Source organism: Salvelinus fontinalis, chromosome 6 (genome assembly GCF_029448725.1).
Source record: "Salvelinus fontinalis isolate EN_2023a chromosome 6, ASM2944872v1, whole genome shotgun sequence".
Taxonomy (NCBI): domain Eukaryota; kingdom Metazoa; phylum Chordata; class Actinopteri; order Salmoniformes; family Salmonidae; genus Salvelinus; species Salvelinus fontinalis.
The window spans coordinates 30672934-30804315 of record NC_074670.1 but is presented as its reverse complement, the minus strand read 5'-3'; the positions used below and the strand labels follow the sequence as shown (position 1 = coordinate 30804315).

The 131382-nt window shown below is 43.1% G+C and overlaps 3 protein-coding genes, 1 non-coding gene and 1 pseudogene across 6 annotated transcripts; all 5 read right to left on the bottom strand.

Moving 5' to 3' along the window:
- Positions 1-14378: 14378 nt before the first annotated feature.
- Positions 14379-18687, bottom strand: LOC129857639 (T-complex protein 1 subunit gamma-like). Its single transcript, XM_055926089.1, has 14 exons — positions 18579-18687; positions 17896-17957; positions 17720-17770; positions 17562-17624; positions 17354-17450; positions 16975-17092; positions 16663-16849; positions 16398-16547; positions 16144-16276; positions 15954-16035; positions 15671-15851; positions 15243-15488; positions 15027-15158; positions 14379-14687 (listed from the first exon to the last, which is right to left on the bottom strand). Exons 1-14 carry the CDS (start codon positions 18604-18606, stop codon positions 14595-14597), a joined length of 1623 nt encoding a protein of 540 aa, XP_055782064.1. The 5' UTR covers positions 18607-18687; the 3' UTR covers positions 14379-14594.
- On the bottom strand, positions 14793-14928 carry LOC129858734 (small nucleolar RNA SNORA15). The gene has a single exon (XR_008760087.1). It is a non-coding gene; the product is annotated as a small nucleolar RNA SNORA15 (small nucleolar RNA).
- Positions 18688-19473: 786 nt separating the features above from the next.
- On the bottom strand, positions 19474-25887 carry LOC129858595 (protein disulfide-isomerase A3-like; annotated as a pseudogene).
- On the bottom strand, positions 25813-52468 carry gon4lb (gon-4 like b). 3 transcript variants are annotated; one of them, XM_055926085.1, is made up of 31 exons: positions 52082-52468; positions 51305-51561; positions 51000-51092; positions 50105-50334; positions 49920-49994; positions 49735-49785; positions 49587-49637; positions 49354-49452; positions 49158-49274; positions 48645-48821; positions 47771-47978; positions 47132-47230; positions 46873-46913; positions 46668-46789; positions 39642-39861; positions 39356-39442; positions 35469-35661; positions 35139-35292; positions 34576-34726; positions 34346-34462; positions 32081-34225; positions 31626-31893; positions 31322-31482; positions 30961-31158; positions 29579-29722; positions 29192-29488; positions 28992-29102; positions 28688-28895; positions 26787-27111; positions 26595-26697; positions 25813-26476 (listed from the first exon to the last, which is right to left on the bottom strand). In XM_055926085.1, the coding sequence occupies exons 1-31, from the start codon at positions 52093-52095 to the stop codon at positions 26357-26359; spliced, it is 6636 nt and encodes a 2211-aa protein (XP_055782060.1). In that variant the 5' UTR covers positions 52096-52468; the 3' UTR covers positions 25813-26356. The 3 variants fall into 3 exon arrangements, with proteins under 3 accessions (XP_055782060.1, XP_055782059.1, XP_055782061.1); XM_055926084.1 differs by having other exon boundaries at positions 47132-47233; positions 52082-52466; XM_055926086.1 differs by having other exon boundaries at positions 26787-27087; positions 47132-47233; positions 52082-52464.
- A 5008-nt stretch (positions 52469-57476) lies between these two features.
- LOC129857638 (atrial natriuretic peptide receptor 1-like) lies at positions 57477-124515 on the bottom strand. The gene is made up of 22 exons (XM_055926088.1): positions 123502-124515; positions 121691-122505; positions 105127-105314; positions 103720-103833; positions 96805-96940; positions 79103-79197; positions 76606-76741; positions 76317-76401; positions 76041-76161; positions 75863-75937; positions 75680-75757; positions 75448-75552; positions 75139-75210; positions 74743-74902; positions 70026-70181; positions 63555-63723; positions 61640-61786; positions 61381-61504; positions 61183-61251; positions 60883-61057; positions 60689-60787; positions 57477-60562 (listed from the first exon to the last, which is right to left on the bottom strand). The coding sequence occupies exons 2-22, from the start codon at positions 122454-122456 to the stop codon at positions 60405-60407; spliced, it is 3228 nt and encodes a 1075-aa protein (XP_055782063.1). The 5' UTR covers positions 122457-122505; positions 123502-124515; the 3' UTR covers positions 57477-60404.
- Between the last annotated feature and the right edge of the window lie 6867 nt (positions 124516-131382).

The window sequence follows — 131382 nt, the reverse complement described above, 5'->3', positions numbered from 1 at the left end:
GACTACTTCAAAATGGTGAAAATCCTAATGGTGCTGCCCATGCTAAAACTTGCTTTTGGGCACTAGAGGACTCTATATGTGGGAAACTCATCTATCACCCCTGATCGCAGACTTCTCCCACATGCTGACCTCACCTACTAAAGGAAATGACCTTGATAACAGGATTTTCGGCAGTTAAATGTAACAAAACATTATTTATAAAAAAGCAATCTATTGATGTGTTTTTTGAAAACTATAATTTGTTTACAAGTATGATAGCTGCACTTTTAGTTTATAGTTGACGCAGCTTGTTGGCCATTAGCTATCCGGCGTTTGTCAACGAGTTCAAGGCATCCAACTGGTATTTACAACGTCACCACTAGTAATCACCACCTTCCCACTTGGTAATGAACGTAACATATTGCCTTGTTCAAAACAACTGGGAACTCGGAAAAATACGAGGTTAACTCATGACTTCAGGGATCTTCAGGTCAGCAAGTCGGGAGCTCTAAAGAGACTCGAGTTCCCGAGTTGTAATTCCGAGTTAGATGACCGTTCAAATAATTTTTTCCCAGTCGGAGCTCGTTTTTTCCCGAGTTCCCAGTTGTTTTGAAGGCGTCATAACATCGAGCCTATGACGTAGGACTACACTTTTCGACTAACGGGCTATTTTTGTCGGTGGTCAAAAATTGTTCACGTCTAACCAAACTTTTCGTGTATTTATTGGTCTGGCCACAGGGAAGTCTGGGTTCGGAATTACAAGAAAGCAACCCCTTGCACGTCAGTTTCAAAGTAGGCCTATCTCATCTGTACCCCAGGGGTATTTACCACTAAAGTTATCGAAGTGAAGGGACAAGAGAAGGAGAATATGGCAGCTGCCCCAGCTAGAAGAAAACACGGAGCGTGTCTGCTTCGAATCAAAGAAAATTGTCCATTGCGAACATTTAAGAAAAACAGGTGTTACGGTAAGAACATGATTGTTTTCAAGAATTGATGGATAAAAACATATAGCCTATAAAAATGCATAAAATTAACCTACAGACGAATTATACCACCCAGGAAGTTAGGGTTGAAGTTGACACTTCATAGATCCCTGTCGGCCTTGCACTGTATACATTTGACAGTAAAACGTCTATTGAATTAGTTTGGTAGGCTCTATAGGCCTCAATGCTATAGCCTGATAATACATTAGGGGTAGGCATATTATACATTTTTTTTATTTTTTATTTTTTATTTAACCTTTATTTAACCAGGTAGGCAAATTGAGAACACGTTCTCATTTACAATTGCGACCTGGCCAAGATAAAGCAAAGCAGTTCGACACATACAACAACACATAGTTACACATGGAGTAAAACAAACATATAGTCAATAATACAGTGGAAAAAAAACAAGTCTATATACAATGTGAGCAAGTGAGGTGAGATAAGGGAGGTGAAGGCAAACAAATATATGTATAAATAAATAAAAATATAAAAGGCCATGGAGGCGAAGTGAGTACAACACAGCAAGTCAAATAGAAACTAAAAAAACACTGGAATGGTTGGTTTGCAGTGGAAGAAAGTGCAAAGTAGAGACAGAAATAATGGGGTGCAAAGGAGCAAAATAAATTAATAAATAAATACAGTAGGTAAAGAGGTAGTTGTTTGGGCTAAGTTGTAGATGGGTTATGTACAGGTGCAGTAATCTATGAGCTGCTCTGACAGCTGGTGCTTAAAGCTAGTGAGGGAGATAGGTGTTTCCAGTTTCAGAGATTTTTGTAGTTCGTTCCAGTCATTGGCAGCAGAGAACTGGAAGGAGAGGCGTCCAAAGGAAGAATTGGTTTTGGGGGTGACTAGAGAGATATACCTGCTGGAGCGCGTGCTACAGGTAGGTGCTGCTATGGTGACCAGCGAGCTGAGATAAGGGGGGACTTTACCTAGCAGGGTCTTGTAGATGACCTGGAACCAGTGGGTTTGGCGACGAGTATGAAGCGAGGGCCAGCCAACGAGAGTGTACAGGTCGCAGTGGTGGGTAGTATATGGGGCTTTGGTGACAAAACGGATGGCACTGTGATAGACTGCATCCAATTTATTGAGTAGGGTTTTGGAGGCTATTTTGTAAATGACATCACCGAAGTCGAGGATTGGTAGGATGGCCAGTTTTACAAGGGTATGTTTGGCAGCATGAGTAAAGGATGCTTTGTTGCGGAATAGGAAGCCAATTCTAGATTTGACTTTGGATTGGAGATGTTTGATGTGAGTCTGGAAGGAGAGTTTACAGTCTAACCAGACACCTAGGTATTTGTAGTTGTCCACATATTCTAAGTCAGAGCCGTCCAAAGTAGTGATGTTGGACAGGCGGGCAGGAGCAGGAAGCGATCGATTGAAGAGCATGCATTTGGTTTTACTTGTATTTAAGAGCAGTTGGAGGCCACGGAAGGAGAGTTGTATGGCATTGAAGCTCGCCTGGAGGGTTGTTAACACAGTGTCAAAAGAAGGGCCAGAAGTATACAGAATAGTGTCGTCGGCGTAGAGGTGGATCAGAGAATCACCAGCAGCAAGAGCGACATCATTGATGTAAACAGAGAAGAGAGTCGGTCCAAGAATTGAACCCTGTGGCACCCCCATAGAGACTGCCAGAGGCCCGGACAACAGACCCTCCGATTTGACACACTGAACTCGATCAGAGAAGTAGTTGGTGAACCAGGCGAGGCAATCATTAGAGAAACCAAGGCTGTCGAGTCTGCCAATGAGGATGTGGTGATTGACAGAGTCAAAGGCCTTGGCCAGGTCAATGAATACGGCTGCACAGTATTGTTTCCTATCGATGGCGGTTACGATATCGTTTATGACCTTGAGCGTGGCTGAGGTGCACCCATGACCAGCTCTGAAACCAGATTGCATAGCGGAGAAGGTGTGGTGGGATTCGAAATGGTCGGTAATCTGTTTGTTGACTTGGCTTTCGAAGACCTTAGAAAGGCAGGGTAGGATAGATATAGGTCTGTAGCAGTTAGGGTCAAGGGTGTCCCCCCCTTTGAAGAGGGGGATAACCGCAGCTGCTTTCCAATCTTTGGGGATCTCAGACGACACGAAAGAGAGGTTGAAGAGGCTAGTAATAGGAGTGACAACAATTTCAGCAGATAGTTTTAGAAAGAAAGGGTCCAGATTATCTAGCCCGGCTGATTAGTAAGGGTCCAGATTTTGCAGCTCATTTAGAACATCAGCTGACTGTATTTGGGAGAAAGAGAAATGGGGAAGGCTTGGGCGAGTAGCAGAGGGGAGGGCAGTGCTGTTGTCCGGGGTAGGGGTAGCCAGGTGGAAAGCATGGCCAGCCGTAGAAAAATGCTTATTGAAATTCTCAATTATAGTGGATTTGTCGGTGGTGACAGTGTTTCCTATCTTCAGAGCGGTTGGAAGCTGGGAGGAGGTGTTCTTATTCTCCATGGACTTTACGGTGTCCCAGAACTTTTTTGAATTTGTGTTGCAGGAAGCAAATTTCTGCTTGAAAAAGCTAGCCTTGGCTGTTCTAACTGCCTGTGTATATTGGTTTCTAAATAATAATCTTACATTTTAAAGTTTTATTTACTATAAAGGCACACTATAAAATGTGTATATCAAGGGAGCAAATGCACAACTTTTCCACATGCAAACACCTTTTATATATATAGTGCTGAAGGAATAACATTACATCATGTGTTTACCTGTATCCATTTTATGTCAACATAAACATAAACAATGGAGTTATATATCCTAATATTATGATAAGACTACTGTACTTATCAAATTATGAATAATAAGTCATATTCTTCCAAATTAAGGGGTGGGCTATATTGCATTAGTTGAAATTACTGGAAATCTGACTGTGGCTTTAATATAAGTAGTCAGTGTTGTTAACTGCCAATGCTGATGCTCCTCCACCATTATTTGCCACAGTTTTGAGGAAGTTTGGGGCCAAAGTAGCAAGGCAACATTTAGTCCCAATGTATCACGTGGTTGCTTAAGACTTAATACTGGCATACCTGTCCGAAAGTACCCGCACTAGTCTACGCCTACACCTCCTGTCAAGTGCTTCAGTTGCACTTACTGTCAAGAGCTGGGTGCCCAGGGTGGGTGCATGTCAGCAGTGTAAAAAGGCTTCCTGCATGGTCTCCTCTCCTTCAGCTGGACTGATCTGACCATAATTTTAAGTAAAATCTTTTAAGCTAACTACTGAAAATGGCTTCCTCCAGTCAAATTATTTCACATCAGTGCAGATGAATGAAATTAGATAAGGAGAGGAAATCACTTCAGAGTATTGATACTTAGGCCTAATTGTTATTTTTTAAATTATCCCTTTGGCAGATGTATCTTCGGCTGGTGGTGGAATGTGTTGGGGAGACTTCAGTAAGCACCACATTTCTGCATCCAAAACCAGACCTATCAGCATCATCTATGTAGAGCCCCTCCCTCCCTCCTATCAGTCTATTTACCATCCTCATCAATCACAGGACCCCATTGGTAAGACCATTAAAACACTTGCATGGCCATCTTTCCAAATTTCTTGTTGAATGGTCTCCAAAAGCTAATAGTTAACTGACCTCCTTTATCAGGAACCTTGATATGGTAGTTACTGGTTTTTATTAGTAGTTACCTCAATCTCTCTGATAATCCTATTTTAAATGGGAACAATATTTTGGGAACATTGCTCTCACCTATTTAGCTTGTCACATCAGGGATTGTTTTGTTGAAGTAAGGAAGAATGTACGCTATTGGGAAGTGCTTCACAGAGCCATACACTGAGTATACAAAGCATTAAGAACAACTGCTCTTTTCATGACAGACTGACCAGGGGCCTCATTTTATAAACCGTGCGTATGTACAAAATAGACCCCAAATCAAAAATAAAATTTGATTTGTCACGTGCGCCGAATACAACAGTGAAATGCTTACTTACAAGCCCTTAATCAACAATGCAGTTTTGAGAAAAAAAGTGTTAAGAAAGTATTTACTAAAATAAACTGAAGTTAAAAAAAATACTAAAAAAAGGCCTATGTACCTCATGAGTATGAAACCATCAGAGAGGTGAGGAATTTATTATGCAATGATCATGGAAATTAAACGTTTGTGCCAGGTTTCACACAAAAGTTGGCATTTATAAAAACCGAACTTGACATGAAAATGTGCTCACCTTCCCACAAACCTTAGACCATGCGTAAGCACAGTTTATAGTAGTTGAAGTATTGCATTGCAAGCAGGCAAGTAGATTAGTATTTTCTGCAAATGAAGGAAATGAACAAGTTAAACAGGTTAATAACAAGATGCAATCATTTGCCATTAGTGAGAAGAGAGACAATCTATTTAGTTTGTCTTTGCATTTGAAAATAATTAGAAATAGGCATTTATTTCCTAGCCTATTATTTATTTAATTTCCATCATCATTTTATAATAAATCCCTCACCTTCTCTGTGATGTTTTCATACTCACGGGGTAGCGTAGGCCTACAACAAGGATACCATTTGTCCCATCTCTGGTTTAATTGAACCAACTTCATAGTAGTAAATAGATAAGCCATTTCAAGTATTTTGCTCTATGCCATCTGATCCGACGCAAAGTTTATTAACGGTGGAACAGGCGTTTGGTTGTAGGTTACTTCTGTAGCTTACGTCTGAATACTGTACTTTCACATTTCTCGAGCAGACAATATTTCATTTATACACAATCCATATTTTCATAACCATTGCAGAATAAATGTGTCACTTTTTCTGGCCATGATGGGTTCATATTCCCGAAGTAGCCATAGCCTACAACAAATTACCATGCGCATCTCTCATTTAATTGACCCTTCACTAAGCTCCGCCCCAGAATTTTGGGCAAACAATCGCAGTCCACCAATGGATAGCAACTGTTGTCGAGTCCAACACCTTGGACAAGCTCATGTTTGAAACGCATCAAAAGCCATTGAGGGCTTTACAAAAACATTGTTTAAATGTATAAATAATTTGACAGGGCACCAGGGGTACTTGCTACTGTGATTCCTATAGGGCTGACCCCAATTAGTTGACTGGTCAATTGTTGTTGTTTTTTTAGTCGAGTCATAACAAATATATAAAATGGTCGCCGATAGAGAGGGCAGCCGTTCTTCTAGCCCCTAGGCAACTTTGCAGTATTTCATTTTTTGTATGTGTTATTTCTTACATTATTAGGCCAGAACATTTTTTGTGCTATTACATACAACCGGGAGAAACTTTTGGATATCAGAGCGGCAGTAACTCACCAGCATTACGACCAGGAATACGACTTTCCTGAACCAGATCCTTTGTTCGTACCCCCCAGGGCAATTGGAACTGATTCCAGAAGCTGATAAGTGATATATAGATACCCGCCATTTTGTGGAGTCAACAAAAGTCAGAAATTGCATTATAAATATTCACTTACCTTTGATGATCTTCATCGGAATGCACTCCCAGGAATCCCAGTTCCACAATAAATGTTAGTTTTGTTTGATAAAGTCCATCATTTATGTCCAAATACCTCCTTTTTGTTCGCGCGTTTAGTCCAGTAATCCAAATGCACAATGCGCGGGCACTAAGTCCAGATGAAGTGTCAAAAAAGTTCTATTACAGTTCGTAGAAACATGTCAAACGATGTATAGAATCAATCTTTAGGATGTTTTTATCATAAAGCTTCAATAATATTCCAACCGGACAATTCCTTTGTCTTTAGAAATGAAAAGGAACGGAGCTCGCGCTCACGGCTGCGCGCGTGACTAAACTCAAGGCTTTCTGCCAGACACCTGATTCAAACAGCTCTTATTCTCTCCCCTTTCACAGTAGAAGCCTGAAACAACGTTCTAAAGACTGTTGACATCTAGTGGAAGCATTAGGAAGTGCAATCGGACCAAATTTACACTGTATATTGGATAGGCAATCACTTGAAAAACTACAAACCTCAGATTTCCCACTTCCTGGTTGGATTTTTCTCAGGTTTTCGCCTCCCAAATGAATTCTGTTATACTCACAGACATCATTCAAACAGTTTTAGAAACTTCAGAGTGTTTTCTATCCAAATCTACTAGTAATATGCATATCATAGCTTCTGGGCCTGAGGCAGGCAGTTTACTCTGGGCACGCTTTTCATCCGAACGTGAAAATAGCGCCTCCCAGCCATAAGAAGTTAAACTCCGTTTTTCAAAATTCCTGACATTTAATCCTAGTAAAAATTCCCTGTCAGTTAGGATCACCATTTTGTTTTTAATGTGAAATGTCAGAATAAGAGAGAGAATGATTTTATTTATTTCCTCACATTCCCAGTGGGTCAGAAGTTTACATACACTCAATTAGTATTTGGTAGCATTGCCTTTAAATTGTTAAACTTGGGTCAAATGTTTCGGGTAGCCTTCCACAAGCTTTTGTGGGTGAATTTTGGCCCATTTCTCCTGACAGAGCTGGTGTAACCGAGTCAGGTTTGTAGGCCTCCTTGCTCGCACACGCTTTTTCAGTTCTGCCCGCAAATTTTCTATAGGATTGAGGTCTGGGCTTTGTGATGGCCACTCCAATATCTTGATTTTGTTGTCCTTAAGCCATTTTGCCACAACTTTGGAAGTATGCTTGGGGTCAATGTCCATATGGAAGACCCATTTGCGACCAAGCTTTAACTTGACTGATGTCTTGAGATGTTGCTTCAATATATCCACATCATTTTCTTTCTTCATGAAGCCATCTATTTTGTGAAGTGCACCAGTCCCTCCTGCAGCAAAGCACCCCCATAACATGATGCTGCCACCCCCGTGCTTCACGGTTGGGATGGTGTTCTTCGGCTTGCAAGCATCCCCCTTCGTCCTCCAAACATAACAATGGTCATTATGGCCAAACAGTTCTATTTTTGTTTCATCAGACCAGAGGACATGTGCAGTTGCAAACCGTAGTCTGGCTTTTTATGGTGGTTTTGGAGCAGTGGCTTCTTCCTTGCTGAGCAGCCTTCAGGTGATGTCGATGTAGGACTCGTTGTACATAGATATAGATACTTTTGTACCTGTTTCTTCCAGCATCTTGACAAGGTCCGTTGCTGTTGTTCTGGGATTGATTTGCACTTTTCGCACCAAAGTATGTTAATCTCTAGGAGACAGAACGCGTCTCCTTCCTGAGCGGTATGACGGCTGCATGGTCCCATGGTGTTTATACTTGCGTACTATTGTTTGTACAGATGAATGTGGTACCTTCGGGCGTTTGGAAATTGCTCCCAAGGATGAACCAGACTTGTGGAGGTCTATAATTTTTTTTCTGAGGTCTTGGCTGATCTCTTTTGATTTTCCCATGATGCCAAGCAGAGGCACTGAGTTTGAAGGTAGGCCTTGAAATACATCCACAGGTACACCTCCAATTGACTCAAATGATGTCAATTAGTCTATCAGAAGCTTCTAAAGCCATGACATAATGTTCTGGAATTTTCCAAGCTGTTTAAAGGCAGTCAACTTAGTGTATGTAAACTTCTGACCCACTGGAATTGTGATACAGTGAAATAATCTGTTTGTAAACAATTGTTGGAAAAATGACTTGTGTCATGCACAAAGTAGATGTCTTAACCGACTTGCCAAACTATATTTTGTTAATACGAAATTTGTGGAGTGGTTGAAAAACAAGTTTTAATGACTCCAACCTAAGTGTATGTAAACTTCAGACTTCAACTGTACGTATCCCATGTGATTTATAGGATATTTATTTTTTAATCAGGATATTTTCTAATTGCAGGGTTCAATGTTTTTTTTGTTGGCTTCCCGGGAAAATGATGCCCGAGGTTGCAACAGTAACTAAGAGGGGCGGGTTGAGTGAAGGGTTAATTGTGCCTATTAGATACGCTTTTATTTAAAGTATTTTGCTCAATGCATCAGGAAGGAAGCATGGTTTATAACATACAGTAGAATTGAACAAGTGAACAGACTTGATATTTTGCATTGAAGTGTGTATGGCTACCACTGCAAGCAGACAATGTTTCAAAATTTGGGCAGTGCAGCATAAGCATAGGTTAGAGAAAAAGTCAATGCAAAACATTAGGCCCTATTAAATTAAATTCACAGTTGATGTCTTTCATAAACGTTTTGTCTGTCGGATAGCCTGGGCCTACAGCAAATCTCACTGCAAAAGTTTAACATTCTGCCGTCATCTACAAAGACATTTGATCAAGTTCGCTATTGCTATTTCCTTTAGAACACTTCCTCTGGTTAATTCTAATACTTCCAAAGTATATAGAAAATAAGGGCTCTATTGTCACCATAAAAATATGAATAATGGGCATTTTTCAGGCAAATTTTTTTGTATAATGTTTTTGTTGTATTTTTTACCCCTTTTCCTCCCCCAATTGGTGGTTACAGTCTTGTCCCGTCGCTGCTACTCCCTTACGGACTCGGGAGAAACAAAGGTCGAGAGCCATGCGTCCTCCGAAACACAACCCTGCCAGAGGAAACACCGTCCAGCTGGCAGGTGCCCGAAGTCAGCTTGCAGGCGCCCGGCTAGCCACAAGAAGTCGCTGGAACGCGATGCGACAAGGAAATCCCGGCTGGCCAAACCCTCCCCTAACCCGGACGAAGCTGCGCCACTTCATGGGTCTCTCGGTCACGGCCTGCTGTGAAACAGCCTGGGATCAAACCCGGGTCTATAGTGACACCTCAAGCACTGCGATGCAGTGCCCTAGACCACTGCATCACGTGGGAGGCCTCTCAGGCAGAATTGTAATGCTTGTTCACGCGCGCAGTTTCAGAACGGGTCTGATTTATAATGGAAACCTGCACCAAGTTTATAAATCTCTATTTTTGTATGTGCTCAGTCTTTTCAGAAATGCCGCACACAGATTTTTAGTGTGACATTTACACAAACGGTTATGAGACCCCAGGTGAATCCATGTGAAAGCTATGATCCCTTTAATCCACTTCAGTGTAGATGAAGGGGAGGATTATTTTTAAGCCTTGAGACATGGATTGTGTATGTGTGCCTTTCAGAGGGTGAATGGGCAGGACATCAGATTTAAGTGCCTTTGAACGGGGTATGGTAGTATGTACCAGGCGCACCAGTTTGTGTCAAGAACTGCAACGCTGCTGGGTTTTTCACGCTCAACAGTTTCTCATGTTTACCAAGAATAGTCCAGTACACAAAGAACATCCAGCCAACTTGACAACTTTTGGGAAGCATTGGAGCGAGCATGGGCCAGCATCCCCGCTGAACACTTTCGACACCTTATAGAGTCCAAGGAAGGTGTTTCTAATGTTTGGTATGCTCAGTTTATACTTTGTACTGCTCACTGATCACTTCCCTTTTTTCTGGCCCTCCGCTGAGAGCAGGCGTGGATATGGAGGTGGTCCGACCCCAAGCTCCTATTACGGGGGTCATGAGTCTCTCCCCATCCTCTGTACTGACTCCAGGGCCTCTGGTTCCCAACCTCCAGCCTGCCTGCCAGCACAGACGCCTCCCCTCCGCAGCACCCAGTGAGGCCAGCATGGGTGAGTCAAAACACTTAACAGCGGGTGCCATCTGTTAAGTTTTTTCCCCCTTAATTAAAACGGTGTCAGACACAAGTGCGTAGGTTTTAAAAAGTCATGGGCTCAAAAAGATAAATTAAAGGATAAATACTCACACTGTTGGAAGAGTTTGGAAAAATTCAGATGCTAATACCTTCATTGCTTTGTAACGATGACTAACGTGCCGATTTCCTCTCCAGAGCTGGACAGCGGTGTCGACCCAGAGACTGGAGAGAGAGCCCAGAGATGACAACACCGCTCTTCCGCTGTTTCTACTGGCCTGATCCTGGAGATCTGGGTCAGATATATTCAGTGTTGCAGATATAATTCATGTCTAGAACAGGTCAAGTGGTTTGGAACCTGGCTGTACAGACTATCCCAATATTGTGAAATACTTTTCTTATCTCCTTTACATTGGTAGGTGAACAAGCGTTTAAAAGTATCCATCAAGGAATATGAGGGGAAGTTTTTTTATTAGGGTGTATTGAGGCTTTTGGTACACTGCCATCTGCTTCTGTACAGGGCAGGGAAAAGCAAACCTTTAAATACTTTAATGGCATTTCATTGCTCCCTTTTCTCATATTCTGAGCCACTGACCAGATGAGTCAACAAAGAAGGCTCCCTTCATATTGCTTTGAATGGTCTTCTCAGGTCAGCGTATAGAGACGAAGCCCAGGAATCCATGCACTTGTACAGTCTGTTGACATGTACAGTACCAGTTAAAAGTTTGGACACACCTACTCATTCAAGTGTTTTTCCATTGTAGAATAATAGTGAAGACATCAAAACTATGAAATAACACATATGGAATCATGTAGTAACCAAAAAAGTGTTAAACAAATCACAATATATTTAATATTTTAGAGTCTTCAGAGTAGCCACTTTTTGCCTTGACAGCTTTGCACACGCTTGGCATTCTCTCAACCAGCTTCACCTGGAATTACTTTCCAACAGTCTTGAAGGTGTTCCCACATATGCTTAGCACTTGTTGGCTGCTTTTCCTTCACTCTGCGGTCTAACTCTTCCCAAACCATCTCAAGTGGGTTGAGTTGGTTGATTGTGGAGGCCAGATCATCTGATGCAGCACTTCATTACTCTCCTTCGTCAAATAGCCCTTACACAGCCTGGAGGTGTGTTGGGTCAATGTCCTGTTGAAAAACAAATGATAGTCTCACTAAGCGCAAACCAGATGGGATGGCCTATCGCTGCAGAATGCTGTGGTAGCCATGCTGGTTAAGTGTGCCTTGAATTCTAAATAAGTCACTGACAGTGTCACCAGCAAATCACCCCCACACCATCACACCTCCAACACACATGCTTCACCGTGGGAACCACACATGCAGAGATCATCCGTTCACCTACACTGTCTCAGAAAGACACGGCGGTTGGAACCAAAAATCTCATATTTGGACTCAGACCAAAGGACAGATTTCCACCGGTCTATTGTCCATTGCTCGTGTTTTTTGGCACAAGCCAGTCTGATTGTCCTTTAGTGGTGGTTTCTTTGTAGCAATTCGACCATGAAGGCCTGATTCACCCAGTCTCTTCTGAACAGTTGATGTTGAGATGTGTCTGTTACTTGAACTCTGTGAAGCATTTATTTGGGCTGCAATTTGAGGCTGGTAACTCTAATATAATTATCCTCTGCAGCAGAGGTAACTCTGGGTCTTCCTTTCCTGTGGCGGTCCTCATGAGAGCCAGTATCATAGCGCTTTATGGTTTTTGCTACTGCACTTCTAGAAAATTTAAAGTTCTTGACATTTTCCAGATTGACTGACTGTCATGTCTTAAAATAATGGACTGTCGTTTCTCTTTGCTTTTCTTGCCATAAGGTATTTTACCAAATAGGGCTACCTTATCACAATACAACTGACTGGCTCAAACGCAGTTAAAGAAATTCCATAAAAATGTACTTAACAAGGCAAACCTGTTAATTGAAATTCATTCCAGGGGACTACCTCATGAAGCTGGTAGAAAGAATGCCAAGTGTGCAAATCTGTCAAGGCAAAGGGCGGCTATATTTTGATTTGTTAAACACTTTTTTGGTTACTACATGATTCCATGTGTCATGTCATAGTCTTCACTATTATTCTGCCATGAAATGAAGAAAAACGCTGGAATGAGTAGGTGTCCACTAGAGGTCGACCGATTATGATTTTAACGCTGATACCGATTATTGGAGTTCCAAAAAAAGCCGATACCCATTGATCGGACGATTTTATATATGTAATAATGACAATTAGAACAATACTGAATGAACACTTATTTTAACTTAATATAATACACCAATAAAATGAATTGTCTCAAAAATAATGACAGATGTTCAATTTGGTTTACATAATTCAAAAACAAAGTGTTGAAAGTAAAAGTGCAATATGTGCCATGTAAAAAAGCTAACATGAAAGCTGGTGGTTCCTTTTAATATGAGTCTTCAACATTCCCAGGTAAAAAGTTTTAGGTTGTAGTTATTATTAGGACTATTTCTCTCTATACCATTTGTATTTCATGTACCTTTGACTATTGGGTGTTCTAATAGGTACTTTAGTATTGCCAGCCTAATCTCGGGAGTTGATAGGCTTGAAGTCATAAAAAGCGCAATGCTTGAAGCACAGCAAAGTGCTGTTTGAATGAATGCTTGAGCTTGCTGCTGCCTACCACCGCTCAGTCAAACTCCTCTATCAAGTCTGAGACTTAATTATAATAACACACAGAAATACAAGCCGTAGGTCATTAATATGGCCAAATCCGGAAACTATCGTTTAGAAAACAAAACGCTTATTCTTTGTGAAATACGGAACCTTTCCGTATTTTATCTAACGGGTTGCATCACTAAGTCTAAATATTGCCGTTACATTGCACAACCTTCAGCGTTGTCATAATTATGTACAAGTCTGCCAAATTAATTACGGTCTTTGTTAGGAAGAAATGGTCTTCACACAGTTCGCAACGAGCCAGGCGGCCCAAACCCGGACTCTGCTTGCACAGAACGCCAGAGAAGTGACACAATTTCCCTAGTTAAAAGAAATTCATGCTAGCAGGCAATATTAACTAAATATACAGGTTTAAAAATATATACCTGTGTATTGATGTTTATGGTTAGGTACATTGCCCCAACGATAGTGCTTTTTTTGCAAATGCGCATGTTAAATTACCCGTTTGGCGAAGTAGGCTGTGATTCAATGATAAATTACCAGGCACAGCATTGATGCTATGCAACGCAGAACAAGCTAGATAAACTAGTAATATCAATCAATCATGTGTAGTTAACTAGTGATTATGTTGAGATTGTTTTTTTATTAGATAAGTTTAATGCTAGCTAGCACCTTACCTTGGCTCCTTGCTGCACTCGCATAACAGGTAGTAACAGCCTGCCACGCAGTCTGGTGGAGGGCAATGTAATCGGCGCCCAAAAATGACGATTAACGATTGTTATGAGAAGTTGAAATCGTCCCTAATTAATCACCCATTCCGATTCATCGGTCGACCTCTAGTCCAGACTGGTACTGTATATGTGTAAAGTTGCAAACATACTGGGTCAAAAAATAATAAACCATGACCTATTGCATGGTTTTATGACTTCCTAATAGGCCTATTCAACACATTCTGGGATGGGAGTTATGGCCCAGATAAAAATAGAACCTTGATGTAACCGGAAGTAATATTTTATTATCTGTTGTGTAGTCAGATCTTGTTTATTTCAATATGCTGTGGTGAATTGCAATTTTTTTTATTTTTATAATGCATTTAACTTTAATAAAGCTGAAGAGGATATTTTTATGTCTGTTGCTGAGAGAAAACGATCCTTCTTAAAAAGGCTCATAACACTATAACCTGTTTCCACTAACTGGGTACTACAGTGCTATAAACAATACTCATGGCAGATACTTATTTAATCTGCCACAACTAAAGATATACAAAGAACTGTGAGTGAGTCAGACCGTATTCGATTTTTATAGCAAATCAAACATACATGGCTACTGTGATGCTTGATTATTGACACACATACTTGGTTGAGAACAGACAATCCAGGCCAAACATTTTGTATTTTTGCAAAATAGCATCCCAAAAGAGAACAGTAGGCTGTACTATGTACACTAGCGGTCCGTTTGCCCACTGGTCTACCAACCCGTTCCTTTCCTCCTTTATCTTCACTCTGCTCCCTGTCCTCCTCCAGCCTGGTCATCGCCTTTCTTCTTGATTCCAGACACAATGTCATCAATGCGGAGCAGCAAGATGGCCGTCTGAAAGGCAAGAAAATATCAAAATTACATTAGTGGGGTTCACTGAAACCAGTGACTGTTTAAAGTCATAAAACGACAAGAGATACTAAAAGGTGCCCTGAGTTTCACTGTATTCACTTTGATGTGAGGGAGAAAAGGCACTGAAAAGCACTCATCCTTTAGAGTAGTAGGAGTGAAAATGTTTTTGCATGGTGTCTGACTGCATTCACTACTGACAAAGTAAAACAGAATTCGTCCATGCCTTGTACAATATGTTTTAAAAACAGTAAGTCTCAAGCATTTGCTGCAGATACATTTGAGGTGAATCCCACTCAACAGCAGCCCATTGGCCCCTCTTACCTCCACAGCAGTCTTGTAAGTCTGGGCCTTGACAGCCAGCGGCTCACAGATGCCAAGCTCCATCATGTCTGCCAAGGTGCCGGTCTCTCCATTCACACCCCATGATGCACAGGCCTCCAGGGTGTGCTTAGCCTACAGAGGGGGGGGGTAAGATAAATAAAACAATTCAGCTGTGCCCGACAAAGGTGCATATTTTAGAGTAAAAACCACACGTACCCTGAGAGAGGTGAGCACGCGGATGGTGGAGGCTCCACAGTTTTGGATGAGTGTACGGGGGATAACCTCCAGGGCCTGGGCCACGGCACGGTACGGCCACTGCTCCACCCCAGTCAGGGTCTTGGAACGCTCCATCAGCCTCTTGGACACAGCCATTTCCACCGCCCCGCCTCCAGGGAGTAGAGATGGGTCCAGTAGCACATTACGACACACCTGCATTGCATCCTGCAAGTTACGCTCCACCTCCTGAGGGACAGAGAGACACACATCAACACTGTTTGGTTCCACAATGAAGCATTGAGCGTAATAGGATACCATGAGGATCAAATCATCCTGTTTTGTTACGCTCTGCCTGAAAATGAGCTGCTTCTGCCGTAACGGAGACGTCTTAACATATTATTGTGCATGAGGGGTAACTTGTTACGTACAGCCAGGATCTCTTTGCTGGCTCCTCTCAGCAGGATGGTGCAGGCTTTGGGGTCTTTGCACTCTGTGACGAAGGTGAAGTACTCGTCTCCAATCTTCTTGATCTCAAACAGGCCGGCGCCAGTTCCCACATCCTCCTCACGCAGCTCATCTGTACGACTGGCGATGCGAGCCCCACATGCCCTGAGAATATAATGGTATCAGCATTAATAGTCAATTAACAATTTAAAAGGATTAATAGTTAGCACATCTTCAGAATAGTATACTGTGTGGAATGGACCTTACCTTGAAATGCGGTTGTTGTCAGTCTTTCTGACACGGCGGATGGCTGTGATGTTGGCCTTCATCAGATAGTGCTGTGCCAGGTCTGGGGAGATGAGTGGAGAGATTAGTTTCTCTGGTCAGTGCAGGGGGAGCTTTGGTGGATTAAGAGCGGTTCCTAAAATTGTACATACAGATTTTGTACGTCAAGTACCTGAGATGCCCTTTTCGGTGAAGATGAGGTCTGGCTTGAGGCGGATGACATCTTCACAGATCGTCTGGATGTACTCTTCCTCCATCTGAAGGATCCTGGAAAAATCCTCCTCACGTGTGATCTCAATGTCAGTCTGCATAGGAACACAACATTTATTGGCTAGTACCTACTACTGTTATTTTTATACCGTATGCGTGTGCTGGTAATGCATTTGTGTGCATGTATGAATGACACTGTACATGTGTTTTCAGTACCTGGCTCTCGCCCTTCTTGTACTCCAGGGAGCAGTCTAGCAGGATGATGCGGGGGTTCTTGATCATTCTGCGCATGCGGGGGTGAGTGACGTCCTTGTTGACCATCACGCCTTTTAGCACACATGAGTCCTCAATGAAGCCACCAGGCACCTATAACCATAGCAAAATAATGAGGAAACAACCAACCTGGTGTCATTTTCCCAATAACCACACCTCTGTCATACTTAGATGTCAATCTTGTAACTGCAAGACCTTTAACGCTTACCTTCTCCACTTTGGCGTACAGCTTAATGTTGATCTCCTTGCGTCCGTGCTCCTCCAACTCCACAGTGCGCACGGCGTCCAGGGCAATATTACACGCCATGGTAGACCAACGGCTCAAGGCCTTGGTGCAGATGGCAGAGTTGATGATCTTCAGCATCTGCGCCCTGTCATTCACGTCCACCGGGGTGCTGGGAGGGAACAGAGACAGTCGGTCAATAGAACAGAGTGTAAATGTTTGCGAGGGAGGATTGTGTGTGCAAATGAATGCAATTGAGTGTTCATCAGCAAGTGTGTAAGTGTATGCAATCTATACCTGATGTCTTTGAGCATGTCGAGCATGTCGTCCAGGGCGTGTCTGTAGGCACTGATGATGACTGTGGGGTGCATCTGCTGCTCCAGGAACTGCTCTGCTACAGACAGCATCTCCCCAGCTAGAGACAGACAAAAGATTGAAAAAAATAGGTTAACCAAGAGCCGTTTAAAAATGTGCACTCAGTACGATGGCTTAGAGGACGATTGATTCTTACGCATCATCCACGTGGCCCTCTCAGAGTAGGAGTGCCACAACATCCAATCCTAAATAGCCTGAAGCTCAAAAGGGTACATTGACAATGTTGAAGAGGTTGACTGGATCTCAGTCAATTCCATGTCAATGGAGTGAAATGAAATACTTCCACTACCAGGCCACTTACCAAGGATGATGACTGACGTGGTGCCGTCTCCCACCTCCTCATCCTGGGTGCGGCTGATCTCAATCATGGACTTGGCTGCCGGGTGCTGCACTTGGATCTGTGTTTGTTTACAGTAAAGGTAACTTTAACAAACCTGAATTTGTTTACATTCACCATCTTCCAAAACAGTGTACGGGTGCTTATGGGAAATGTCGTGCAGAAACCTCACCTCTCGGAGGATGGCGTTGCCATCATTGGTCATGACAATGCCGCCCATGGGGTCTAGCAGCATCTGTTAATAGATGGGGAAAGGTTAAGACAGTTGTATTTTGGTGTCACTTTGGGATTTAAGTATCTAAGGGCCAGGAATTGTGTCTTGGTACAAACCTTCATCATGGCTCTTGGTCCCAGGCATGTTCTGATGACATCTGCTATTGCCTGTAAAAGTAGACTTCGTAAGGCTGCAGGAATTTCTAATGTTTCATTACTGCAATTAAACGTCAGTCAGAAATAAAATTATTGGGTAATGGGAAGGGGAAGTCCGAGTGGTGTGTCATCTTTACCTTTGCTGCACCTATGTTCCCTTTCTGAACCTTGCGTCCAGACTCTCTTTTCATATTCTGGCCTAAAGAGAGAAGATCATTGAGGTGGAGACAGAGTGGTAGTCTCTTAACTAGGCCTATACTCAAAATGACTGACCATGATGCTGCGGTTTGTACAGTGTATTTGGCAACTTGACGGATAACGTGGTAGGCCAACAAGTGTGTAGTTATAAGTACATTTAATTTTTGAAATGACACTTGCAAGATTGTCTGCACCATCGTTAGCTACCGTGTTGCCACTGCCCAAACCAGATACTGAGACCAACCCCCAAAACGGGGAGACACCAGGGAAATAGCTCACCTTAAAATGTAATTTACCTCTAGTAAGGCAGCTAGCAAATTATTATCCATTAAAATTACCCGAAGGGTTTGTTAACTACGTTAGATGCTGTGCATAACATTACCAAATAGAACAGTATCACTGTTTATTCCCCAAATGTGATAAAAGTTTATAGCCGATTGCTCCGCTAACTACGTAGCATGACTGTCACAACTCGAGACATCACCGGCTAGCTAGGCCCGAACGCCGGGCATCACATCGCGTGAATGGAAAAAGCTCACAAATATAGCAAGATATAAAATACACTTAAAACACTAATGTATTTAATTCAGTGACACATTTTGTAACTTTGTTTATCACTCACTCAACACGACGATTGGTCTTCCCATCATTTTGGCAGCGTGCGTAGATCAACCGGCTACCAAGTTCTCAAACGCAGCACAGGAAAGGCTGCTTTGTTTGTGGCTGGGCGGGTTGGGCAAAAAATGACCAATTAAGGACGAGGGAATTTTGATGAACAGCCATACAACCCAATCTGCGTGACTACGAAAGAGGAAGTCGCCAGTGGGCGCTATCTTCAAGTTTATATTGTTTTCCTCGTGTGATTACCCTAGCAAATCAAATCCTATGTCGCAGTACATATATGGACATTCTATAGAAACCCAATAAATGACCAGCTCTGTGGTATCAATTATGTGCATGACGGCATAAAGCTACCTGTATCTTCAAACGTTCAGCTACATTTACTAGGCTTACCAGTTGGTGCACTGTACGAAACTGTATTCCGTACAATCTTCATCACTGTTACAACGCACAGGTATTGCATTTTGGGATATGTGGTCCAGAAAGAAACAGGCCCATTCTGTAACGTCTTTGTTATTTATCAAATAATACCCATGCATTGGACATTGCCCGACCTTGATAACTCTCTTTTCATGTAAGAAACCTCTAATTTTGCATTAGTTACACAAATGCAAATAAAAGCTAAAGGAGACTTAAGTCAAATGTTATATAAAACATACATCTCAGAAGACGGGCTAGCTGATGTAACTATACATTCTAGGAAAATAAATAATTCCAATAAATATCACTGTAATTTCTGATAACAAATAAACAGATGTCTCTCTAACAAAAATTACTAATATGTGGATTATGTGCTATATTGTGTATGTAACACAAAACAAAATAGTGATATTGAGTGTATTTAAGTATGTAAAATCAAATGGAGTTCAATTTGATAAATCCGGTACAATGAGGCATTTCAAACTTTATTTTTTTATTTAACTAGGCAAGTCAGTTAAGAACAAATTCTTATTTACAATGACGGCCTACCGGGGAACAGTGGGTTAACTGCCTTGTTCAGGGGCAGAACTTCAGATTTTTTTACCTTGTCATCTCGGGGATTCAATCCAGCAACCTTCAGGTTACTGGCCAAACTAGGTTGCCTCTCCTCAAGAAGAGCATTTTTGGAAGATGCATGTCAAAAAGAAAGACATACCTAGATGAGATGCTTGGCATAAAAGTCCAACTGAAATCTAAACCTGTCCATAGTGCTTCAGTAGTCGTCACCCTATTTTCACACAAAAATGGATAAGTGTGTCTGCTAAGACACAGAGTTTCCCAAACTCAGTCCTGGGCCCCCCGGGTACACATTTTGTTTTTTGCCCTAGCACTACACAGCTGATTCAAATAACCAACTCATCATCAAGCTTTGACTATTTGAAACAACTGTGCTAGGGGGAAAAAACTACATGTGCACGCAGGGGGGCCCAAGTGTAACGGATGTGAAATAGCTAGCTAGTTAGCGGTGGTCCGCGCTAATAGCGTTTAAATCGGTTACGTCACTCGCTTTGAGACCTTGAGTTGAAGTAGTGGTACCCCTTGCTCTGCAAGGGCCGCGGCTTTTGTGGAGCGATGGGTAACGACGCTTCGTGGGTGACTGTTGTTGATGTGTGCAGAGGGTCCCTGTTTCGCGCGAGGGGACGGACTAAAGTTATACTGTTACATTGGTGCCATGACCCGGATCACTGGTTGCTGCGGAAAAGGAGGAGGTCGAAAGGGGGATGAGTGTAACGGATGTGAAATGGCTAGCTAGTTAGCGGTGGTCCGCGCTAATAGCGTTTCAATCGGTTACGTCACTCGCTTTGAGACCTTGAGTTGAAGTAGTGGTTCCCCTTGCTCTGCAAGGGCCGCGGCTTTTGTGGAGCGATTGGTAACTATGCTTCGTGGGTGTCAGTTGTTGATGTGTGCAGAAGGTCCCTGGTTCGCGCCCGTGTTGGGGCGAGGGGACGGACTAAAGTTATACTGTTACACAAGGACCGAGATTGGGAAACCACATGCTAAATGACCAAAATGTAATGTCAAATGTATTTTCTTGTTTAAATCTTTTCATATCAGATTTTTTGTAATTTTTTGTTTGTTTTTTGTATTTGTACCCCCTTTTTTCTCCCTCATCGCTGCAACTACCCAAAGGACTCGGGAGGCGAAGGTCGAGTCATGCATCCTCCGAAACATGACCCACCAACCTCGCTTCTTAACACCCACCCACTTAACCCGGAAGCCAGCTGCACCAACGTGTCGGAGGAAACAACCTTGTGAAACACCGGAGGAAACACAACTGATAACAGAGGTCAGCCTGCAGGCACTCGGCCAGCCACAAGGAGTCGCTAGAGTGTGATGAGCCAAGTAACGCCCCCCAAACCCTCCCCTTACCCGGACAACGCTGGAACAATTGTGCACCGCCCTATGAGACTCCCGATAACGGCCGGTTGTGATACAGCCCGGGATCAAACCCGGGTCTGTAGTGACACCTCAGTGCCTTAGACCGCTGCACCACTCGGGAGGCCCCTGTATCAGACATTTGATTCTGTTTTTATCTATTTGCTTAGCAGGCACTTTTTTTAAAAATTTGTACCCGTAAGCAACTTTGCAAAAACTGTTACACATAATTTTTCCTTTTCTACAGTTATCTATAGTCTGACTGAGGTACCTTACTCAGAGTCAAGGACTATACACTAGTATGCCTTTCTTGGGAGTATTAATAGCAACCACCAAGTCACCAGTTTAACTGCAAAACCAATCTGCACATGTTGCCTATTACTGTACTTGCAGATGCTCCATCCTCTCACATTGAGAACATTACTCTTTTGAAGCCCCATGAAAAAACTGCTGATTGTTTCATTTAGAAATCCTCTATGTTATAAGTATTCAGTGTTGCTGGTAAGACACAGAAAACCAAAGGAGATCTTCTGGTCTGAAACTGTGTATTGCAATGGATGGCTCCTTTTTTGCCTTATAGTTCATGTCTTCTGCTTCTTTGCCAGTCCACCCACTCATCCCTTGTTTTTTCTTCTTTTTCTTCATTGCGCTCTCACTAGTCTTCTCTGGCAGTGCCCAGGACAAGGCGATGTGTGGCCTCCTCCTTCAGATTGCTGAGGAAATCATTCACCTCACGGCCACCCTATTGATAGATACGGATGGTTAAAAGCGTGAAGGAATGTATCAGAATATTGATTACGTGTTATTTAATCCATGTCCTTTGGAGGAGGAAAAGTGATGTTGTAGCCTAACCTCGTATTTCCGAGGCTGGTCCTTCTGTCCTGCTGGGACGAAGAAAATAGTGGGGAAAATAGGAAGGACAATAACAGATGAGATTAAAATAGCAGATTACAGAGTAGTGACTTGAAATAGACAAAATCAAACTACATAAGAAGAAGTAGAGGCTCACACCTGGACATCGTAGGTTGGAGGAACGTCGTTAGCAGTGGCATCCATCTTTGATATAACAATGTTGACGTCGGCGGACAACTGTAATGAAGAAAAATTAATTTCAAAATAATGAGCGTCGATGATGTTTTGTAACTTTCAAAACCAGGTAAGCAACACTTGCAGATGTGAACCTCACCTGTTCCCCAAGCTCTGTGTATTTGGGCTCCAGGCTTTTGCAGTGTCCACACCAGGGTGCATAAAACTCCACCAGCACATCCTTGGAAGGGCTGTTCACTATCTCCTCAAAGTTGTCTGCCACCACCACCTACAGAGGCAAAAGGGTTTTGTTTAAATGTCTTCCTACCACCTTTGAAAGTGGCAAACGTTTGCTGGTTCTATTCCTGATAAGGGAATTTATATGTTTAAAAATAATGATTAAATAATTCCACACTGAAACCTAACTATTAGTGATTATAGTTTATGTAGCATGTATAAGCAATAATTAAAGTTTTAAACGTAAGTCCAACTAGGTTCAGAAGAGACCTGTGAGGGAGAGAAATGTGTGTGTATGTGTGTGCCTAAGAAAATACCAAGAACAATTGAACTGTGTTTGACCTGACCTAGCTAGAACTCTGAGAAACTTATGATAGGAAAGGGAGTACTTCTCAAGGTTTCACTAATCTCAGGGGAATGGAACTCTCGGCTGGGTAGTGATACACAGTGGTGAGAACTCTGGAGAAGCATACAACTCACCTATTGTTCGTGTGTATGTATGTGCGTAGGATATCTACTGTTTGTGTGGAAGTATGTGCGTAAGTAAGGAGCAAGTTATAAAATGGATGTCTTTGTATAAGGGACTTCAGAGCGCTCTTGTGAATAAACATTTTGACTATTGTAAGCTGGGACTCTGTCTGTTTATTTCAACCATAGTCTTACAAACTCTGGATTGCAGACTGAGTAGTTTAATTGAAGTTCAGTTTAAGAACATTAAGAACAAAATTCTCATAACAATTCCGCACACCTTGACTGGTCTGTTGTTGTTTTCGGGGGCAACCTCTGACTTGACCTGTCTCTTCAGTTTACCAGCAAAGTAGTCCTCCAAGAACCTCTCCAGCGATTTCCCGTCCCGTCTGCAACGGACGGACAGATTAGCAGTGTGACAGCTGGCCAGACTGCATAAGGAAGGGTCTGTGATGGTAATGTGTTGGAGTAACTCACGTGAACTCCTTCTGCATGCTGTACTTATGGCTCTCCCTGTTCCTGATGGTGATGAGAGGTAGCTCTCCCACATCGGACAGCCCCAGGCCAAACTCTTCCTCCAGCTCATCCTGGAACTCTGACCTGTTGGCTACAGCGTAGCTCAGCCCCTGAGACTGGAACTGAGTGGCCACTTTCATCACCCTAGGGAGAGAGAAGGGGTAGTGAAAGTGATGGAGAGAGAAAAAGAGAGAGGTTGGTATCAGGTAAGAGCAGTTTCTTTTCCCGTGCTGTAGCCCTCACCAGCTGGCCATCAGGTTTATAGGGAATAAGTGACTTTGCACCATGCCATCATCATTCTGTAAAAACTAAAACCGTGCTATACTGCAAATGCACTTTGTACACCTCTGCACAACACATACATATACAAATCCTTCCCTGTGCATATATTGATACATTTCTACTGTAAATTGTATATCCTCACTGTAAATCAGCTTATACTGTAGAGTTCTATGCTTACTATATTTATATTGTATGTAGACTTTGTGCAAATTCCTCTGTCTGTATTCTGTACATTGTCTATAGATGGCAGCACCATTTCCAATTCCAGGTATGTGTAAATGTAATTGGAGAATAAAGGTGATTCTGAGAGCAGCTCTCACCTGTTCCTCCAGTAGTTGGTGCCCTTGATGGTCCGGAGGTAATCCACGTCGTAGTAGGCCACCAGCAAGTCCCGTCCCCTCATGTACTCTCTGTTCTCAGTAGTCAGATGGGGGCACAGCCCAAACACATTATCTCTGATGAATTGACTGAGAGAGGCGGTCGAGACAACCTCATCAGACTTGACCACGTTGTCCTCAAACTTGCTGTTGAGTCGTGGGGGCCGGAAGAGCACCACCGTTCTGGTTAAGAGAGACACAAGAGGAGAGTGACATCATCATAAGGTACTACTACTTGGCAATAATCTATGATGTCAAATCCAACTAATGTGCCCTCATAGTCTAGTGACCAGAGGGCTGAAGGATCAGAACCCAGGTGGGATTATATGTAAGGGGAGCTACAGCACATACTCTGATTCCACGCCGTGTTTGAGGCCCAGGCTCAGGTCTGCAGTGGGCTAAGCGGTGACTGTCTCTCATTGCATTAGACGCCTTCAGAAACTCAGCCATCAGAGCTGTCAGCACCTGAGAAAAAACCTGACAGCAGGGAGGGAGAATATAAGTTCCTCATATAATTCACTAAAAATATACATGCAATTGTTTTATTTCAATAGACTAAAGGATTTCTACTTTGCTGTGATTAATAAAAAGTGAACTCACCAACCACACTGGATTCAAAATTGTTGATGAATGCATCCAGGTCTCTCTCATTGTGCAGAGGAATGGAACTGGGACCTGCCTGTTTTTTCATGAAGCTCACAATGCCATCTATGGGAACATGGGACAACATTAGATGAGTCATACACTAAAACACAGACCAGAACAGCAATGATTTTAAAGTAGCCACCTACACTCCTGGGTCCATCATAAGAAGCAAAGTCCTCTCCATTGCGGAAGATTTTGAGTGTGGGGTACCCATTGACCCCAAAACGTCCACACGTCTCAGAGTTCACTGTGCAGTCTACCTGGGGAAAACGACAGAAACCATTTATCAATTTAGCAAAATACTGTTTAATAGCAGTGCATTCAGAGTGGCGGTATGCAGAAGCAGCCCTGATGTTAAAGCTACTGTGGGAACTGATCTCAATTCACCAATAAAGATAAAAGAGAAACAACAGAGCTATCATGGACAGTTGACACCCACATTTTAAGCAATATCCATCCTGTCGAACAAAAATGGATTGTAACTAATCTGGATGCAAGGAAATACAATGCATCCCCTGGGGTGTCGTGTGTGGAGAAACTAGTATACTCACTTTTGCTAAAGACACTGTCCCTTTTAGTTTTGTTGCTGCAGTTTCATATTCTGGGGCTAGTTGCTGGCAGTGACCACACCTGAAAGAGAGATGAGATGAAGGGAGGCGCCATACAAAGAAAAGGAAGAGAATAATAAAATGTCACAAATGCTAGAGGCAAGTGTGACAGCTGCGCAGACACATTGAGTCACAATATAGCGATCTAGAGTGAAACAGTTTTATCGGCTAACGTTAGCTGCACAGTTCTAAATGTAAATAGTTAAAATATCTACAACATTGTGCGGTATAATCTATATTAAAATCAGGAATGAATTTATATTTACTAAACATGTTTAGATGGCTGTCGTTCGTGCATGCTAATTCATTAGCTACAACGCTAGCTATAACATTGCTTACCAAGGCGCGACTAACTCCAACAGTCTCGTACTCTGCTACCGTGTAATAGAAATCAGAATCCCCGAGCTTGAGCACGTCGCTGGCGGCTACAAAGACGTTCTGCTGAGCCAACGCAAAAAGCAAGAACAGGCTAAATGGACCCACGGTACCAATCGCAGCAGATTGAATTGCTCCCGATAGCGATATACTGTAGCCGATACCCTCTGCTTTTCACTACCTCTCACTGCTCTATATTCAAGTTCACTGCCGGGTGGGCGTGAGTGTAGTAGAGCCGTTACCAGGAACATCTGTGTGGGTCTAGTAGACGTCTTGATGTGCGCCTTGGAGATTGCACTCTTATAACATCTCAGTCATCAACGAAAGGAATTAATCAAAAAAGGAAAACGGATAAATTACGTTTATTTTGTATAAAATATATAACTCTTGTACAGGTAGTATTACCGTTCAAAATTCCCATATTGTGCTATACATGCACAACTCAGGGAATTGAAAAAATTATTTTAAAAAACATTATTGGACTAAACACCAATTGTCTATTTATAGTATTTATACAACTTTTTCCACACTAAGAGACTATGTTCCCTCGTCCCTCAGTAGTGCATTTGAGTGATAACTTTTAGACAAAGGGTGGATTTCTTTCAATAAATTAGTGATGTACAGTTACAGTGCTCACTGTCAAAATTGGTTCTGGCAAAATTAAAAAGCTGCTATCTTTCGAGCTGCTGGTGTTGCTTCAGCTCAGTGAAGGCTCAGATGATTCTGATATGAGTTTATTAAAAGCGTTCATATGCCCTCAATGTTGCTTCCAGAATTCACCAGCCTTGAACTGGTTAGTATGAATATACTGCAGTCAAGTATCTTCTCTGTTCCTCTCCTTTGAAGTATCTGAACTTAGTTCTGTCCTTTTTGGGTTGGATCTGTCAAGTTCAGTCCTGCTCCTCATCTGTGACTGTCTGCTGTTCAGTGGTCACAGCTTCGTCCTCTAAGTTGACCTGGCGGGCAGCGGTGTGGAACAGGCGCATCAAGTCCCGAAACCGCCGAGACACCTGGACAAGAAAGAGATAAGAGTCAGTGGACGAGGGTTAATTTCACAAGCCAAGACTTTTCAACAAGTGTATTACTGTTGGATTTTTTAGAGTTCGGTTACAAAAAAACAATCTTTACCTCATTGAGTGTCTTATTGCCAAGTTGGGTGGAAATTGCCTGGAAAGTACTCTGATTGGCACCTTGCTGCTGACAGGTGGTTAGAATGACACGGTCAGCCTCCCTGTAACCCAAAGAGGATTATCACTCTTTAACAAAAACATTTTAAAACATTAAACAAAGACCAAACATTTTCAGGCTCGTCTCTCTCACCTTGTCCAGAGTATGACCTTCTCCCCACTGGCAGTGAGGGAGATGTTTTTGGCACACACCGGGGGATCGGAAGAGGGGCTGGGACAAGGCTGCAGGGGGGTCAGGGGGTTCTCCATCTCCCCGCTAAAGGCTGTTGGGGGGCCATCAGACACCCCTGAGCCTTCTCCATCCCCCTTACTCCTCTTTGGCGAGGGGCTGTGTTCTCTCTCCCCATCCTTCCACTCTTCCTCATCATCCTCCTTCTCAGTGAGGGGGAGTGAGCCTTCCTCAGGACCCTCCCATGAAGGGGCTCCTTGCTTTTCTGAAAAGCATAATGGTTGTTTATCTGCAACGTGTGAAAGAGTTTAAAGGGGGGCTGAACTTCCTGATTTGACTCTAGATTTTTGTCTCGATCAGAAATGCAGCAGCCATGACTGAAGCCAAACGAGAGTTGTCCAACCAGCCTTCACCACCACAGACCACGTGTATGGCGTTGTGTGGGCGAGCGGTTTGCTGATGTCAACGTTGTGAACAGAGTGCTCCACGGTGGCTGTGGTTTATGGTATTGGCAGGCATAAGCTACAGACAACGATTGCATTTTATCAATGGCAATTTGAATGCACAGAGATACCATGACGAGATTATAAGGCCCATTGTCATGTTATTCATCCGCCCCAATCACCTCGTGTTTCAGCATGATAATGCACAGCCCCATGTTGTAAGGATCTGTACACAATTCCTGGCAGCTGAAAATGTCCCAGTTCTTCCATGTCCTGCATACTCACCAGACATGTCACCCATTGAGCATTTTTAGGATGCTCTGGATCGACGTGTACAACAGCGTGTTAAGTTCCCACCAATATCCAGCCACTTCCCACAGCCATTGAAGAGTGGGACAACATTCCACAGGCCACAATCAACAGCCTGATCAACTCTATGTGAAGGAGATGTGTGGCGCTGCATGAGGCAAATGGTGGTCACACCAGATATGGACTGATTTTCTGATCCACGCACTTTTTTTTTTTTAAGGTATCTGTGACCACCAGATGCATATCTGTATTCCCAGTCATGTGAAATCCATAGATTAGGGCCTAATTCATTTATTTCAATTGACTGATTTCAAAATATGAACTGTAACTCAGAAAAATCTTTGAAATTGTTGCATGTTGCGTTCATATTTTGGTTCAGTATAGATAACTTGACCAGGTCTTGAAGTCGTCTAGGCTAGATAGTGCTAGCCTACTTATTTCGCGACCGTGGCAAAATTGGTTTGACATTGAATAGCGTCTCTGGAGCTAGTTAGGGACAGTCAATGAATTAGACAATTGGAAATGGGACAATTATTTACGTTGCACATCTTTTAGTTGTCTCATTAAATGCTTCCAATATTTGCATATGCAATTCTAAAATGTATAGGTGGTTTGACATTTAAGTCATAGAAACTTGCCAGCATTGACAAACATTTTGTCCATGTACATTGTCATTTACTGATGGTGCCCAACTAGCCCCATAGGGATATTGAAAGTCAAACCAAATTGACCAAAGGCATTAAAATCAGCTTGTTTGCAGCTGCGCTCCGAATTGATGATTACTTGGATGCTGACAGCTGTGGGCAGGATTGAAATAAACCCAAAAGGAAAACAGTACCCTTCATTCCATGACATACCATTTTTTCCTATCATCACGCAAATCTCAGTTTTGGACAAGACTGACTTTATGACTCTTATCGATGCCACAATGCCGTTTTCAAAACGAGAAATTGCTTTTTAGGGGCAGTCGCACTTTAAAGTTTTGCATTCTATAGGCAACATACAATGTATTTTCAGCCATATTACTTATGTAGATTGGTTTTACTTTAGTTGCTTTTGACCAAATAATGACAACAACCTTAATTCATACAGCATAGATAGTGCAATTCTTACCAGGATGTGGACTGTTGGCCCCACTGTCGACTTCATCTTTTACTTCAGCGTCCACCTCTTTATCTTCCTCCCTCTCCTCTTTCTCATCTTCCCTCTCTTCCTCCCTCTCCTCCCCGCCTGTCTCAATGTGGAGGTTGGCTGTGGGGCTGGTTGCCGTGGGGTACAAGGGGTCAAGGCTCTTCATCGCCCTGGGGATGCCATCGGAAGCCTGAGCGAAGACCGCATGTCACATTCTGTCATCTCCATAACTCATTTTATTCACACAGGCAGTTTAGAACAACAAAACACTAGACTACGAAGCTACCTTGTTGCCATGGCAGCGAGAGCATCCTTTCCTCTTGTGTCTGCGAAGCTTGGCATCATGGCTGGCACCATGACAGAGGCAGAAGCAGTCCTTTTCTGGCCAATCACACTCCTGTGAAGGAAGACAACCAGCCAAATCAGAATCATAATTGCAAATGCAATTAGAAATCAATAAACGACACAGTCCACATTTCCTCAAACCTTGTAGATGCCATGAGAACCCATCTTTCTCCTCCGGCTGCGACCTGTCATTGGTGGAATCTCTTCTTCCTCTAGGTCAGGGAGGGTCACTTCTTCAAAACCACCACTTGCCCCTCCCCCTGACCCCAAGCCAACACCCTCGCCTCCATCTATTCCGCCCCCTGCCTCCTCTGGCCAACAAGCCTCTTCAAACTGCCCTGGACGGGCTGAGGGTGGGCGGAGCTCGTCAAAGAATACCCAGAATTCCCCTTGCAAGTGGGTGTGGCCTTTCAGGAGGGAGGACATCTGTGCTTTAAGCTGTAGAAAACAGAGGTGGATTACACTGGTGATTTAACATTGGTTTACTGTGCTGACAACTAATGTGAATGGTGTAGAATACTGACATACCTCCTCTATGCTGGCAGGACTAAGGCCAGGTCCCCCCTGCAGAGCACGTACGATTTTCTGGTAGTGAGAAAGGTTTTCCCCAAAACTAATCTCCAGCTGCCTCAGGAAGCGCCGACTCCGCTCAAATGCCTGCTGCTCCTCAAACTGGACAGGACATAAAACATCATAGTCGAAGAGTATTAATGGCTTTATCAGCAGTGAGAACTTTGCAGATTCACTACAATGTGTTAGGCTACAAGACAAATAATATTTTTTGTTGAACATAATTATATATCAACACTAGAGGTCGACCGATTAATTAAGGCCTATTTCAAGTTTATATCAATATTTAGCTAAAAGAAATCCAGGTTAGCAGGCAATATTAACCAGGTGAAAATGTGTCACTTCTCTTGCGTTCATTGCACGCAGAGTCAGGGTATATGCAACAGTTTGGTCCGCCTGGCTCGTTGCGAACTAATTTGCCAGAATTTTACATAATTATGACATAACATTGAAGGTTGTGCAATGTAACAGCAATATTTAGACTTATGGATGCCACCCGTTCGATAAAATACGTAACGGCTCCATATTTCACTGAAAGAATAAACGTTTTGTTTTCGAAATTATAGTTTCCGGATTTGACCATATTAATGACCAAAGGCTCGTATTTCTGTGTTTATTATATTATAATTAAGTCTATGATTTGATATTTGATAGAGCAGTCTGTCTGAGCAGTGGTAGGTGGCAGCAGGCTCATAAGGATTTATTCAAACTTTACTGCGTTTGCCAGCAGCTCTTAGCAATGCTTGATTCACACCGCTGTTATTGACTTCAAGCCTATCAACTACTGAGATTAGGCTGGCAATACTAAAGTACCTATTAGAACATCCAATAGTCAAAGGTATATGAAATACCAATGGTATAGAGAGAAATAGTCGACGCGTCATAATTCCTATAACCTAAAACTTCTTAACTGGGAATATTGAACCACCAGCTTTCATATGTTCTGAGTAAGGAACTTAAACTTTAGCTTTTTTACATGGCACATATTGCACTTTTACTTTCTTCTCCAACACTGTGTTTTTGCATTATTTAAATCAAATTGAGCATGCTTCATTATTTATTTGAGACTAAATAGATTTTATTTATGTATTACATTAAGTTAAAATAAGTGTTCATTCAGTATTGTTGTAATTGTCATTATTACAAAAATATATTTAAAAAAAAAATCGTCCGATTAATCGGTATCGGCACCTTTTGGTCCTCCAATAATCGCTATGGCGTTGAAAAATCATCCTCGGCCGACCTCTAGTGAACACTCTGTTACATTGGGCCTGATCCTTAATAAGCATCTATGAAAATATCCAATACGAAATGATAAGCGGCTGTGAAGTCATCCTTACCAGGCCACACTCCAAAGCCTGCTCCGGGAGGAGGAAGGCCGCAAAGTCTCTGAGGAGGTCTGGCCATTCCCCCAGGACAGGACGGAGCTGGGAGAAGAGCTCCACTGCGCTGCGCCCCTCACCCTCCTGCTCAAACTCATATAGCAGCCCCAAGAACTCCTCCACCTTACCAGGTACGCCCTGAAGGGCTTCCCGCACCTGAGGGAGGAAGACGGGTTCGAGAGTTAAAGTTAACCTTTTCTTTTTATTGGATAACTGCTACTAATGCTTTGCAACTTGTTGTGAAGTATGTCATTTAGAGTATGCTACCCGAGATTCAAAATCCACATTACAAAAAACACAATCCATTTTTGTTCCTTACCCTGTTGAGGTAGGCCTGTGCAAAGGCGATGTCCTTGCTCTCTCTGAGGGGGTCGTTGTCTAGAATGTGGTCATCATAGAGCAGCAGCAGCTTGGACGTGTCCTTACTGTCCCTCTCCGGACGACGACTACGCCTCAGACTGCGAGGAGGCCTGCCTCGCCCTGAGGGTACCCAACCACAGGAAAAGAGAGAAGATACAAAACAAGGATTAAAATCAGTACTTATATGGAAGTGAATACTTAGTAGACCATTTCTGAGGACATGAAAACATTTTGTAGTGGGTCTCCATCACCCCTAGACTGACCTCTGCCACGTCCAGCTCCCTTCCCACTGGCTCTGGGGGTTCCCTCCCCAGGCGGCACGTCCTCCTCTCCAGGGACCTTACTGACCCCGCCGTCCCCAGACTCCAGCCCCTCCCCCTTGGTGGGCCCCTCCTCCTCCTCAGAGTTCTCCTCCTGGGAGTTCTGGGAGACGGGGGAGTTGGGTGAGGTGGGGGAGTTTGGAGAGTTGTCCTCCTCAGAGTCACACAGCCTCCGCTCTGAGGCCAGCCATGTCAGCTTCTTCATGGTCTCCTGTGGGATGGATGGTGGGCGACCGTTAGCAGGCTTATGAAGAACTAATGAAGAGAATATTCTTAACTTTCTAGATATATTAAGGTAGAATGTTGTAAAAATAGAAACATTTGCTAGCTGTCTGAACAGGTAACCTTATGCTACTTTCATGCCAAAAAATTCAGACTTAAACTTTTAAGTTACGTACCTGTAGCTCGGGCACTGAGAGAACAGACTCCTCTGAGGCCGATGACATCACTTCCTCTTCATCTTCATCCTGAGTAAGGTCATCAAAGTCTTCCTCTTCCTCCTCCTCCCCTTGCCTCTCCTGCTCTCCATCCCCGTCTTTCTCTCCATCCTTCTCTCCTCCTCCATTCTGTCCTCCATCTCTTTCTCCCTCTTCTTCCCCCTCTCCACTTCCCTTTCCATCTTCACCCTTCTCTCCGTTTCTCTCCTCCTCTCCCCCTCTTCCACTGTCTCCTTCTCTTTGGTCACCCTCTTCTCCACCATTCTTCTCTCCTCCTCCTCCTCCTCCAGTTTGTTCCTGTGCTACAGTCCTTCCACTCAGCATGCCCATGCCATGCACACCACAATCTCCCTCCTCATCTTCCCTTCTCTCATCCTCTTCACCACAATTTCCCTCAGGTGGTATGTCAGGTATGTGCGTTGATGTAGCTGCCATGCACCACCTCTCTAGCCCCACCTCTCTCCTCTCTTCTTCTCCCCCTATCCTGTTATTCTCCACCCCATCCTCCCCTCCCATTTCACCAACCATCATTCTCTCCAGGGCGTCAGCATGGCTTTCCAGGCTGGAGCAGGGGCTCCCAGAGGGTGACTCAGAAAGTGTCAGTAGAGGACCCTCCACATCCCCCCATCCCTCCTTCTCTTCCAGCTCCCCCTCTTCCCGTAATCCCTCCACCAATCGGTGCAGCTGCTCCTCTAAACTCGATCCGGAAGCATCTCCGCTGGTCAGAACACTGTTGCTGGGCAACCGGACACTCAGTGCCTGCTGGTAGCCCATTGTGCCATTAGGTAAAGTGGTGAGTGGCGAGATGCAGGAAGGTATGCCATTCGTTAACCCAGTAATATTGTGTTGGGGTGCAGGCGACAGACCAAACGGGAGGCTTTCAGACCGGTGAAACCCATTCTCTGAAGCATTGGATGACACGGACCCGTTTGAAACCATGCAGTGTTTGGGCACCCATAGCATTTGCATAGAACCATGGGTCGCAGTTTGTACCAGTACATACTGGTCATTCTTAGGGGCTGAGAGGCTCTGGATGATTGACGGAGACATAATAGCATGAGAGCTGCTAGACTGGAGTGTGAAAGTGTCTGTATTAGTAATGTTCGGAGTGTATCCAGAAAGGTTTTGGGAGTAGGTTAAGGATGGGTCAAAACCAACTTCATCTTTGACCTCTGCATGGATTGGTTGCCCCCAGGTGCTGTTCTGATTGTCGAGGGAGGGGTTCATAGGGCTGGTTTTGATGCTAAGGGGAGGGGAGGGTGTGTGAGAGAAGAACACAGGGCTAGACTTTAGCTGGAGCCTGCTATCAGGAGGTGTGGGGGGATAGTTCAGGGAAGCTTCCAAGCTGGGTGGGGCAGGCAGGAGGGGCCTGGGCAGAGTACGGGCGAGAGCTGCTCTGGTCTTAGCTTGAGTGTCCTGGTGGGAAGTGGTGGAGCGTGAGGGCCGCTTGGCCAATCTTGGAGCAGCACAGGCACGACGGGCTGAGTTAGTGACCAATGAGGAAGTACCACCAATCTCTGCTGGAAGAGCAAACAAGGGGGGTGGGGGTGATGGATTTGGGGTAGCCGGCTGGATGGGCAGCAGTTTGCGAAACGGTGCCCGGTAGGGTGTTTTTTTCTCTGTTTGATTGGGACTCGTTTGCATCACAAAGAGGGGAGCTCCCACCGGGATGGAGGGTAAGACCTGAACCAATGGCACTGCTCCATGGGCAGGAGTGACAGGAGCCTGGGACAATGGCAGGGCCCTTCGGATTGGAGTGCTGGGGGCCTTGGCTAATAGGATGACCCCTTGTGAGGGGATAGGTCCAGGAACATGGGCCAGAAAGCGAAGTGTATCTGGCAGGGCTTTGGCTAGGGGCGTAAGTGGGGCAGAATGGGTGAAAGCGTAGAAGGGACGAGGTTTAGGGGCGATGGGTGGGCGCTCGCCTTTGTAGTTCATGCAGGGGTGTAGGCGTAGGATGACATTTCTAGGGAGAGATGGGGGATATCGCGTCCCATTGGCGAACGTGTAAGGAGGTGCTGGAGGAGGTGGAGGTATTCTGGATGGGGATTTCCCATGTGGTTTATTATACTCCATCACCGCCCTGTGGATGAATGGTAGACTCTTCTGTAGAGGAGAAACCATTTACATAGGAATTAGTACCTATAAGTAGTAAAAGGGAAGTAAAATGGAGAATTACATTTTCTCTGATAAGTAAATACTGAGTGGTGGTAGGTGAGTTTGTACCCGTAGCCAGTTGGGCATGACGGACATCTCTCTCTCCACTGGGGGGCGCTCCTCCCCTGGCATCACCCTGCCACAGGTCTCCTGCATGGCAGGAACTATGTTGTGCTGACAGTACAACTGAGAAGAAAATAACAGATAAAGCCCAACATGGAAATAGGTGATAACATCAAGGCATGATCAAAACATTGAGAAAGACTGTGATAAGCATTAATGAGTTGTGAGGTCCACACCTTGATAGCGTTGTCAGATGTCTTGTGGCCACACAGCTCCTTGACACGGGAGCGTAGCTGGTCCTGCTTCTTGGTACGGATGAGGTAGCGACACATGAGCTGGTAGGGGAGCTCTGTCTGGCTGAAGTGCTTCAGTCCAAGTACAATGAGCCTGGAACAAAAATCCACATAGCGAGTAAATATCTAGTCTTGAGTCTAACATTCAAACATGCGAGGAGAAATTTGATGCTTGGTTGTAGGAGTAAAGATGACATAGGCCCTCATAGTTCCAACTATGTCGGTGAATGGTCATTGAATAGGTTTGGAGATAGCTAGAGAGAGACCCTCTTTTCAGCAAAGGGTAACACACCTTCAAGTGTTAATATTCAGCTCAATACTGACCAGGCAACTCACTGACAAAATACTCACGTTTGGCATGGCTATTTTTGACCAGGGACTGTGTGTAAAATGAGGATTGTTTTTTTAACAGGTTGTTTTTGTTTGTTAACATGAGCTCCTGTGGAGTTTGTGTCCCCACACAGGATGTGCAGCATGTGTAAACGTGTGTGTGTGTGCACGTGTACCTGTCCTCTCCGCGTGTGTAGAAGTTGTTCTTGGTGCGTGGAGGGTGCAGTGCGGGGTCCAGACTGCAGTGGGGCAGGAGCTCTGGGTAGAGGAAGATGGAGCGGGTGGCGAGCAGCCAGGCCGTCTCAGCATGCAGCAGAGGGTATGTACGCACTGCAGGGACAACCAAACACTTACACGCAATTCACAAAACCCACCCTCTGACACACATAGATAACACAAAACAGCTACACACAGGCTATCAATACCATCTTTAGTACATACAATTCAGACTCTCACATCTTCACATTACATATGAACCACACACACCAGACCTCCCAGTTCATTACCATTGTTAGAGCGTGTTTGAGGCCTGGCAGGGGGGGATGGAGGAGAAGGAGCGGATGGCGAGACAGAGCTCTCCTGCTCCTGGACCAGAGACAGCGCCCCCTGGAGGTTACAGGCCCTGAAGATGCTGCTGAAGCCTGGGTCCCGGACTGACCTGATCGCCTCCTCACGCTGGGCAAACGTCTGGAGCTCCTCCTGAGTGGGAGGCACACAGAGACTAGGACTTGAGAAGGATATATATATATGTATGTATATATATATATATATATATATATATATATATATATATATATATATATATATATATATATATATATGGAGGTGAACCGATTAATCGGAATGGGCGAATAATTAGGGCCGATTTCAAGTTTTCATAACAAACGGAAATATATATATATTTTTTTTTTAAACCTTTATTTAACTAGGCAAGTCAGTTAAGAACACATTCTTATTTTCAATGACGGCCTAGGAACGGTGGGTTAACTGCCTTGTTCAGGGGCAGAACGACAGACTTTTACCTTGTCAGCTCAGGGATTCAATCTTGCAACCTTACGGTTAACTAGTCCAACGCTCTAACCACGAATGCAGTAAGAAGCCAAGGTAAGTTGCTAGCTAGCATTAAACGTATCTTATAAAAAACAATCATAATCACTAGTTAACTACACACGGTTGATGATATTACTAGTTTATCTAGCGTGTCCTGCGTTGCATATAATCGATACGATGTGCATTCGAGAAAAAGTACCGTCGTTGCTCTAACGTGTACCTAACCATAAACATCAATGCCTTTCTTAAAATCAATACACAATTATATACACTGCTCAAAAAAATTAAGGGAACACTTAAACAACACAATGTAACTCCAAGTCAATCACACTTCTGTGAAATCAAACTGTCCACTTAGGAAGCAACACTGATTGACAATAAATTTCACATGCTGTTGTGCAAATGGAATAGACAAAAGGTGGAAATTATAGGCAATTAGCAAGACACCCCCAAAAAAGGAGTGATTCTGCAGGTGGTGACCACAGACCACTTCTCAGTTCCTATGCTTCCTGGCTGATGTTTTGGTCACTTTTGAATGCTGGCGGTGCTCTCACTCTAGTGGTAGCATGAGACGGAGTCTACAACCCACACAAGTGGCTCAGGTAGTGCAGTTCATCCAGGATGGCACATCAATGCGAGCTGTGGCAAAAAGGTTTGCTGTGTGTGTCAGCGTAGTGTCCAGAGCATGGAGGCGCTACCAGGAGACAGGCCAGTACATCAGGAGACGTGGAGGAGGCCGTAGGAGGGCAACAACCCAGCAGCAGGACCGCTACCTCCGCCTTTGTGCAAGGAGTAGCACTGCCAGAGCCCTGCAAAATGACCTCCAGCAGGCCACAAATGTGCATGTGTCAGCATATGGTCTCACAAGAGCTCTGAGGATCTCCTCGGTACCTAATGGCAGTCAGGCTACCTCTGGCGAGCACATGGAGGGCTGTGCGGCCCCACAAAGAAATGCCACCCCACACCATGACTGACCCACCACCAAACTGGTCATGCTGGAGGATGTTGCAGGCAATAGAACGTTCTCCACGGCGTCTCCAGACTCTGTCACATGTGCTCATGTGCTCAGTGCGAAGCTGCTTCTATCTGTGAAGAGCACAGGGCGCCAGTGGCGAATTTGCCAATCTTGGTGTTCTCTGGTAAATGCCAAACGTCCTGCACGGTGTTGGGCTGTAAGCACAACCCCCACCTGTGGACGTCGGGCCCTCATACCACCCTCATGGAGTCTGTTTCTGATCGTTTGAGCAGGCACATGCACATTTGTGGCCTGCTGGAGGTCATTTTGCAGGGCTCTGGCAGTGCCCCTCCTTGTACGAAGGCGGAGGTAGCGGTCCTGCTGCTGGGTTGTTGCCCTCCTACGGCCTCCTCCACGTCTCCTGATGTACTGGCCTGTCTCCTGGTAGCGCCTCCATGCTCTGGACACTACGCTGACAGACACAGCAAACCTTCTTGCCACAGCTCGCATTGATGTGCCATCCTGGATGAGCTGCACTACCTGAGCCACTTGTGTGGGTTGTAGACTCCGTCTCATGCTACCACTAGAGTGAAAGCACCGCCAGCATTCAAAAGTGACCAAAACATCAGCCAGGAAGCATAGGAACTGAGAAGTGGTCTGTGGTCACCACCTGCAGAATCACTCATTTATTGGGGGTGTCTTGCTAATTGCCTATAATTTCCACCTTTTGTCTATTCCATTTACACAACAGCATGTGAAATTTATTGTCAATCAGTGTTGCTTCCTAAGTGGACAGTTTGATTTCACAGAAGTGTGATTGACTTGGAGTTACATTGTGTTGTTTAAGTGTTCCCTTTATTTTTTTGAGCAGTGTATTTTTAAACCTGCATATTTAGTTAATATTGCTTGCTAACATGAATTTCTTTTAACTAGGGAAATTGTGTCACTTCTCTGGCGTTCTGTGCAAGCAGAGTCAGGGTATATGCAGCAGTTTGGACCGCCTGGCTCGTTGCGAACTGTGTGAAGACCATTTCTTCCTAACAAAGACAGCCAACTTCGCCAAACGGGGGATGGTTTAACAAAAGCGCATTTGCGAAAAAAAGCACAATCGTTGCACGACTGTACCTAACCATAAACATCAATGCCTTTCTTAAAATCAATACACAGAAGTATACATTTTTAAACCTGCATATTTAGCTAAAAGAAATCCAGGATAGCAGGCAATATTAACCAGGTGAAATTGTGTCAGGGTATATGCAACAGTTTGGGCTGGCTGGCTCGTTGCGAACTAATTTGCCAGAATTTTACGGAATTATGACATAACATTGAAGGTTGTGCAATGTAACAGCAATATTTAGACTTATGGATGCCACCCGTTAGATAAAATACGGAACGGTTCCGTATTTCACTGAAAGAATACCGGTAAACGTTTTGTTTTCAAAATGATAGTTTCCGGATTCGACCATATTAATGACCAAAGGCTTGTATTTCTGTGTGTTATTATGTTATAATTAAGTCTATGATTTGATATTTGATAGAGCAGTCTGACTGAGCGATGGTAGGCAGCAGCAGGCTCGTTCGCATTCATTCAAACAGCACTTCCGTGCGCTTTGCCAGCAGCTCTTCGCAAGACTTCAAGCCTATCAACTCCCGAGATTAGGCTGGTGTAATCGATGTGAAATGGCTAGCTAGTTAGCGGGGTGCGCGCTAATAGCGATTCAATTGGTGACGTCACTCGCTCTGAGACTTGGAGTAGTTGTTCCCCCCTTCCGCGGCTTTTGTGGAGCGATGGTTCGAGCCCAGGTAGGGGCGAGGAGAGGGATGGAAGCTATACTGTTACCCTGGCAATACTAAAGTGCCTATACGAACATCCAATAGTCAAAGGTATATGAAATACAAATGGTATAGAGAGAAATAGTCCTATAATAACTACAACCTAAAACTTCTTACCTGGGAATATTGAAGAGTCATGTTAAAAGGAACCACCAGCTTTCATGTTCTCATGTTCTGAGCAAGGAACTTAAACGTTAGCTTTTTTACATGGCACATATTGCACTTTTACTTTCTTCTCCAACACTTTGTTTTTGCATTATTTAAACCAAATTGAAGATGTTTCATTATTTATTTGAGGCTAAATTGATTTTATTGATGTATTATATTAAAGTTAAAATAAGTGTTCATTCAGTATTGTTGTAATTGTCATTATTACAAATAAACAAATAAAAAAATCATTAAAAAAATTAAAATAAAAATCGGCCAATTAATCGGTATCGGCTTTTTTTGGTCATCCAATAATCGGTATCGGCGTTGAAAAATCATAATCAGTCGACCTCTATATATATATATTGAGAGAGAGAGAGAGAGAGAGAGCGAGAATCAGTAACTCACCAGGTATTGTTTGGTGGTGTGGGCCTTGTGGTGCAAGGCCTCCACAGGGCTGCACAGCAGGTGCACCTGGGTCAGCAGCTGTATGTGCTGAACAGAGACAGACAAAACAGGCAAGGGGGAGGGGGGGTCGGGGTCAGTGAGTCTAACAGTGTCATGTGTCAATATTTCAACAATTAGAAAATAATATAAATTATTGGTGTCAATAATAAGGCAACTTTGAAAATCGAAATGTTATATTCCACCAACTTCAGTTCCTCAGTTAAGTTTTACGAGCGGGCCAACCTACCTGTTGGACTTGCTGCTGCAGCTGGAGTTTCTGGGTGTGGTCGAGCGTGAGGACGGGGCAGGGCAGAGGTGGCAGCAGCACCATAGGGGGTGATACCGTGACGGTGGGGGTGGAACGGCCAGGTGTCTCCTGGAGGGCTCTCCTCTGCTGCAGAGCCTCCATCTGCTCCCTCACAGTACGCCGCCTCTCTGTTAGCATGTTAGCCAGTGGCTCCTGAAACCTGTAGAGATCAGAGGGCAGGGGTCAGGAAAGGGAATAATAATCATATTGATGACATACTAATACGTTCAACTTTTATAGCACTTCATTGCATAAATCATCTCAGAGTGCTCTAAAGCAAAAAAAAAGACAAGCAATTTAGAAAAACATCATTCATGAGATGGAAGGTCCTGAGAGGGTGGGGAAAGTTCATGGCTTGAGTGGTCATCGGAGAAAGGTGGTCGTAAGGGGAGAGCAAGCAAAGATGGCCAGGCAGGCAGCACTGTGTCATCAAGGTGTCTCACTGTCCCTCCCGTCTGTGTGGCTTCTCCATAGTAGGGCTCGGATGAAGTTTGAGCTCAGCTACTGCAGTTTATGGACTCCGTAGTAACGTTAGGTGCCGCTGGCTAGCTACTCCTTCACTACTACCAAAATTAAGTACCCATTGGGTGAATCTAAGATGGTCATGTGGCGCCAGAAAGCACACCACATTTCAATAACAATTTAAGAGTAGCCTTGTCGGGAGTAGTCCTCCCTACGATCCTCAACACTGCACACCTCTGCTGTGCCGTCTTGGTTTCAGGTTTCTCTCCATCCCAAACCTCTGGACACTGGCTGGTATTCGATTATGGTCATTTAGCAGGCTTTATCACCAAAAATATCAGTACATGTGGCCCATGTGGGAGATGTGACTGAAGACACACTTGACTGGAATTATACTGAACAAAAATATAAAAACTCAACATGCAACAGTTTCAAAGATTTTACTGAGTGACTGTTCAAAGAAGGAAATCAGTCAATTTAAATTAATGAATTCTGCCCTAATCTATGGATTTCACATGACTGGGCAGGGGCACAGCCTTGGGTGGGCATAGGCTCACCCACTGGGGAGCCAGGCCCAGCCAATCAGAATAAATTTTCCCCCACAAAAGGGCTTTATTACAGACAGAAATACTCCTCAGTTTCACCAGCTGTCCGGGTGGCTGGTCTCAGACGATCCCGCAGGTGAAGAAGCCGCATTTGAAGGTCCTGAGCTGGCGTGGTTACACGTGGTCTGTAGTTGTGAGGCCAGTCGGACATACTGACAAATTCTCTAAAACGACGTAGCTTATGGTAGAGAAATGAATGGTAACCACGCCAGCTCAGGATGGTAAAGAAAATCAATTCACAGCTCTGGTGGACATTCCTGCAGTCGGCATGCCACTTGCATGCTCCCTCAAAACTTGAGACATCTGTGGCATTTTGTTGTGTGACAAAACTGCACATTTTAGAGTGGCCTTTTATTGTCCCCAGCACACGGGGCACCTGTGTAATGTTCATACTGTTTAATCAGCTTCTTGATATGCCACACTGGTCAGGTGGATGGATTATCTTGGCAATGGAGAAATGCTCACTAACAGGGATGTAAACACATTTGTGCACACAATTTGAGAGAAATAATTTCTTTGTGCAAATGGAACATTTCTGGGATCTTTTATTTCAGCTCATGAAACACTTTACATGTTGCATTTTTATTTTTGTTCAGTTTGGATTATGGAATATTCTGCTTAAAATGCTCTAGTCTACACAAGGGGATCTGATGGAGGTTCGTTTGCGTAGCTCTACGTACTTTTGTGCACTGAACTTTTGGAATGTGACGAAAGCGTAGCTCCGCTTGTGCAGACTGAAATCACAGTGGTGAGACTTAACCCTCTCTACCCACCTTTTTATCCTCCTCTAATTTCCCTACCGTTGCTGAGTCATCAGTGGTAGCACTGTCACAGAGCCCTTACTCCACAGTGTGGAAAAACCTGTCTGTCTCTCTGCATGTCATACTGCCTCGTTAACATTTAGAGACACCCATTACAGCCAGGACCAGGACACAGTGGTGCAAACGTGTGCATGCGTAGAAGGTTGCTGGAAGGAAGTAAAATGCTCTCTGCTCCCATCAGCTCAGAGAAGTGGCCTGAAAACGGTACATCGCACACACAGAGACCTCTCAACAGACGTCACAGTTCAAACATCAAAGTAGGCACATGTGCCAACCAGCTACTGAAAACCTGGCGCACTGGAGTGTATGTGTGTGTGAGACACAAAGTGAGTTTGTTAGTGGTGTGTGTGTGTCTTTTGTTAGTCTGAGTAGCTGTAGCTCAAATGTGAGTCCTGTGTGTTAGTGTGGATTGTAGCTCTACTGTGAGTTCTGTGTGTTACTGTGGATTGTAGCTCTACTGTGAGTTCTGTCCACCTCCTGACACTTCAGAGGAAGAGAAAACACCAGAGCATTTCTCTGCCTCCCTACCCAAGCAGATACAGCACCCCTATGCTGCTCTGTCCCGAAGGGAGGCCTTGGTGTGTGTGTGTATGTAACTTCAAGTAATTCCTAGAATGGCATAGATGGATAGGTTCACTCGGCTACACAGCTGATGCCTGCTGGACTGTTCATTAACACGGTACTTCATTTTGTTTATCTGTCAGCCCCAGCCTCGAACTCAGGCCCTGTGTGTAGCTAACTGACCCTCTCTGCCCATTTATCGCCATTTCCCTGTTGTTGTTGTCTTAGCTGTTTACCCGTTGTTGTCTCACCTGTTGTCTTAGCTCTCCCAATCAACACCTGTGATTGCTTTATGCCTCTCTCTAATGTCAATATGCCTTGTATACTGTTGTTTAGGGCAGCTTTTATTGTTTTAATTTACTGTGGAGCCCCTAGTCCTGCTCAACATGCCTCAGATAGCCCACTTGTCCCACCCCCACACACATGCGGAGACCGCACCTAGCTTAATTGGCGCCGCCAGAGATGCAATCTGTCTTATCGTCACTCAATGCCTAGGTTTAACCCCACTGTACGTTTAACCCCACTGTACTCGCACCCTACCATACCCTTGTCTGTACACTATGCCCTGAACCTATCCTACCACGCCCAGAAATCTGCTCCTTTTATTCTCTGTTCCCAAAGCACTAGACGACCAGTTCTTATAGCCTTTAGCCGTACCCTCATCCTACTCCTACTCCTCCTCTGTTCCTCTGGTGATGTAGAGGTTAACAGGCCCTGTGTGTCCCCAGCCGGTCTCCTTTGCTGACTTCTGCAACCATAAAAGCCTTGGGTTCATGCATGTTAACATCAGAAGCCTCCTCCCTAAGTTTCCTTTATTCACTGCATTAGCACACTCTGCCAACCCTGATGTCCTAGCAATGTCTGAATCCTGTCTTAGGAAGGCCACCAAAAATTCTGAAATTTCCATCCCCAATCACAACATTTTCCGTCAAGACAGAACTGACAGCGATCACTGCCTCATTACCTGCGTCCATTATGGGTCCGCGGTCAACTGACCACCCCTCATCACTTCAAACACTCCCTAAAACACTTCTGCGAGCAGGCCTATCTAAATCGACCTGGCCCGGTATCCTGGAAGGATATTGACCTCATCCTGTCAGTAGAGGATGCCTGGGTGCTTTCCTCACCATCTTAAATAAGCATGCCCCTTTCAAAAAAAAATGAGCTAAGAACAGATATAGCCCTTGGTTCACTCCAGACTTGACTGCCCTTGACCAGCACAAAAACACCCTGTGGCGTACTGCACAAGCATCAAATACACTGCTCAAAAAAATAAAGGGAACACTAAAATAACACATCCTAGATCTGAATGAAATATTCTTATTAAATACTTTTTTCTTTACATAGTTGAATGTGCTGACAACAAAATCACACAAAAAATTATCAATGGAAATCAAATTTATCAACCCATGGAGGTCTGGATTTGGGGTCACACTCAAAATTTAAGTGGAAAACCACACTACAGGCTGATCCAACTTTGATGTAATGTCCTTAAAACATGTCAAAATGAGGCTCAGTAGTGTGTGTGGCCTCCACGTGCCTGTATGACCTCCCTACAACGCCTGGGCATGCTCCTGATGAGGTGGAGGATAGTCTCCTGAGTGATCTCCTCCCAGACCTGGACTAAAGCATCCGCCAAATCCTGGACAGTCTGTGGTGCAACGTGGCGTTGGTGGATGGAGCGAGACATGATGTCCCAGATGTGCTCAATTGGATTCAGGTCTGGGGAACGGGCGGGCCAGTCCATAACATCAATGTCTTCCTCTTGCAGGAACTGCTGACACACTCCAGCCACATGAGGTCTAGCATTGTCTTGCATTAGGAGGAACCCAGGGCCAACCGCACCAGCATATGGTCTCACAAGGGGTCTGATGATCTCATCTCGGTACCTAATGGCAGTCAGGCTACCTCTGGCGAGCACATGGAGGGTTGTGCGGCCCCCCAAAGAAATGCCACCCCACACCATGACTGACCCACCGCCAAACCGGTCATGCTGGAGGATGTTGCAGGCAGCAGAACGTTCTCCAATCCAAAGTAAAATCTAGAATCAGCTTCCTATTTTGCATTCCTATTTGACTCATGCTGCCGAACTTACCATTCTACCGATCCTTGACTTTGGCCATGTCATTTACAAATTAGCCTCCAACACTCAGCAAATTGGATGCAGTCTATCACAGTGCCATCCGTTTTGTCACCAAAGTCCCATATACCATACACCACTGTGACCTGTATACTCTCGTTGGCTGGTCCTCGCTACATATTCGTTGTTAAGTTAAGACATCTACTTTGTGTTAAGACATCTACTTTGTGCATGACACAAGTAATTTTTCCAACAATTGTTAACAGACAGATTTCACTGTATCACAATTCCAGTGGGTCAGAAGTTTACATACACTAAGTTGACTGTGCCTTTAACCAGCTTGGAAAATTACAGAAAATTATGTCATGGCTTTAGAAGCTTCTGATAGGCTAATTGACATCATTTGCGTAAATAGGAAGTGTACCTGTGGATGTATTTCAAGGCCAACCTTCAAACTCAGTGCCTCTGTTTGACATCATAGGAAAATTAAAAGAAATCAGCCAAGAGCTCCAGTCTGGTTCATCCTTGGGAGCAATATCCACAGTAAAACGAGTCCTATATCGACATAACCTGAAAGGACGCTCAGCAAGGAAGAAGCCACTGTTCCAAAAACGTAATTAAAAAGCCAGACTACGGTTTGCAACTGCACATGGGGACAAAGATCATATTTTTTGGAGAAATGTCATCTGGTCTGATGAAACAAAAATAGAACTGTTAGATCATAAGGACCATCGTTATGTTTGGAGGAAAAAGGGGGAGGCTTGTAAGCCGAAGAACACCATTCCAACCGTGAAGCACGGGGGTGGCAGCATCATGTTGTGGGGGTGCTTTGCTGCAGGAGGGACTGGTGTACTTCACAAAATAGATGGCATCATGAGGCAAGAATTTTTTTTTTTTTTTTTTGAAGCAACATCTCAAGACATCAGTCAGGAAGTTAAAGCTTGGTCGTAAATGGGTCTTCCAAATTGATAATGACCGCAAGCATACTTCCAAAGTTGTGGCAAAATGGCTTAAGGACAACAAAGGTATTGGGGTGGCCATCACAAAGCCCTGACCTCAATTCTATAGAAAATATGTGGGCAGAACTGAAAAAGCGTGTGCGAGGAAGGAGGCCTACAAACCTGACTCAGTTACACAAGCTCTGTCAGGAGAAATGGGCCAAAATTCACCCAACTTATTGTGGGAAGCTTGTGGAAAGCTACCCAAAACATTTGACCCAAGTTAAACTATTTAAAGGCAATGCTACCAAATACTAATTGAGTGTATGTAAACTTCTGACCCACTGGGAATGTGATGAAAGAAATAAAAGCTGAAATAAATCATTCTCTACTATTATTCTAACATTTCACATTCTTAAAATAAAGTGGTGATCCTAACGGACCTAAAACAGGGAATTTTTACTAGGATTAAATGTCAGGAATTGTGAAAAACTGAGTTTAAATGTATTTAGCTAAGGCATATGTAAACTTCCGACTTCAACTGTATATCACTCCAGTGTAAATTCCTAAATTGTAATTACTTTGCTACTATTGGCCTATTTATTGCCTTACCACCTTACTTCATTTGCACACACTGTATACAGGTTTTCTATTGTGTTATTGACTGTACGTTTGTTTATCCTATGTGTAACTGTGTTGTTGTTTTTGTCACACTGCTTTGTTTTATCTTGGCCAGGTCGCAGTTGTTAATGAGAACTTTTTCTCAACCTTTTCTCTTAAATAAAGGTGAAATAAAAAAATGTAAACAAGTATAAGGCATGAGCGGCTACAGTCACGTATCCTGCAGTTGTTCATAACACATACGACAGATGGCCAATTTGGCTCAGCAACCAGCACAAAGTCAACAAGAGGAGAAAAAAGTGTTTGTAGAAAAAAGCAAGGGTGAGCTAAACGGTCACACATTCACATCCATTCAGCTCTGGGATAGATAGCACTGTTGACTCAAGGAGGACCAGGAAGCAATGGATTATTTGGCTCATCATAATGCTATTTTATGAAACAGTTGGCATTTTAAGCGCATCTCAAAAGTCTAGTTGCTTCATCTTGTTGTTTGCGCCGCATTAAAAGCTCTGTATCATTATTAATATGAGGTACTGGGTTAGTGGACCAACTCAGTGACCTTGTGGTTAGTGTCCACTCTGAGATCGGAATGTTGGGAGTTCGATCCCCGGCCGAGTCAAGACTGTAAAAATAGCAACCAATGCGCCTCTGCTTGGCACTCAGCATTAAGGAGATAGATTGGGGGTAAGGCCCTGCGATAGACTAGCGTCCTGTCCAGGGGGTCTAATTGTACATCAAGCTGCCTCATGCTACAGAAACAGGAGATCTGCTCCTACAAGCTGTTCCAGCTCAAGGCTACTTACTTACTGGGTTGGCGGTACACTTTTTGAAAGCCCTTTCCCGCGAGAAATAGGGAGAAGGTCAGGGTGGAATCATACCGAATGGCTTGTGGAACGTTGAATTGCGGAGCACTCGGGGGTGGAGCAGCTTGCTCCCTCTCTTCATCTTCTTCGTGCCCATCGTCATCCTGCCCATTCACTATTAGCTCATCATCCTGGAACTGAAGGGGTAAAAAGAGTGAGATACAGAACAAGATTTATTTTAAAGAGAGACGTGCAGATATGATCCCATAATCCTCCTCACCGTCTCAAAAAGCTCCTCCAATAGCTCGTTCACTTCCTTTTCTGAAAGCGGGAGAAAGAAAAGTTTTTTTGATTTTTTCCCTTGAACAAAATGGAATATATATATATATATATATATATATATATATATATATATATATATATATATATATATATATTCCATATATATATATATATATATATATTCCATATATATTCCATATATATATATATATCTGTGGTTAGGGTTGATGTATGGAAACAACATTACAGAGACTCACTGGTGATGCGTACGGCCCGGTCGTTCCTGTAGTCCTCTCGGTCAGGCTCATCCAGATCCTCCAGGAAATTATACTCTGGGTCGTCATCATCATCACCCTCTTCTGAGAGAGAAAAGAGAAGGTGGAGGTCGCGAGAGACAGAAAAAGTTATTTTAAACTGTTTAAAAGTGAAGAAAGGTATATGGCCTAAGTGTAAAATGGCTGTCAACACACACAACAATAACCAGTGAAGACGAAACGGGAAAGATGAGGCAGTGTGGGGGAGACATACAGGAGCAGAGCAGTAGGGGGGGGGGGGGGGGTCAAAATGAGCAAAACATGACAGAGCAAACAGAGAACAATTACACCAGCAACACACACATCTCCCGTAAAACGTGTACACACACACACAGGTTAAATGCAGCTCCATCTGTCTCAAGTCTACCTGCTTCACACTTTTCACTGTTTGGAGGAGTGCCAACTTTTTCTGTATTTCACTAATGAAGTATTTGCTCGAGGAAAAACTGAATTCATGGCCCATTTTTGAGAATGATGTAAAATCCTGTTGCATTGGTTTCTACATGGTTGGACCATTCCATTTCAATAGTACACCGCCCATCCTTGAATACTCCCTCATCATCCCTTTCTTTGAATCCTAACCTTCATTCTCCATGTCGGATGTCATGAGGCCCTGCAGCCACTCGCTCCAGTCGCGGTCCTCCAGGGCCAAGCTGTAGTCGTACATGTCAGGCGTGATGTCAGGGGCATGTAGCTCCGCTTCCAGCTTGCCTAGGGGCACGTTCCTCAGGGTCCGTTTGGAGCGGGTACGACACGCCACCAGGCTAGACCCTGCACCTCCAGTCAGAGGCTGGAAACAGAGAGATAGAACCAATGAAGAAAGAGATTCACATTGACATTGGTCCTGATAAGAGTCAGGTGATTTCCTGGTATAGCCGAATAGTCTGCTAGTATTCATGGGTTGAACGTTTCGTCACAGTATTGTTTTGAACATTCTCTTGAGGACTGATGACCGAATGAACGTTCTACTCAATGCATTGTCAATAGCGGTGATGAAGACTTCATCAAAAGAGCATTACAGTTGCTTGAAAACCCTATGACATTTCAAAAGGAGGCAAATAATTAGTAGGAAAACTTTGTCATAATTGTGATGTCGCCAGATTGACTTTAGATGCAGTATAACTTTATCTAGCTAGCCAGCATCGCTAGCTATTTTTGACAAACTTTGCTAGCTAATGGAAACATTGCCCTCTCTCTAAAGTAATTTCGACGACATAATGATGGAAAAGTTGATTTTGACTAATTATTTCCTACTTTAGCACTGTCATCATATTTCCAAGCCACTGTATTGTAATTTAGACTAAATAGGCATTAGCCCCCGTCCAAAATGACTTGGCATCAGTCGGGGACCAATATGGCTGTGGCGTCTGTAGAAAGTTCTTAAGTTCTTAACAATGGCAACGATGCGACTAAGTGACGGAAGTGCAACCCATTAATAGTTTAACAGTTTCAGTACCTGGAAGGATTCGGTGCAGATGGGGCTGAGTTCCAGCTCTTCCTCCACTGCGTGAAGCTTCTCCAGGAAGGTACAGTCTTGGGCCCTGAGGGGCCGGGAGGGGCCAGTGGAAGATGGGGGTGGAGGGGGCCCCATAGGAACAGTCTCCACCCTCAGATGTCTGGGCTGCCTTGGCTTCTAAACATAAACCAAGACCAACATTACAGTACACTCATACTCATCCAGTGCACATTGTAAATATTAACTCAGTCAGTTAACTCTGACCCTGTATATAGTATGTTAACATACTTTCTTGTATTCTTATTTATATTTCTCGTATGTTGTTGTTCTACCTTATGTTATCTTTAGTATTACATTTGTATTGATTACTGCATTGTTAGGTTTAGATGTGTCAAGAAAGGCATTTCACTGTACTTGTGACAAAAAATAAATAAATAATAATTGCATTCTTTCCCCCCCAATTATTTCAATAACTTTCAATCAAAGGCCAAATGCAGAGGTGCGGTGTGTTACCTGTCTGGGACTGTCAAATCTGTCCTCTTCACACTCAGATTGTCCAGGGGTCCTGGGCCTCGCTCCTCGGGCACACCGTGGGGACGAGGCTGTGCTGTCCACATCACTCCAAAACATCTGAAACGACAATGTCACAGGCATGACATCGTAGTCACGTAGCACACACTTTTGACTGATTGAAAATGCTCTTCCTCACCTCCTCTGTAGTCTCATCCTCCTCATCCTCATCGGGGCAGTACTCTTCATCAGAGGAGTCGTCCTCCTCCTCCAGAGGGATGTCAACAAACTGGGGGGGCTGGGGAGAGGAAGCAGGGAGCGAGATGAGAGGGAAAGAGCGAAATAGAGAGAGAAAGCAACAGAGATGAAACAACAGTGAGGAGTAATAAAGTATTTGACATGACACTAGCACTATGTGTGACAGAGACATACCTTCACTTCAAGGGCCCTTTTGATAGGAGAAATATTCCAGGTGGGGATCCCCTGCAAGAGAAGAGGAAGCCGCTTTAGACTATTGAGATGAATCCAGGACAGAATATTAAAAGGTAGCTAGCTGCAAGTTGTGTTACTGGAAACCCACCACCCCCTTTTCTACCACCTCCTTCAGTCTGGAGCGGGTCATCTTGGGCTCCTGAGGAATGCAAATAGAAGATAAAAACATAATTCAGGCAGAGGAGAGAGAAATTATTAAAAACTTGCAAGTGATATCAGCAACCAATTTCTGAGTTGTACTGTCAGTATAACTTGCTGTATGTTGACGCTTACAAATAGGGGTAGGTCCTGCGTCTCCTGGATGGCTGCTTTCATCATGGCCACTACATGCTCGTTGGTTATCACCTCCTGAGGGCGACATTCACAGGTGTCAGTCAAAAATGTTCAACACTAACGTTAATACTTAGCAGTTAGCATTAACCCCTCTTTTGCCCGGATTGAGACTCCAGGTAACTCACATGGAGGATGGTCCGTACGTTGACAGAAGTCAAGTTGTGTTGCTGTGACTTCCTCTCCAGATCCATATCCAGCTGCTCAAACTCATCCTCCTCACTGTCACTGGATGACTCTTCCGACGACCTTTTTCCAGCCACGGAGTGTCCCTCTTCCTGCCCATTGTCTAAAGTGCTCTTCATTTTCGAGCTGCTCTTCCTCGTTGACAGCCTCTGGCCCCCACAATCCTCTCCATCTTCAGACAGAAGTAATGAATTTGTGCACATCAAAACAGAAACCCAATTCTCATACACTAGAAATCAGATTCAGTGTTTCCAAAATGGTGGGTATGTCCACTTCGTATAAAGAAGGGATAAGCAACTTTGATGGGGATGGGGGCCAGAATAAATCTGAACTCCTCATGATGGGCTGCAGTGGCTCACGGGTCTGCATACCAACATCCATACCCACACATGCAGTCAGAGCAGGCCCAAGACATTTGGGGGCCCTAAGTGAAATTGTTGGGAGCAAAACATTTTAGCAGCCCCCACTCTTGACAATGGAGAGAGCTAATTTCCTTAAATTCCACACATTTTGCCAAGGGGTGTGAAAGCATTTTGCCAAGGGGTTTGGAAAGCAAGTTTGCTGCAATTCTACATATTTTGTCATGGGGCAGAGAGAAGATTTAGCAAATTAATAACTAATTTCATGCAAATCTTTTTTTTTAAATGCCACAGGGCAAAGAGGAAAAAAATTCGGCTTTACAGCTAATTTCCTGTAATTATACTAATTTCGCCATAAGGTGAAGAGAAATTATTGCAGTTTTGAATATGATATCTGAGGGTTGTCTGGGCGGGGGGGGGTTGGAAATTGTTCTTGTTTAAATCGGCGTGTCACAAGAAGCAGAGTTGAGAAGCTCACCTAAGGTGATTACCAGGCCCAGTTCTGTGTCCTCCTCCTCTGCCTCAAAGGGGCTGGGAGATAGCTGACAATCTTCCCCATTCTTAAGCTGGCCTGAAGCAGACACAAAACAAAGATTTCACAATGAGATAGGAGTTAATCACATTCCCACCACTGAAGCATGTAAAACCAATAAATGTAAAACCAATGAAATGCCCTTGCACCTAAACTCCCACATCCCTTCATATCTCAGCAACACACTATGCGTTACTTGTCATCCCTCTCTCTAGTTCTCCATTCCCCCTTCCTTTTCTCATCCCTCGTACCTGAAGCAATGGTCCTCTGCTTGAACCTGGGAGAGTGTCTCATTGGTGACAGCCCATCTGTGACCGTCATCCCACAGCCCTTTCCCTTAGCCGGGGTGGAAATTGAGATATGTCTGTTAACAGAGAGAGTGCAGAGTGGACCACCATTGGAGATCTGGGGGGCACAGGTTGTCTCATCCCTCTTTAAGGCTTTAGAACGCATGGGCCGTGGTTCTGGGGTGCTCGATTTGCGTTTCTGGGCTTTCATGCTTCGAGGCCTGAAAGAACACAACAGTTTAACGTTACAGTTACATGAGGGGGCTAACGTTAGCAGACAGTAAAATATACTCTGTCATAGAATATGACAAAATATTTGCAGTTGTTACTAGCTAGACAAAATGTATATAGCCGAGTAAAACAGCTAACGAATGTGTCCCATGTGTGTGCAATCCAAGATACTATCTAGCTAGCTGTTATTATCTAGCCAAGTTAGCAGGCTAGTGTTGCCGCTTTCTCAGTTGCAGTACAAAAAGCACAACCAAGTCAACACAGCTATAGAAAACATTTCTTACTAGCTAAAATAATCGTATTCTACAAGTCACGCTAATGACCATGAAGTAGTTGTTTGGGTAGTTAGATAGCTAGCTTGTGTTGTTGTTATTAGCTTGCTGGCTAACGACGTATATTTGTCAACAACAATCCTTGTGTGTTTGTGTGTCTCGGAACTGGACGCCCGACTTTTCTAGGTTGACAGTACATTGACCTTTCAAATTTAGTAACTTTCTTGGTGTCACTTACCCGCAAATAGGCATTTGGTGCCATGAGAAGATAACGAACTAAGCAAATCTCAAAATAATTTACAGCGCCCTTTCCCGCGTGTCACAGATAAATCCACCCCCAATTAATTTCCCCATAGCATTAGAGATCCTACCTCAAGTACAGTGAAAGGTTAGACTATTCAATTCACGTTGTTTCAGCAGCCCACATTAAATGTTTGTGTTATTAACCACACACAATCTTTCAAGTTGATTCACCAGGTTATGTTTTCTTACAGTGGTTTTAATGGATGGAGGAAACGTTGACAATGGCACGTGCGCACATGCACACACACGCACTTAGATTATTTATTCGATTATTTGTCGTGGTTGTTTTTGTAAAATAAAAAATAAAAATAACACCCCAAAAAATTACTCTATTTATATTACTTATTTGGAGGGATCTGGATAATCTTGCACCTTCATACCTGAAACAAACCATATGACAGCAAAGCTGCGAGCTACTAGGAATGGACGCAACCAAAGACTATTATTACGCATCTCTATTATGATGCATCGTTCCAGAATATTTGGAAAAGCACCAACACAGAATATGAATATGGAATAAACATAGCCACGGATCAAACCTAAAATAACTGTTTTATCAACAAACTTCCATTGAGAGTCATTTTTTAAATAAAATCTTCTACATATGAATGCCTGAAATGGAAACTGTGAGTATTATTGTTATTTGTACTCTTTACAATAAACAAGTTTAAGCTACTTTTATGCAAAACAAATTGTCAAAGTGGACTGGTTTTGCCTGTTAAAGCCATTCTAAAAAAGTGCTTTAAAATGTTCAGTACTGGTCAAAGTTCACCCTTCCAAATCAAAATATTCATGTATTTAGTGGATATTCAACTTGTTTGTAAACTCAGAATATTCTCTCTCTCCAATATACAGATATCCATAGCATACAAGTCAGGGAACCCCAGGCTCCAAAGTGACAGGCCTAAAGGCCTAAAGGTCAAGTCTCTGGTGTCCATGGGTAACAGCGAAGCAACACCTCCATCTTTTGGCTCAAAGGGCAAAGCTGATCACAGAGCTACTGCTGACCCGTACCACCTCCCAAAGCCCCAAAAGGCTAAAGTCCTATATGAGTCCATCCTGCTTGTTGACCCCATCAACCCCAATGAAATCAAGATGATCCTGAGGACAATTGGCTTCCCCCTGACAGAGAAGCAGCTGAACAACATAAAAAAGAAAGAAATTAAAAGATTGGACGATATCAAAAAGAAAGAAATTAAAAGAAAGGAGCTGGAAAAGAAATGGCGCCAGCTGCAGAGGCCTAAATGGATCCTCAAGCTCATCAAGCTGCGACAGGGGACAAAACCCGTCCATGGCAGCAGCGGACTGAAGACAACAGCCAGCCAGAGTGAAGGGGGCTCTGCCCGTACATCAGATAAGGCGGCTAGCAATACGGGGCAAAAGAGAACAGCCAGCCAGATGGAAGGAGAAAGCAGCTGTACCTTAGAGGCATCTGGAAGGGGACAGAAAAGAGCAGCCAGCCAGATGGAACAAGTAGAACTCAACTCATCCAAACGCTTCTTCAATATACCTCCCAGCCAGAAGAAGTTGAGAGTCATTGATATTTACTCATATGTATTTGCACCCAGCCACATTGCCGATCACACATATGCACGCAAGAATAGTTCTTAACTTAAAGATTGCAACAATATAAAGTTGGTTAAAAAAAGTCACATAACAGTCATCAGTCAGTGTGTTTAGAATCACTATTCTTAGCAACAACAGCCAGAGAGAGCTGCCCAATGGACATGTAATGTAGTAATGTAACCACCCTAGAGCTGTACTGCTGATAAAATCTTCAACGCTTGACTTGACTAAAAGCTTAAAAAAATATATTTATATAATTTCTTAATGCTATATACATGAGAACTTGCAGCCATATATTTAAATTTCTACTACTATATATTAGGAGAAAAAAGTATTTCTCCCCAGCCACTAAATACTGTAGCTAGTCTCACTAGAGTCTCTAGACAGATGGGTTGCCTCCCACAATCTTACAATGTTCCAGCACAGTGCTGGTGCCCTAGCTAGGTCTGGGATTTCCGAGACTACAAAATAGATATAACCTAGTTAAGTTGTTTTTGTGCTCTATAAACCATTAATCAACACGATTAATGGTTGAACGTTTTGGTAATCTTTTAGCTAGTGGAGGCTCATCAGAGGAGGAAGGGGAAGACCGTCCTCCTGAGTGAATTTCATAAAAATTGAAATTGTAAAACATTTAAAAAGTTATCCTTTTTAGATAAGACTATACTAAATATAATCACGTCACCAAATAACTGATTAAAACATACTATTTTGTAAAAAAGGTCTAGAGTAGCCTCAACAGCACTCTGAGGGTAGCACCATAGTGTAGCTGGAGGACAGCCAGCTTCCGTCCTCCTTGACTTCAATACAAAACCTATGAGGCTCATGGTTCTCACCCTGTTCCATAGACTTACACAGTAATTATGACAACTTCCGGAGGACGTCCTCCAGCCTATCAGAGCTCTTGCAGCATGAACTGACATGTTGTCCACCCAATCAAAGGATCAGAGAATTAATCTAATACTGAAAGCATAAACTAAAGCTAGCTAGCACTGCAGTGTATAAAATGTGGTGAGTAGTTGACTCAAAGACAGAGAAAGACTATAGTTGAACAGTTAAATTAATTTCTTCCAAAGTGAAGGAGAAGCAAGAGAGAAATAGAGTCATTTTTTTCTCCCCCTTTCAGTTTTACTGACTTAGCTAGCAATGCAGCAAGCTAGTTTAGCCTACAGAAACACCCTGCTCAAACAGAGGGATGCTATGTTAGCTAGCTGGCTATGACTTTCCAACACAACACTGGAACTCTTCCAAGTCGAGGTAAGCTTTTGGCATTACAAGTTTATTGCCACCAGGGCCTACTGGTGTAACTGCTTACTGACTGTACACTAATGTTACTGCATGATTGTAGCGGGTTTACTATTAGCTATGCTGACTATTCAGCTGATGTGTTGTGCGTTGAAGTCCACAAGTGAAGGGAAGAGAAGGAATACAACATGGCTGTTATGAGAGTGAACTGTATTTACACGTGATCAGGGGTGTATTCATTCCGCCAATTCTGTTGAAAAACGTTTAAGCGGAAGCAAACGAAACAAAACAGGGATAAACATAAACATTGTTTGCAGCTGTTGGACTAATGATTACACCCTATATCAGGCAAGAGTGTGCAAGGCGGTATTGAATGTCACTGTCTGTTACCTCAAATTTGTCTCTCGACCTGTGTGCACCTACGTTGTAAACTTCATTCATAAGCTAGGTTGTAACAACCTCATGATGGGTATAGTGAACATTTGAGTATCATATAGTAGCCTAAACCTATCGCTCTTACATTGAACTGGGTGAATGTAATATGAATGAGAGTCATCCAATATGTTGTAATAGAAATAAGGACATGCTCATGAAAAAAAAAATCCTCCTCCCTCATCTTAAACGACACTGACCGCCACTGCTTTTAGCACTTGTAAAATAATGGTTTATGACAGTGTCATTGATGATTTGAATGCACAGAGGTGCTTATAAAGTTAACTTCAGCATGGCAAGGGCATCTGTTAGCCAACCCCGGGGGAGGAGTTCAGTTCAGATGTTGACTGAAAAAGACACCGCTTGTTGACGTCAATAAGTAAGTGATAGTATCTGAGAACCAATGAGGCATGTGATATACCTGTAATTTAAATATATGGGCACAGCTTTATCTGTCACTTCAGAAGCATATCTCCGAGAAATTGGACACTCCTTCATTCCATATCTAGTCTGCAGTCGAATATGGTCCTAAAGTCTTACACTGAATCAACAGCAAAAGATTAGCAAATGTAAAACAATAAGCTACAGCAGGCCAACAGTGAGGTCTACTGGCTTCGTTAACGCCGTCTAGATGTGCGTAAAAGTGGATGTGCGTAAAAGTAATCGGATTCCATTCCGAAAAATCGAAAATGTCAACGCAACTGCAACCGACCTAGACGGCTGCAAAGACAAAAACATATATATTTTAAGGACATGTGATGACACCTGACCGCATCCCAGAGTTTACCATTCCACCCCCGGGACAGGCGCGCCACGCACGATGTCTGCAAACTCCAAGGGACCGGGAAGGATGCTCGCTGGTCCACGGACGTCACTATACAATTCCACTGTTGCCGCGCTCACATTTGTCTTCTGTCGAGCACTGAATCACGACGGTCCTCTCCCGGAGCATCAATACATGGCAAGAGAAGATTTGGTGGAGCCAACGACAAGGGCGGCAATGTCTCTTCCGCATTTACCCAAAATCACAACACCATATGGCTTCCTCACCCTGCGTCCGAAGGTGGGAGTCATTAATTTTTGAAGATGACTTTACACAGTCTTGCATGATCAACGATGATCAACGGGACACAACGGGCCGGCACACCCTCGTGTGATCAGACGCCCTCTGTCAGATTTTTAAACGATCCCTGGCTCTAGGAGGATAGCACACTCCTTTTCGTACAACGCGGCGTCAACTCACAGTTGCGCCTCACGTCAGTCAGAAAACTATCGACATTCTGAGCATCTCTGTCTGGACACTGATCATCCCGGACCTCTGCCACTGTGTTCCCCGGGGAATGGACAAATAAAGCGACTATTCGAGAAGCGTCTCTAGCTTCAGTTCGGGCAATGTACCGGTCGGCGAAAAGAGACGCTCCATTTGTGCAGAGCGACAACATTTTGGGAACAGGGATCCAGGCATCAGACTCTTGATGTGCCACTTGGCGAAATTGGCACGGAGGATGCCCCCAATATTCAGTACAGGTCGATTCATCTTCGTGGCAAAATGTGAAGAATTGCACGAGATTAGCTATCGTTTTCTCTGCTCCGTGGAAAAATGTATAGAATAGTTGAACATTTGCTTTAAAACTGTAACATTTTCTCTCAGACACATGACAAAACATATAGAGTAGCATGATAAAACTGCACATTTTTCTCTCTGCCCCATGGCAAAATGTGTTGAAATCCAGGTGAAAAAGTAGTTTTCCCCAACAATTATTTTTTGGGGGGGCTTCCACTTATACTGTGTTTTCAAAATACACCCATATATCCCTCAAAATACCTCTCAAGAGAGGCGTAATAAGTAGGCAAACTTTGTAGAATTGCAGGAAATTCGTTTTAAAAAGTCTCCCCTGATATGCCACATGAGATATTACGGTCAAATTAAATAACATTGCTGATCTTTCAATCCACAACATTGTCTAGGTTTCCCATATAAATTTCACAAACATTTGAACACAATGTTCAGTATACTGTCCTACTATATGGCCTATTTTCCTTCTGTGCTAACTTATCCATGTCCTTGACTTGAAGAAATGAATGCATTAAAAATAAAAATGTACCTTGTCTATTTCAGTTTTTACCACAATAAATATGACAGTTGAAATGAATCAACCAACAAGCAAGATAAAGGAAATAGAGTAAAATAAATTTTAGTACCACATTTCAAAGCAAAATAGAAACAGTTATATATATTGTCTACTTCACTCAAGCACTTGATGTTACAGAGATCAAACACATACTTCACAGGCTTCAAGACACATTAGATAATGACTACATTACCTTATGATGGATGACAGGTTACAGTTTAAGGCTTATTCTAATACCCACCTTTGGGCTCTGATCTAAGGGAAAGGGTTACATTTGATCCTTGGGGAGAGAGAGAGAGATTAGTCAGAGATGATTGACTGAGAAAGAGAAAAGAGGGACAGGGACAGGGAGAAAGAACCCTAAACTACAGTATTGCTCATTTTGTCTAGGCTGCCCTGGATTAGAGGAGGGTTTAATGAAGTAATCTAAAGATATTTGATAATAGTGAACGTGGGGATCAGATATAGTTTAAATGAGATTCGATAAGTGATGAAAGGGTTTGGTGGAGAAAACGTACCTGTAAAAGACTTGTAAAGGTGTCTGCTTTTTTTTACCCTCCTCTCACACACATGCTCTGAATAGTGAATACACTTACATACACCCCACCACTGATAGGGACACACAGAACTAAAACAGCCACTAATACACTTATACCATATTTACTGATTCAAACAGAAAAAACGAGATGAAAATACATGTCGACAGGCTGAGGTCTTACAGACAATATTGATCTGTTCAACACTTCTCAACAGATGATGAACACTGTTGTCTTGAGACGCAAAAAACAATACCATTCTCCATGACTCTGAAACGCAAAGGTTACTGTGAACACCAAACCAAAATATGGAACTTTATACGCATCTACCTCAGAATTAATTTAGTCCTTTATACACATCAACCCCAGAATTAATTTAGTCCTTTATACACATCTACCCCAGAATTAATTGTCCTTTATACACATCTACGCCAGAATTAATTGTCCTTTATACACATCTACCCCAGAATTAATTGTCCTTTATACACATCCACCCCAGAATTAATTGTCCTTTATACACATCTACCCCAGAATTAATTGTCCTTTATACACATCTACGCCAGAATTAATTTAGTCCTTTATACACATCTACCCCAGAATTAATTTAGTCCTTTATACACATCTAGGCCAGAATTAATTGTCCTTTATACACATCTACCCCAGAATTAATTTAGTCCTTTATACATATCTACCCCAGAATTCATTAAGTCCTTTCGACGCGGTTAGTTATTGCAAAGTTACAGAGGTTCTCAGTGCGAACCCTTTCTAAAAGTTCCCTGGTGACCTCTTAATTTTTATTCCAGGGTGTTTTCAGAGTAGCAGTTCAGACAAATCCATTCAGAAATCAGGAGCCAGTGTGTGTCCAGCTGTCCAGCCACAATTGTCATAAAACTATCCTCTGTCAAGAGCCTGTCTTTCCAGCAGAAAACGGTTACCTGTCTTCAATCACTGTTGAATACAGGTAACTGACAAAATAAAGGAAACACCAACATAAAGTTGCTTAATAGGGCGTTGAGCCAGAACAGCTTCAATTTACCTTAGCATAAATTCTACAAGTGCGACACCATTCTTCCACGAGAAATTCCATCACTTGGTATTTTGTTGATGGTGGTGGAAAACGCACCAGAATATCCCATAAGTATTGAATTGGGTTGAGATCTGGTGACTGAGACGGCCATGGCATATGTGTATGATGTAAGCTCAGCTGTATGTTTTCACTAACAACAATAATGCATTAAACTGAATCTTCATAAGACAGATTCATAGGCAATCGTACACTTCAGTGAAAATAATGAAACTGTATATGGTGCCGAAGAAGTGGAATGCTTGACTTTATCTTAAGTGCATTTCTGTGAATTGCCCTTCAGGCAATAGAAAAGTAATCTATTGAGAAATAAACAACATCTGTATTATACAAAATAATAAGACTGATATGACTGTAAACATACAAATCATATACACTGATGAGACATTATACACACGCACACCCACACACGCACACCCACACATCAAACAAGTCATTTTAACTCCAGAGTAGGCTCAGTTATTGTGGTTGGGGTCTGGGGATACATAATCACAAAGACTACAGTGGAAATTAATCAAATTATAAATCCCACTGGATAAAAGAAGTTTGAACGTAATTTCTGTCATTTCAACCCCGAAAATGTATGTGATGATGTTGAGTCAACATGGAAAACTGATTGGATTTGTAAAAAAGTCATCAACGTAAGGGCATTTCGTATTTTTTTCACCCAACTCTTAACCTAAATCCAATGACATAGTGATATTTGTTGTTTATTTCACGTTGAATTCACATTAGTTGACAACTCAACCAAATTTAAATCAAAACTAGATGTTGAACTGACGTCTGTGCCCAGTGGGATACTGTGTACTCATAAAATACATGAATTCAAAAAACAGTTACATAATGTGACCACCAGGCAGCAATATCCACAACCTCCTGTAAAGGTGTGTATGTGAACCAATTTTTTTTACCGATCTAAAATACCATCAGTGTTGCATCCAAAACCTCCAACATAGAAATAAAACTGGAAAAACGTAGACACAGAACATCACACACACACTCAGAGCATGTAGCTTTCTATATGTCCTTAGAATCTAGATGTTCGAGTGCAGGAGGGCTGAAGTGAAGAAAGTTCTCCACATCCTCCTTCCTTGTCCTCTTCCTCATCTACCTCCCCCCTCCCCACCTCATTCATTCACCAGGCCTCTTCATTTGATTACTTGCTTCAGCACTTCAAATCTGGGGTTCCCATTATTTGCTCATGTTTGCCTCCACCACTTCTTCATTCATGACCTTCCTCCCTCCTTCCCTTGGCTCGTCCCCTTAGCTCGTTGACTCATTGCTCTTGCTCTCTCCCAGTAGCCAGTAGGTTGTCATTTTCCCCTTCCCCTTCATCTCCACATCTCCTCTCAACTCCAGCTGGAAGCAGTTGAACTCCTGCAGGACGTCACGCGTGGCCGCAGACACATGGATCTTCAGCGCTGTAAGGGAGAAGGTGAGGAGAGCAATCCTTAATTAGTCAATTAACTACCACAGAGATATGAAAACCAGCAGATCTGTGGAACTGATTTAAAACCCACGAGTTGTATGACTACTCTGTGGCTTACCTTCACCATTGGACTCCAGTCGTGAAGAGGTGTTGACTGTGTCTCCAAACAGACAGTACCGTGGCATCTTCAGCCCCACCACTCCTGCACACACAGGGCCTGAATATAGAGTGGAGTGAATTGGTCAATCACACAACTGAAATTGGTATATCACCACTGAGTCTGCTAGCATGTGACCATTGCGTGCCACTCACCGCTGTGGATGCCAATGCGTAGTTTGAGCTGCTGGTCAGGCCGGTGTTGGATTTTGAAGGTGCGTACGGCGTTGAGCAGAGCCAGGGCCATGCGGGCGATCTCTCGGCCGTGTAGCTTCCCGTTCCTCACCGGTAGGCCGGACACCACCATGTAGGCATCGCCGATGGTCTCCACCTGGGGGCGCCACAGAAACAGCAGGGGCAGGGAGGTCAGTGTGTCCTCATGGAGGATCTCAATAGAGGCTTCATCTCCTCTTTTCCTTTCCTTCATCTGCACATTGATGAGAAATATAATGTTACCTTGTAAACATCAAAGTTGTCAATGATGGCATCGAAACAGGTGTAGAGGTCATTGAGCAGGGTCACAACCTAAAGACGCAAACATTTTTTAGAGCAGAATAGGAATTGTTTGGTTTGACTATGGCCTCCCTTGTAAAGTCTATCTTTGTAACTTGTCACACCTGTGGGAGTAGTGTCAATGTGATCGTGCTCTCTCACCTGCATAGGTGTGCTCTCAGCTGATATGGCTGTGAAGCCCACAATGTCACTGAAGTAGATGGTGACTGAATCAAAGGCCTCAGCCTGTACCGTCTCCCCTCTCTTTAGCTGCTCCGCCACTGAACTGCAGGTACAGACAGTAACATTACGCACTGTGTGTGTGTGTGTGTGTGTGTATATCGCATTGACTCACTGTGTGTGTATGTGTTTGTGTGTGTGTGTGTGTGTGTGTGTTTGTGTGTGTATAGCAGAGACTCACTGTGGTAGTATCTGGTAGAGCAGGGCCTCAGCCTTGCGTTTCTCTTCGTGGTAGGCCTGGGTTCTCTCCTCCACCAGCTCCTCCAGGTTGTTAGCATACTGCTCCATACGGGACAGCAGGTTATCCAGGATGTTAGTGCTGCACTCCCTACACACACACGCACACGCACACACACACACACACACACACACACACACACACACACACACACACACACACACACACACACACACACACACACACATATATACAATACCAGTCAAAGGTTTGGACACACCTACTCATTCAAGGGTTTTCTTTATTTTTTACTATTTTCTACATTGTAGAATAATAGTGAGGACATCAAAACTATGAAATGACACATATGGAATCATCTAGTAACCAAAAAGGTGTTAAACAAATATCAAAATATATTTGATATTTGAGATTATTCTAAGTAGCCACCCTTTGCCTTGATGACAGCTTTGCACACTCTTGGAATTCTCTCAACCAGCTTCATGAGGTAGTCACCTGGAATGCATTCAAGTAACAGGTGTGCCTTGTTAAAAGTTTTGGAATTTGTGGAATTTCTTTCCTTCTTAATGCGTTTGAGCCAATCAGTTATATTGTGACATGGTAGGGGTGGTATACAGAAAATAGCCCTATTTGGTAAAATACCAAGTGAATATTATGGCAAGAACAGCTCAAATAAGCAAAGAGAAACAACAGTCCATCATTACTTTAAGACATGAAGGTCAGTCAATCAGGAACATTTCAAGAACTTTTAAAGTTTCTTGAAGTGCAGTAGCAAAAACCATCAAGCGCTATTACTGAAACTGGCTCTGAGGACCGCCACAGGAAAAAAAGACCCAGAGTTACCTCTGCTGCAGAGGATAAGTTCATTAGAGTTAACAGCCTCAGATATTGATTCCCAAATAAATGCTTCAGAGTTCAAGTAACAGACACATCTCAACATCAACTGTAAAGAGGAGACTGCGTGAATCAGGCCTTCATGGTCGAATTGCTGCAAAGAAACCACTACTAAAGGACACCAATAATAAGAAGAGACTTGCTTGGGCCAACAAACACGAGCAATGGACATTAGACCGGTGGAAATCTGTCCTTTGGTCTGATGAGTCCAAATATGCGATTTTTGGTTCCAACCGCCGTGTCTTTGTGAGACACAGAGTAGGTGAACAGATGATCTCCGCATGTGTGGTTCCCACCGTGAAGCATGGAGGAGGAGGTGTGATGGTGCTTTGCTGGTGACACTGTCAGTGATTTATTTAGAATTCAAGGCACACTTAACCAGCATGGTTACCACAGCATTCTGCAGCGATATGCCATCCCATCTGGTTTGCGCTTAGTGGGACTATATATATTTTTTCAACAGTACAATGACCCAACACCTCCAGGCTGTGTAAGGGCTATTTGACCAAGAAGGAGAGTGATGGAGTGCTGCATCAGATGACCTGACCTCCACAATCACCTGACCTCAACCCAATTGAGATGGTTTGGGATGAGTTGGACCGCAGAGTGAAGGAAAAGCAGCCAACAAGTGCTCAGCATATGTGGGAACTCCTTCAAGACTGTTGGAAAAGCATATTTCATGAAGCTGGTTGACAGAATGCCAAAAGTGTGCAAAGCTGTCATCAAGGCAAAGGGTGGATACTTTGAAGAATATGAAATATATTTTGATTTGTTTAACACCTTTTTTGGTTACTACATGATTCCATGTGTTATTTCATAGTTTTGATGTCTTCGCTATTCTTCTACAATGTACAAAATAGTAAAAAATAAAGAAAAACCCTTGAATGAGTAGGTGTGTCCAAACTTTTGACTGGTACTGTAGTCATACTCTTTTTTTGGAATGGAGACGCACAGACATTAATGGAATCATGGAACACACTCCCCACTTCCACCCCCCTACACCCACCTGTTCTGTTTGCGTAGCAGCAGTTTGATGTGGTTGAACTCGGGCCTCTCGGTGGGCTCCTCTGCCCAGCAACGCTGCATGAGTTGGCCCAGCTCCTGGCTGTGGATCTGAGGGTTGACAGCAGGCCGCAGGCACGGCCACTCACCCAGAGCCACCCGGTCCATGATTTCTAGAGGAAGGGGGAGTGTACAAAACATTACGCTCTTTCCATGACATAGACTGACCAGGTGAATCCCTTATTGATGTCACTAGTTGAATCCACTTCAATCAGTGTAGATTAAGAGGAGGAGACAGGTAAAAAAAATGATTTTTAAGACGTGAAACAATTGAGACATGGATTGTGTATGTGTGCTATTAAAAGGGGGAATGGGCAAGACAAAATATTTAAGTGCCTTTGAACGGGGTATAGTAGTAGTTGCCAGGAGCACCGGTTTGTGTCAAGAACTGCAACACTGCTGGGTTTTTCACATTCAACAGTTTCCCATGTGTATCAAAAATGGTACACCACCCAAAAGACATCCAGCCAACTTGACACTAGAGGTCAACCGATTATGATTTTTCAACGCCGATACCGATTATTGGAGGACAAAAAAAAGCCGATATCGATTAATCGTACGATTTTTATATACTGTATATATTTGTAATAATGACAATTACAACAATACTGAATGAACACTTTTATTTTAACTTAATATAATACATAAATAAAAATAAATTTAGTCTCAAATAAATAATGAAACATGTTCAATTTGATTTAAATAATGCAAAAACACAATGTTGGAGAAGAAAGTAAAAGTGCAATATGTGCCATGTAAAAAAGCTAACTTTTAAGTTCCTTGCTCAGACCATGAGAACATATGAAAGCTGGTGGTTCCTTTTAACATGTCTTCAATATTCCCAGTTAAGAAGTTTTAGGTTGTAGTTATTATGGGAATTAGAGGACTATTTCTCTCTATACCATTTGTATTTCATATACCTTTGACTATTGGATGTTCTTATAGGCACTATAGTATTGCCAGTCTAATCTCGGGAGTTGATAGGCTTGAAGTCATAAACAGCGCTGTGCTTCAAGCATTGCGAAGAGCTGCTGGCAAATGCAGGAAAGTGCTGTTTGAATTAAGAGCCTGCTGCTGCCTACCACCGCTCAGTCAGACTGCTCTATCAAATATCAAATCATTGACTTAATTATGATATAATAAACACACAGAAATACGAGCCTTAGGTCATTAATATGGTCAAATCTGGAAACTATAATTTCGAAAACAAAACGTTTATTCTTTCAGTGAAATATGGAACCGTTCCATATTTTATTGAACGGGTGGCATCCATAAGTCTAAATATTGCTGTTACATTGCACAACCTTCAATGTTATGTCATAATTATGTACAATTCTGGCAAATTAATTACGGTCTTTGTTAGGAAGAAATGGTCTTCACACAGTTCGCAACGAGCCAGTTGGCCCAAACTGCTGCATATATCCTGACTCACAGAACGCAAGAGAAGTGACACAATTTCCCTAGTTAATATTGCCTGCTAGCATGAATTTCTTTTAACTAAATATGCAGGTTTAAAAATATATAGATGTGTATTGATTTTAAGAAAGGCATTGATGTTTATGGTTAGGTACATTGGTGCAACGACAGTGCTTTTTTTGCGAATGCGCTTGTTAAATCATCACCTGTTTGGCAATGTAGTCTGTGATTCGATGATACATTTACAGGCACCGCATTGATTATTTGCAACGCAGGACAAGGTAGTTAAACTAGTAATATCATCAACCATGTGTAGTTAACTAGTGATTATGTTAAGATTGATTGTTTTTATAAGATAAGTCTAATGCTAGCTAGCAACTTACCTTGGCTCCTTGCTGCACTCGCGTAGCAGGTGGTCAGCCTGCCACGCAGTCTCCTCGTGGAGTGCAATGTCATCGGCCATCATCGGCATCCAAAAATGCTGATTACCGATTGTTATGAAAACTTGAAATCGGCCCTAATTAATCGGCCATCGGTCGACCTCTACTTGACACAACTGTGGGAAGCATTGGAGTCATCATGGGCCAGCATCCCAGTGGAATGCTTTCGACACCTTTTAGAGTCCATGCCCCGACAAATTGAGGCTGTTCTGAGGGAGAAAGTGTGTGTGTGTGTGTGTGGGGGGGGGGGTATTCTTAAGGTATTCTACACTCAGTGTATGTAACGGCAGCCGTCCTCCTCCTCGTCTGAAGAGGAGGTGTAGCAGGGATCGGACCAAGACGCAGCGTAGTTCGTGCTCAACATGATTTAATGACAGACGATAAACGTGAACACTTACACAATACAAAAATAACAAACATGGCAAACCGAAACAGTCCTCTCTGGTGAAACGAACACAAAGACAGGAAACAACCACCCACAAACCCCAACACAAAACAAGCCACCTAAATATGATTCCCAATCAGAGACAACACAAAACACCTGCCTCTGATTGAGAACCATATTAGGCCGAACATAGAAACAGACAAACTAGACACAACATAGAATTCCCACCCAGCTCACGTCCTGACCAAACACTAAAACAAGTAAAACACACAAGAACTATGGTCAGAACGTGACAGTGTATAAAGCATTCCTATAGATGGTAAAATGTTATATTTCCTATCTAGTGTCATTCCTTCTGCTTTCATCTTCTCAGAGATTCCAGTCAAATTTCCTTTCCATTGTGTTCATATGCTTTCACAATCTTTCCATTATCTCTCCCTCCCAAGGTATTCTATCATCTCCTTCACACTTTCATCATTTCTCACCCTATTCCCCTGTTTCTGCGCTCATTCAGAAAAAAAAATTAAGCATGCAAACACACACACACACAGACGCACACACACACACAGAGACCCAACAGCAGTCCATGCAGCCTAATTGAGTTAAGACCATAAAGTGGTGTCAGTGGCATAAATGTCATGCTCTGGTTCTAAGTCAGTTCATTGTCTTTCTGTCACACAACAGCTGCTGTCTGCCAGTACAACGTGTTACACTCTGATGAGCAAATACAAACACTTGCTTCTCTCTCAGTACACCACTTTTGCAATCGACTACAATCACGTTCAATTTTCTACAACTCTGCACAATTTCATGCAATTATGGTTTTGAAAAAAAACGAATTCACTGAGCAGTGGTGGTTGGCAGACATGGATGACAGCAAGGTTTTCTCCTCAACACGTTGTGACGGAGACTTGACTTGGAACACAACAACAGCTGTTATTGCTGATCTGTATAGCAAGAAATCCAATCTCTTTCTTTTTCAGTTTTCTAAAGAAGGAAGATAGGACAGATTGTTGTTCCCAAACTAACTACAATTTAATCTGAAATCTTGACTGATAATAAAAAACGTTCTAAAGAGTCACACACCCCTGCTCAAATGAAAAATAAATATCTTGGTTGCAGCTATGTACTTACAATCTGATATTTTATTAAAATTGTGTTGCTTTACTCTAAGACAGAGACACAGAAAACAGTACAGTGGAAGGTAAACAAATATAATATGTTTCTGTGTTATATAAAGCATGTGACTGTGTGTTTGTCCCTACAAGTGTTTGTGTGGGCTTAACTATACTTAGTACAAAGCAGAGAGGTATATTAGCTCTCGTCCTCCATATCATTAGAGTAGGCTCTTCAGGGTAAGTGGGGTGCAAGAGGGGCTGAGTGAGAAAATAGAAAAGGAGGCAGAAAATCTGTCACTTTTGGGAGCGTGTTCGACAAATTCATGAACTTTCCCTAGTTTAAGTTGCCAAATGGTTGCAATTGCAAAACTGTTCCATGTCTCCATTTTAACGTCGTGGCATATTGGTCAGCAGCTCTGAAATGAACATTGGGTTGTGTCAATATTTGGATGTCTACACTTCATTTGTTGAATTTCATGTCATGTTTATTTGTGAGTAGAGTCAAGGAGGAACCTTGAAATATAAAGAATACAGTTCACATGGAGTAAAATGTGACGACATACTGTAGCTTTGTTGAGTCACTGGAGCTGTTATGTGTTTTTTGATAGGTTTGTGTTTTCTACAGAGCTTTCCTGAGTAAACAGACTTGCGGGTGCAATGTGCAGAATAACAGCTTTTGTTTTGAGTTGCTCTAATTGCCTTATCGCTACTCGGCGATAATGCAGTCAGCAAAGACCACAGAGCCTTGAGGAGAAGGAGGCTTGTTAGGTTTGTTTGTTATGCTTTTGATGGAAGAAACATACAAACAATGTTTATCTTGGACACAATCTGGAGTATAATTTACTCAGCAGCAATGGTATTCTCTCTTTCTTTTATAATACATCTGTGTTTATGTGCAAATAAGCGTGCTTATGACCAAAAGTGTATGGGAGCACAAATGTGACTAGTTTCAGGAAACTAGGAGTATGTCGCATGTCACTACTTCACAGGAGAGGCATTTGAACATGAACATTTGAATTTTTTATCAAAATGCTTTTTTGTGCAGAAATGCCTTCTGGAAGAATGAACTTTCCTGTGCCTTAATAACAAACTTGTTTGCCATCTGTAAATAAGAATAAATTACAAGCCTAGTTGGTTTAGCCACGGGAAAAGACAGGAACCTTCCCGCTAGCCATGATTGGCTGAGATAATGGATGGGCTGGACATGCCGAGAGTGTGACGCCCTGATCTGTTTCACCTCTCCTTGTGATTGTCTCCACCCCCTCCAGGTGTAGCTTATTTTCCCCAGTGTATTTATCCCCGTGTTTCCTGTCTCTCTGTGCCAGTTCGTCTTGTCTGTTTCAAGTCAACCAGCGTGTTTTTCCCGTGCTCCTGCTTTTGCTATTCTCTCTTTTGCTAGTCTTCCTGGTTTTGACTCTTTCCTGTTTTCTGGACTCTAAACCCGCCTGCCTGACCAGTCTGCCTGCCATGACCTCGAGCCTGCCTGCCACTCTGTACCTCCTGGACTCTGATCTGGTTTTGACCCTTTGCCTGTCCATGACTATTCTCTTGCCTACCCTTTTTGGAACTAATAAATATCAAACACTCAAACCATCTGCCTCCCGTGTCTGCATCTGTGTCTGGCCCTGAGCTCTTATAGAGAGATGAGTATGTAGCCATGTAGCATGCTTCTGTCTATAACATGAGCTGCTCAGTATGTGTAGGTAATCCTTTCTACCACAGCTTTTTTGAAAGATATCATAAAAAACTGCAGAAGTATTGCTACTGCTCTCCACTGTCTGGAGGACGATCGTGCCATGCTGACTCTGAAAATGAATCAGACGATGAGGAAATCCCTGATTTAGATAAAAACATTTTAATTGAACCAGACATTGTAGAGTCTTCAGAAACAGCGATCAACAATGTTGTTGTCACGGAAGAAGTTGAATGCCCGGTGGTAGCAGAGTATGATTGCTATGGAGATGGAGTAAATTCTAGCATTTGATTGCAAATATGCAGCGGGAATCGAAAAGAGAACACAGAAAGCTGTTGTATAAAACACCTGTCTCCGGATTACATCTTCAAACTAAGGGCAACCATGGCAACGGTGACAGAGAGGGAGAAACGTTCATCCATGTATACGGGTAAGAAAGTCTAGCTAGATACATTTTCAGATATTATACATTTGAAATTTAGTCAGAATGTCATTTTAATTTTAAGTTAAAGCGTAGTGTTAGCTAGCTAGCTAACGTTAGCTGGCTGGCTCACTAGCTAACGTTACGTATATGATCTGTGTAATATTATTATTTGTATCTCCGAAATCTATTTGCATTGCTAGTTATAACCTAATGTTAGCTAGCTAGCTAACATTGAACCTAGTTGGTTAGCTTTAGCTACCTGGAGATTCATGCATGGTGGCTAGCTATGACAATCAGTTTGTATTGCTAGTAGTATGGGTTGGGATTATTGCTGCGTTCAAAAACTGGGGACTCGGAAATTTCCGACTTCCGACTTCAGTGTGTTCAAGACAACTGGGGACTCAGAAAACTAGCTCCGACTAGGAAAAATCATTTTGAACTGTCATCCAACTCAGAATTCCAACTCAGGAACTCGGGCCTCTTTCTAGAGCCCTGACTTTTTGACCTGAAGATCACTGACGTCATGATTTCACCTTGTATTTTTCCAAGTTCTCAGTTGTCTGGGAACTTACTCACTCTGTTTAGCACATGGACTCACATGTGAATCCTTAAAGAGATGGGTGGGGCTAAGGCTTAAGAGGTTGTGAATGATCCTGAATGGGTTTAGACAAAGAAGAGCTCTCTAGTAGGTGTACCAAAACATTCAAGAGCCATTTTCTCAAAAGTGGGGTTACAAGTTTATCAACTTTCAAAGCAAAATCACTTTCCCATTGTTCCTCAACTGTAGTGTATTATCTATAACTTTCGCGCTCTGAATCTCTACTTTTATCCAATGTAAAAAACACAATTTCAAATTTTGCTACATAGGATCAAATCGGTCCCAAATGTCTGTCATGTAGAAAGAGAGAGTGCGTGTGTGTGTCTGTGTGTGTGTGTTACCTTTGGGGCTGAGCGGCTCTCCCTCCAGATAGAAGGCACCGTGGCGTAGCGCCACCTCTTGGAGAATGATGCCAAAGCTGTAGACGTCTCCCTTCTGTGTGCCACATGGAGGTGGTCTCTCCAACCTCAGCAGCTCTGGGGCCATCCACAGCTTCCCTACACACATAGATGGATACATTGACTAAAAGCATAATCAATTTGCCTACAGGCACTGATCTAAGGTCAGTTTCGTATTTCACCCTCTTAAGGATTTGACCTTAGTTATCTGTAGACATCCGGTTTGGAGCGAGCGGTCGCATTTGCATTCGCTCTGCAGGTAGTATAACTTTTCATTACATTTCATTACAGTACAACGGTTTAATTTGTCCAACCTTAGCAATTTCTTCTTAGCTAGCTACATAGCCGTCTGTGTATCAAAGATAATTGCGTAATTATCGTATTTCGTCGTCTATCGTAGTCCACACTGCTATCTGCCCAGCAGCTAGCCAGCTAGCAAACGTCCACCGTCTACCCAATAGTAGTATAACTTTTCATTACATTTCATTATAGTACAACGGTCTGATTTTCATTTTCATTACAGTACAACGGTTTGATTTGTTTGATCTTAGCTAGCTACATAGCCGTCTTTGTATCAAACATAATTGTGTAGTTATTGAGGTTCGCTAGCCAGCTATTTTCGTCCTAACGTAACGCAACGTAGCCAACACTGCTAGCTAGCCAGCTTGCCACCGAATAGCAGCATTGTAGAAACGAGTGCATTACAACGGAACGACTTGATTAGTGTAGTGTTGGCTGGCTACACAGTTGTCTTTGCTATCTTTGATTTGTTTGATCTTAGCTAGCTACTTAGCTGGCTACATAGCCGTCTTTGTATCAAAGATAATTGTGTAGTTATCGAGGTTCGCTGAGGTTCGCTAGCCAGGTATTCTCGTCCTAACGTAACGTAACGTAGCGTAGTCAACCCTGCTAGCTAGCCAGCTAGCCACCGATTAGCAGCACTGTAGAAACGATTACATTACAACGGAACGACTTGATTTGTGTAGTGTTAGCTAGCTACATAGTTTTCTTTGCTATCTTTGTATCTAAGATAATTGTGTAGCTTTGAGTAATTATCGGTTAGCTAGCCAGCTATTTTCGCCTGCCGCGCTGCCGTCCTCCTACCTAGCCAACACTGCTAGCTAACACTGCTAGCTAGCCAACTTCTACCGAATTGCAGCACTGTAGAAACTTACATTACAACGGAACGACTTGATTAGCGTAGTGTTAGCTAGTTGTCTTTGCTGTCCTTGTATCCATGATAATTGTGTAGTTTAGAGAAATTTAGAGAAATTGTCGAGGTCACCTAGCCAGCTTCACTTTCAACAACGCAGCCACTGCTAGCCAGGCTACTTCACCAGCCAGCAGTACTATATCATTTTAGTCAATCAGATCTTTTATTTTACTTTTATTTTTTGCAACGTAAGCTTAACTTTCTGAACATTCGAGACGTGTAGCCCACTTGTCATTCTAATCTCCTTTGCTTTAGCGTAGCCTCTTCTGTAGCCTGTCAACTATGTGTCTGTCTATCCCTGTTCTCTCCTCTCTGCACAGACCATACAAACGCTTCACACCGCGTGGCCGCGCCCACCCTAACCTGGTGGTCCCAGCCCGCACGACCCACGTGGAGTTCCAGGTCTCCGGTAGCCTCTGGAACTGCCGATCCGCGGCCAACAAGGCAGAGCTCATCTCAGCCTATGCGTCCCTCCAGTCCCTCGACTTCTTGGCACTGACGGAAACATGGCTCACCACAGATAACACTGCTACTCCTACTGCTCTCTCTTCGTCTGCCCACGTGTTCTCGCACACCCCGAGAGCTTCTGGTCAGCGGGGTGGTGGCACCGGGATCCTCATCTCTCCCAAGTGGTCATTCTCTCTTTCTCCCCTTACCCATCTGTCTATCGCCTCCTTTGAATTCCATGCTGTCACAGTTACCAGCCCTTTCAAGCTTAACATCCTTACCATTTATCGCCCTCCAGGTTCCCTTGGAGAGTTCATCAATGAGCTTGATGCCTTGATAAGCTCCTTTCCTGAGGACGGCTCACCTCTCACAGTTCTGGGTGACTTTAACCTCCCCACGTCTACCTTTGACTCATTCCTCTCTGCCTCCTTCTTTCCACTCCTCTCCTCTTTTGACCTCACCCTCTCACCTTCCCCCCCTACTCACAAGGCAGGCAATACGCTTGACCTCATCTTTACTAGATGCTGTTCTTCCACTAACCTCATTGCAACTCCCCTCCAAGTCTCCGACCACTACCTTGTATCCTTTTCCCTCTCGCTCTCATCCAACACTTCCCACACTGCCCCTACTCGGATGGTATCGCGCCGTCCCAACCTTCGCTCTCTCTCCCCCGCTACTCTCTCCTCTTCCATCCTATCATCTCTTCCCTCTGCCCAAACCTTCTCCAACCTATCTCCTGATTCTGCCTCCTCAACCCTCCTCTCCTCCCTTTCTGCATCCCTTGACTCTCTATGTCCCCTATCCTCCAGGCCGGCTCGGTCCTCCCCTCCCGCTCCGTGGCTCGACGACTCATTGCGAGCTCACAGAACAGGGCTCCGGGCAGCCGAGCGGAAATGGAGGAAAACTCGCCTCCCTGCGGACCTGGCATCCTTTCACTCCCTCCTCTCTACATTTTCCTCTTCTGTCTCTGCTGCTAAAGCCACTTTCTACCACTCTAAATTCCAAGCATCTGCCTCTAACCCTAGGAAGCTCTTTGCCACCTTCTCCTCCCTCCTGAATCCTCCTCCCCCTCCCCCCCCCTCCTCCCTCTCTGCAGACGACTTCGTCAACCATTTTGAAAAGAAGGTCGACGACATCCGATCCTCGTTTGCTAAGTCAAACGACACCGCTGGTTCTGCTCACACTGCCCTACCCTGTGCTTTGACCTCTTTCTCCCCTCTCTCTCCAGATGAAATCTCGCGTCTTGTGACGGCCGGCCGCCCAACAACCTGCCCGCTTGACCCTATCCCCTCCTCTCTTCTCCAGACCATTTCCGGAGACCTTCTCCCTTACCTCACCTCGCTCATCAACTCATCCTTGACCGCTGGCTACGTCCCTTCCGTCTTCAAGAGAGCGAGAGTTGCACCCCTTCTGAAAAAACCTACACTCGATCCCTCCGATGTCAACAACTACAGACCAGTATCCCTTCTTTCTTTTCTCTCCAAAACTCTTGAACGTGCCGTCCTTGGCCAGCTCTCCTGCTATCTCTCTCAGAATGACCTTCTTGATCCAAATCAGTCAGGTTTCAAGACTAGTCACTCAACTGAGACTGCTCTTCTCTGTATCACGGAGGCGCTCCGCACTGCTAAAGCTAACTCTCTCTCCTCTGCTCTCATCCTTCTAGACCTATCGGCTGCCTTCGATACTGTGAACCATCATTTCCTCCTCTCCACCCTCTCCGAGTTGGGCATCTCCGGCGCGGCCCACGCTTGGATTGCGTCCTACCTGACAGGTCGCTCCTACCAGGTGGCGTGGCGAGAATCTGTCTCCTCACCACGCGCTCTCACCACTGGTGTCCCCCAGGGTTCTGTTCTAGGCCCTCTCCTATTCTCGCTATACACCAAGTCACTTGGCTCTGTCATAACCTCACATGGTCTCTCCTATCACTGCTATGCAGACGACACACAATTAATCTTCTCCTTTCCCCCTTCTGATGACCAGGTGGCGAATCGCATCTCTGCATGTCTGGCAGACATATCAGTGTGGATGACGGATCACCACCTCAAGCTGAACCTCGGCAAGACGGAGCTGCTCTTCCTCCCGGGGAAGGACTGCCCGTTCCATGATCTCGCCATCACGGTTGACACCTCCATTGTGTCCTCCTCCCAGAGCGCTAAGAACCTTGGCGTGATCCTGGACAACACCCTGTCGTTCTCAACTAACATCAAGGCGGTGGCCCGTTCCTGTAGGTTCATGCTCTACAACATCCGCAGAGTACGACCCTGCCTCACACAGGAAGCGGCGCAGGTCCTAATCCAAGCACTTGTCATCTCCCGTCTGGATTACTGCAACTCGCTGTTGGCTGGGCTCCCTGCCTGTGCCATCAAACCCCTACAACTCATCCAGAACGCCGCAGCCCGTCTGGTGTTCAACCTTCCCAAGTTCTCTCACGTCACCCCGCTCCTCCGCTCTCTCCACTGGCTTCCAGTTGAAGCTCGCATCCGCTACAAGACCATGGTGCTTGCCTACGGAGCTGTGAGGGGAACGGCACCTCAGTACCTTCAGGCTCTGATCAGGCCCTACACCCAAACAAGGGCACTGCGTTCATCCACCTCTGGCCTGCTCGCCTCCCTACCACTGAGGAAGTACAGTTCCCGCTCAGCCCAGTCAAAACTGTTCGCTGCTCTGGCACCCCAATGGTGGAACAAACTCCCTCACGACGCCAGGACAGCGGAGTCAATCACCACCTTCCGGAGACACCTGAAACCCCACCTCTTCAAGGAATACCTAGGATAAAGCAATCCTTCTGCCCCCCCCCCCTTAAAAGATTTAGATGCACTATTGTAAAGTGGCTGTTCCACTGGATGTCATTAGGTGAATGCACCAATTTGTAAGTCGCTCTGGATAAGAGCGTCTGCTAAATGACTTAAATGTAAATGTAAATGTAATGTAAATGATCAGGTTAAGCTGATCCTAGATCTGTGTCTAAAGGGCAATTTCCTGCAGAGCCAGGTGACTAACGGGCATAGTAAGCATGGGCGTCGTCTGTGTTGCTCTCGGTGCGGAAGCTGGACAGGCCGTAGTCAGTGATCTTCAGCACAAAGCGGTTATCCACCACGCAGTTGGACGACTTCAGGTTGCCGTGGGAGACGATGACACTGTTGTGGAGGAAAGCCATGCCCTGGTAAGGAGAAGAGGAGGGAGGTAGGGATAGAGGGTAAAATGTAGAAAGAGAAGAGAAAGGGATAGTCAAAAGGAGAGATTAGATATAAATGAGTTATTTATATTCAGCTTTAGTCTAAAAATGTTTGGCAAAGCATATGGACGTTCACTTGAATGATGCAAATGTGTTATCTGAAGTCAATTGAAGCTGACATATGGAAAGATAAGCAGGAGAGTGTGTAGAGCAGTGGTTACCTTGACAATGTCATTGATTAAAGAGTATCTGAACATCCAATCCAGTGTGATGCTCTCGTTTTCCATGATGTCCTGAAGGATGAAACACACACCCATGCGTACACACACACACACACACACACACACACACACACACACACACACACACACACACACACACACACACACACACACACACACACACACACACACACACACACACACACACACACACACACACACACCATTTAGACAAGGAAAATGTTTCCTAAAGACTTGTAATGGGTCAGTGCACTATCTTATAGTGGAGATGTGGTGAAGGGTGGCTACCTGTAGGCTACCCCGAGGACAGTACTCTGTGATGATGCAGATGTTGGGGGGGTCGATGCAGGCTCCGATGAAGCGGGTCAGGTGCTCATTCTGAATATCACGCATCTGGAGAGGGAAGGAAAGGAAAGGAGGACACCATGTGTTTTACACATTTAGGGACAGCGCTATTCTCTGATGCACATATGCTTTCTGGAGAATACACACGTCACACTACAACCTCATGAGGACTCACATGTTTCAGTTCAAACAGCACGTTTCTGGTGAGCTCAATGCGTTTTCTGTTGATGTATTTGATGGCCACAATATTCGCCTGAAAGACAGAGAAAGCATTATGCATTCAATCCAGTTGACATTAAAAGGTTACTTTCTTTCATGCACACACGCACACACACACACACACGCACACCCTACTTACCTTGTAGTAGCCTGTCTTGGCAAATACCTGAAAGTTTCCATCTCCTGTTAATAGGGAGCCGTAGTTGGAGCCCCTCTGTAAATAAAGCGAAAGGTGGGATGGGATCAGTTTTGTGCAAGACTGTGTGTATTGTGAAATGTGTGTGTTGTTGCAAGCGTGCATGTGAGTGTGGACTCACCAGGGACAGAGTGAGCTTGCTGCCTGCACTTCGCAGCACTTTCTCCATGTTGCTCATCTGAATATCCTCCCAGGAGACTCTCCACAGCTGAGCCACCAGCTCATTTTCAAGCTTCAGCTTCCTGTGTGTGCGAAAGAGAGAGAGAGAGAGATGATAAGATTGCTCTTTTAGATATGTGAACAATACTATAAATGTAATAACATAAAACTCTTCCCATAGATTCTAGGCCCTGTGCATACTTGCTGATTGAGCGTGACCTGGCCTGTCTACACTCACCTGTATATGAAGACAGTAATGGTGAGGATGATGATAATGATGAAGAACACCACAATTGTTACCATCTGGTGGATTGTGATGGTTCCTGGAAAAAGAGACAGAGGAAACATTTTTATGGTCCCCTGGTTTCCTTCAATACAGCCACTGCATGACAGTGTAGAGTCAGTCATCGTAAGCCGTTTTGACTGGTTATGACTACTATAACTTCTGCTACGTCATGCAAACTAAGACATTTTATGGGGGGGCAGTGTATACAAAAGTGAGTGAGAGACAGACGGAGTCCACTGACGTGCGAGGCAGGCTGGGTTGTCGTTCTTGAAGCCACAGACGGGCACATCTAAAGGAGCAGCGCCCCCTGGCCACTGGATGTCCATCCCAGGCAAGGCCCGCAGCTTCTTCTGAGAGCCGTTGTACACCAACACAATCTGGCAAGGAACACAGTATAACTTACTATTACATGTCTAATGTTATAGACAAATAACATACCACACATTGATTGATTGAATGTATTAAATCATTTAAAGCAGTAGGCTGTTCCAGCCAGAGACAACATTACATAATTAAACATTTTAGAGGATAAAAACAGAATAAAACCAGAAGGCTTATTTCCATTTTGGTCCTCTTAGACAGTGAGATGGCAGGCTGGCAAGATTGACACATTATTCTCAATGCAATGCATTAGCATAGGGTGATAATGGGAGACGACTTTCAATGAGCCACTAATCAGCCCAGAGACTTGACACTCACCCCCTCACACTGGGTGAAAAACATCCACTCTCTCTCCCTTATCACACACACACATAAACACACACATAAACACACACACGCACGCACCCACACACACACACGTACTCGCACATCCACACATGTACAGTTGAAGTCAGAAGTTTACATACACCTTAGCCAAATACATTTAAACTCAGTTTTTTACAATTCCTGACATTTAATCCGAGTAAAAATTCCCTGTCTTAGGTCAGTTAAGATCTCCACTTTATTTTAAGAATGTGAAATGTCAGAATAATAGTAGAGAAATATTTATTTCAGCTTTTATTTCTTTCCTCACAATCCCAGTGGGTCAGAAGTTTACATACACTCAATTAGTATTTGGTAGTATTGCCTTTAAATTGTTTAACTTGGGTCAAACATTTTGGGTAGCCTTCCACAAGCTTCCCACAATAAGTTGGGTGAATTTTGGCCCATTCGTCCTGACAGAGCTGGTGTAACTGAGTTAGGTTTGTAGGCCTCCTTGCTCGCACACGCTTTTTCAGTTCTGCCCACAAATTTACTATTGAGGATTGAGGTCAGGTCTTTGTGATGGCCACTCCAATACCTTGACTTTGTTGTCCTTAAGCCATTTTGCCAAAACTTTGGAAGTATGCTTGGGGTCATTGTCCATTTGGAAGACCCATTTGCGACCAAGCTTTAACTTCCTGACTGATGTCTTGAGATGTTGCTTCAATATATCCACATAATTTTCCTACCTCATGATGCCATCTATTTTGTGAAGTGCACCAGACCCTCCTGCAGCAAAGCACCCCCACAACATGATGCTGCCACCCCCGTGCTTCACGGTTGGGATGGTGTTCTTCGGCTTGCAAGCATCCCCCTTTTTCCACTAAACATAACGATGGTCATTATGACCAAACAGTTCTATTTTTGTTTCATCAGACCAGAGGACATTTCTCCTAAAAGTATGATCTTTGTCCCCATGTGCAGTTGCAAACCGTAGTCTGGCTTTTTATGGCAGTTTTGGAGCAGTGGCTTCTTCCTTGCTGAGCGGCCTTTCAGATCTTGTCGATATAGGACTCGTTTTACTGTGGATATAGATACTTTGTACCTGTGTCCTCCAGCATCTTCACAAGGTCCTTTGAAGTTTTTCTGGGATTGATTTGCACTTTTCTGCACCAAAGTACATTCATCTCTAGGAGACAGAATGCGTCTCCTTCCTGAGCAGTATGACGGCTGCGTGGTCCCATGGTGTTTATACTTGCGATCTATTGTTTGTACAGATGAACGTGGTACCTTCAGGAGTTTGGAAATTGCTCCCAAGGATGAACCAGACTTGTGGAGGTCTACAATTTTTTTTCTGAGGTCTTGGTTGATTTCTTTTGATTTTCCCATGATCTCAAGCAAAGAAGCACTGAGTTTGAAGGTAGGCCTTGAAATACATCCACAGGTACACCTGCAATTGACTATCAGAAGCTTCTAAAGCCATGACATCATTTTCTGGAATTTTCCAAGCTGTTTAAAGGCACAGTCAACTTAGTGCATGTAAACTTCTGACCCACTGGAATTGTGATACAGTGAATTATAAGTGAAATAATCTGTCTGAAAACAATTGTTGGAAAAATTACTTGTGTCATGCACAAAGTAGATGTCCTAACCGACTTGCCAAAACTAGTTTGTTAACAAGAAATTTGTGGAGTGGTTGAAAAACAAGTTTTAATGAATCCAACCTAAGTTTATGTAAACTTCCGACTTCAACTGTACATGTACATACTCTAGATCTCGCTGGATCAGTTGGTCATTAACCTCAGTGGCTTGCCACCAATTAATATTTATCATTCTGTCATTACATAAGAGAAACACATTGGCACCCATCTCCAAAACACACAGAGACTGTGTACACAGGCAGGCAGCTTCATGAGCACTGGCAGAATGAAAGAGATGAGGAGCCTTAGTTTACGAGAGAGAGAGCGGGAGAGCGCGCGAGAGAGAAAGAGTGAGAGAGAGAGTGAGAGTGAGAGTAAGTGAGTGAGTGAGAGAGATGTGTGTGTGTTCAGTACCTGGAAAATACTGGTGTTGGTGTCAGTCATGTCCCAGAGAGCGAAGTCTGTCTCTCTGTCCCCATTCTCATCTATCTGCACCAGGCCTGTTACACCTGTTGAGAGGATCAGAAGGAGAGAAGAGCCAAATGGAGGTAGAGGAGTCAGACAATATTTAAAGGGACCAAATGAATGTTATCTTACACTAATATCCAGTTCAGGGATGAAAATAATCATCAAAGCACTCAGCGGGTAACAGTAATTATTACAAATTATTACTGTCGTTACGAAACAAGAGCAGATTTACATTTGAGGTTGTCCCTATTAGCAGACACCGGAAAAAAATCTCAACCATATAACACCCATAACAACATCTCAAACGTAAAAAATAAACAGCCATAACTATCAAAACAAACATTGGTCATGACAACAATTTCACTTAAAATGATGGTGTTGGAGATACACAGATGCAAACACAAACAGTATAAGTTGGTACACCCTAGGTCCACCCAAAAGTATTCATCCATAATCACAGTAATAAAGCTGGGCTATCTTGCTAATAAATCTAGTAGATGGCCATCTTGTATAACATTACTTTAATTTCCGGCTAAGACAACAGCCCAGGGTTGGTTTGGAGGTGCAGATAATAGCCTGAGAGCCATTCCATATTGAGTGTGAATGGAAAGAGGTGTCTATAGGGAGAAATTACATGACAGGCGATGCCATTACCGGCATGGAAATGTCCAATCCAAATGGGGTTATCCTAGTAATAAAGAAATATACAGGCGTCATCCCTCTAATCAGAGGAGAGAGGGCCTGAGAGATCTGCTATGATATGGGACGGATTTTCGGCTAGAGGGACATGCAGAAGATAGGGTAGCATGCACGCGTGCACAAACGCACATACTCAACAACACACACTTTCCAACAGACGTTATTGCCCTACTCACACACACAGGCGGGCAGTGGTTAGAGAATGATTAACCTTGTGGTTGGTCTGGGAAAATGACATTTGGCCAGCGTCTGCATGGGGGGCTGCATGGTGTTTGGTTGTCTGGGACAGGTTAAGGTGTGGAAGTAAGGGGAGTGGAGTCATGATTTAGTACCTATTTAATAGAACATTATACACTTAACATTGACCAATGAGTCATGTGGGTGATGTCATCACGACTTCCAGGAATTGGGAGTAGCACTTCTTTGGGGGATGGTCCCTGGCTGGTCTGTCTGTGTTAAGGCAAACTAGGTATGGGAAGTATATAAAATAATGGAGAAACATTTACAGTAAAAAATGTAGCCTTTAAATGAAATCAAATTGTATTTGTCACATGCGCCGAATACAACAGGTGTAGTAGACCTTACAGTAAAACGTTTACTTACAAGCACTGATGCAGCGATGCAGTTTTAAGTAAATACCCAAAAAAAATTGATTAAGAAAAAAGAGATAAGAAAAACAAATAATTAAAGAGTTATTCATTAAAGTGAATAACAATAGCGTGGCTATATACAGGGGGTACCGGTACAGAGTGTAACGCTCGTCGTGGGTGGAAGAAGAGGAGGACCAATGCGCAGCGTGGTAAGTGTCCATATTGTTTTAATAAGAAAACTGAACACTGAACAAAAACAATAAAACGACAAACGAACAGTCCTGTACGGTGAAGCAAAAACACAGAACAGAAAATAATCACCCACAACACACAATGACAAACAGGCTACCTAAATATGGCTCCCAATCAGAGACAACGACTGACACCTGCCTCTGATTGAGAACCATATTAGGCCCAACACATAGAAATCTACCAACAGAACAAAACATAGAAAAACAACATAGAATGCCCACCCCAACTCACGCACTGACCAAACTAAAATAAAGACCTAAAAAAGGAACTAAGGTCAGAACGTGACACAGAGTCAATGTGTCAATGTGCGGGGGGACCGGTGTCGAGGTAATTGAGATAATTATGTACATGCAGGTAGGGTTGTTAAAGTGGCTATGCATAGTCTGGGTAGCTATTTGATTAGCTGTTCAGGAGTCTTATGGCTTGGGGGAAAAAGCTGTTTAGAAGCCTCTTGAACCTAGACTTGGCGCTTGCGGTTGCCAAGCAGTTGCCATACCAGGCAATGATGCAACCCGTCAGGATGCTCTCGATGGTGCAGCTGTAAAATCTTTTGAGGATCTGAGGACCCATGCCAAATATTTTCTCCTGAGGGGGAATAGGTTTGTTTGTGCCCTCTTCACGACTGTCTTGGTGCGCTTGACCCCATGTTAGTTTGTTGTTGATGTGGACGCCAAGGAACTTGAAGCTCTCAACCTGCTCCACTACAGCCCCGTCAATGAGAATGGGGGTGTGCTCGGTCCTCTTTTTCCTGTGGTCCACAATCATCTCCTTTGTCTTGATCATGTTGAGGGAGAGGTTGTTGTCCTTGCACCACATGTTCAGGTTTCTGACCTCCTCCCTTTAGGCTGTCTCATCGTTGTCAGTGATCAGGGGTGCATGTTTTGTCATCAGCAAACTTAATGATGGTGTTGCAGTTGTGCCTTGCCATGCAGCCACGAGTGAACAGGGAGTACAGGAGGGGACTGAGCATGCACCCCTGAGGGGCCCCCGTGTTTAGGATCAGTGTGGCGGATGTGTTGTTACCTACCCTTACCACCGGGGGCGGCCCGTCAGGAAGTCTAGGACCCAGTTGCAGAGGGAGCTGTTTAGTCCCAGGGTCCTTTAACCATCCCTCTGTCCGTCCATGTATCCATCCCTCCACCCATCAATTTTTCTTAGCCTCAAAAACCTTTTACTGCTGTCTTACTCTTTATTAATAACTCTTTTATAATTCTTAGACCTTGAATGGAAATGGTGGGGGGAGGGCTAAATTTAGTGGGCTGCAGTGATGGAGGCTCAGTCCACCAGAGCTGTATTAGTCTGGTAGTGCTGACAGACTTTAATTGTGCTGCAAAAAACAGAGCCGGGAGGAAGGGGGGCGGGGGGGGGGCATTTGCACAATGTGCTAGCAATCAGAGCAGGCATTCAGAGTGGGTGGAGAAAGGTGGCACATTGTAAGCTACGGTACAGCGCAGTAGCTTGACAGCTAGTGTGTTAGTTTGGTAAATTATAACTACCTGTATGCTTTCTTAAAAAGTTCAAATGGACTGTAGTGATGTAAAGTCATGAGTGATGCGTATTGGAAGTACAGTATATCACATGAAGGCTGTATTGCCAAAACATGCGGTTTTCAATAATGAAGAAGCAAGTTCTATACATCTTCCACTGTCCTCCTAGAGTGTCTGAGTCTCTCTCACCCATCCAGGCCCATTAGTTAATGGAACAGAAGCCAGAGAGAAAAGCAGCTGTAACCTGATCCTTCCAACTTGACATCCTCCCTCTCTCTATGTATAAGGTCTATACTGGCTGCCTATCTTTATGTACTGTATATAAAGTATCTTGGTACATTATGTAAATTCATATATCAACAACAACAGTAAAACATCCTGTTTGTCTCATCTTATTCCCCTCACTGTTCAAATTCTTGTAATTACCTAAACTAAAACGGGAATCAGTTTCCCCTCTGCGCCTTTCCAAGTATGTTTGATTTGCACAGCAGTGTGACCCTGATGGAGGAAGTTAACATCTGATTGAAAAAACATTGCACGACCCGTTCCGTACTGACGGCTAACCTGGGGGAGATGTCACCAGGCACATGCTCCTGGGCTGCCTATTCCTAAATCAGGTGTCAACTCCCTCCATCCAAGACTGCACAACGCACATCGTTTTAGTCTGGTCCTCTTTTTGTTGGGGTATAACAAGAAGATCTCGCAGTCAAACAAAAGATTCCAGAAACATATTGACAAGGTAGAAATAAAGGTAGAGTGTCTGAAAGAAAATGTCCATGAAAAAGCCAGAGGTGAGTCCATATTAGTGGCATGTTGTGGTTTTTAGGCTTCTGGTCGATAAATGCACAAGGAAACTGTCAAGGCATTTGAAAAGGGCACACAGAGGGGGGACTAGCAACACAATGCAGGTTGTCGCAGTGCGCCCCTAGACATTAATGAAACATACAATCAAACACTTCTCTAATTCAGGGCATAACTGGAGAGTACTTTGACTTTAAATCTGGAGAAAGCACTTATGAATAACAACAACCGTTAACAAAGTGCACAGTGGAAGTGTCACTGCACCATTTGATATTCCACCAAGTCACAGTGTAGTTTATGGATATGTATGGTGCCGACCAGGTGATTACAATCCCTAGCTGCTGTGAAGCCATGAGAGCAGCTGCTGATAGAGCTCCATTAGAGCCACATAAACAGCCTCTGTTCTTATCTAAAGAGTGAACACATGGGAATAGGTGATATATTGTGGATTTATTATCACTGCTGCTAAACGTGGGAGCACTCCTGTCACATATAGTATATGCAAATATTGACCTTATTGTACACTCACTGTAGTGTGATATGATATTGCAGCTCTACATCAGCTAGAACAGGAAGGTTAACTTGCAGGCTGTTTTCTGTTCACTCTACTTAGTTGTCTGATGTCTGAAAACACAGGCTTGGAATTTTGGCCTTGCATTGGAGAAGAATGTGATTACTTTTGTCGAAAAATTAATCGGTTAATTATAATTATTTTTTGGAATGCTTTTAATGCCTCCCCACAAGCACCTCTCCTTGAAATAATTGCATTTACTGTGAGAAATAACTATGGCATTATTCTACCCAGGCAGACGTGAAATATTTTGCCAGTCTGCAAACCACCTGCAGCTTATGTCCCTGGATCAAAGTGTGTTCTGCATACACACAGTTTAAGTCGGAAGTTTACATACAATTAGGTTGGAGTCATTAAAACTCGTTTTTCAACCACTCCACAAATGTCTTGTTAACCTGTCTGACTCTGGCGTTCCGCCAGCGGAACTCCTCCCACATTCCACTGAAAAGGCAGAGCGCGAAATTCTAAATATATTTTTTAGAAATATTTAACTTTCACGCATTAACAAGTCCAATACTGCAAATGAAAGGTACACATCTTGTGAATCCAGCCAACATGTCCGATTTTTAAAATGTTTTACAGCGAAAACAGCACGTATATTTATGTTAGCTCACCACCAAATACAAAAAAGGACAGACATTTTTCACAGCACAGGTAGCATGCACAAAGCCAACCTAACTAGCCAAGAACCAACCAAACTAACCAACAAACAACTTCATCAGATGGCAGTCTTATAACATGTTATTCAATAAATCTATGTTTTGTTCGAAGAATTAGCATATTTCAGGTATAAATCATAGTTTACATTGCAGCTACAATCAGAAATTGCACCGAAAGCAGCCATAATAATTACAGACACCAACGTCAAATACCTAAATACTCATCATAAAACATTTCTGAAAAATATATGGTGTACAGCAAATGAAAGACAGGCATCTTGTGATTCCAGCTAATATTTCCGATTTCTTAAGTGTTTTACAGCGAAAACACAATATAGCGTTATATTAGCTTACCACAATAGCCAGAAACACAAGCCATTCCCCAGTAGTAAAAGTTAGCGATCGTGACAAACCAGCAAAAGATACATAATTTTTGACTAACCTTGATAAGCTTCATCAGATGACAGTCCTATAACATCAGGTTATACATACACTTATGTTTTGTTCGAAAATGTGCATATTTAGAGCTGAAATCAGTGGTTATACATTGTGCTAACGTAGCATATTTTTCTCACAACGTCCGGATATTTTTCTGACACTTTTTCTGACACACATATTCTGACCAAATGACTATTCATAAACATAACTAAAAAATACATGTTGTATAGGAAATGATAGATACACTAGTTCTTAATGTAATCGCCGTGTTAGAATTCTAAAAATAACTTCATTACGACATCCAGCTTAGGTATAGCGAGAGAGTACCCAAAAGCTGGGCGCAAACGACTAGCACAACATGTTCGACAGATATATGAAATAGCATCATAAAATGGGTCCTACTTTTGCTGATCTTTCATCAGAATGTTGTACAAGGGGTCCTTTGTCGGGAACAATCGTTGTTTGGATTTAGAACAGCCTTTTTCCCTCTCGATTTAGCAAGCACACTTGCCAAGTGGCGTGAATCTCTCCATGTATACAAACGGAAGAGAACGGAACACGGCAAAACTCCCGAAAAAATTTCAATAATCTGATTAAACTATATTGAAAAAACATACTTTACGATGATATTGTCACATGTATCAAATAAAATCAAAGCCGGAGATATTAGTAGTCCATAACGGCAGCTTATGAGAAGGCAAATCCAGGTCCCTCCTCGCGCTCTCCAGAAAACAGGAAACTGGTGACATGTCATGCCAAGAGCTATAATTCGAGTCCAGATGAAGTTACACACTCAATTTCTTCTCTCACTGCTTGTCGACATCTAGTGGAAGACGTATGAAGTGCATCTAAACTAATAAATAACAAGGACTTTAATAGGCAGCTCCTAGAAGAGTGCATCGATTTCAGATTTTCCACTTCCTGTCAGGAAGTTTGCTGCAAAAGGAGTACTGTTTTACTCACAGATATAATTCAAACGGTTTTAGAAACTAGAGAGTGTTTTCTATCCAATAGTAATAATACTATGCATACTGTACGAGCAAGAATTGAGTACGAGGCCGTTTAAATTGGGCACGATTTCCCCCCAAAGTGAAAACAGCGCCCTCTGTCCTCAACAGGTTTTAACAAACTATAGTTTTGGCAAGTCGGTTAGAACATTTACTTTATGCATGACACAAGTAATTTTTCCAACAACTGTTTACAAACAGATTATTTCACTTATAATTCACTGTATCACAACTCCAGTAGGTCATAAGTTTACATACACTAAGTTGACTGTGCCTTTAAACAGCTTGGAAAATTCCAGAAAACGATGTCATGGCTTTAGAAGCTTTTGATAGGCTAATTGACATCATTTCAGTCAATTGGAGGTGTACCTGTGGATGTATTTCAAGGACGACCTTCAAACTCAGTGCCTCTTTGCTTGACATCATGGGAAAATCAAAAGAAATCCGCCAAGACCTCAACAAGTCTGGTTCATCCTTGGGAGCAATTTCCAAATGCCTGAAGGTACCACGTTCATCTGTACAAACAACAGATCGCAAGTATAAACACCATGGGACCACACAGCCGTCATACCGCTCAGGAAGGAGACGCATTCTGTCTCCTAGAGATGAACGTACTTTGGTGCGAAAAGTGCAAATCAATCCCAGAAAAACAGCAAAGGACCTTGTGAAGATGCTGGAGGACACAGGTACAAAAGTATCTACATCCACAGTAAAACGAGTCCTATATCGACAAGACCTGAAAGGCCGCTCAGAGTGGTCATCACAAAGACCTGACCTCAATCCTCAATAGTAAATTTGTGGGCAGAACTGAAAAAGCGTGTGCGAGCAAGGAGGCCTACAAACCTGACTCAGTTACACCAGCTCTGTCAAAATTCACCCAACTTATTGTGGGAAGCTTGTGGAAGGCTACCCAAAATGTTTGACCCTGTCACGCCCTGACTTAAGAGAGCCTTTTATTCTCTAATTTGGTTAGGTCGGGGTGTGACTAGGGTGGGTACTCTAGTTTTTGTATTTCTATGTTGGCCTGGTATGGTTCCCAATCAGAGGCAGCTGTCTATCGTTGTCTCTGATTGGGGATCATATTTAGGCAGCCTTTTCCCACTGGGTTTTTGTGGGATCTTGTTTATGTATTGTTGCTTGTGAGCACTGCATAGCTTCACGTTCATTTTGTTCTGTATTGTTTTGGTGAGTTTAATTTATTAAACATGTGGAACTCTACACACGCTGAGCCTTGGTCCATTTATTCTACAGACGATCGTGACAGAAGATCCCACCACCCCAGGCACAAGCAGCGTGCCCAGGAGGAGCAGGTATCCTGGGCTTGGGAGGAGATCTAGGAGTTAAGGACATCTTGGACTTTGGAGGAAGTAATTGCAGGAGACAAAAGCCTGCCATGGAAGCAGGCGGAAGCAGCGAAGGAGGGACAGCAACGACACCGGGGTTCGCGGCCACGACGTAGGCCCAAGAAGCAGCCTCAAAAACATTTTTTTTGTGTGTGTGTGTGGGGGGGGGGGGCACACGGGGTGGTCACACGTGGTGGTCGGCGGAGCCGAGGTGTGAACCAGAGCCAGTCCACACGTGGTGGTCGGCGGAGCCGAGGGTTGAACCAGAGCCAGTCTGGGAGAGGAAGGTGAACTTGGAGGGAAGTGAAGGGAGTGAATCAGAGACAGTCAGTGAATTGATGGGGAAATTGGAGGAGAGAGTTATGAGAGAGCTCTTGTGTTGGTGCATGAGGCACGACATTCGCCCTAAGGAGCGTGTCCTCAGTTTAATGCCACCTGAGTCAGCTCTCCGTACTCGTCCTGAAGAGCGTGCTAGCCGTCTGGTGAAGACTGTACCGGCTCCACGCACCAGGTCTCTAGTACGCCTCCCCAGCCCTGCACGTCCTGTGCCAGCACCCCGCACTTGCCGTGCGAAGGTTGTCATCTGTCCAGGACACGTTGTGCCAGCTCTACACTCCAGACCTCCAGTGCGCCTCCACTGCCACAGTCACTGGAGGTTCTGGACCGCGGACCGTCGCTGGAGGTTCTGGACCGCGGACCGTCGCTGGAGGTTCTGGACCGCGGACCGTCGCTGGAGGCTCTGGACCGCGGACCGTCTCAGGAGGCTCAGGATCGCGGACCGTCTCAGGAGGCTCAGGATCGTGGACCGTCTCAGGAGGTTCTGGACCGTGGACCGTCTCAGGAGGTTCCGGACTGTGGACCGTCTCAGGAGGTTTCGGACTGTGGACCGTCCCAGGAGGTTCCGGACTGTGGACCGTCTCAGGAGGTTTCGGACTGTGGACCGTCTCAGGAGGTTCAGGACTGTGGACCGTATCAGGAGGTTCCGGACTGTTGCCGGAAGCTCTGGACTGTGGAGGCACACTGGAGGCCTGATGCGTGGAACCGGTACAGGTGGCACCGGGCTGATGACACGCACCTCAGGGCGAGTGCGCAGAGGAGGCACAGAACGTAAAGGACTGTGGAGGCGCACTGGAGGCCTGATGCGTGGGACTGGTACAGGTGGCACCGGGCTGATGCCACGCACCTCAGGGCGAGTGCGGGGAGGAGGCACAGGACGTACATGACTGGGGACACGCAGTTCAGGGAGAGTGCGAGGAGCAGGCACAGGACGTACCTGACTGGGAAGGCACACTTGAGGGAGAGTGCGAGGAGCAGGCACAGGACGTACCTGACTGGGAAGGCGCACTTGAGGGAAAGTGCGAGGAGCAGGCACAGGAAGTACTGGGCTGTGGAGGCGCACTGGAGACCTGGTGCGTAGAGCTGGCACAGATAGTGCCGGAATGATGACACACTCCGCACGGTGAGTGCGGGGAGCTAGCACAGGACGTACTGGGCTGTGGAGGCGCACTGGAGACCTGGTGCGTAGAACCGGCCCACATGGTACCGGATAAATGACACGCTCCTCAGGACGAGTATAGGAAGCTGGCACAGGTGGCATCGGACAGCTAACACGCTCCTCAGGACGAATGGCGTGCATACTACGCCAAACCAAAAGCTCTCTCGCTTCACTCTCCTCCAATTTGTCCAACAACTCCTCGAAGTTCTCTAACTCTCCCCTCCGTTCACTCTCCTCCAATTTGTCCAATAACTCCTCGGTCTCACACCTCAACTTCGCCGACCACCCAGTGTGTCCCCCCCCCCCCCCCCCCCCCCCCAAAAAAAATATTTTGAGGCGGCTTCTTTGGCTTGCGTCGTGGCCGTGAACCCCGGCGTTGTCGCTCTCCTTCCTTCACCGCTTGCGTCTGCTTCCATGGAAGGCTTTCGTCTCTTGACATTATCTCCTCCCAAGTCCAGGATGTCTTTACTTCCTGGATATCCTCCCAGGCCCAGGATACCTGTTCCTCTTGTCCATACTGCTTGGTCCGTTTGTGGTGGGATCTTCTGTCACGTTCGTCATTATGAATGGACCAAGGTGCAGCTTGGTAGGCGTACATTTTCCTTTATTAAATGAACACCGAAAAAAAAAAAAAAAAAAGCCAAACGAAACGTGAAGCAAATAATAGTGCAGACATGCAACTATCCATAGACAAGATCCCACAAAGCACAAAGGGGAAATGGCTGCCTAAATATGATCCCCAATCAGAGACAACGATCAACAGCTGCCTCTGATTGGGAACCATAACAGGCCAACATCGACATATAAACACCTAGATGACCCACCCTAAATCACACCCCGACCTAACCAACATAGAGAATAAAAGCTCTCTATGGTCAGGGCGTGACAACTGCATAACTTCACGTTCGTTTTGTTCTATATTGTTTTGGTGAGTTTCATTTATTAAACATGTGGAACTCTACGCACGCTGCGCCTTGGTCCATTTATTCTACAGACGATCGTGACAGACCCAAGTTAAACAATTTAAAGGCAATGCTACCAAATACTAATTGAGTGTATGTAAACTTCTGACCCACTGGGAATGTGATGAAAGAAATAAAAGCTTAAATAAATCATTCTCTCTACTATTATTCTGACATTTCACATTCTTAAAATAAAGTGGTGATCCTAACTGGCCTAAGACAGGGAATTTTTACTAGGGTTAAATGTCAGGAATTGTGAAAAACTGAGTTTAAATGTATTTGGCTAAGGTGTATGTAAACTTCTGACTTCAACTGTAACAGCCCCAGCCTAACAGACTAAGGATGGCACACACCTGTTGTCATGTCCAAAAATGTACAGCAATCTATGTGTTTACTTTGATTACCTCGAACCTTATCACATCAGTCAACAACAGTCAATAAATAAACATAGTTGTTTCATGAAATATATAGGTAACTAAGGATGGAAAAATGTACTATTCTAGGACTTACTTATGAATAATGTATAGTATTCATTATTCATCTAGACTCATCATGGGATTTTTTCTTAGCCTCTGATGGAGGGATGGGAGTATGGGAGGGAGAGAGAGAGAAAGAGAGAAAGAAATAGAGAGCAAGACCTCTAGTTATGAATGACATGAAAGGGTCTCTTTCATTAAATGCTATTAGACTAAGATCTGTAGGGTCTCTGTCAATCCTTTTTACAGGCACTCCGTTGCCCACTAATAGCATTGACAAGATTCTCCAGTTACCAAAGACTTCTGGAACAATGGGGGCCTACCATGTACCATGTACCATGTAGCTGTAGAGTTTCCGTACACATGATGAACCAAAGGGCACAAGCACAAGAGTGCTTCATTCTTTCTCTCTGTTCCTATCCCCCTCTGCCCACTTGTCTGCCTGTCTCCTTTCTACAGTGCACTCTACACTCCAGCCCTGTGCTCCACTGTGGCTCGGATGACAAGGCTTCAGATTCACACAGCTCATTATCAGGTCGACCCAGGCCAGACCTTCCATTGGAAATACCAGCTGCCTAAGTGACCAGGGCCACTGCACAGAAGACAGAGAAAAAGGACAATGAGTGATGGATGGTAGGGAGAGAAAGGGAAAAGAGAAGGAGGTGGAGACAGATGGACAGAGAGAGATAGAGGGATGAGCGGAGGGTGGAGGCTGACGTCAGAGGGAGATTGAGGGAGATGGCTCCTGCTGACACGGCCACGGGAGCTCTGGTTTCACCTGATTAGATTACTCTCCTATTTTGGGGATTTCCTCTTTTTTTCCAGGGGGACTTTTTGTAACATGACAGCCAAAAGAGAAATTAGATCTTTCCATGGCAAAGGACAGAGAGTTTAGAGGAGACAGAGAGGTCATGTAGGAGAGGAGAAGAGGGTAAAATAAGAGTTTGGGAGGATAAGACACATTGAGACAGGAATAATATGACAGAGCAGTGAAGTGAGGAGGAACACCTTGATAAGACAGAGAAAATATGGACAGATTGGTGGAGGAAGAAGGAAAAAGAGGAAGGCAGATCCCGTGGGATGGAATTAGAGAACTGTTCACAGAGGAGAGGATTAAGAGCAGAGGAGAGGAGAGGAGCGCTAGACCAGGAAATAATGAGATGAGAAGAAGGTGTGAAGGAATGACAATGAGTAAGGACAATGACTGATAGAAAAGATAGGGAGACTGGCATTAACAAGCTGGTGTACACAGCAGGACATCCACCTCTGACACTGAAATATTATTTTCACACACTTTCACAAGTTTACAACGTACAATTACTCATGAGTCATATACTGTAGTTTAAACGCTGAAGTCAAGTTTCAGATGAAGGTTTGTATTTCACTAGACCAACTTAAAGCTGTCTTCACTTTCTAACAAAACATAACACAGAATATAACTAAAAAGCACTGAATCGGAAGCATAACAATGAACTAAAGCTACCAAACAGCTTACGTCTCAGTATGCAACAGTGTGAGCAAAAATAATAAAAGAAGCGTTGTCCTCGCATGCAACCAAACAAACCCCTCACCATTTCAATGCCTATGTTCGGATGGGCTAACAGAATCAGTGTGAGGAGACTCCATCTGTTCTTGGCTGCTGCCCGCTCTGCCCTCCCACTGTCTGTCTGAAGTGTTCATCTCTGTTGTTTGTGTGCTCTGGTCCAACTCATAGTGATTGAGGAGAGAAGGATGGACATTTGTAAAGAGAGGTCAGCCAAGGAGATTAAAGGAAAAAGAGGGAGCAGGCGGGTAGTAATGGGGGACAGATGGAGGGAATAAAAGGGAAATAGGGAAGCAGAGTGAAAGAGGGAAGGATAGAGGAGTGCAGAGCAAACAACCTGGGTACTTACCTGAGATGGATGGAGGGATAACTTATGTCCCTGATGACTTATGTCACCTCCTCAAGTATGTGTACTCTTCCAATGATTCAACGTATTTGTTTTTTCTGTTACCTTTGACTTGGTGTCAAGCGCCTTTCACTGTCTCCTGTGACCTCACACATAATCTGACTCTCTGACCCTTGGACTCTGTGACCAACCAAACAAACATCAGATCAACAGCCCAACCCTTCAAATTCCCTTCAAGTCCCAATAAACAGAGGTTGCTATGACTTGGCATCTGTCTTCAGGTCCCTCACAACGGACTGGGACTGGGACAGAAGGGGTGATGACATCCTGCTACAAGCTTTAAGACCACCATCTTCTATATCGGCCATTAATAATGTCAAACACTAGTGCAAACCCACAAGTCTGGGTAAACACACGTAACCTTATGGCTTAGTCAGTGAGGTGTGTGTGTTTGGGGGGAGTGGGGTACTCGCACACAAAACACAATGGAGGCCTTCCTCAGAAAGTAAAAGGGTGATTAAATGATTTAATTTAGAAATGTTCAGCAAGGGGACTACCTCCTCCAGAATGCATAACACAGGGGAAAAGGTCAAAAATAATTTGATGTTTTGTGGTCATAAAGATGTTGTTTAATGGATTAATTCGCTTTTAAAAGACAATGATGTCACCAGATTGACTCAGCTAGTGACATTCCATTAAGAGATACCAAGGACTCTGTGCTAAATTCCTTTTTCCTTACTTTTTTTACTGAACTGGACACAATTAAATTCATTTGAATGGATTTGAGGGACACATTCATTTGCAGTGTCCGGGAATGTGTTTGCTCGAAGTCTTACGTGAAGATTAATTTTCTTCCGCTACAGACATTGGCTTGAACCAGCTGCCAGCGGAGATGAAGAAGGCTGTTCAATAACAATGTTGTTCAATAACAATGTTGGCATTTTTTGTTTCTTTTTGACGCTATTTCTTTCTTTTCCAAGATCTTGCAGAGACATGGAGAGGAAACATCTGCCTCTCTTCAAAAGGCCAAATGACACAACCATGGCCCGCTAATTGATCCTTTCCATTTAATATTTTCCCTGCTTTGAGGAGATTTCTGTTTTTGGCAAAACTTCCCCACAAAGGACATGTCCACAGTTATAAAGCCTATTCCCACCTTATAACATCTAACATAAATTGTATCTACAGTGTAAACCAGTGGAGGCTCCTCAGAAGAGGAATGGGAGGACCATGCTCCTCAGTGAATTTCATAAAAATAAAAATAGTGAAACATTTAAAAAGCTATCCTTTTTAGACTACATATATTCGCATGTCACCAAATAATTGATAAAAATACACTGTTTTGCATTGAAGGTCTCAACATCACTCTGTAGGGTAGCATTGTCATTGGTGTAGAGAGGAGTAGGCAGGAGGCAGTCGAAGGTTTAGAACTACTGAATTTATTTAAGCACCATAGATCAAAGCGGGACGAAACCCAAACGCTGTTGTGCTCAAAATATATCTTCACAAACAAAAATATAAAGTACTCTGGAAATAGTAGGAGAGATTCCTCTCAGGAAAACAAGTAACATTTACAATGAAAGATAAAGACAAATGGCAGAGGGTGTACCTGCCCTCCAGGACACCTACACCACCCGATGTCACAGGAAGGCCATAAAGATCATCAAGGACAACAACCACCCGAGCCACTGCCTGTTCACCCTGCTATCATCCAGAAGGCGAGGTCAGTACAGGTGCATCAAAGCAGGGACCGAGAGACTGAAAGACAGCTTCTATCTCAAGGCCATCAGACTGTTAAACAGCCACCACTAACATCGAGTGGCTGCTGCCAACATACTGACTCAACTCCAGCCACTTTAAAAATGGAAATTGATGGAAATTGATCAAAAATGTATCACTAGCCACTTTAAACAATGCCACTTAATATAATGTATATGTATATACTGTACTCGATACCATCTACTGCATCTTGCCTATGCCGTTCTGTACCATCACTCATTCATATATCTTTATGTACATATTCTTTATCCCTTTACACTTGTGTGTATAAGGTAGTAGTTGTGGAATTGTTAGGTTAGATTACTCGTTGGTTATTACTGCATTGTCGGAACTAGAAGCACAAGCATTTCGCTACACTCGCATTAACATCTGCTAACAATTTGTATGTGACAAATAAAATTTGATTTGATTTGATATATACAGTGATAGAGTGGGGATTGGAACCAGGTGTGTGTAATGATGACGAGACAAGTCCGGGGTTGATGAGTGAAGCGCGTTTGCCAGCAGTAGGTTCGGCAGCAGCTAGAAGGCCGGCGACGCCGAACGCCTGAGCTGGACAAGAGGGCGAGTCAAAGTGAAGGCTGGTGTGACAAGCACCATGGTGTAGCTGGAGGACAACTAGTTTCAGTCCTCCTCTGGGTACATTGACTTCAATACAAAACCTAGGAGGCTGGTGGTTCTCACCCCCTTACATAGACTTACACAGAAATGTTGTCAACTTCCGGAGGATGTCGTGCAACCTATCAGAGCTCTTGCAGCATGAACTGACATGTTGTTTATCCAATCAAAGGATCAGATACTGAATCTAGTACTGAAAGTATAAGCTACAGCTAGCTAGCACTGCAGTGTTTAAAATGTGGTGAGTAGTTGATTCAAAGAGAGAGAAAGACAATAGTTGAACCGTTTTGAACAAATTAATTTCTTAAAAAATGAAGGAGAAGCAAGAGAGAGAGCGAGATAGAGAGCTAGCTATATTTCTTATTTGTTTACCTTTCACTTACTTAGCTAGCCAATGCAGCTAACTAGTTTAACCTACTCAAACACCAGGCTCAGAGAGGGATGCTATGTTATCTAGCTGGCTATGGCTATCCCACACTGGAACTCTTCCAAGTGAAGGTAAGCTTTTGGTTTTAATAATTTATTGCTAACTGTACACTGTACTGCATGATTGTAGCGGGTTTACTAAGGCGTTAGTTCTAGTGGTTATGTTGTCTTGACGTTAGCGAATATGGTGACAATGATGTAGGCTCTGTGTAGCGGTTAGCAGCGCATAGATGCGATAAGGAATAATCCAACGATCAAAGGGATCATGCTGTATGTATGTGGCTGCTATGAAAGTGAATTGTGTTTGTGGTGATCAGGAGTGTATTCATTCCGCCCATTCTGCTGAAAAACGCTTCTTAAACGAAAGCAAATGGAACGAAACAGGAATAAACATACCTGAATTTGTCCAACAGAAACTCTCGCTTGCAACTGTTGGACTAATGATTACACCCGAGATCAGCTAGAGAGGCAAGATTGTCTGTCACATTGATTACAAACATTTCTCTTGATCTGTGTGTGCACCTAAGTTGTAAACTTTCATTCATAGGCTAGGTTGTAGCAACCTCAAGATGGGTATAGGGAAAATTTGAGTATCATGTAGTAGCCTAAACCTATCAATGTTACATTGAGCTGGTTGAATGGAATATGAATCACAGTCATCTAATGTGCTTTAATAGAAATACGGCCATGCTCATTAAAAAAAAGAATCGCCCTCCCTCATGTTAAAAGGTACTGACCGCCACTGGTGTAAACCTACACTATACTGTATATACAATAATGGTGGATTCGGCTATTTCAGCCAGACCCGTTGATGACAGCTGTATAAAATCGAGCACACTGCCATGCAATCTCCATAGACAAACATTGGCAGTAGAATGGCCTTACTAAAGAGCTCAGTGACTTTCAACGTGGCACTGTCATAGGATGCCACCTTTCCAACAAGTCAGTTCGTCAAATTTCTTCCCTGCTAGAGCTACCCCAGTCAACTGTAAGTGCTGTTATTGTGAAGTGGATACTTCCAGGAGCAACAACGACTCAGCTGCGAAGTGGAAGACCACACAAGCACACAGAACGGGACCGGTGAGAGCTGAAGCGCATAGCGCGTAAAAATCCTCTGTCCTTAGTTGCAAAACTCACGACCAAGTTCCAAACTGCCTCTGGAAGCAATGTCAGCACAAGAACTGTTCGTTGGCAGCTTAATGAAATGGGTTTCCATGGCCGAGAGCGGCCATGCCGATTAATCGGTCAACCTCTACTTTCAACTTTGTGGCAAAAGTTCGGGGAAGGCCCTTTCCTGTTTCAGCATGACAACGCATGCCCCCGTGCACAAAGCAAGGTCCATACATAAATGGTTTGTCGGGATTGGTGTGGAAGAACTTAACTGGCCTGCACAGAGCCCTGACCTCAACACCATCAAACACCTTTGGGATGAATTGGAACGCCGACCGCGAGCCAGGTCCAATGCCCAACCTCAATAGTGCTCATGGCTAAATGGAAGCAAGTCTCTGCAACAATGTTCATAATCTATTGGAAAGCCTTCCAATAAGAGTGGAGGCTGTTACAGCAGCAAAGGGGGACCAACTCCATATTAATGCCTATGATTTTTTTTTTTAAGTAGGTGTCCACGAGTAGGTGTCCACATACTTTTGGTAATGTAGTGTACATGTCCAGCAGGCATTTGAGAGCCATATGACTTCTTATGGCCTGCACCTAAATCAATGTCTTGTCTTGAAGAGCTCTTGAGGAGGTGTACATCTCATTTTAAAGACACAAAGCAATGGGGAGTATTGTTATATCGTGCTGGTTCTCTCTCATTCTGCCACAAATCACTCAATAATTAATCTACAGAGAAATTGCAAGGAAGACATTGAATGTGTTGTTGTTACAGAACTACCTCCTCAAAGGTGGAAGAGATCGTAAGCCAGAGCTCAGAGTTAATCCAGTGACATGTAACATTTTGTCTTCACACAAATCTTTTGAAATTGTCTCTGTGACAAAACGCAGACCACTGTAGTTACCAGAGACAGAGCACAGAGCTAGTGCTAGACTGAAAACATATTCACACATGTTCCAAAAAAAACCTAGAACCTTTCGGACCCCTGATTCAATGGAAGAAAGATCCAGGTTATGAACTGAGGTGCGTGTAGTGGACTGACCGTTGTAAGTGCGGTTCCACATCCTCCTGGTTACGGTTTTCCCCACAGGTCTGTCCTCTGACGAGGTCATGGTCTCGTTCAGGGCGTGTGTGTACAGCATCAGCCCGTCGTAGAACCCTCCGGAGATTATATTCATCTGCAGGGAAGCAAGAGGAAATTGTAGAAAAGTTATTAAATCTATCACCAATTTTTTATGAGATCGCTTAGATCAACCATACCACACATGTATCTATTTCCCTCATCCAATAGATATTATTTTCTATAATTAGAAATCTACTGCGTAGGTCTAGCTACAGTTGAAGTTGGAATTTTACATACACTTAGGTTGGAGTCATTAAAACTCGATTTTCAACCACTTCACAAATGTCTTGTTAACTTCTTGCGAATATAGGGGGTGCTGTTTCTCATTAGCATAATTTGCTCTACAGATTAAACTGCCTAGTACTCAATTCTTGCTCGTACAATATGCATATTATTATTATTGGATAGAAAACACTCTCTAGTTTCTATAGCCGTTTGAATTATGTCTCTGAGTGGAACAGAACTCCTTCTACAGCACTTTTCATGACAGGGAGTCAGATTTCAGACATCTTGGCCCCTGATCCCAGGTCGGTTTAAAGGTCCGTGTAAATGCTATGGAGAAACAGACACTTCTTACGTCTTCCCCTGGATGTCAGTACGTGATGACGCTTTGAATGGAGTCGATTGCGCAATCAGTGCCTCTATAAATCACCAAATACCGGAAGTAACTTCCTTTGGCTGCCTGCGCCTGACGCACAAAGGACGTCGGACTCGCCTCCTTCCAACCTGTTGTTTAGCCAGTAATATTTCTCCGGTCATGTTTTTACTCGTTATAGGTGTTAACAACATCATAAGGTAGTTAATTTGAACCGTTTTATAGCAATTTATATCCGTTTAGTGCGATTTTGAGGCATTGCTTTCTGAGACACTTTGAACCGGTGGGCACTTTTCCAGTTCATGCCGAACGTTAGTGGGCATTTCCACATGGCAAGAGGACAGCTTTCGACCAAAAGACGATTAGACCCAAGAAAGGATTCATTGCCCAAGATTCTGATGGAAGAACAGCTCATAGTAAGAACAATTTATCATGATAAATCGTGTTTCTGTCGAAAAATGTTAAACGCTTATGCCGCCATTTTGTTTGTTATAGCTTCGCTTGGCGCAACCTGTATTGAAAAGTAAGGATAATTAAAAAAATGCAATTCAGCGATTGTATTAAGAATTAAATTGTCTATCAATCGCTGTCCACCCTGTATTTTTTAGTCAAGTTTATGAGTATTTATGTATAAGACTAGATCACTGTCTAATATGGCGCACAACATTTTCTGACTAGCTGGGCTACTTTTCTCATTGTCTAACCACGTTTTTTTGTGGCTAAATATGCACATTTTCGAACAAACTCTATATGTATGTTGTAATATGATGTTACAGGAGTGTCATCGGAAGAATTCTGAGAAGGTTAGTGAAAAAATTAATATATTTTGGCGATGATTACGTTATCGCTCTCTTTGGCTAGAATCAATGCTCTGGTAACGTTTGCACATGTGGTATGCTAATATAACAATTTATTGTGTTTCGCTGTAAGACACTTAGAAAATCTGAAATATTGTCTGGATTCACAGGATCTGTGTCTTTCAATTAGTGTACGCTGTGTATTTTTACGAAATGTTTTATGATTAGTAATTAGGTAATACACGTTGCTCTGTATTTTTTCTAGTCGAGTTGTGATGGTGGGTGCAATTGTAAACTATGATTTATACCTGAAATATGCAAATTTTTCTAACAAAACCTATCCTATACCATAAATATGTTATCAGACTGTCATCTGATGAGGTTTTTTCTTGGTTAGTGGCTATCAATATCTTTATTTGGCCGAATTGGTGATAGCTACTGGTGGAGAGAGAAAATGGTGGACAAAGAAAAATGGTGTCTTTTGCTAACGTGGTTAGCTAATAGATTTACATATTTTGTCTTCCCTGTAAAACGTTTTAAAAATCTGAAATGGTGGCTTTATTCACAAGATCTGTATCTTTCATTAGGTGTCTTGGACTTGTGATTTAATGATATTTAGATGCTACTATTTAATTGTGACGCTATGCTAGCGATGCTACTCAGTGTGGGGGGGGGGTGGGGGGTGCTCCCGGACCCGGGGTAGTGAGGCGTGAAAGGTTAACAAACTATAGTTTTGCCAAGTCAGTTAGGACATCTACTTTGTGCACGACCCAAGTAATTTTTCCAACAATTGTTTACAGAGAGATTATTTCACTGTATCACAATTCCAGTGGGTCAGAAGTTTACATACACTAAGTTGACTGTGCCTTTAAACAGCTTGGACAATTCCAGAAAATGATGTCATGGCTTTAGAAGCTTCTGACTTCGACAAATCAAATGCCTGAAGGTACCACGTCCATCTGTACAAACAATAGTACACAAGTATAAATACCATGGGACCACACAGCCGTCATACAGCTCAGGAAAGAGACGCGTTCTGTCTCTTAGAGATGAACGTACTTTGGTGCGAAAAGTGCAAATCAATCCCAGAACAACAGCAAAGGACCTTGTGAAGATGCTGGAGAACACAGGTACAAAAGTATCTATATCCACAGTAAAACGAGTCCTATATCGACAAGACCTGAAAGGACGCTCAGCAAGGAAGAGGCCACTGCTCCAAAACCGCCATAAAAAAGCCAGACTACGGTTTGCAACTGCACATGGGGACAAAGATCATACTTTTAGTAGAAATGTCCTCTGGTCAGGGCCTCCCGGGTGGGGCAGTGGTCTAGGGCACTGCATCGCAGTGCTAACTGCGCCACCAGAGTCTCTGGGTTCGCCCCCAGGCTCTGTCGCAGCCGGCCGCGACCGGGAGGTCCGTGGGGGCGCCGCACAATTGGGCTAGCGTCGTCCGGGTTAGGGAGGGTTTGGCCGGTAGGGATTTCCTTGTCTCATCGCGCTCCAGCGACTCCTGTGGCGGGCTGGGCGCAGTGCGCGCTAACCAAGGGGGCCAGGTGCACGGTGTTTCCTCCGACACATTGGTGCGGCTGGCTTCCGGGTTGGAGGCGCGCTGTGTTAAAGAAGCAGTGCGGCTTGGTTGGGTTGTGCCTCGGAGGACGCATGGCTTTCGACCTTCGTCTCTCCCGAGCCCGTACGGGAGTTGTAGCGATGAGACAAGATAGTAATTACTAGCGATTGGATACCACGAAAATTGGGGAGAAAAGGGGATAAAAAAAATTTTTTTAAATTAAAAAATAAAAAATAAAAAAATGTCCTCTGGTCTGATAAAACAAAAATAGAACTGTTTGGTCATAATGACCATCGTTATGTTTGGAGGAAAAAGCGGGAGGCTTGTAAGCCGAAGAACACCATCCCAACCGTGAAGCACGGGAGTGGCAGCATCATGTTGTGGGGGTGCTTTGCTGCAGGAGGGACTGGTGCACTTCACAAAATAGATGGCATCATGAGGTAGGAAAATTGTGTGGTTTTATTGAAGCAACATCTAAAGACATCAGTCAGGAAGTTAAAGCTTGGTCGCAAATCGTTCTTCCAAATGGACAATGACCGCAAGCATACTTCCAAAGTTGTGGCAAAATGGCTTAAGGACAACAAAGTCAAGCTATTGGAGTTGTCACGGCAGCCTTCCCTCTCTTCACTAAAAGAGGGGGTGAAACAGGGATCTGACCAACACGCAGCGTAGCCAGTGCTCAACATGTTTAATTAAACAAAAAACAGTGAACACTTACAACGAACAAAAAATAACAAAGTGTGGCAAACCGAAACAGTCCTATCTGGTGCAGAACACAAACACAGAGACAGGAAACAACCACCCACAATCCCCAACACAAAACAAGCCACCTATATATGATTCTCAATCAGGGACAACGATTGACAGCTGTCTCTGATTGAGAACCATATTAGGCTGGACACAGAAACAGACAAACTAGACACACAACATAGAATTCCCACCCAGCTCACGTCCTGACCAACACTAAACAAGCAAAACACATAAGAACTATGGTCAGGACGTGACAGGAGTGGCCATCACAAAGCCCTGACTTCAATCCTATAGAAAATGTGTGGGCAGAACTGAAAAAGCGGCCTACAGACCTAACTCAGTTACACCAGCTCTGTTAGGAGGAATGTGCCAAAATTCACCCAACTTATTGTGGGAAGCTTGTGGAAGGCTACCCGAAATGTTTGACCCAAGTTAAACAATTTAAAGGCAATGCTACCAAATACTAATTGAGTGTATGTAAACTTCTGACCCACTGGGAATGTGATGAAAGAAATAAAAGCTTAAATAAATCATTCTCTCTACTATTATTCTGACATTTCACATTCTTAAAATAAAGTGGTGTGTCACGGCCGTTAAAAGAAGAGGACCAAGGTGCAGCGTGGTAAGCGTACATTTTCTCTTTATTTGGAAAAAGACACCTAACAAAACAACGAACACTACAAAAACAAACCGTGAAGCTAAAGGCAATGTGCCCTAACAAAGTCAACTTCCCACCAAGACAGGTGGGAAAAAGGGCTACCTAAGTATGGTTCTCAATCAGAGACAACGATAGACAGCTGCCTCTGATTGAGAACCACACCCGGCCAAACACAAAGAAATAGAAAACATAGAAATAAAGAAACTAGAATGCCCACTCTAGTCACACCCTGGCCTAACCAAAATAGAGAATAAAAGCCTCTCTATGGCCAGGGCGTGACATGGTGATCCTAACTGACCTAAGACAGGGAATATGTACTGGAATTAAATGTCAGGAATTGTGAAAAACTGAGTTTTTAAATGTATTTGGCTAAGGTGTATGTAAACTTCCGACCTCAACTGTATATTTGTGACACTGCCATCGAGAGCAGAACTTCTTCTGCTAACTACTTGTCTCTTCTACAAGCTTCTCTACAGTGTTTGATATATTTCAAGTTAATACCACTTTCTATTTCTTCCAACGATAAATATTTCCTATCATCTCCGTACCTATTTCTACCCCTTTATTAATTTCACAATTCTGCCTGAGAAACAATTTCCTCTTCTATCTCATCATCTCTCCAAACAATGGCCCCAAACCAAAAGAACTGTCCACGTCAATCACAAAATGGAATATGAGGACAATAACCCACTCAGACAATTCACTCAGTTCAGTTGCATCAATTGAAAATGTACAGACACAATGTTCAGACAGGGTGAATGAGGACCAGGTAGACCAGGGCAGAGCTCTCATGCTATGTGCCTCTCTCTCATCCTCCAGAGTCAGACGTGTCTATTTATCACATTGACTGCACTTAGCTGTCTGCTACAAGTGATTCATCGGCTTGTAAGGTGTGCCAGACAGACCAATGGCGAGCCTCCCTTCCTCCCGGGGATGGAATAGAAGCCCTGACGTACAATTCTGGATTTGTGTGTGTCGAACGGGGAGGGCAGTTAGATGACGTGGCCTGTCAAGCTCTTTGTTTTTATTTTGCTTCCTAAATTGTCACTGACGCGAAAGCCCACACATGCATGCAAGGACAGACACCTCCATCCGGAGTCAGAGATGAAAGATGGACTTGAATGCAGTCAATCTGCCATATTGAGGATAGGTGGATGTATCGTGCCAATCTTTGTGAGTGTGTGTGTGTGTGTGCGCATACGTGTGTGTGTCTCTCATCCCCTAAACAAGACACCAGTGATTCAGCTGCAGAACTGTGTAGAATATCATCATTGTGCACCTTTGTAGGGAACATAATAAGAAGATAAGCTCCACTAACTAAATCAGCTTTTTCTCTTCCAAAATAAATTGAAATCAATTGTCCAAGCATTGCAGGCGAGCCAATTACATATAAGCCTACTTATTTGCAGCCTCTCCATCTTCACTTTCTACGCACAAACACACTCTCAGATGTGCAAACCCCAATGAACTAGTACTACTGCTAAATAAACTAGTACTACTGCTAAATGAACTAGTACTACTAGTTCATTGTATGTGTTGTATGTATTGCTTGCCTGTCAGATGTGGCTCAATCAAATGTTTCATAATGAGATGTTCTGTAAAATCTGATAGCCCTACACTGAGTGTAGAAAACATTAGGAACACCTTCCTAATATTGAGTTGCACCACCTTTTGCCCTCAGAACAGCATCAATTTGTCGGGCATGAACTCTACAAGGTGTCGAAAGCGTTCCACAGGGATGCTGGCCCATGTTGACTCCAATGCTCCCCACAGTTCAAGTTGGCTGGATGTCTTTTGGGTGGTGAACCATTCTTGATGCACACGGGAAAATGTTGAGTGTGAAAAACCCAGCAGCGTTGCAGTTCTTGACACACTCAAACCGGTGTGCCTGGCACCTAATACCATACCTCGTTCAAAGGCACTTAAATATTTTGTCTTGCCCATTCATCCTCTGAATGGCACACATACACAATCCATGTCTCAAGGCTTAAGAATCCTTATTTAAACTGTCTCCTCCCCTTCATCTACACTGATTGAAGTGAATTTAACAAGTGACTTCAATAAGGGATCATAGCTTTTACCTAGATTCACCTGGTCAGCCTATGTCAAGTAAATAATGTTTTGTACTCTCAGTGTATAGATTATTAAACAGAGCTTTATTCTGTGTAGTAGAAGTCTTCATGCCTTAGCATAAATCTTCTCCTTCATATTGCCTCAAGTCTGTGCCACATTGAGATCAAATTCTGTCTGCTTTTATAAATACTCCTTTTGATCTCAGTTCTCCCTCCCTCCCTCCCTCCCTCCCTCCAAGAGAGCCCCACCACACACACACACACACACACACACACACACACACACACACACACACACACACACACACACACACACACACACACACACACACACACACACACACACACACACACACACACACACACACACACACACACACAGTGCAGCCCCTTACCAGTGAGTCCTCCACCGTAAAGTTGAACATTCTCTTGGCATCTGTCTTCAGGTCCCTCACAAAATCTTTATATTCAGGGTTCTGTGGTTCTCTATAGGTCAGGATTTTCACACTCTGAGACAGACACAAAGAAAAAAAAATGATTGTGATTCATAAGACAAAGGTTTCACTGAATTATACAGAATCATACCACATGATGATTTCTGATAATGAATGAATGAACCACAGGTGTGAGAAACACCACTTCTATGGTAGAAATTAACAGTATGTTCCTCTTACCCAGGCCTGTCCCTTTTATAAACAGTTTTATAAACAGTTATAAACTGTTATTAGACCCTAGTTGGCATATTATATGTTCTCAATACGACCAGTCATCCAAAACACATCCTCCAAAACACCCAATAACTTTCATAAAATCATCTCATCTCCCCCCTCCCATTCCTACAGTCTGTGTAGATACAGGCCCAACCTCATTCAAGCAGAAAACTAAGGTCTGAGAAGGATAACTTGTAAAAACACAGCAGTGAGAGAAGTGTTCATACGTATGTGTAACGATCGTCTTTGGGAGAAAGAGAGGAGGACCAAAGCGCATCGTGGTAAGTGTTCATGATGATGTTTTTTAATTAAACAAAACAATAAACGATGTGAACAAACGAAACAGTTCCGTGTGGCGACAAACACTGACACGGAAGACAAACACCGACAAACCAAAAGACAAAACAGGCTACCTAAATATGGTTCCCAATCAGAGTCAACGACTAACACCTGCCTCTGATTGAGAACCATATCAGGCCAAACACAGAAACAGACAAACTAGACATATAACATAGAATGCCCACTCAGATCACACCCTGACCAAACAAAACATATAAACATACAAAGCAAACTATGGTCAGGGCGTGACAGTATGGGTTATGGCATTGGTTCCCAGACAATAAGAACCCACTTAAAATCCGATTCAACCTAAGAAATATGACCACAACCCACCAGTACAGTACATGCATCAGTTACATTTTTAAACCTCTGGCCCATTTGTTTTGCTCTTTCAGGCTTTGTGAGATGAGACTGATATCAACACATTGACGGGATGTCACAAAACATATAGTTATGTTGCCTCTCTCCCCCTCGCTGGAGAGTCTGTTACTCACTAGGGAATTGAGAAGAAAATGAAAGTACCTCACAGTGAGAGAATGGAAAATAAACAAGATTAGATTTGTCATCTCATCTGCCTGGCAGCACACTTAACACCAATGACAGCCATGGGGAAACATAGGGATATCAAAATATGATTGCTTCAGGGCCTGCTGTGTAAGTCAGCGGAGAATACAGCACATACCTGTTTCCAAGGTAATGATGGGAATGAGATGAGGAATGAGATGATACACTTGACTCTGATCCAAGGCTTACCTGGAAGGCTTCCTTGGCGATAAGGTCGTCTTGGTCCCCTCTGGCCCAGGGTTGAGCATTCTGGGAGTCCAGGCTGCGTCCAAACATGTCAATGTAGAAGAAAACAAACTCCTCCTGAGGAAGGCCTGCCCGCCGGAAGTGAACCATCAGCTGCCTGAACGTGTCCGGAGAGCAACACACAAACACCACTACGGGGGCAGAGATAGAGAGAGGGTTATAAAAGGGTTATAAAAAGAAGAGAGTAAAGACAATGGGAGTGTAATGATAGCTATTGCACATATGGTCAAATATTGTTTTTTCTAGCAAAATACACAACAACCAAGGTCCTGACTTTAAATTATAGACCTGTCTAATACATGTAGGAATAAGAAGAATATTGTAAATGAATGAGCAATTCAACCAATTCTGAAGCAAAAGCATGTAAGGTAATATGTCAATTTTCTTTCAAGTGTATTCAACAAGCATCTTAAAAACCATCCTTTAAACAGAGCATATAGATGTAGGATCTTAATTTTATCACTCTTTTGTTGATGAGAACTTTCCTGCATAGCAGAAAACTTGTAGTGTATTCAAGGTTTAAAAAGGCTTCTAAAGTTTGTAATTTTCACTTCAAAATTTCAGAGTTGATTTGCCCCTAAAAAAAAATGTATCAACCCCTACAAAAAAAATCCTGGAATTATAATACACATAATAATTCACATTTCCAGTTGCTGCAGTATTATTTTCCTGCTGTTGCAAACTGGCTCAAATAAAGATCCTACATCTGTAACAATGTGACAGGTCTTCAATTTAGTTCAACCTGCAGGCCAATGTTGTGTGAGCAGAATGAAGAAAGCAAAAACACATAAATAGATTCGGTTAAGAATCTCCTAATTGTATTTGAAATGCTTTATTAGCCTTGTCACGCCCTGACCATAGAGAGCTTTTATTCTCTATGTTGGTTAGGTCGGGGTGTGATTTAGGGAGGGACATCTAGGTGTTTATATGTCGATGGTGGCCTGTTATGGTTCCCAATCAGAGGCAGCTGTTTATCGTTGTCTCTGATTGGGGATCATATTTAGGCAGCCATTTCCCCTTTGTGCTTTGTGGGATCTTGTGTTTGTGTAGCTGCCTGTGAGTAGTCCAGAACGTCACGTTTCGTTTCGTTTGTGCTTGTTTGTTTTGTTTGGTGAGTTTCTATTTATTAAAATATGTGGAACTCTACGAACACTGCGCCTTGGTCCATTCCTTATGACAAACGTGACAAGCCTAGTCACTCTGGTTAGACTAGTCACACTTATCATCATACAGATGTATGATTTTAGTATGATTTTAGTATGATTTTAGTATGATCTTTTTTCATCAAAAAAGTTAGCTTATAACAGTGAACCTTTTTTGTTGGATACACAAAAGGCAATTCTAGGTCTTGTGGCATATTTTGGTTAAACTATCCCCAATTCAATAGAATTTCAAACCTCTGCATGCACAGTGCATTCTTACATCACATGTGCAGTGCACTCTTCCATCACATATACAGCTGATTCTCAAGATCTTGCACACTAATGAGATGCTATTGAGCCCACACCACTACACTGTCTGAGCCAAGGACAACATGATTACGTTTTGATTACAATACTGGGAGGGGTGAATATATTTTATATGACATACATGATTTTTTGTTAACTAGTAAATAATAGCCTACAGTAAAGTGTGTTTAAATCATTTCAAACTTGTTAACAATTTCTGCTAGTTAGTTTTTGCTACCATGTGGGTTTTAGCTTGCTTGAGCCTGCTAACTGAGGAGTGTTAATTCACCTGTTTCCATACATGTTTCATTTTAAAACATTTATCTTACAAAGGAGTTGTTTAATCTAACTGCTTAACTATTTATCTGTACATGGAATTGTATGTTTTTGTTACACATTCTTTCAAATCTTTACAGGAAAATGCCACAGGTACTATCTGATGTGTGGAGACATTTCACTGCAGCTAATGTAGAAGGAAAAGCTGTGTACATTTGCACATACTGTGCCAAATCATATGTGAAGAATGCAACAAAGATGCAGAATCATCTGGCCAGGTGCATAAAGTTTCCTCAGCGCTCACAACAAGGAACCTCTGACAAAGTCCCTCTACTTCTATTTGAGGTGAAAATTATGAATCAGACACCTTATCGATAGCAACAGCTCATGGTCCTCCTGGAATCAGAAGTTTTTTTGACTCAATTGAGGAACTTAGAGAAATGCTGATGAATGTCTTGCTCGAGCTGTGTATGCAACTGGTTCACCTCTGATTCTCACAGGCAATGTGTATTGGAAGAGATTTCTGAATGTTCTTCGCCCAGCATTCACCCCTCCACCCAGACGTGCTTTATCTACTAATTTGCTGGATGCAGAGTTCAACAGAGTTCAAGTGAAGGTCAAGCAAATCATAGAGAAAGCAGACTGTATTGCAATCATCTCTGATGGTTGGTTGAATGTTTGTGGGCAAGGAATAATTAACTACATCATCTCCACCCTTCAACCAGTATTCTACAAGAGCACAGACACAAGAGACAACAGACACATCGGTCTCTACATTGCAGATGAGCTGAAGGCAGTCATCAATGACCTTGGACCACAGAAGGTATTTGCATTGGTGACAGACAATGCTGCGAACATGAAGGCTGCTTGGTCTAAAGTGGAGGAGTCCTACCCTCACATCACACCCATTGGCTGTGCTGCTCAGGCACTGAAAACAATGGATACACTCTAGAAGAGAGCCAAGGAAATGGTTAGGTATGTGAAGGGTCATCAAGTTATAGCAGCAATCCACCTCACCAAGCAAAGTGAAAAGAATAAGAGCACCACATTGAAGCTGCCCAGCAACACCCATTGGGGTGGTGTTGTCATCATGTTTGACAGTCTCCTGGAGGGGAAGGAGTCTCTCCAAGAAATGTCCATCTCACAGTCTGCCCATATGGACAGCCCCATCAAGAGGATCCTCCTGGATGATGTATTTTGGGAGAGTGGTAAGCAGCCTGAAACTCCTGAAACTTATAGTAGTAGCCATTGCACGGATTGAGGGAGACAACGCCATCCTTTCTGATGTTCAGACTCTGCTTGCAGATGTAAGAGAAGAAATTCATACTGCCCTGCCCACTTCACTGTTGCTCCAAGCAGAGGAAACTGCAGTTCTGAAATACATCAAAACACATGAAGACTTCTGCCTGAAGCCCATACACGCTGCAGCATACATGTTGGACCCCAGTATGCTGGCAAGAACATGGTGTCATCAATACCGTGTCTCGCCACCTTGGCATGGATGAGGGCAAGGTTCTTGGCTTCAAGCCACTTCAGGCTTGTAAAGTCCATCAAGTAAAGCATTTAAAAAAAAATGGCTTATGTACCACGGAAGTCATATTATACCAATAATAATGAGTCACCAGGCATTTACTGCGGTGTGAGATAGTGAGATACATAATCATCAGAAAGTATTCACACCCCTTTGCTTTTTCCAAATTCTGTTGTGTTACAGCCTGAATTTAACATTTATTAAATGTAGATTTTATGTCACTGATCTACACACTATACCCCATAATGTCAAAGTATAATTTTGTTTGTAAAAAACAAATGTATTGAGTCAATAAGTATTCAACCCCTTTGTCATGGCAAGCCTAAATAAGGTCAGGAGTCAAAATAACAAACCACATAATAAGTTGCATGGACTCATTCCGTGTTCAATAGTGGTTAACACGATTTAACTACCCCATCTCTATACCCCACACATACAGATAAGTATGAGGTCCTTCAATCGAGTAATGAATTTCAAGCACAGATTAAACCACAAAGACCAGGGAGGTTTTTCAATGCCTCGCAAAGAAGGGCACCGATTGGTAGAAGATGAAAAAACGGACGCTGAACATCCCTTTGAACATGGTGAAGTTATTATTTAGGCTTTGAATGGTGTATCAATACACCCAGTCATTACAAAGATACAGGCGTCCTTCCTAACTCAGAGGACAAAAACCTATGGTGAGTTTAAAACAGTTACAGAGTTTAATGGTTGTGATTCGAGTAAACTGAGGATGGATCAACAACACTGTAGTTATTCCACAATACTAACAATACTAACCACAATACTAACCTAAATGAAAAGAAGGATGCCTGTAAAGAGTAAAAAATATTCCAAAACATGCATCCTGTTTGCAACAAGGCACTGCAAAACATGTTTCGGGCAAATCCAACACAACACATCACTGACTACCACTATTCATATTTTCAAGCATGTTATGGGTATGCTTGTCATTGGCAAGGACTAGGGAGTTTTTTTAGGATAAAAAGAAACGGAATACAGCTTTAAGCACAGGTAAAATCCTAGAGGAAAACTGGTTCAGGATGCTTACCAACAGACCCTGGGGGACAAATTCACCTTTCAGCAGGACAATAACCTAAAACACAAGGCCAAATCTACACTGGAGTTGCTTACCAAAGTGACATTGAATGTTCCTGAGTGGCCTAGTTACAGTTTTGACTTAAATTGTCTGGAAAATCTATGGCAAGAAAATGGCTGTCTAGCAAAGATCAACAATCAACTTGACAGAACTTGAAAAAAAAATCTAGAAAAATCCAGGTATGCAAAGCTCTTAGAGACTTACCCAAAAAGACTTCAACAAAGTATTGACTCAGGGGTGTGAATACTTACAGTACCAGTCCAAAGTTTGGGCACACCTACACATTCAAGGGTTTTCTATATTTTTACTATTTTCTACATCGTAGAATATTAATGAAGACATCAAAACTATGAAATAACACATGGAATCATGTAGTAACCAAAAAAGGGTTAAACAAATATTTTATATTTGAGATTCTTCAAAGTAGCCACCCGTGCCTTGATGACAGCTTTGCACTCTTGGCATTCTCTCAACCAGTTTCACCTGGAATGCTTTTCCAACAGTCTTGAAGGAGTTCCCACATATGCTGAGCACTTGTTGGCTGCTTAACCTTCACTCTGCAACTCATCCCAAACCATCTCAATTGGGTGAGGTCGGGTGATTGTGGAGGCCAGGTCATCTGATGCAGCACTCCATCACTCTCCTTCTTGGTCAAATAGCCCTTACACAGCCTGGAGGTGTGTTGGGTCATTGTCCCGTTGAAAAAACAAATGATAGTCCCACTAGTCCCATAGTCTCACCAAGCGCAAACCAAATGGGATGGCATATCGCTGCAGAATGCTGTGGTAACCATGCTGATTAAGTTTGCCTTGAATAATAAATAAATCACAGACAGTGTCACCACTGGTTGGAACCAAAAATCTCAAATTTGCACTCTTCAGACCAAAGGACAGATTTCGCCCAAGCAAGTCTCGTCTTATCATTGGTGTCCTTTAGTAGTGCTTTCTTTGCAGCAATTCGACCATGAAGGCCTGATTCACGCAGTCTCCTCTGAACAGTTGATGTTGAGATGTGTCTGTTACTTGAACTTTGTTAAGCATTTATTTGGATTGCAATTTCTGAGGTGCAGTTAACTCTAATGAACTTATCCTCTGCAGCAGAGGTAACTCTGGGTCGTCCTTTCCTGTGGCAGTCCTCATGAGAGCCAGTTTCATCATAGCGCTTGATGGTTTTTGCTACTGCACTTCAAGAAACTTTCAAAGTTCTTGAAATGTTCTGGATTGACTGACCTTCATGTCTTAAAGTAATGATGGACTGTCGTTTCTCTTTGCCTATTTGAGCTGTTCTTGCCATAATATGGACTTGGTCTTTTACCAAATAAGGCTATCTTCTGTATACCACCCCAATCTTGTCACAACACAACTGATTGGCTCAAACACATTAAGAAGGAAAGAAATTCCACAAATGAACTTTTACCAAGGCACATCTGTTAATGTATATGTATTCCAGGTGACTACCTCATGAAGCTGGTTGAGAGAATTCCAAGAGTGTGCAAAGCTGTCATCAAGGCAAAGGGTGGCTACTTTGAAGAATCTTTGAAGAAATATATATTTATGTTTTTACTTTTTTGGTTACTAAACGTGTTATTTCATAGTTTTGATGTCTTCACTATTATTCTACAATGTAGAAAATAGTATAAATAAAGAAAAACCCTTGAATGAGTATGTGTGTCCAAAATGTTGACAGGTATTGTATGTAAATTTGATATTTTTGTATTTAATTTTCAATAAGTTTGCTTAAATATCAAAAAAATTGTTCACTTTGTCATTATGGGGTATTCTTTATAGATGGGTGAGAGAAAAAATATATTTAATCCATTATAAATTCAGCTTTAACACAACAAACTGTGGAATAAATCAAGCGGTATGAATACTTTCTTAAGGTACTGTAAATAGGGCTAATGAGAGAAAGGAGGGGGGACACTCAATGTTAGCCCGCAGGCTAATTGTGCTGGGGTTTAGTAGTGCCTGCGGTGGTGTGTCAGAGACAGTGATCTGAAACAGGGCTCTATTAGCTCTATGATCAGCTCTGCTCCCAGCTAGAGGGTAACTACCTCGGTCAGACCCTTCATTAGCCTGGGTAATTACTGCAGGCTGCCAAGTACCTGGCACTGCCACGGCAGCACACGTTAAGTGTGTGTGGATGTCAAACCGTGTTCAGCATTCTCTGTGCGCCATTGTGTTAGTTTTGCCTGGTCCAAAAACAACCCTTAAGCCCTATACCCCATAAGCAGGTTGTGCTGCTGTGATCCTGTGTGGCCTGTTCTAGTACAGGTAGGTCTAGACTGATCTAGTCTAGTCTATTCTAACGTGTCAATGTCATAGTGTATTGTGTTCTGGGCTGGTCTAGTCTGATGGGTTATTGTGTTATGGTCTATTTAGGGTCTTATCTAGTTTATTGTGGTCTGGTCTGGCACCATGTGGCTTGGAAGAGTGGCACAGGAAGTCTCCAGGGATGTGATGACATTCCTGTAGCACGCACTTCCTGTCCTGGCGGCTCTATTGTTTCAGGGTTTAATGGCCCTGGTCAGGAAGTGAGCAGTGGAACCAAACCAACAAACCTAAGGAGACTAAAAGGGATCTCCCGGGTTGCCCTGGGCTCAGGAGACTTATAAGTATAAGGAGGGTCTGAGTGCCCTCCTCCTGGTGAGACTCCATCCTTATCTGGATCCCCTACAAACAATGGCGCCACCAGTTGTTTGGTGCCACACTCAACTTCTAGTGGCACCAAGATATATAACATTTGGTGTAAGACAAGCTGTTGACACCCTTGCTTTTGTTATGAATGCTGACCCAATGTGCAACATGAGTGGATGGAAACAAACCAGGATGGCATCACGGCTAGAGGAGTGTAGAGCGGTACAAGGGGGCAAAGCCCAGGCCTGACCCCTGATCCCGACACCAGGCGGAGCAAACACTGTGACTTTACATACCTTTCATGCCTGATAAGTGCACCGTCACACACACTTCCACTATCATCTTCAGACGGTCTGACACTTCCTTTGAACTTCGAACCTCAGAAGAGCTGATGATGTAGTGGTTTCACTGTGGACAGCCCAGCTGATACCATGACGATTGGCTGAGAGAGCAAGAGTGAGGCGGAGATAGCGAATAGAATGTCTGTCACACGTCACCACACCATCCTGTCTGATTTTCTTACCTTCACAAAAGGTTAGCAGAAGGTGACATTGAGAGATAAGGGGGGGTGTTAGAAGGAGAGGGAGGGTGATGAAAGGAAGGAATAAGAACATTTCTTACTTTTTCTATTTCCTTCTCTCCCTCCACCTTCATTTATTTTTCTTAACTTAATTCAGAGTCCACAACCGCAGAGTAGCGACAGGCTGATGGACCATTATTATATATTTACAAACTTTTTAAAATGTTTTATTTAATCACTTAATTGGCTGTTATCGAGTCACGGATGTATGTTCGCCACGTTGAATTCTGTAGCCTTCTTTACTCTGTCTCTCACAACCCCACACAACTTCTTCCTTTCCTATAAATTGGTGAGTGATAACATAATCAATCCCTCTGTGTCAGTGTAGTCTCCAAAAACATTCCAGAGAAACAAAGACACTTGATTAAGTCTTTGAATTACTGTGATGTAGGACCTGTCAACTTTCTCCTGAACACACAGACAATTCTGCAGTCAAGTGACAGAGACAGCAGACTTCCATGGTTCTTGATTAAACATTACAATATGTAGTTGCATTACAATTACAAATTGCGATATGCAGACAGTGGAAGTGAATCCCAATTCATATTTATTATGCGGGATATTACTTAGAAACATTGCTGCTAGGCATACCTATTGGGATCTTTGAATGAAAGCAAGAAGCAGGCAAATTAAATGAGAATGATGTAACAGTATGTACCAGTATGTCACTGTGGACTTCACTCCAAACAACCCCTCTATGTGTCCATGCAGTCACCATCTCACTGGAAAAAAACTGGTTGAATCAACGTTGTTTTCACGTCATTTCAACAAACAACTTAAAAGTATTTCGGGAATGTTTGTCTTTTTTTCACCCAATTTTTCACCCAAATCCAATGACATGGTTCAAATTTTGGTTCATTTCTCATTAGTTGACAATCCAATCAGATGTAAATCAAAATACTCAAAATGTGCCCAGTGGGATATCTATAAGTGAACACTATTGAGATACTATACCTCTCTTAGACTGTGGCTACTATCAACCCATTCATACTGAATTTCTGTTTTGCTTCATTTGCCATCAGCCACAGCACACAAAACAAACCCAATAGGGCCTTATTGAAAGGTGGGATGAGATCAGCAAAAGCCTCTTGTATCGCAGGTTAGGCCTGCAGTGATCTGACCAGAAATATGGTATTGTTTATCTGATGACTCAAAAGACAATTTCACAAGCTTTAGATGGATATATACTGACACAAACACGCAACACAAACAGGTTGGGAAGCCTTGGAAAATACCCCAGGGAGAAATGATCTGGTTGATTCAACAGTGGAACTGACTTTCTGATCAAAGATGAGATGGTACAAGAGGCCACACCAGAGGTTTGAATAAAAGTTACTCGGAACATTGAGTCCCACAGACTTTTGTTTTTATAATGATTTTGCTCACTTCTGTCTGTGGAGGAACATTTCCTCAGTTCACTATTTTCATGAATTGTGAATGCTGAAAATTGTGGAAAACAGTCTAAACAGGGTCAGCCTTCAAAATGTAAAATGTTCTTATGCTAATTGAGAGATACAATAGTCTTTTGAATTTAGTCCTGTGCTATCTCTCTCTAAGAACAAATGTTGAAGGTTGTGTTATTATTTATGGCACTTCAGGTTCTGACATCATGATTTTCCTCAGCAGGAGATGCACTCAGAGAGACTGTGTGCATGTGTGCGTGTATGTGTGTGTATCAGTGTGTATGTGTGTGTGTGTGTGTCAGTGTCCCCACACGTGGTAGAGAAGTCTGTAGATTTGTCCCCAGCATGGAATTAACAGCCATGACTAAACACAATTCAGTGTCTAGTTTAAAGCTGTGCTCTCTTATCTAAACACTTAGAAAAAAGGGTTCCAAAATGGTTCTTTGGCTGTCCCCGTCGGATAACCTTTTCTTGGTTCCATATAGAAACCTTTCTGGTTTCAAAAAAATTCTACCTGGAACCAAAAGGGTTCTTCAAAGGGTTATTCTATGGGTACAACAGAAGAACTGTCACGACTTCCGCCGAAGTCGGTGCCTCTCCTTGTTCGGGCGGCGCTCGGCGGTCGGCGTCGCCAGTCTACTAGCCATCGCCGATCCACTTTTCTTTTTCCTTTGGTTTTGTCTTTGTTTTCACACACCTGTTTTCCATTTCACAATGATTTGTTCCTGTATTTAAACCCTCTGTTTCCCCCATGGTGTTGTGCGGGATTATTACATGTTCAGTTAGGTTTATTTTGATGGCTGTTTTTTTGACGGGTGCCCGTGCGTTATCTTTACCGTCTTGTTTTGGTCAAGTGTAATTGTTACCTTGTGCCTTGTTGAGTAAAGTACGTTTCTCACTCATTCTGCTCTCTTGCGCCTGACTTCATGCACCAGCTACACTCACCATCTGACACGAACCCTTTTAGGTTCTAGATAGCACCTTTTTTTCTAAGAGTGAATATCCAACATCATACAGAAAACATCCAATTATACAATGTCTAACTATAAAAAGCTTTGTTAGATGTTAAACTGGGATAGGAGTGTGTTCAAAGCTGAACCATTATGGCAGAAGCAGCCTCCGTCCCTACCAGGACTCTAGACTCCACCTGTGATGAACAGCAGGCCTAAACTCACCAAGATAACTAAACGTGTGTGTTGACTCATCTATGTGTATTCATGCAAACCAACAAATCATAAACCACCCAAAACCATCACCACTACTATCTCCCCCAGGCTCTAAGGCAAACTATAGGCCTACATGTCTGGCTCCCCTCCTTCTCCTTGCCTCTCCAGGATTCCAGAATATGCATTTTTAACTAAAGCCAGATGGACGGGGCCGAGGGGGCTGAGGGGGAGAAAAGGGAAAGGCAAGGCCTTGTGGGTAGTTAAGTTCAGCATGGCCACCTTCTACCTCGGCAACCATAGCGACAGGAGGAGGTGAGCTAGAAGAGATGGAAGCTCCAGGGTGTTGATTCACCCCTTTTAGGGAGTCCAAATTATGGGGTGAAGGAGTCATGTGGAGGCAAGGGTGATGTCAACAACCCTCTTAACACTGTGTTAACAAGCTCAACTGCCAAAACTCTCTCGCTCATCAACACTTTCTACAAAGATCTGCCACCATGAAAGGTAATTGAACCCCCCCCCCCTTTCACAGGTAGTGTGATGTTCTTGGAACTGTGTATAGACATTTCAAATCAAATCAAAGTTTATTTGTCACGTGCGCTGAATACACCAGGTGTAGACCTTACAGTGAAATGCTTACTTACAGGCTCTAACCAATAGTGCAAAAAAGGTGTTAGCTGAACAATAGGTACGTAAAGAAATAAAACAACAGTAAAAAAGACAGGCTATATACAGTAGCGAGGCTATAGAAGTAGCGAGGCTACATACAGACACCAGGCTGATTGAGGTAGTATGTACATGAAGATATGGTTAAAGTGATTATGCATATATGATGAACAGAGAGTAGCAGTAGCGTAAAATACATTTCTTTATAGACAGGAAATCCCATTGGGATGAATTGAGTGCTCCTATCTCGTCAAGCAATTGGGTGCTGTATAATTCCTCAACTAATGATTAACAAGCCATGCGTTGCTTTTGGATACGCAGTGCATAGTTTTTCTCCTCGCATACTGTACTCTCACTAACCTATAGAAGTTATGTAATCACTGGGCATGTGGGTGTGTGTAGTGAAAAGGAAAATAACTCAGCCTTTCTTTGATCGTCTTTCTTTGGAAGTGATTATCTTTACTGTATGGCTTTGACAAAAGATAGAGTTCTCATCAATAAGATGAATGGGACTGATACTGAACCACCCGTGGAGCTACACCGTCCTTGATTAAAACAGCCTGTTCCAAAGGTGGAGGTGAGGAGAGCAAAGAGAAGGGCAAGATGGAGGTGGGGCAGAGAGGGGGTGGCAAGGGGAGAGCTGTGTCCACATGGGTCCATCATTTAGTGATACATTTCACCTTTGCTCAAATATATTTGCTAATATCAAAGTCCAAATGAAAAGTCACTTTCACACTTTTTCTATGTCACCTCAGTAACTTTAAATTCAGGTCAGGACTGTGTTAATAAACGCCCCACTCACATGATTCCATGGCTTGTGTAATTAAACAAGAACCAATCTGGTCTTTCATAATACCAGATATTGTGCAAAAAGGTTACGAAACTGATAAATGTATTGTTGTGTTCTGTCCAACCATTTCAGCAAAGTAGATAAAAAATTCAGACTTTGCCAAATGTTTTTGGCTGTTGCTCTTTTTTAGCGTAGTCAATTGGGTTGTTTGATAAAGATGAAAGACACACACACGCACGCACGCACGCACGCACGCACGCACGCACGCACGCACGCACGCACACACACACACACACACACACACACACACACACACACACACACACACACAATGTGGGGAAGATTACTATTCCAGATGTTAAAAACAGCTAACCAAACAGAGCTGTCCTGAAATAAACTGTGCTCCTTCCACACACAGCATTCATTTATCGATTAGTCTATGTAGGCCAACCTCCCCAGAGGAGAACTACTCCTACTGGAGCCTATGTGAAATGGCGTTCAATGAGTGATGTCACGCGCTCTGAAACTTTGAAGTAGTTGTTTCGCTTGCCCTGCAAGGGCCCGCGGCTTTTGTGGAGCAATAGGTAACAATGCCTCCTGGGTGACAGTTGTCGATATATTCATAGGGTCCCTGGTTTGAGCCCAGGTTGGAAGCAACACTGTTACACTACCATCACAGAGACAGAGCTTTGTTACTCCCAGAAACACCATTTCTGACAGGAAACAACATTAACAGGTTAATTTTAAGGAATTAACACCAAAATAATTGACAAGAAGTGCAGTCGACTGTGCAAATCCACTCATAAAATATGCATGACCCTTCACAATATTCAACTATTCCTTTCTGTATAAGATTATCTCCATTATTATATTTATGGTTATAATTATTGCATCTGATAAATGCTGTGCTCAAGAAAGGACTCTTGGGGGAAACAAATGTCTGATTTTCTGTTGTTGTTGTTGACAAAATCTTTTTGACATTTCAGAAAATGGCCCCTTATTAAATTTCACACACCATGTACACCCACCCAGTCCACTGGGCTTAGCTCTTCTACAAGTTATATGATGAGTTACCAACGTTGAGTTATTTAAACCCCTAAACTTGATCAATATTCAATACACCACCATCTCCATCCTGCTCCCTGCAGTGCAGCAGTGGTGGTTTGGTAGGGATCCTATTTTGAAAGGAGCTGGAACAGGGGGTCAAAGTGCTCAATCAGCTAAAGGGCATTTGTACTGTTCCTATAAAATCTGTTTTATTTCTTGACTAATTCTGTTTAGTGTTTCCCAAATGTATTTTTCTCAGTTTTGTTTTCCCTATTTTTAGGTTTTCGCTCTCAAAATCAGTTTTTTTCTTATACAAAATCAACAAAACTGGATGTTCTAAGTCAGGGATGGGCAACTTTGATAGGGGTGGGGGCCACAAAAATCTGAACTCATCATGAGGGGCCACAGGTTGCTCACGGTTCTGTACACCCACATCCATGCGTAACAAGTATAGATAGCTGGCAGCTAAACTAATTTAGCAATCTAAAATAATTTTAGCTGACATGGGCTAATTGACTGACTATCAGTGACTGACAAAACAAGAGAAAAACAGCTGATCCACAACCATATTTAGAAATTGCACCTTGTATATTCTAGTATTTTAACTCAAGTAAGTTGAGACCTCGACTGAGTTCAAAAAAATATATACTTTTTTGAGGGGGGGTTGATTCGATTGCCTTCAAATGCGGCTGCCAGTTGCCCATCCCTGTTCTAAAAACCACAACAATGCATAAACCACATCAGGAGATCACTTTTGAGGTCTGTGGAAAATCTAAGACATTTTCATTTTTGGGTGTAAACACACACAAAGAGATATGAGAGACCACACTTTCAGTGTTTTTTTCATGGATTATTGTTAAGGCCCCTGAAGCAACAATGAAACCAGTCCAAAACAATCCAAGCCATGTTATTTTTCAGTAAAGGGGGCAATTGATTACATTTACATTTAAGTCATTTAGCAGACGCTCTTATCCAGAGCGACTTACAAGTACATACATTCATACTTTTTTTGTACTGGCCCCCTGTGGGAATCGAACCCACAATCCTGGCGTTGCAGCGCCATGCTCTACCAACTGAGCTACACGGGACCCCAATTGATAGAAGCAACAGTTGGTGAGACAATGAATGCACCCAAACAACAGACTGAGGTTCCTGCAGCACGCAAACCGTCTCTGGCGTCATTTCCTCATCATAATGGTGTGGGTATTTATTTATTGGTCCCTGGGGATGGCGGCAGGGGGTGGTGAGGTGGGGGGACATATTGTGAAAGGCTTCCTCTCTCTTGATGAGTGCTGAGGAAAAGGTCACATTACTGCTGGTGAGTGTGACAGATGTGTGTCTATGTGTTACGATGGGCTGGGGAGGTTGTTACATTATCTTTTCGCACCCTACACACATGATTATTTTTTTGCACATTAAGCACTCCTGCCCCTCACTCTCTCCAACCATAGCGTGAGATGAGTGTTGGTGTTGTTGTGGTATTACTTGTCTCTGAGCTGTGAAAAGAGTTTCCACACGTGGAGAAAAGCAATGCATGAAATCTGAATATAAAGCAGGTCTGTATGATCCTCAAACCATCTGCTGTTCTGAAACAAACTGACAACCACCACAACAACATGTAAATCAGCTGCTGATTGTGTGCTCTGACAGAACAGAGTTACAATCAGGAAGTATTTTTGTACTCTCATATACTGTGTAGGCTAACCCAAATGTTCCACTTGCTACTTTATGACTTAGTCTTTTCTCCTTTGAGTCAGTCATATTTCCACTATAACTCTTCCATGGGTTTTCTTCTAAATGGAGTTGTACAAATGGCTGTTTCAAGCATAGGAGATTTTCTGATAAATACCGTGGGAGTTTAGTTTATTTTGATTCCTAACTGGGCCATGGCGGAGGTTATATTCAGGAAACTGCCTTTTTACTCAGATATTAATTATATTTTACACCGGTCCCAATCTAATGAACAATTGCATCCCCTATGATGGCTTTTTCCCAGGCAGGTGTATGAGCAATAAAAAACATATGTCTACGAAGGTCTTTGGGTTAAACATTTCTTGACTGTTAATGCCAAACAGACACTTTAAAGTGGCAATCAGTAGTTAAAACAATAAAGTCCTCTCCGGTCCCTGTTTCGGTAAAAAGCTAAGGGATGGGGCTGGAGAAATGTAACCACTCTCAAATTCATAGACAGAGCTATGGATGCAAGGACTGACCATCCATGATATCAAAATAATATATTTAACCATGTTTTGAGGCTATATAGTTTATATTTACTTTGCTTATAAATGAGGCATTTATAAGTTATATTCTTCAAGAATCAATGAGTACATATAATTAATTTATAAGTCCAAACATGGATGTAGCAACTGCAGATTGCCCCTTTAACCTAAATACATAAAACAACTCATAAGGTCTGCACACACAGGTCAACTACACTCCATCAAAATGCATGGCTTTACAATCAGCTCTGGTCCCATGTCCTTTTTCAAATTAGTGTGGCCATTCTACCAGATCTCAGTCAGACAACCTTAACTAAAAGCCCTAATCAATCACACCCTGTTGACTGTGAATTTGGAATAAGCCAAAGACAACAGTATTCTGGCGCTCCATAAAGTACACATTTGGGTCCATGTAACCAAAACAACAAAGTTCACAGTGTGAAAACAAAAAGAAACATGTTAAGTCTCACATGCTTTCTTGTTGAACAAAAATACTCATATTTAATATTTGTTCCAGGACATGGATTACCAGTTTTGTTTGAACAAATCCCTAATTTGACTAAGTCCATAATTTGCTCACCTCTGGTTAAATATGATGAACTGCAGACCAACAAAAAGCAAAGGGCCAGGGTAATTAGCCCAATGACGGAGTCTGTTTAGCAGGAAATACCTACAGATCTGATATGTTGACTGCAGCTCCCTTATAAGGTCGCAGGGCTCTTGACCTCTGTTAATAAATGTCTTCACTGGAGACGTTTTTATACCCGTGTGGGAACGGGAGAGGGAAGCTCATAGGGAACCAATCGAGAAGCTTATCTATCTATTTGTTGACTCACTTGACTTTGCAAAGAAAGTGATAGATTGGAGTAGCAATGAATTATATTTGCTTTGTACAGTACTCACTGTGCCCATTTCCTCAAAGGCAGCAGAAGGGTAAACTGAACCAAAATACAGTGGAATTTTTTTAAATAAAAAATAAAAAAATATTTTAAAAAATATATATCTATCTATCTATCTATCTATCTATCTATCTATATATATATATTTATATATATATATATATATATATATATATATATATATATATATATATATATTTATTTTTTCATTCGATGGACAAAATTTGAGGGGTCCATAAAACTGCTGTATCATCAAATGACGCCGATCTTATTATCTCTGTCTGTCCTGGGGACAGGCCATTTGCAGCAGTGAGTTGTCTGAACTGCAAAGCATCGATTGAGCTCATAATTCTTGCTCAGGCTGCCGGCGCATTCATGCCCTGCAGCAACGATCAAAAGCTAATATCCACGCTTAACAAACCATGCTGCTACGAATCATTCAGAGGGCAGGAGACAACAAATATCATAGGTAATAAGTGAGACACACATGCAATCGTAAATGTGAAAACAAGCACATACAGCTTAGCTATTTTTGTACAGCTGTGTCAAACAAATTCAAAGAAATCTATGTCATGAGGGCTTTGGCTGAATAAATAACATGCTCCAAGAATGTTCTTTTTAGGCTGTTCTTAGGCTAACCATAATGAAATAAGTTCCACTGTGCCAACCCACTGAACATTAACGGATTTGCTCTCACAATATGTAGAATACAAAGCTGTGAATAAAGTGTAGTGAACATAGGGGACTCACCTCGGCCATCTTGCTTGATGTTGTGGAGCAGGTCAGAGTAGTTGACTGGTCCAGTGTTCTCCTCAAACACCAGGTCCACCGAGGTGATGTTGTTCAAGTGCAGCTCTGTGTAGAGGCCCTCCACAGCAAAGTAGCACGGCCGGTCATCCTTCTTGTTGTCACTGAACATGAGCAGCACCTGCTCCTTCCACTCAAAGTGCTTGCATATATGGAGGCCGAACTTGCCCAGCTTTTTGTGCGTGGGGCCCGTGTTGGTGATGGACGGGTACATGTTGATGCCGTTGAAGCCCACGGCTGGGGCGCCCGCAGTTACCATGGGGATGTCCCAGTGGGTGGTGAAGAGGCCCACTGGGGAGGAGGTGTAGTCACAGCCCGGCCCAATGAAAGCCCAAGGGTCGTAGGCGAACTTGAGGTCAACAGCCATGAGTGGGGCGATGGACTCAGAGCAGATGCCTTCTTCGTTCTCGCTGTTCTCAAACACGTAACCCAGGTGGTGGCCACGGAGGAGCGCTGGGTCAGCGTTGATGGTGTTGATGGCTCGGTCCAGAGCCGGACCCACACGGGGCCAGGCCCAGGGGTAGGCAGTGTTTCTCTGTGGTAGGATGATGGCCAGCGTGATGTTCCCGTGCTGCCGATGGTCCCGGTGCTCTCTGGGGCGTCGGTGTGAATCACGGTGCTGGGAGGACTTGCCAGACTGGACCCACTGGAGACAGGCACCCAGCAGCAGAAGAAGAACCAGCAACAGTTTCACTCCCTCCATCCTCATCCTGCTTGGCTGCTGAATAATGTCCTTGTGAATTATTTATCCTGTCGAGCTAAAGAGGGAGACATAGGAAGACATTTGTACACAGAGACACAAACACAGACAAAAGGCTCAGTTTTAAGTCTCTTCATGTCTGTTCAACTCTGTTCAAAGAGCTGTTTTGCTTCGTCACAACTGAATTCCCTCAAACTATTTTTCTTCATGTCACGTTTGAATGGCCTTTGCACTACCATGTTATAGAACATCTGTGAGAGGGTGACTCCCTTATACCAGACTGAAGTTACTGAGTTACTGGGCAGTTCTGATCCCTCAAATCAGATTTATACTCAGGAGTTGAGAATATAAACAGAATAATTAACCATGCATCAAAGAATGTCAACGTGTGACAAAATACTTGTCACAGCTTCCTTTAGTAAGTTATAGTGAAGGTGAAGTTTCTTAGACAATTACATGGTTGTTAATTGCCTCTATCAAACTGGTAGATCATTGTGCTTGCACCTGACATGATATGCATTGATTTAACTGTTAAACTGCACTCGTTGAGATTTGGTTAGCATCAAAGCCTGGTACACCACCAAATACCTAAACAATTTAGCAATAATCGAAGTTGCCTTGCATGCCATTTTCACATGCATGTAGGCTAAATAGAACAGTGTTCAATCTGATTGCAATTACTTTGATTCATTTGAAGCTATAGGCTACATCTTGTTTATAAAGTATTTTATCAAAAACAAAAACAATTGACTAATAGAGCGCATAGGGTTATGATAAACTGATGTCTGAAATCAGATAAAGGCTTTTTCTAGTAGATAACACATATTTAAAACTTCTAAATGTATACATAACAAAACCTAAAACGTTATAAGGACGGTATGCCTGTTTTTTTAAAGCTATTAGTCTTATATTAAGCCTAAATATTTGTTCTCACATCAAAGCCTACACTGAAAAGTAATTTTGGAAAACGTGGTGCACTGTCTGGCTGTAGCCGATATAATTTGTTGCAGCTACAAAAACATATTTGACATCTGCCTAAATACAATACAATTACCTTAAATTGAGTTTTCTTCCTCCATGTCAAACTCTGGTTTACGACGTCTTGGCATGTGTGACTGTCAGTGACTGAGGTGAAATATCAGCTGGGAGGCTCGAGCCGTGCGTGGGCAGAGGTACTGATGGGCAAGCGAAACCCGCGAAAAGGCAACGCGTGGTTCGAAAGCCGGGGATATCGACCAAAAAAACGTCAATTAAGTTTTTCCTTTTAGTTGCGCCCAAAGAAACAAATAAAATTGGAAAATCAACCGAATGAATGCACAGCCACAGTCAGTCATTTGAGAGGTACTAGCTTCCACCTCTTATTACCAAAGAAAACAGACTGGACAAAGTTGACGTTGGCTTTCCCGATTCAATTATTTTAGGCTAAGCCATGACAGTCGTTGGTTATTTGCTGTGTCAGACAGAGTAGCCTATCTCTGCAGAAAATGTGCCTGTTGTTTCATAGTTGTAGCATGAGAAGGTGTAACTTTTTGCCTGAATTAGAAAATAGTCCAGGGAAAGGCTAGCAAAGTACCAGCACTGCTCAGCACCTTTAGCTGTGTTGCAGGTCCCCAACTCAGGGAAGCGGATTCTAGGCCTGCATGGGTCAGCTGTTGAACTCCAGGGTCAGGAAATCCCACCGCATCAGGTAGAGAAAACGAGATGACAAAAGTAGTGTGCCGTCACACACCAGGATAATCCTCTACAGCCACAGGTCAAAGAAACACGCGCACACACACTCTACCTCCCTTCGTCTGGTCTGAGGGTGTGTCCGGCTTCTCACACAGCTGTAGATCCCTGTGTTTGTGACCCCCTGTTGTTTGTGTGTATATGTCTGGTTTCATGACAGTATTCCTTGTACTCTGTCTTTCTATTTCAGTGTTGCGCTGGATAGCCCGAGGCAGCCTTGGCCAGTCGGAGTAGAGACTGACTGCCTGACGCTGGAACAGTGTGTATGTGCTTGTATGAAAGTGTGTGTGTTCATCTCATGGCGCCGTTTTACTCGGGCACAGGGGTAGGCTTTCGTTTCCACTGGAGCGGGAGGGAGGAGAGAGAGAATGCGAGAGAGGAGGAGTGGATCTATTATACAAATATTTCTTATCGCGCAATTAGCACAGTGGTAAATAATTATACCACAGAGGATCTGTATTTAAAAGCATGTCCAACAGTCTACGTTGAGAGAAATTATACCAGTTGTTGAGTGCATGCATCTTTCTCATAAAATATCGTGGGTTGAACATGTATATCAGGTTACACACACACAGTACGTTTACATGCACAGTAATAATTATAGATTAAACTGATTATGGCAGTAGGCAGATTATGCAATAGTCATGTAAAAACCTTACTCTGTTTATCTTAATCGGCGTAAAGTCAAAATCGAAGTAAGTATACCAACTAAAACACCAGCAATCTTTCGAATTATGTAGACCTAAACACCGGCGTTCCAGCTGTGTATTTGATCTGTGGTTGTGCTAGCACTAGCTTAGAGAGCCTCCCTCTTTGAAGTGAGTTCCGAACAACTGAATGAATGCGTTTAGTAGTTTTAACAAACAAACTTTATATGTCCGAACTCAGAATCAAATATGCATCCCAAAAATACCACAGTCGCTGTTGTATAACGTTTATATTGATTGCCGATTTTCTGCATTTATCAGAGTGCCATCAAGCCTGATTTCAGATGTGTCCAAGTAAACAGGATTATTAGGCGAAATCGTTCTTCTTGCAATGCATATAGGTTAACTAACCTAACATTTTAGTCGAACTGTTATATTAATCTGACTATCCACAATAATGTCATTATTGTGTGCAGGTAACCATACTCATGATGTGAGCGAATATATTTTCTGAGAGCAACTGTTTGTGACATGTGAAGGCCATGATCAGGGCTGCCTGACTACTGCATTTGGGGCCACGAGGTAACGGCCTTCAGGGGCCCACTTAGGAGGTCAGGAAATCAGCTAACTTCCTGCATTTCAACACATATTGCCATGGTGCAGAGAGAAAAGTGTAGTTATAAAGCACCTTTCCTGCAATTCTACACTGTTGCCACAGGGCAGGGGGAAAATGTGCTGTTTTACAGCTCATCTCATGCGTTTGTTTACATTTTGCCATGAGGCTGAGTCAAAATATTGCAGTTTTAAAGCTAATTTCCTGCAATGCTACACATCTTTCTATCATATGCTATCTGGGGTACGTGCTCTGCATCCCCGTTTGGTAAAAAAAAGATTTTAAAAAAAGTCTAAAACAAAATGCACACAGGAGGAACTCAAAATTCCAAAACACCTCATGACCATCTAAAAAACATTTTAAATTAAGTGCTTAATAAAATAGACTAGTATTATACAGCATACACAGAACTCACATTTCATTCATTCATTCTGAACAGCACATCTGTCCAGTGAGGAGACATCAGTTGAACGGTTTTAAACTAGGCAGTATTTTAGTCCCTGATCTCTGGAGGCATGAGACAGCAGGCACAAGCTGTGCTGTATGAGTGCCCAATCTCTTCGTGGTCAAACTGCCACTGAGCTGATTCCCTCACCGCGGGATCATTACAGCTATTAGATTTAAAACGGAAACATTGTCCCTCAGCCTCAGGTAGCCTAGCGGTTAAGAGCATTAGGCAAGTCGCTGGTTCCAATCCCAGAGCCAGCAAGGTGGGAAAATCTGCTGTTCTGTCCTTGAGCAAGGCAGTTAACAACTGCTCCCTGGGTGCTGATGACGTGGATGTCCATTAAGGAATCCCCTCGCACCGCTCTGATTCAGAGGGGTTGGGTTAAACGCAGAAGACACATTTCGGTTGAAAGCATTCAGTTGTGCAACTGACTACCTATCCCCCTTTCCCTATTTTGTGCATGTGCATGTCAAGTCATAACTCTCACTCATGTAAAATGTATGATTGTCATACCTTTTCAAAAATATTTTCATTGTGTCAAGACAAAAGTGTTGCTTGGTGACTGACTGACAACCTACTGCCATTTCGTCATCATCAGGCATATGTAATAGCAGAGAGACATTTCTTGAGACCTGGCGTGGGCAGATAATAGTTATTGCCTTCCGATATTCAATTTAAAATAAAGCTAGGACCCCGTACATTATAGCTGTGTAGGTGAAGCAAAATGCCGTTTTGAGTGAAAAATGCATTCTGTACATTTCCATGTGAAAGCCATGAACATTGTGGCTGTTCTAATCCTTCCTCTGTTCCCTGAAGAGCTGTAGAATCCTGCAGTCTTTTCCTCACCCCAATGTCTTCCTTCCCCCTCACATTTTTGTGTTATTCTTTCTCTAGGGCTTATCTTTCCTCTCTTCTATGCCCTCTTACCCAACAGCAGTTTACAGATCAATAAACTCAACAAATCCCTTTGACAAACAAACAATTCTAGGAGAAAAACAAGAAAGGGAGACGCCCCACGTAAATCACATTTGCCAATGAACTGGCATTCAACCAAGAGGTTTATCTCCCTTGTGGCCAAGATGACACCAGTGCTGTGCCATGTCGGTTTCCCTCGCCTCTACCCTGCTCACTTATAGACATGCATAGACAGAGCACATGTAAAATGCAGATAAAGTACCACTTAACAGGATGCAACAGTTGTAACCTATTAACACACACTACTCTCCTTTCTATATGTCCCTTTATTTCCCCATATCTATATCTAACACACTCATTATCGAATTCTCCCCCAGAATCGCTGTCACTTTTTCTTCAATCTCTAAATTACTCTCCAAGGCTGTGGTTTGAGAACACATCCCCAATTACAGTGCCTTCAGAAAGTATTCATAACCTCTGAATTATTCCACATTGTGTTACAGCCTGAATTCTAAATTGATTAAATAGATTTTGTTTCCCCATCTACATACAATACCCCATCATCACATGACAAAGTTAAAATATGTTTTTAGAAATGTTTGCAAATGAATTGAAAATGAAATACAGAAATATCTAATTTACAAAAGTATTTACATCCGAGTCAAAACATGTTAGAATCACCTTTGGCAGCGATTACAGTTGTGAGTCTTTCTAGGTAAGTCTCTAAGAGCTTTCCACATCTGGATTAAACAATATTTGCACATTATTATTTAAAAAATGATTCAAGGTCTGCCAAGTTGGTTGTTGATCATTGCTAGACAGCCATTGTCTAGTTTTGTCATAGACTTTCAACCCGATTCAAGTCCAAACTGTAACTAGGCCTCTCATGAACATTCAATGTTGTCTTGGTAAGCAACTCCAGTGTATATTTGGCCTTATGTTTTAGGTTATTATCCTGCTGAAAGATGAATTTGTCTCCCAATGTCTGTTGGAAAGCATACTGAACTAGGTTTTCCTATATGATATAGCCTGTACGTATGTAACAGTTTTAACTTTTACGGCATCCCCTCACCCCGACCCGGGCGCGAACCAGGGACCCTCTGCACACATCAACAACGGTCGCCCACGAGGCATCGTTACCCATCGCTCCACAAAGGCCGCGGCCCTTGCAGAGCAAGGGGAAACCCTACTTCAAGTCTCAGAGCAAGTGACGTAACCGATTGAAACGCTATTAGCGCGCAGCACCGCTAACTAACTAGCCATTTCACATCCGTTACACGTAGCTCTATTCCATGTATTTTTATTCTATTACTTTAGTGCCTTGTTGCAAACAGGATGCATGTTTTGGGATATTTGTATTATGTACAGGCTTCCTTCTTTTTACTCTGTCATTTAGGTTAGTATTGTGGAGTAACTACAATGTTGTTGATCCATCCTCAGTTGTCTATCACAACCATGAAACTCATGTCACCATTAGCCTCATGGTGAAATCCCTGAGCAGTTTCTTTCCTCTCTGGCAACTGAGTTAGGAAGGATGCCTGTCTATCTTTCTAGTGACTGGGTGTATTAATACACCATCCAAAGTGTAATTAATAACTTCACAATGCTCAAAGGGATATTCAATGTGTGCTATTGAAATGTATACTCATCTACCAATAGGTGCCGTTCTTTGCAAGGCATTGGAAAACCTACCTGGTCTTCGTGGTTGAATCTGTGTTTGAAATTCACTGCTCGACTGAGGGACCTTACATATAATTGTATGTCTGGGTACAGAGATGAGGTAGTCAATCAAAATAATGTTAAACACTATTATTGCACACAGTGTGAGTCCATGCAATTTGTGACTTGTGAAGCACATTTTTACTTCTGAACTTATTTAGGCTTGACATAACAAAGGGGTTGAATACTTATTGACTCAATACATTTCAGCTATTTATTTTTATTAATTAAAAATTAAAAATCTAAAAACATATACTGAACAAAAATATAAATGCAACATGTAAGGAGTTGGTCACATGTTTCATGAGCTGAAATAAAAGATACCAGAAATGTTCCATATGCACAAAAAGCTTATTTCTCTCAAATTTTGTGCACAAATTTGTTTACATCCCTGTTAGTGAACATTTTTCCTTTGCCAAGATAATCCATCCACATGACAGGTGTGGCATATCAAGAAGCTGATTAAACAGCATGATCATTACACAGGTGCACCTTGTGCTGGGGACAATAAAAGGCCACTAAAATGTGCAGTTTTGTCAGTCAATACAATGCCACAGATGTCTCAAGTTGAGGGAGTGCGCAATTGGTATACTGACTGCACACATTTAAATGTTCATTTTTCTACCATAAGCCACCTCCAGCGTCATTTTAGATAACTTGGCAGTATGTCCAACCGGCCTCATAACCACAGACCACGTGTGACCACGCCAGCTCAGGACCTTCAAATGTTGCTTCTTCACCTGCGGGATCGTCTGAGACCAGCCACCCGGACAGCTGGTGAAACTGAGGAGTATTTCTGTCTGTGGTAAAGCCCTTTGTGGGGAAAAACTAATTCTGATTGGCTGGTACTGGCTCCCAAGTGGGTGGGCCTATGTATGTTGCATATTGCATTTATATTTTTCTTCAGTATAATTCCACTTTGACATTATGGGTTATTGTGTGTAGGCCAGTGACAAACAATCTCTATTTAATCCATTTTAATTTCAGGCTGTAACACAAAATGTGGAAAAAGTCAAGGGGTGTGAATACTTTCTGAAGGCACTGTATTTTGTACAAGCACAGACTAGCAGATGCTGCTATATACCATTTTCACTTGCTTGATCACTGAATATTTCATATTTAACCATGACCTTTAGATCAAAGCCAACCGGTAACAAGAAAACCTTTTCTTGTTCCACTACAGACGAGGGAAATCATGGAGAGCTCTGGCACTGTGCCACCATAGCATTGAACATTATTTCCTCTGTCTCTGTTATCACATTTCCATCCACAGTTTTTAGAGTAAAGTCATATCATACAAAAAAAAATCACAACAGCTTAGAGATGGAAACAGGAAGTTTCAGTACAATGTTATAAATACCGACAGAATTTGTTCGTTCAACATGGTCGGATCATTTTGTGTCTGTAAAATTAAGTATGCGAGAAATAGCAGTAGAAATGCCTTTATTCACAAATATTGATATAATAACCATCATATTGAAGCAAACTTAGAGTCACTCAATATGGCGGTTGGTCTATGACTCAGGAAACTATACCATTTATTATGCTAAAGATTAAATAAATTATGATGAACTTCATAGGGTTGTGAAAGTGGACGATGAGCTTGATGCTCCTTTCCAATAAATATCAAGGGTCTTGACATGATGAACAATGCTAGACTGCCATTTGACAAATAAAACAATTCTTGCTCTTATCCATAATAATCTCATCATGTAGACTAGCCTACCTGCACTGTATCTGCAAGCTGTTGGCTAGAGTGCACGTGCCAAGACCAGAGTAGACAAATTTGCTATTTAAAGCAACAGTTCTTGTGACAAAACTATCTGTAGAATTGAAAAAGCAATGGAAACACATTGAACTTTCAATTTTGTGTGCACTACATCATCACGTACTGATTTTTATCCGCAACAAGTCAGTTTGGTGGAAACCCCACTGGTGGGAAAATACGCATATTTTCTTAATGGAGATTTTGAAAATATTTGCATGAAAATCTATCACCAATTAGATGGACACCTAGATATGTATACATTCTATTTCATTTTCATCTATGGTTAATATAGTTGCTTTTCATCACAATTTCGATCTATCTGTTCCTGCATTATGTTTCCTTCCTCAGTTTTGCTAACACAGACAAGTCCATGCAATGAAGGGGTTAGTGGTGGGGAGGAATGTCCATTAGTGGGTTAACAAAGTGTGGGAGTCTGTCATGTCAGCTTCCTCTCTGGTGCCCTCTAGCCCTGCACCTCTCTCTCCTTATCAGGGAAAGTGTAGGAAGGAGTACCCAAGAACAGATTACTGCACCACTCCTCAGGGCTCCATGCTAAGCAAACCTAAGTGCGGCTGTGGCAATTTTTCCATGTACTGTAGTTTCCAGTATTGGGCTATTTTAGGATAAATAGGAGTACCCAATACAGCCAAGATATATATGGTATATACAGTTGAAGTAGGAAGTTTACATACACCTCAGCAAAATACATTTAAACTCAGTTTTTCACAATTCCTGACATTTAATCCTAGTAAAAATTCCCTGTCTTCGGTCAGTTAGGATCACCACTTTATTTTAAGAATGTGAAATATCAGAATAATAGTAGAGTGAATGATTTATTTCAGCTTTTATTTCTTTCATCACATTCCCAGTGGGTCAGAAGTTTACATACACTCAATTAGTATTTGGTAGCATTGCCTTTAAATAGTTTAACTTTGGTCAAACGTTTTGAGTAGCCTTCCACAAGCTTCCCACAATAAATTGGGTGAATTTTGCCCATTCCACCTGACAGAGCTGGTGTAACTGAGTCAGGTTTGTACGCCTCCTTGCTCGCACACACTTTTTCAGTTCTGCCCACACATTTTCTATAGGATTGAGGT

Excerpts from the sequence above, each read along its gene's own strand:
- LOC129857638 (XM_055926088.1), bottom strand. The coding sequence starts at position 122,456 with ATGAGGATGGAGGGAGTGAAACTGTTGCTGGTTCTTCTTCTGCTGCTG. Across the intron at positions 79,198-96,804 it reads GTGGAACCGCACTTACAACG|GTGTAACAGGCCTGGTGCAG; the intron begins GTCAGTCCACTA and ends TCCTCTCAACAG. Across the intron at positions 70,182-74,742 it reads CGCCCATGCTTACTATGCCC|GGAAGCTGTGGATGGCCCCA; the intron begins GTTAGTCACCTG and ends CTATGTGTGTAG.
- gon4lb (XM_055926084.1), bottom strand. Across the intron at positions 49,995-50,104 it reads ACGTACGGACCATCCTCCAT|GAGGTGATAACCAACGAGCA; the intron begins GTGAGTTACCTG and ends TGTCGCCCTCAG. Across the intron at positions 29,103-29,191 it reads GTTCTCATGGCATCTACAAG|GAGTGTGATTGGCCAGAAAA; the intron begins GTTTGAGGAAAT and ends CTTCCTTCACAG.
- LOC129857639 (XM_055926089.1), bottom strand. The coding sequence starts at position 18,606 with ATGATGGGAAGACCAATCGTCGTGTTGA. Across the intron at positions 17,958-18,578 it reads AAGACCAATCGTCGTGTTGA|GCCAGAATATGAAAAGAGAG; the intron begins GTGAGTGATAAA and ends TTCTCTCTTTAG. Across the intron at positions 16,036-16,143 it reads CACCGAAAAGGGCATCTCAG|ACCTGGCACAGCACTATCTG; the intron begins GTACTTGACGTA and ends TCATCTCCCCAG.